The 116,774-nt window shown below is 44.4% G+C and overlaps 1 protein-coding gene across 6 annotated transcripts; it reads left to right on the forward strand.

The window, feature by feature from the left end:
• The first annotated feature begins 25,315 nt into the window (after window positions 1-25,315).
• Window positions 25,316-104,668, forward strand: rasgrp3 (RAS guanyl releasing protein 3 (calcium and DAG-regulated)). 6 transcript variants are annotated; one of them, XM_078557336.1, is made up of 16 exons: window positions 25,316-25,542; window positions 39,601-39,792; window positions 57,272-57,374; window positions 59,986-60,048; window positions 63,950-64,081; window positions 65,949-66,099; window positions 67,632-67,805; window positions 78,828-78,944; window positions 80,113-80,388; window positions 80,834-80,914; window positions 82,480-82,593; window positions 86,132-86,247; window positions 90,350-90,497; window positions 93,866-93,902; window positions 97,282-97,419; window positions 104,086-104,668. In XM_078557336.1, exons 2-16 carry the CDS (start codon window positions 39,723-39,725, stop codon window positions 104,430-104,432), a joined length of 2,067 nt encoding a protein of 688 aa, XP_078413462.1. In that variant the 5' UTR covers window positions 25,316-25,542; window positions 39,601-39,722; the 3' UTR covers window positions 104,433-104,668. The 6 variants fall into 6 exon arrangements, with proteins under 6 accessions (XP_078413462.1, XP_078413464.1, XP_078413463.1 ...); XM_078557338.1 differs by lacking the exon at window positions 25,316-25,542 and adding an exon at window positions 27,818-27,876 and having other exon boundaries at window positions 57,272-57,385; window positions 59,997-60,048; XM_078557337.1 differs by lacking the exon at window positions 25,316-25,542 and adding an exon at window positions 27,818-27,876 and having other exon boundaries at window positions 57,272-57,366; window positions 59,978-60,048.
• The last annotated feature ends 12,106 nt before the right edge of the window (window positions 104,669-116,774 follow it).

The following is a 116,774-nucleotide window of genomic DNA, read 5'->3' on the forward strand; positions in this document are numbered from 1 at the left end:
CGAGGTTTATTTATGGTTCTTATTTGAGCATTTGTCCATTTTTCAGTATTTCCACTTTTTTAGTAGTTTTCTCTCACCTCTAAGTCATGGGGTTCTGGGTGCAAGTCCCACTCCAAGGCTGACATTCCAGAGCAGCACTGAGGGAGCACTGCACCGTTGGAGGTCACATCTCTTGGAGGAGACATGAAACCAAGGTCCTGTTCTCAGGCGGACATAAAAGATCCCCCGGCACTATTTTGAAGAAGAGCACGGGAGTTCTTCCCCGGTGTCCTGGCCAATATTTATTCCCCCAATCAACATCACAAAAACAGATTACGGGCAGAATTTTCCGGCAGCGGGATTTTATGTTCCCGCTGAAGTCAATGGGATTTAGAATGTCTCGCTGCATTTTACCGCCCCGTCCCCACCGAAATGGGGCCATAAAATTCTGCCCAGTGTGTTTGTTATCCCATTGCTGTTATGTGTGAGTTTGCTGAGCACAGATTTAGATGTGTTTCCTACGTTATGACAGCGACTATACTTCATAAGTACTTCATTGGCTACAAAGCATTTTGGGATGTCCTGAGGTCCTGAAAGGTTCTATATAAATCCAAGCCTTTCTCTTTTTTCCCTCATTACTGTACAATAGGTTACTATTTCCATGTTGCAAGGTTCTACCATGTCTCGTACTTTGGTGTCAGGATGTTTCTGAGAGACCTGATAAGATACTATATAAATACAAATCTTTGTTCACTCCCTTGCATCTTCCCTCCCTTTCTCCTTCTCTCCGTTTTCATCCTTCTCTTCTTTCCTCTCTCTCTTCAATTGTCTTATCATTTCTCCTCCCCCCACCCCCATCCATCCTTCCTCCAAGAAGCATTTTTAAATGCTCATAGCCGCTGTTAAGCCTTCAATTTCCGTGCTTGATTAAACCCTACAATTTTTTGGTTATCAATAACTTCCAATTAAATAAAAGATGGAAAAGAAGAGAGATGTGCTTGTGTGTTCCAAAGCAGGCTGTGCTGACTGCATGTGAATTCCATACCGCTGTAATCTTTCCCCCTGTGAATAGTTCTGGCCCACATATCCCTTTAGAGGTGGATTCTCACGCTGCAAGGCCTATCTGATCAATGGCACACAAGCGTGTGAAGAGAACGCACCCATTTTTATGGGACTTCAAGGCAACAGGTTGCCAGAAGGGCTGTCCCTTCCCATCAAACGTCACACATTTGCAAGGCAGCTTGACATACTTCCACCCGCCACAGGCAAATGTCTGCAATTTACACCAACTATTGCATTGAGATCTTAGTTTCAGATTATTACACACAAACCTTATTCTCCCCTAATTTATTAGAAGGAATAGTCTCTCGGATGCCTGGTTGGACATCCCAACATTGATCATGGTCCTGTAAATGTGTCCATTGTTCACCGATGTCCCCTTTTCCTCATTACTCCTCACCCGCACAGCTACATTCCACGGTCACAGTGCTGAAGATTACTCATGGGTGGAAAATGGCACTTGGACATAATCATACGAGATCATGGGGATCCAGGGGATCAATTAATGACGTGTACAGGAACCCTGAAAAGCCTGAACATCAATGGTATGATCCAAAGCTAATTCATCTCTTCATAAATACCTATAACTCCTTCCCAGATTCCAGTTATCCTTCAAAACTGTAGCCATGTCCATTTATATAGTGCCTTTAATGTATCAAAATGCCCAAGGCACTTTGCAGGAATGTTACCAAGCAAAATTTGATGCTGAGCCACCTAAGAGGAATATTAGGAAAAGTGGAGCTAGATTTGAAGGAACATGCGACCCATTGGGGTTCTGGAGTGCGGCCCTCAAAAGATTTAGTTAACTTGCCAACGCACAGTGTTGCCAGATTCCGCTGGTTTCCATCCGCGTATTTTTTCCTACCGGTATTACTAAAGTGATACACATGCAAAGCAAGGGCCTGTGAAGTGAGGTGCATGCTGTTTGCACTCAACATTGACTGTGAGAGCCCTGCGCTCCCTCTGCATCCAATCGGATCGCGGCTACGGTTCAATCGGCACGCCCCGCAAATTCTCATTCGTGGAGGTCATGGTTCATGCGCATGCCCGATTTCAGTCTTGTGGTCCACTGAGGTGAAGGAGGGCCACTCATGTGGCCCACACGCTAGCCTAGGTTACCTATCACTGTCCTAAAGGATGAGACAGAGGTAGAGGGACGGGGTGGTGTAGGGGGAGAATTTCGGATCTTCAGGATCACCCAATGGTGGCTGATTAAAAACTGGGGATGCGCAAGAGGCAAGAACTGGAGGACTGCTGAGATCTGGGAGGGTTGTGGGTCTGGAGGAGATCACAGAGATAGGGGGCAGGATTTTCTGCCTGCCGGGCGGGCGGACCCGACCCAATCTCCGGCGGGCGGGGAGCCGATCCCTGCCGGAGAAGCGGGCCCCGCCTCCATTTTACGTGGGCGGGCCAATTAAGGCCCACCCAGCGTGACGTCCCGTGGGAAGCGCTATGCGCTCCCTGTGCGGGCGGGGGGGGGATTCCCTAAAAGCGAGAGTGCGCTCTGAGAGAGATCACTGGCACTTTTAAAAAGATTAAAAATAGAAAAAAAAATTCCCTAACATGTCCCCCTCATGAGATGGGACATGTTCATAAATTACAGTAAAACTTTATTAAAATTTTTAAATCCCTACATGAAACCTCATCCCGCCTGTGGATGAGGTTTCATGTTTTCTCTATTCCCCGCCGGGGCTCCTGGCCTGCCCGTCAACCTTAAGGTTGGACGGGCCCGTCCTTTAATTGGTTAAATGATCCTGTCAATGGCCTCAATTGGCCATTGACAGGTCGGCGGGCCCACAGCTTATTTTGCTGCACCCCCACCTTCCTGAAAATTTAAATGGGGAATGGAATTTAAATTTAAATTCCGCCCAACGTCATCCCACGTTATTTTATGCGTCGGTGAGCGGGCCCCGCCCCCTGCTCGCCGACGGCAAAATTCTGCCCAAGGAGGGGATGAGACCATGGAGGGATTTGAAAGAAAGGGCGAGAATTTTAAAGTGAAGATAACACTGGACTGACAGCCAGTGTAGGTCAGTGAGCGTAATGGGCCAATGGGACTCGGTGCAAGTTAGGATAAGGGCAGCAGAATTTTGGATGACCCCAAGTTTAGGGAGCGTGCAAGGTGACAGGCTGGCCAGGAGGACATTGGCATAGTTGTGTCTAGACGTAACAGAGGCATAGTGAGGGTTTCAGCAGCTGATGAGCTGAGGTGGGGAGTGATGCCACGTTTATTATATTTGATGTACAGAGAACAGTACATTTGGTAGCGATGGTTTGTACTAATTTTGTTCCCTGTATCTAATGCTTCAAAATGCTTTTGGGACATAAAATTGGATGAGTAAAAACGAATGATAGTTTGTCCATACTGGGTTTTGGGATGTGACAGTGTTTCCAGTAAGCTTATGAACAGTCCCCTCACTCTCCCCTTTCAGGTCAACCCATACCATGCACCTAAACCATAGCTTCTGGCAGGGTCAGTGCCACTCTGCAACCAGTCACTTCAGGGAAGGGGACCTGCCACTCCTTGCCTGGCCTAACTGATATGTGACTCTAGTCCACGTCACTTGGTTGACCCTTAATGCTGCCAAAAATTGGTAAGTTCTGTGTTTGTGGGAGTGAGTGAGAAAATAAGAAAGAACACAAGGGGTGACTCATTATGCATGTACTTTCATGGAATTAAGTTCCTGTGAAGTGTCTTGGGGCATTTTAACATGTTAAAGGCACTATATTAAGTGCAGGTTGTGGTCAATTTTGCATAATAAAGCTCCAGTACATTGTGTGTGTGCACGTATGAACACTCGGAGGCCAGAAATCTCGATGTTGTGCAAAGGAGGCGGGAAGTCGACAAGTTTATGAACACATTTTCCACTTCCCTCCGGTGATGTATATTTTGCCGATAAGAACTTCTATTCTAAATTTAGTTTTCCTAACTTCTGCTTGTTTCGGACTTTTGCATAAGTTTATTCCGTTAAAAAAAAAAGCAAAGAGTGGTACAAACATGGAGACCAACACTTCAATCATACCCCAATTCTGAATTCCAACTTTCTTGGTCGATTATTGCTCAGCTAGGAATCATTTCCTGTGACATCCTGTTTGGTAGTGGCAGGAATCTGGCTTGTTGAATTCCAATGTTCCAGTTGTCTTGGGAAGCTGTTGAGTGCTCGTCATCTTATGAACCCAAAAGCCTGTCACTCATAGCCCCTTCATTGAGCATAAAGGTCAGCCACTCTGGGCTGCTCATGGGGCTTTCATCATGGTGTTTTCATGAGGTATTGGAGGAAGTTGAATGTAGGTCTCCAGCCTCTGTCTCCAGATAAGAGGAGGTGAGGGGAAAAGGGGAGAAAATAAATTAAAACCTTCCAAACAGCGGGTTGCTTCTGGCCATGGTCCTCTGGCTAGGGAAGGAGAGGAAGATATTAGTATAGGTTTCATTTTAGGAGTTGTGGATAGAAATTGAGGCAATAGCTTTTTCGTTTTGGCCTACAATTTTTTGTGCCCTTTCTTCAATCCCTGAATAGCAATTGGTTTTCCTACATTACAGCAGCAAATATTCGTCTTCAAAAGTACTTTGAGATATTTGGTGGTCGTGAAATGTTCTGTATGAACACAAGTCTTTCTTTTTTTTTGTTAAAGTCTTTTATAGCTGCTGCTGAAACCCTCATTCACGCCTTTGTTACCTCTAGATTAAATTATTCCAACGCATTCTTGGCTGGTCTCCCACGTTGTACCCTCTGTAAACTTGGGGTGATGCAAAACTCTGCTGCCCCTGTCCTTACTCACACCAAGTCCTGTTCCCCTGTCACCTCTGTGCCTGCTGGCCTACATTGGCTCCTGATCAAGCAATGTCTTGATTTGAAAATTCCTTATTTTCAAATCCCTCCAAGGCCTCGCTCCTCCCTGTCCCTTTAACCTCCTCCAGCCCGCAACCTCCTGAGATACCCGTGCTCCTCTAACTCTGGCCTCTTGTGCATTCCTAATTATAATTGGGTCGCCATTGGTGGCTGTGTGTTCAGTTGCCTAGGAACCCAAGCTCTGGAATTCCCACCCTACACCTCTTTGCCGCTCTACCTTGCTTTCCTCCTTTAAGACGCTGCTTAAAACATACCTCTTTGACAAAGATTTTGGTCGTCTGACCTAATGTCTTCATAATGTGGCTTGGTGTTTGTTTTATAATACTCCTGTGAAGCACCTCGGGACATTTCATTACATTGTACAGTAAATATAAGTTATTATTGTAAAGGTGCCATCACTGCAGTTAATTACAGGGAAAGTGCATCTCCATTGCTTGGTGGTAATTAGATGATTTGCAGGGTCGTAGGCTAATGAAGCAGGTCGGGGCTGAGAACAGTGGAGTACAACTTCATGTTGGGCTTTAAGCCCCTATGTCAGGGAGCACCTGGACTGGGCACCTTGACCATGGAACCCACCCCACCCCCCCTCCCCCCTCCCCCTCCCCCACCTAATGCCGAGATGTCGATCCTCCCCGTGTTGTGTGCGTGCCAAATAAAGGCTAGGTGTTTTCCCACAAGTAAGGACTGGATTTCAGAGCAAGAGTCACCCTGGAATTCTCTGGCACATATCATAGATTAAGAGCATTGCTGACAGAAATCTGGGAACAGGTTATCTGCCTGCCTCCCAAACTGCAGTTAGGAATTATTCAAAAAATAGTTTTTTTATTTAGTTTATTTGTTGTCACAAGCTGCAAAATCAAGGCTCCTTAACATTGCCGCCAGAATGAATTTGCCTCGAACACTGCTCGAGATTTATGATTGTGTGTGTTATTACACAGATTACACAGCTCAGAATAGGCTGTTTGGTCCAACCAGTTAATTCTGCGTTTATGTTCCACTTGAGACGCCTCCCATTCTTCTTCATCTAAATCTATCAGCATTCTGTGCCCGGTGAGCACCGTGGGGGCTTTATTGGGTGTTTTATTGACCCTCTTAATCACATTTTGGTTTGATGTTGAAAGTTTCCTTTAAATTTTGTCTTTGATTTTGCAGTGACCCTAACTTAGGAGCTGCGTTTTATTTTATCCCTCATTTTGTTAATTTTGTTTATTTGTTGGGCTTTAAAAGAGCTAAATCTATCAGCATAACCCTCTATTCCTTTCTCTCTTGCATGCGTAGCTAGCTTCCTTTTAAATGCATCTATGCTACTTACCTCCGCTATCAACATCCTGGGGGTTACCATTGACCAGAAGCTGAACTGGACTAGCCATATAAATACTGTGGCTACAAGAGCAGGTTAGAGGCTAGGAATCCTGCAGTGAGTAACTCACCTCCTGACTCCCCAAAACCTGTCCACCATCCACAAGGCACAGGTCAAGAGTGTGATGGAATACTCTCCATTTACGTGGATGAGTGCAGCTCCAACAACACTCAAGAAGCTCGATACCATCCAGGACAAAGCAGCCTGCTTGATTGGCATCCCATCCACTCCCTCCACCACTGACACACAATTGGCAGCAGTGTGTACCATCTACAAGATGCACTGCAGGAACTCACCAAGCCTCCTTACACAGCACCTTCCAAACCCATGACCGCTACCTCTAGAAGGACAAGGGCAGCAGACACTTGGGAACCCCACCACCTGGAAGTATGTTCTCCTCCAAGCCACTCACCATCCTGACTTGGAAATGCATCACCGTTCCTTCACTGTCGCTGGTTCAAAATCCTGGAACTCCCTCCCTAACAGCACTGTGGGTGTACCTACATCACATGGACTGCAGCAGCTCAAGAAGGCAGCTCACCACCACCTTCCCAAGGGCAATTAGGGATGGGCAATAAATGCTGGCCTAGCCAGCAATACCCACATCCTATGAACAAATAAAAAAAATCTCTCTGGGTAGTGTTGTCCACATTCTCACCACTCTCTGGAAATTCTTCTGAATTCCCCATTTGATTCTTTTGGTGACTCCCTTATATATAAAGTCTTTTAGCTTTGCTGATCTGGACAAGCGGAAGGAGTAGGATTTTCCCTGCTGGCTGCTTAAAGATGGGGGAAAGAGTCGCACTTTGTGATTTTTTTTCCCCTTGGGCAGCCAATCAATGGCCAGAGTGTGGGCTCACCATCCAATTAGGGATGGCTGTTGAAGCAGGAGGACCAATCAGAGGCCTTCCAGCTTGAAAGAGCAGAAGGCTGCAATGGAAGGTAAGTAAGAGAGAGGGTGCTTCAAAATGGAGACAAGCCCTTGGCCAGCTTTTTTGAACAAACTGAAAAAAAATAGCTATTGCAGCCAGGCCACCGCTGAGCAGAGTCCCTCCACAGGACAACTTGTGGCTGCTGCAGCGCCCAGGCAGGCAGGGAGGGCTTCTAGGCTTGCCTGGAACACTGGCATTCGAGTCTGCCGCTGACAGGCCATCTGCAGGCAGCTAAACGGGCCCTGCTGCCAGCAGGAGTCTGGAGACTGCCCGGAAAATTCCTTTAATTGGCCTTAATAGATTCTTACTGAGCCAGTTTGACCACTCACTGCATGCAGGGGGTGGGGTAATCATGCCGTACCCACCACTGTGCCCCCCAGCACCTACACCACCCCCCCAACCCCTATCCTACCTCCGCTCCTGGCCCTGGTGGAGCCAAAAAATTAAGCCCACACTCTGCATCCATGTCTTTAAAATGTTTCACAATTTGGAAGGACCTCTGTTAGGTCACCCCTCAGCCTTCTCTTTACAAAAGAAGTCAGATCCAGCCCATTCATCCTTTGCAGGTAGATATTTCTTTCCCGATAGGTAGTTAGTCTACGCTTGCATATAAAAATGTTCAGTTTTGTGATTTGAGGAGGTTGTGGCAAGTAAATGAATGAAGTGTGGTGAAGGGTGTGTGGTATAGGTGAAAGAAAATGATAGACAATGGTAGGAGTGTAGGAGCTAATTGTGGATCGAAGCATCAATCAGAAGGCTCAGAAGTAAATTTTCTCTCTGCACTGGAACAACAATTTAAAACATTTAACTATTTTATAGGTTTTCAGTTTGCCACACATGGTGCACTGAGGTGTACTTGCTACAATGTAGTAACACCAGTCATGCTGATAATACAGTGGAATAGGCTTGATGGGTCAGCTAGTCTTGTCCATCGCTATTAGTAAGTACTGTTTTGAAACATAAAAAATAGGAGCAGGAGTAGGCCATTCAGCCCTTCGAGCCTGCTCTTCCATTGAATATGATCATGGCTGATCCTCTATCTCACCTGTTTTCTTCTCATACCCCTTGACGCCTTTAGAATCGCAAAATTATCTATTTCCTTCTTAAATATATTCAGTGACTTGGCCTCCACCAGCATCCTGTGGTAGAGAATTGCCCAGGTTCACCACCCTCTGAGTGAAGAAGTTTCTCCTCATCTCAGTGCTACATGGCCTACCCCGTATCCTGGGACTGTGACCCTTTGTGCTAGACCTCCCCAGCCAGAGGAAACATATCCCTGCATCCAGTCTGTCCGGCCCTGTCAGAATTTTATACATTTCAATGAGATTCAATATATTGGATGGGAGGTCTTGTGGTGCAATGGGGAGCATCCTGCCTCCTGAGCCAGAAGCTCTGGATTTGAGTCTTACCTCAGGACTTGATGGACAAGGTTCATCATGTAGCCTAACGGGTTGAGTTTCAGTCTGCAAATCCTTCCAACACATGCCATTGGCAGACGGTAAGAGTGGTAAGTAAGACTGGTCAGCCATGTGATGAAAAGAATGCTGGAGCCTCCACCATTACTATCCGTAGCTCGAGAATACATCATGCATGTAAAAAGTGAATGTTCCCACAGTAACTTGGACTTCCTGGGTGACACACCCCCAGCACCACATATTGGATAATATGTTGACTGAGGATGACATGAGGCCATTTCACACTGAGGTGTTTGGTTTTGGGTTATCGACCCTACCTGGACTGTTGAAATATTTAGGGCTGAATTTTCTATGGGACACGGAAGTGGGACTGGAGGCCGATGAGGATTTCCCACTAGCAGCTGGTCTGCTTTCATGGTTCTACCTTGGAACAATTCTCACTGAGGCTGGATCAGGGAGGGGGAGAGGGGGAGAGGGAGGGGTGAAGTCTGCCCACTTGCTGGTGGTGAGGGTGCTTGTCAGAAACTGTCTGGAATTTTCCACATGGGAGACCGGGAAGCCGCAGCCTGGCCGATGAATTGAGGCAGCCTCCCGGGAGCAGCCAAGGGGAATTTGACTCTTCCGCAGCTGCATTTGCCAGAGGGTTGCAGCTGGGGGTGTCAGCTGTCCTGTGGAGCGGCTCCCCCTCCTCCAGTGATGATTAAAATCTCCCCTACAGTCTTCCTATGTACATATTGTGTGGAATAAGACACAAAGGGCTGAATTTATGTTCCCAAGTCTCGATCCCACCATCGGTAGGAGGTGCAGATTGGGAACCCACATATGCATCTCCTCAGTGATGGTCTGGTAGCTGCGGCCATTTCTTATTTTTAACCTTTGAGAAGTTCAGCGGGTGCCTCCATCTTGAGGTGCCCTCTCCATTCGCCTACCTACATTGGCTGTTCCCACCTCCTGACAGTGGGTCTGCTGACCTTTCAGTGCAGAAGGACCTCCTACGGCCCTCCAGCCTTGGGAGCTGGCCTGCTGTCCTCAATTGGACAGGGCATTTGGAGGTGTGCCCACGCTCCCCCCCCACCTCAAATTTCCCTGTGTCCCGACACCTGCATATGTGGGTTCTTAACCCCCATCTCCTATCGATGGTGGGATCGAGACTCGGAACATAAATTCAGTCCTTTGTGTCTTATTCTGCGCAATATGTACAAATGCAGATTGTAGGGAGATTTTAATTGATTTTCGATCCTGGAATTGCTGTTAGAAGCTCTCCGCACAATGATATTGGACCTGGATGCTACCTAATTGACTGCACACCACCTTATTCTTACCCTGACTGACGGAGCGAATACATTTACCCACTTGCCCACAGGTTGTGCTGTCCTTGCATATGGCAGAGATATTCTGAATGCTGGCAATGTGAAAATGATCCTGTAGTAATAGAGAGTATGCCTCTGTTCACAGTGCAGCCTGAATAAACCGTTATTGTTTTCGATTCTGACATACTACCGCAGTTCTTTACTGACATCAGAGCACTTTAAAGGGGTAGGTATTTCTCACAATTGTAACCCTGGTTTATATCCTGAGCAAACCCATACAGATGGGCATTGTCTCTTTAAGACTGTGCACAGTTTTCGGAAACAGCTGCCTATTTGATGTTGCCGTGTCTGGCAGCTGGGTGAAGACTGGCGATGTGTGCATTGAATACTTCAGCGAATCTAACCAGATTAGTATTGCACTTCCTCTTACTGAGGGTAAGTAAGAATTAATAATTGCCAGATGCAAATAAATTCTGACTTTATAAACAGGAGTGATGAGTAATAGTACAAAGGGAAGAATATTCACTAGACATGAGGAAAAGTAACTGTTGAACATAGTCATGTTCAAGAAAGAACAGCTCGTGTTTCTATGGCGCCTATCACCACCCAGGACACTGGAAGGCACTTTACAACAATAACGATCTTTTTGAAGTCTAATGTAATATCGGAAACGCAGCAGCAAGTTTGTACATAGCAAGCTCCCACAAACAGCAATGATACAGTACTTTAGCAACGAGGCGAATAGTTGGATGTATTTAAGGGTTTGTACATGAGGTACAAAGAAATATTGATGAAGTGAGATGACGTAAAGTGGGAGTAGGCTTGTGTGGACCGTAAACACCAGTGTAGGCTAGTTAAGCTGAATGGCCTGTTTGTGTGCTGCATATTCTGTATAATGAACAGATAATCTGATTTAGTGATATTGGTTGAGGGATGAATATTGGCCAGGACACTGAGAGAACTTTACTTCTCTTCTTCAAATAATGCCATGGGATATTTGACATCAGCCTAAGAGGGCAGCTGGACCTTGGTTTAAAGCGTTATTTAAAAGATGAGGGTAGTAGCAAAGTGGTAATGTTACTGGACCAGTATTCCAGAGGTAAAAACAGAAAATGCTGGGAAAACACAGCAGGTGTGACAGCATCTGTGGAGAGAGAAACAGAGCTAATGTTTTGAGTCCCTGTGACTTCTTCAGAGCTAAAGAGAAATAGAAATACGATGGATTTTATACTGTTTAAGAGGGGGTGGAGCAAGTGGAATGAGATAGAAGGTCAGGGATAGGTGACAGCTAAGGAGAGATTGACAGATCTCGTGGACAGATGACAAAGGGAGTATTAATGGTAGCGGTAAAGAGTAAAGAAGGTGCTGATAGTGGCATAAAAGTAAGATAGCAGAAGGTGTTAATAGCAGAATAAGGGTCAGTGCTCCGTGAAAGCAAAATATAAAAACAAGTCACAGCTGGCCCTGTGGGGGGAGGGGGGTTTGGGGAAAAAGGATAAAAAAATGAACAAATAAATAAAAGAATAAAATAAATAAATAAATAAAAATTGGATTAAAATTGGGGCTCAAGAGGGAGGAGAGTTCATGGTCTGAAGTTGTTGAACTCAACGTTAAGTCCGGAAGGCTGTAAAGTGCCTAGTCGGAAGATGAGGTGCTGTTCCTCCAGTTTGCGTTGAGCTTCACTGGAACATTGCAGTAGGCCAAGGACGGACATGTGGGCATGAGAGCAGGGCGGAGTGTTGAAATGGCAAGCGACAGGGAGGTCTGGGTCATTTTTAAAAATTATTTGATCATGGGATGTGGGCGTCACTGGCTAGGCCAATATTTATTGGCCCATTCCTAATTGCCCTTGTTCAGAGGGCATTTAAGAGTCAATCGCATTGCTGTGGGTCTGGAGTCGCATATAGGCCAGACCAGGTATGGACAGCAGATTTCCTTCCCTAAAGGACATTAGTGAACCAGATGGGTTTTTACCACAATCGACAATAGTTTTATGGTCATCATTAGACTTTTAATTCCAGATTTTTTTATTGAATACAAATTTCACCATCTGCCATGATGGGATTTGAACCCAGGTCCCAGAGCATTACCCTGTTCAGTGAGAGAACAAGTTCAGCCAGGCGGAGGAGAGTGGTGGTGGATGGGGATTGTTCGGGCCTGTGGAATACTAATCCAGTGACAATACCACTATGCCACCACCTCCCCTTAATGCTTGCAGACTGAGCAAAGGTGTTCCGCAAAGCGGTCACCCAGTCTGCATTAGTCTCCCCAGTGTAGAGGTGACCACATTGGCAGCAGTGAATACAATAGACCAAATTGAATGATGTGCTGCTTCACCTTAAAGGAGTGTTTGGGCCCTTGGACAGTGAGGAGGGGGGAAGTAAAGGGGCAGGTGTTGCACCTTCTGCGATTGCACGGGAAGGTGCTGGGGGAAGGGGATGAGGAGCTGGGGGTAATGGAGAAGTGGACCAGAGTGTCACAGACAGAATGGTCCCTACAGAATGCTGACCGGGGCAGTGAGGGGAAGATGTATTTGGTGGTGGCATCATGCTGGAGTTGGCTGAAATGGCAGAGGATGATCCTTTGAATGGGGAGTCTGGTGGGGTGAAAAGTGAGGACAAGGTGAATGCGGAGGCTGGTGGGGTGAAAAGTGAGGACAAGAGGACCCTGTCTTGGTTCTGGGAGGGAGGGGAAGGGGTGAGGGCAGAGGTGTGGGAAATGGGCTGGACACAGTTGAGCGCCCTGTCAGCCACCGTGGGTGGGAAACCTCAGTTAAGGAAGAAGGAAGACATGTCAGAAGCACTGTTTTGGAAGGTGGCATCATAAGAACAGATGGGAGGGAGGCAGAGGAGCTGAGAGGATGGGATGGAGTCCTTACAGGAAGCAGGGTGTGAGGAGCTGTAGTTGAGGTAGCTGTGGGAGTCGGTGGGCTTGTAATGAACATTGGTAGACCATCTATCACCAGAAATGGAGACAGAGAGGTCAAGGAAGGGAAAGGGAAGTTTCGGAGATGGACCATGTGAAGGTGAGAGAGGGGTGAAAATTGGAAGCAAAATCGATTCCCACCTATATTCGCGGTTCCTCTGATGCCCTACATCATATCAACAATTTTCAGTTCCCTGGCCCTAACCGCCTCTTCACCATGGAAGTCCAATCCCTCTACACCTCCGTCCCCCACCAGGATGGTCTGAGGGCTCTCCACTTCTTCCTTGAACAGAGGCCCGAACAACCCCCATCCACCACTACTCTCCTCCGTCTGGCTGAACTTGTTCTCACACTGAACAATTCCTCCTTTAACTCCTCTCACTTCCTCCAAATAAAAGGTGTGGCTATGAGTACCCGCATGGGCCTCAGTTATGCCTGTCTCTTTATGGGGTATGTGGAACATTCCTTGTTCCAGTCCTACTCCGGCCCCCCTCCCACAACTCTTTCTCCGGTACATCAATGACTGTATCGGTGTCACTTCATGTTCTTGTCTGGACCTGGAAAGGTTTATTGATTTTTTTTTTGCTTCCAATTTCCACCCCTCCATCACTTTCACATGGTTCAACTACGACACTTCCCTTCCCTTCCTTAACCTCTCTGTCTCCATTTCTGGTGATAGACTGTCCACCAATATTCATACCAAGCCCACCGACCTGATCTTTACCTGGCCTGGCCTACATGTGACTCCAGACCCACAGCAACGTGGGTTGACTATTTACTGTCCTCTGAAATGGCCGAGCAAACCACTCCACGGGCGGGATTAGGTTTCCTAAAGCAAATAAAAATAAAATAAAAATTTTAAAATTTAAAGAATAACACGTCCCTGCTCATGTGACAGATGAGGGGACATGTTTTATAACATTTCTCATGCCTTTATTTTTTTTTAAAACTCTTCCATCTCCCTGAGACAGCTCTGTGCCCCAGGGAGATTCTCACGCGCGCACTGGCACGCGTGTGCGAAGTTCACGCTCGCCCCACTTGCCCTCCACCCCCGCCCTCACGTTTCATGCTGGGCGGGATTTAATTGGCCCACCAGCGTGAAATCGCCCTCCCGACCGCCCCCGCCAAGCCCGCCCGACAAGGGCAAAATGCTGCCCAAGGACCTTCGGTGACCTACTGTAAGTGGCTAAAAATGAAGCAAGGTGGAAGAGAGTTCCAGAGAATGGGGCCGTTGTGGTTAAAGGCTCTCCAGTGTCACCTTTCAGATGAGGCGTTAAACCGAGGCCCTGACTGGTCGCTCAGGTGGACGTAAAAGTTTCTAGGGTTCTATTTGAAGAAGAGGAGAGAAATTCTCCCTGGTCTCCAGGCCAACAACATTTCTCCTTTAACCAGCAGGTTATCTGGTCAGTTATATACCTGCCTTTTTCTGGGATCTTGCTGTGCACAAGGTGGCTGCTGTGTTTCCTGCACGACGATAGCGACTTCAAGAAGCCAAATCATTGGCATAAAGTGCTCGGGGACTGCCTGTGATGATGAAAGGGGCCGTATCGACACATGTTCTTTTCTCTGGAAAAATAAACTGTGGGTTTGCACATGAAGAGCAGCCTCTTCAGCAATGTCCCAAACGCCTGGTGTAAAATCACAGATGGCAAACTGCACACTCACTGAGATCAGTCAACGTCTATACAACTGCATTACTTCATAAATGTGTGCCTTCAGCGGAGAAGGGGGGTTATGAACGCTGTTTGTGGCATTGTTGATAAAGGTGATAGCGTACCTGGCCTCATAAATGTTCAGCAAGGTTCTTTTTTATTAACGAGGACTTTGGTTCTCTGGGTGAGCAGTTAAATTTGTAAGTAAGCAATTCTGTGAAGGCAGCAAATTAATTCTCCACCATCTATTCAGCTTGTTTCAACAAGGTTTTGGGTTCAAGTCCCACTCCAGCGCTCGAGTACAAAAATCAAAGCTGACAATCCTGGTGCAGTACTGAGGGAGTGCTGCACTGTTAGAAGTGCCGTCTTTTGGATACAATATTAAACCAAGGCCCCATCTGCCTGCTTGGTTGGATGCAGAAGATTCTATGCACTACTTTGAAGAAGAGCAGGGGAATTATCCCCAGTGTCCTGGCCAATATTTACCCTTCAATTAACCTCACAAAAAACAGGTTATCTGGTCATTATTACATTGCTGTTTGTGGGAGTTTGCTGTGTGTCTATTGGCTGCCATGATGGTTTTTTGATAGACAAGGGATTCAGGTGTTCTGGGGGGCAGACGGCAAAGTGGAGTTGAGACCACAACCAGATCAGCCATAATCTTATTGAATGGTGGAGCAGGCTCGAAGGGCTGAATGGCCTACTCCTAAGTCTTATGTACCCGTGTTCCTATTACAACAGAGACTACACTTCATTGGCTGCAAAACAGTTAACACTTCCAACTTTGTGAAATGCGCAATGTAAATGCACGTTTTTTTTATTGTTTGCTACACTCAGAAGTATTCCTGCCTCTTGTCCAGGAGCTTGACCTCCAACAGGATCACTCGAGGAATAAGTTCAAGTGAATGATGAATTGGAATTGTTTAAAGGTACATGGAAGATCAGCTAAGACGAGCATTAGAGTGAGCAGGGAAAATATAAAGATGAATATTAACGACAGCAAAAAGGATGAAAATAATTTGTTTGGGCCACAAATGATTTTGTTGGAGTATTATAGCACCAAATAATTCCTTTTAAAGGGAGCTGGGCTGGTTCTTGGCTGGGACAGCGATCCATCCTTATAAGAGAAAGTGATTTAACAGTTTATTCACGCATGGTCCGTTGGGTCTCTTGGACGAGTTTGATTGCTGATGGGGATGAGAATGAATTTTCCAGATTACGTTTTTTTTTCCCGTTTTTAGCTCTGGGTTTCTTTTTAACGTTTATTGATCTCCCCCTAGGAGGTCACATGGCTGTCAGGAGATGCGTAGGAAGCATTTTTGTCATTAGTTCATGGGAAATGTGTGTCAGTAGCAGTGCTAACATTTCTTGCCTATCCCTATACAGCTGAGGGGGTTGCTGGGCCATTTTGCGGGGAAGGTAAGAGTTAACTACATTGCTGTAGGACCAGGGTAAGGACATCATGTTTCCTTCCACTCCACACCCTCCCCACCAGAGCAAATGGGGTAAGGATAGCATGTTTCCTTCCCAAAAGGACATCGATGAGCCAGGTGGCGTTTTAGGACAATCCCACAGTTTTATGGCCATCATTACGGATACTAACTTCTTATTTCAGGGTTTGTTTAATTAAGTGAATTTAACATCCCCCTTTGTCGTGGAGAGATTTGAATTTATCAGCAGAATTTTATGCCGCCCCCCCCAACACTACCCCCACCAGAGGTGAGTTTGGAGGCGGCAGGGCCATTTGCTCTGGTGGGGAGGGTGTGGAGTGGACACCCCACCACCTTCCTGGCTCCCCACCCCGATCAAGCTCCGGGTGGGAAGGATGGAGAGCGGCCTTCCCACCCAGAGGACAACTGGGGCCCTTGTGGCCGCTCAAGGGCCTCTTCCCACTTCCACTGGAATTCAGCCAGGGAGCTCGCCATGTGAGACAACTGCAAAGCAAACCCCAGCAGACAACTGGGGAGGGGTGGGACAGTGGCAGGGCCCCTCATAGTCAGGTACTCTGTGCCCAATCGAGGGACCCGGCAGGAAGTCACCCCCTGCACTTCTTCTGTTGACACCCCCTTCCTGTTACCGCCCCCATCCCACCCACACTTACCTCTCCCTCTCCTGGTGAAGGCCCCAGTGCAGTGCCGGCAGTGGCCGTTGCATCAGCAGCGTTACTGGTACAGGAGAGCTGCCTGTCTCTGATTGGCTGGCAGCCCTCGGGGTGGCATGTTCTCCTTACACCGGGTTTAATTCAACGGTATGCCTAACGCTGCCCAGGTAAGTGCCTGATTGGTACAAAATGCCATTGAGACTTTGGAAAATTAGTGATACAGGGTTCCCACTGGTTTTCTAGCTGGTGGATGGGCCCTGTGTTGCGAACATCAAATCGCATGTCTCCAGACCATTAGACCAGGCCTCTGGATTACTAATCTGGTAACATAATCACTATGCTCTGGGAATTATGAATATGTGGAAGGCTTGGTGCACATACTGGCCTTTCCTATCGCTTTCATATGCCATAAAGCCGATTTACAGCCCAAGTACTCAAGGACCAACTCCTCTGAGGCCTAAGGACGGGGGAGATCTAATCAAGGAAAGCGAAGCTGTCAATGCCCGTTGGAGGGACCATTTTGAAGACCTCTTCGATCAACAATCAATTGCTGATGAGCGTGTTTTCAACTCTATCCCACAAAACACCCAGTTAGAGACAAGCTCGGAGCTCCACCAACACCTGATGAAAGCCATTACACAAATGAAAGACAACAAAACAGCGGGAGGTGATGGGCTCTCCATTGAAATCATTCCAGCTCCATGCCCTTATCCTCCAGATCTGGAATGAAGAGGAAAATCTCCGAGTGATCTCAAAGACGCCATGATTGTGGCAATCTTCAAGCAAGGGGAAAAATCCAACTCCAAATCCAAATCCAAAAGCATCTCTCTGCTTTCCAGGTCAGGAACGATAATTACAAGAATCCTTCTGAATCGACTTACTATACTTGCTGAAGGGCTACTCTCCGGATCATTTTGTTTCAGTGTCCAGGGCATTCATGTAAATAGGAAACAGAAGGGGCCCAAGCCTTGATGCATGTGGGATTCTATTCAGCAATGCCTCAGATTCTCATTCTACTGTTAACCAACTTGTTATTTAGTCCCATGTTTCATCTTGTATTTCTGTGTCTTTTAGCTTAATTAGAAGTCTTTCATGTGGAACTTGTGTGAAAAGTTTCCTGAAAGTCCTGATAATTATGCGTAGGGAATTCCAGTGTATACTTTTATTTGTGACGTTCTCAAAGAAGTCAAGAAAGTTTTTCAGGCAGGGCCCTTCCCTTCTAAACCCATGATAGCCAATGGCATTGTTGCTCCAGAGTTTCTGTCCAGGTTGTCATGGGAGATTGCGAAAGCTCAGATTCCAGCCATCTATATGTTCCTTCTCTTGCTTACTGGTACTGATTGCCAGTTAATCTGGAATTTAGCCACACCGCTGTCATTAGTCACCAGAGGTTTCTTTGTTAATTGTATACTAATTGACTTTAACTGTATACAGGTGGTTGACTTCAGTTGGGGATTCAATTGTGCTCCTGTAAATAGATGTAAACTGAAAATGGTTGATGGGTTAGTGTGTAATGTGTAACTCTGTAAAGACATGCTTATAAAAGTGTGTAAAGATTGGCTCCAGTTCTATCATTCTCCAACTGACTTTCTGGAATACAGTATAGTATCCATTACTTCTACCTCACAATAAGTGCAGATTATCCAGTCATTTCTTTTGTGTTTCCTCCATTATTACAGTGACTACGCTTTATCTGTGCTGGTTGTAAAGTGGTGTGGGAGGTCCATGGTCATGAAGGGCACTATAGAAATGCTGGTTGCTATCCTGATCCCTTGCGAGAACCAGGTCCATGTGCAAGCTGGCCCTGGTGGGGCCTTGACTCTGTCATAAACCAGTATTGTACTGCAATAACTGATTTGAATTCTGGCACACTTCTGTTAGGGTATTTTCAATTTACATCAGATTGATTGAAGGTAAAGCATTAACTTTTTCACTGAAGGACTTGGAAAGGTTCTGATTAATATTGGAGGTATGAAAATGTGCTGTATGAGAGAATTGAGCTGCACTGAGGATTTTCTGTTTCAGGATCAATTCGACATATCCCATTTGCCCGTTATGCAACTTTACTTATAGGGTTCATGGTGCGTAGAATTGGAGCTACAGTGTCAGAGAATTATCCCTGACTCCAGTGCTCCCTTCAAGCCTGAGTCCCCTGTGTGAGTGCACGATTGGTGAATTTACTCTTTTATTGCTCATTTGGAATGAGTCAGAAAGGCTGAGGTGTTTGTAGGACTATCTAAAACTTGCAATTCATTTCTTACAATCCACTCTCACCTATTCATTGGGTTTAGATTGTGTAAGAATGTACAATAAATTGCATTTCAACCAGCTGTTGAGATTTTCAAACGCCAGAAGAATGTTTCCCAAGTACGAAGCACATGTGTAAAACATCATAAGTAGCTCTCTTGTGGCACCCAGCCATAAATCACTGTTGGTAAAATCATATGTGCATTCATGATTGTGGACGACTACAAGCTTGTGATTTACACAGAGTGGCTTTTGTTGGTTTAGTGCCCTTCTGTTCAACCAAATCTTATTAAGTTCTTATTAAATTGTTGCAAGGCCCAGGACCTGGAACCAATGGATGATTCCTCCCCATGTAGGTAGGATTATATCAAATGCTGAAAGTGCTTTGAAAAACACAGAGTGCATTGTTTCTGTTAAGATGTGTGGCATTTCTTCATGACTGAGAGCACTGGCAAGGGGAAGTGAAAGATATCTCAACTGGTCACCAAGAAAAAAAAACACAGCAGCTACTCAGTGTTTACTGGGATGTTTAACTGAAGTTGACTCTTGAATAGTTAAAACGGCTAACCTGATGACTCAGTTGGTGCCAGTAATGTGGAAAGGTTGGTACAGGATTCCTGTAACCATACTGAGGTAGATAATATCAACAGGTGTGGAAATGCAAGTCATCTCAGCATTTAGCATTCAAAGAGGCAAAACTTACTGGGATTCCTACTCCTGCTCCCTATCTAATGGTTTGTGTTAGAAAGTAGCAGGAATGAGAGCTTATTGTACTCTAATTGGTAGACTGTGACAAGTGGTGTATCAATAAACGCAAGAAGAGGCAAAGGGATGCGGGGAAAATTAAGGGAGTGGGCAAAACAGTGGTAGATATCATTCAATGTGGGGAAGTGCGACATCTCCCACTTTGCATCCAAGAAAGACAAATTGGAAAATTTCCTTCATGACGAGAGACTAGAAATTGTGGAGGAGCAAGGAGATTTAAATATCCATGTACACAAATCATTAAAAGCTGATGCACTGCCACAAAAATAATCCAAAAGCTAAAGGAATGTTGGCCTTTATCTTTAAGGTGGACTGGAGTATAACATTGAGGGAGTGGGGCTTCAGTTGCACAAAGTCATGATCAAATCCCATTTAGCATATTGTGTTCAGTTTTGGAATCAAACCTCAGAAAGGATATATCGGCCTTGGAGGAAGCACGGCGTAGATTCACCAGAATATACCAGGGTTTAAGCGGTTAAATTATAAGAACAATTCCATAAATGTGGCTTGTATTCCTAGAGTTTAGAAGGTTCAGAGGTGACCTGGCTGAAATGTTTAAAATGCTAAAGGAATTTGTTGATATAGATTTGATAGGGTGGGAATCGGAGATAAACCAGACAAGGGAAAGCTTGTAGGGAGAGTGAATGGGACTCATTGGACAGCTGTCTCCAAAAGCTCTCTCACACACACAGACACACACACACAGACACACACACACAGACACACACACACAGACACACACACACAGACACACACACACACAGACACACACACACACACACACACACAGACACACACACACACACACACACAGAGTCCGTGCTATCAGATTCAATGGGGCCTAAATGGGATCACCCCCAAACGGGCACTGGGATTGCGATCTACGATTAACCCGTACCTGTTTATTGAAATTCAGGCAGTGTGCCAACATGGTGTGCTGCCTACTCATTAGCATGACATTTGTATGCACTATTGATTGGCTGCATTAGCAGTGTGTCCAAAATCGTAACTTCCTGATACCAATTAAAGTTACCTTTCACCTCTTAAATTGGAGATGCATTGTTGCTAGAGCAGGAGCTGGGAACCTGCATGAAGTGAACCTGTACTGAGAAACAGCGAGGAGTGGCACAACATGGGAAAGCGCAGGCTCCGAGATTTTCAGACACTGCATTGGAGGTCTTGGTGGAGGACGTGGAAAGGAGGAGAGATGTACTGTACCCACAGAGTTGGTGGGGAGGAGGGTGGTTAGGGTTAGGTGCAGGAGGCCCTCCAGACACATGCTCAAAAGGCAGGGGAAGCTGGGAGGTCAGCGTCAAATCCTGAGGAGCTGGATGCAGTGTCACAAGAAGTTCAGTGGTCTCACACGAGTGGCCAGGGTCAGTGAATGCATCTTCAAATGTCATATCCTACCAAGTGCACCATTACCTTCAGGTACTGTTCAGTAGGCCACACTCCCATCACTTACATACCAACAATCTCTACCAATCAGGACTCACACCGATTATTCATATGTTTCACCTCAACCTCACAAACCTAGCGCTGCTACAAGCCTCACACCCACATCTCCCAGCTTAACACACACTGATGTGGCTTTCATGGTTGAGTAGCTGCCAAATGGATTATACGGCACAACTGAAGGGAGCAGGATCTGACCAGAGGAGGGACAGGCATGCCTGCATGTCCTAACCCTCATTGAGGAGGCTGTGTTGGCCATTATTTGGACACCCATTACTGAGATGGAACTGAAACCATCAAAAGATGACAGCATATTCACACCTAATCCTCTTTCTTACATCTCACTTCCCCCTCATCCCACAGTCTCTTCTGATTTACAAGTTGAAGGCGGTGTAAATGTGCACCTCTTACTTTCTCCTTCTCACCTCACAACCACCTTACCCTTGTGTCGGTTGCAATATGGCCAGGCAAATGGAGGAAGGCGAAGAAGAGGATGAGAATGACGATATAGCACTCTTTTCATACTCGCAGCCACCAGCAGCTCAGACACTGACACTGTGCATATCTTAGGGGATAGATTAGAGGCGGGATCATGATGAGGCACTGTGTTGGATATTTTACATCTCTTAAAGCAATGCAGAGATGACAGTAGTTCCTAGGTTTACTTACAAGAGTCTTAAAATATCTCTGTGATCACAAAACATCTGCACTCATGCTTACAGCTCAGCTTCCAATTGCCTCTGTGGTGTCTGCTTTGCTCTGGATCAACACCCAGACTTAACCAATCAAGAGCAGTGAGCATAGATCAGTTACCAGACTCTCATAATCAAATACAGAACAATTGTGGGGGGAGGGGGAGGGGGCTGCATCGATCAAAGGCGCTCAATGCCTGATCGATGACTGACTGGGCATCAGGAAGGGGGGGGTCTGCTGAGAGCCACTCCCCAGCCCTTGCAGCCAACCCTCCCTGCGCCACTCTCCCCATTAAACCCCATCCTGAATGAAACACATTCAGTTCTCTTGAATACAGAGCCTTAGTGATCTCCCTTACAGTGAGCTGGATGATGATGCAAATATCTTCAGCTCCAGCCTGGAAGCAGCCAGGTGTGTAAAGTTCATTGCCATGGTCACTTTCACAAGTCAGTGGTAATGCCATCCTTGCCCTACTCTGAGGCTGCAGCCGGTGGCATATGTCAGTGAGGCTGTCTTTAGTGAAGCACAGACGTCTCATGCGTTGTTCCTCATTGAGGTTCAGGTAAGACAATTATTTCCCAAACACCATGGGCAGAAATGGTCTCCTCGCAGAGAGATTTTCTCCTTCCTCTCCTGCCAGCTTGCTTTGCACTCCATAGCCTCTTGTTTCTCCCAGTCATGCTGTATACCAAGAGGAACGTCTACTAGTGCACCCATGTCTGGGAGCAACTGGTTTGTTTGTGAGCCTCGAAGACAACAATAAGTCCTTCAGCACCTGCCACGCAGCTCTCCGAAAAAGTATGCAACTTGAAAGGGCGATGGAAAGCACCAAACACTTATAGAAGCTTTGCAACTATCAGAAGAAACCAACCAGCAACTCACCTGTAGGTAGCTGATGTTCCCTTTAAATAGTGGTGGTTGGTGGCTGTGGGAGAAACGCTTCCTGATGTTTAGCGCATGTTGAGGTGTGCGACGTGTAAGACTGGAGACCGGCTGGAGCGTTGACCTCCATAATACTGGCATCGAATCCCGATCTGCCTGCTCCGTGTACTCCCGGCAGACCTTGGTGGCCTGCTGCCCACACCCTGATCCAGATAGAATGCATGAAGTATGTGTGCATAGCCCCCGAACAGCGCCTTTGGTGCCCAAATTGTGTGTTCTGCCAAGGGACAAGTGGCGTACAGCCACACGAGATTGAGCAATTTCATACTCTATTATTGTACAGATACAGCTAAGTCATTCCCTCTGATGTCTGAATCCAGAACAAGGGGGCACAGAGTGAAAATTGGAGCCAACGTATCAGTGGTGAAATCAGGGAACACTTTTTCACATGAAGGGCAGTGTTGGCTCAGGGAAGGCTGTGGGTGCTGGGTCCCTTGAAACTTTCAAGACTGAGATGGACAGTATTTTTTTGTCTAGTTATTGTATGTTTTATCGGATCTATGCAGGGATGGCATTCATTTCTTGTGCAATAGGGTGGTGGGAATCTGGAACTCACTGCCTGAAAGGGTGGTAGAGGCAGAAACCCTCATAACATTTCAGAAGTATTTGGATGTGCATTTGCGATGCCATGGCATACAAGGCTATGGGCCTAGTGCTGGAAAATGGGATTAGAATAGTTAGGTACTTGTTTGATCGGCCCAGACTCGATGGGCCGAAGGGCCTTTTTCTGTGCTGCAGGCCTCTATGACTCTAAACAGTGCTTTAAAAAGTCTACTCCATGCTTTAGCTGAGGCTTCCAGCTCTTTCTACAGATTTGTTTACTTTTCTGAGTCCTCTTCCAAGCTTAACCAATCAAGCACAGTGAGCATCAATTATAAACAGACTCGCATAATCAAACGCGGAACAATTGAGCATGACAAGGGGCATGGATAAAAGGTGATTAATTGTAGCTGAGGTCCAGGTCAGCCAAGATCTAAGTGAGCAGAGTTCTGGTATGATAGCCAAGTGGTTATGGTACTAGGCTTGTAACCCCAAGATCAAGAGTTCAAATCTCACCATGGCAAATTATGAAATAAATCTATGATCTAAGTGAGCAGTGGATCAGTCTCAAGGGGAGGAATAACCTACTATTGAGTACACAAGGATGTATGTCAAGACAGGATTAATTTTGGGTTCTAATGTCCTGGTCAAATTGCTGATAGTACTTATTGACTACACTCACAACAGGAACAATAGTGAAATGGGTGGAGTATAGGAAGCCAACTGTACACCAGTGGAAACAAATTCCATCTGGAAAGGGAGAGGAGCTGGAATATCATAATGACTTTGAGGAGGGATGGTACATACATACATATATTTTTTTATTATTTGCACTCATGTGCCCTAGATCCTTTCCCTTGAGCCCTGGATAATAGTGTTGGGAAGGGTAGGAGAGGAGACAAGACAAATTGAGGAACAGCTATTAGGTGATTCCTGGGTTTGGTGCTGAAAGACATTTGGGAGTTCCACAGTTCTGAGGGGCTGGAAAATACACATATCAGAAATGACTCGTGTCCCTCTAACTATATCCAGCCTTCCTTTGGGATGCAGCAGCTAAAATCTACCGTAAGCCCCTTGTTTGTAGGTGGAGGTGCCACGACTGATGGAGCAGAAACTGGCCTCAAGCCTGGGATCTGCCTCATCGGACGCTGGCTACCAACTGTATGTGGAGGTTGGGGGGGGGGGGGGGACTTTACAAAACCTGCTTTATGCAGGAAAGCCCCCACCGTAGACAGTAAACAACCTCACTGTCACGAAATAACGAAAAAAGCAACAGACCGAAAAAACAATGGTTTATTTTGGGTGATGAGGCCTCTGACTGAATGGACGATGGTTTAAATCATCTGCTTATCTTGTATATCCGATTTTCAGCCATAATAAACACAAATGGCCATATAACAAGAGGTTTTGAGTGAGTGTGTGTGTGTGAGAGAGAGAGAGAGGGGAGCCTTAGGAAACCTAAAGGCATTTCGTCTTGTGATCTGTATAAACAAGATTTGGATTCCTGCGAAAGGGATTCACTATTTGTAGCTCATTGCTTCATGAGCTGCAAGAACGTGGAGCCCAGTCAAATGCAGCCCTGAGTATAATTAGCCTGAGAAGTTCCCCTGCTATAACAAGAGCTCTTCAATTAGCTTTTGCATAATACACCTCCCACGAAAGGAACCAGTTGTCTTTTAAGCTTGTGAGAGTCTTTTAGGGGGGGCTTCAGAAGCGAAAAACACTGCTAATGTCCACCAGCTGCATGTGGATCCGGGTGGGTGGTGGTGGTGGGGGGTAGGAGGGAGTAAAAGCTGTTTTCCTGACCACAGGCATGGTTGATTTTTGTTTTCCGTGTAAGTATATCAATAACTTTGGTGTCTGGCTCTGAGTTGCTTGCAGGAGCGAGATTAATCATTTACAAGTCGTTGGGAAGCACTTTATTCTTTGGGTAACTCATTGAGAGAGGGCAGCACTGCTGTGCATAGAATGTCAGTTGCCAGAATGTCAGTTGCCAATCTGCAGGAACACATACACTACTCAGCACCACCACTACCACCCCCTCCTGGGCTCTTTATCTGTTGTATTCACGGGGTGTCAGTGCCTGTGAGTCAGTGTGTGCGCGTCTCTCTGCTTCCAACTATTTCGAGCATAAACGAAGCCCTCTATCGCTCACTTCGTTTACATAATTGGCATGCCTAGATCATGACATCACATGATGGAGTAGCTTAGCAACGACCATAAGGAGTTTTAAGGGCTATGGGCTTTGCGGGTCAGTGTAACTCGGCGAAAACATGTTTCTGCGCTATGCAGTGGGAGGTGAAAGGCGAACAGCCGGTAAGTGTACACATTTTTAACCTGATCTGTCTGTGGATGTGCAGGAGCAGTGGACTCCAAAATTAACAAACGCCTTCAGGAGTTTCAGGTTGTTAAAAGATTTGTGAATCAACTTTTGCAGAGATAAGCTTGTGTTTTCATTTTTTGGAAGTTTAGTCTTTGCGTAGTGCAAACTAGAACTGAAACTCAGTGCACGTGGGTCTGAGAGTATAGGAGGATAGAAATCATTGTCAATGTCACTAGTGCTGCCAAAGAGGGCAGGCAGTAGTTTTTCGAATGCACTCTCAGCTTCTAGACCACTTTTATGCAGTGATGCTGTGGTAGTGGGAAGTAGTTTTGTGTTGTTGGTGCTACCCCCAACCACCACCTGCGGAGTCAGTTTTGAATCCCTAACCCATAAAAGTACATAGGGCCTGCAGAAATCAGTGGTTTGAGGGTCATTCCACAGCTCCTCCACCCCCTTTCTGATCCACAAGGTCAGGCAAGTTCCTAATGCTGACCTGGAATGTGGTCACCAGGTGGGTGTGAAGGAGTTTTTTTCTACTCACATGTGCCGCTGCCAGAGATAAATGGCCCAGATGATGCCCGGAGAAAGTTTTCTTAAAAAAAATAGAGTCCACCTGAAATGGCTTTTCCATCTTGGTGGCCCTGATGCTGCACATTTGCTCCCCCCACATTAATCAGACATTGCAGTAACTGAACCTTGTTCTGCATTTAACCCAGCTGCTGGGTTTTCAAGACTGTAGAATGGCTACAGCACAGGTGGAGGCCATTCAGCCCACCCTGTCCATGCCAGCTCAATGCTAGAGCAAATCAACTAGTCCCACTCTCTTACCTATTCCCTGTAGCTCTGCAAAGTTTTTCTATTCGGGTAATTATCCAATTGTCTTTTGAAAGCCACTGTTGAATCTGTTTTTTAAAAAAATTCTCATGTCATCTTTGGCTCTTTTGCCACTCACCTTAAACCGTTGTCACCTGGTCCTCAACCTTTCAGCCAAAGGAACAGTTTCCCCCTGCCTGCCCAGACCCCTCATGATTTTGAACAACTCTCATCAAATTTCCTCTTCTCCAAAGACAACAGTCCCAGCTTCTCCAACCTATCTGCGTAACAGGAATCCCTCGTTTCTGGAACCATTCTCACGAATCTTTTCTGCACCCTCTCTAAAGCCTTCACATCCTCCTCAAAGTGTGGCACCCAGAATTGGACACAATACTCCAGTTGAAGCTGAGCCAGTGTTTTTAAAGCTGCCTCATAACTTCCTTGCTTTCATACTTTTGCTCTATTTATAAAGCCTGGGATCCCATATGCCTTATTAACCACTTTCTCAACCTGCCTTGCCACCTTCAACAATTTGTGCACCTATACCCCCAGGTCCCTCTGCTCCCGCACCCACTTTAGAGTTGTATCCTTATTTTATAAATGTCTCTCCTTGCTCTCACTTCTGTGCATTTAAAATTTATCTGCCGTGTGCCTGCCCATTTCACCAGTCTGTCAATGTCCTTTTTGAAGTCTTGTCAGCATCTTCCTCAGAATTCATATTACCTATACGTCCAAGTTTTGTGTTGTCTGCAAATTTTTAAAAATTGCGTCCTGCACACCCAAGTCAAGGCCATTAATAAGGACCAAGAAAAGCAGTGGCCTTAACACTGACTCCTGGGGAACCCTACTGCTGTATATACATTCCTCCAGTCTGAAAAAGTTAGTCACTGCTGCTCTGCTTCCTGTCACTCAGCAAACTTCATAACCTTGCTCCCACAGTCCCCTTTATTCCATGGAATTTGACTTTGCTGATAAGCCTGTTGTGTGACATTTATCAAATGCTTTTTGGAAGTCTGTGTACACTACAGCTACCACACTGCCCTCATCTCTCTGTTACCTCATCAAAAAAACTCAATCAAATCAGTTAAATACAATTTTCCTTTATCAAATCCATGCTAGCTTTCCTTAACTAATCCACATTTGTCCAAGTCGCTGTTTACTTTTTCACAGATTATTGTTTCTAAAAGCTTCCCCAAAGCGGAGGTTAAACTGACTGGGCTGTAGTTGCTGGGTTTATCCTTTCACACTTTTTTTGAACAAGGGTGTAACATTTGCAGTTCTCCACTCCTCTGATAACGCTCCTGTATCTAAGGAGAATTGGAAAATTACAGCCGATATTTATGGAATTTCTACTTGTGCTTTCCTCGGTGCCCTTCAGTGCATCTGCTCCAATCCTGGTGACTTAGCAACACTATCGGTCTTCCTAATACCTCACCGTTATTGTTTTTTGTTTAGCCAATCCGGTGTCCTGACTACCTGCTCTTTCACTGACTCTGGTGACATCATCTTCCTGGGTAAGGACAGATGCAAAATACTCATTTGGTCGCTCAGCCATGCCCTCTGCCTCCATGTGTAAATCTCCTTTTTGATCTCTAATCGGCCCCCCTCTTACTTATATTACTCAATGTTCCAGGAATCTTAAAGCCTTTTCTCCTGCACCATTTCTTCAGCCAAACATTCATTTGCTCTATCCTCTTATTGCTATACTCGCTAATGCATGGCACAAGGGGTAATCTGGTTACGACCTTTGAGGTCCAGCTTGCTAGTTTTTTTTTTCTCCTAGATCCCTAAAATCTGCTTGTAGGACCCTAACCCTCTTTCTACCTATGTTGTTCATCCTCCTCCTTCAGAGTGTTCTACAGATGTTCCGTGATATCATTGACCCTGGCACCAGGGAGGCAAAATACCATCCTGGATTCATTTCTGTGATCACAGAAATGCCAGTCGGTCCCCCTAACTATAGAAGCCCCATGATTATTGCTTTCCCAATCTTCCTCCTGCCCCAATGTACAGCTAAGCCACCCATGGTGCCATGGACCTGGCTCTGGCTGAGCTCCCCAGAAGAACCATCACTCTCACCAGTATTCAGAACTGAATACCGGTTGGGGAGTGAGATGCACTCGGGGGACTCCTGCGCTATCTTGCTGGCCCTGCTTGGCTGCCTGGTGGTCACCCATTTCCTGCCTCCCTGCACACCCTTAAGCTAAAGGGTGACCATGTTCATACCTATCCATGTGTTCTCAGGCTTGAGGCACCACAGTGACCACCAGCTGCTGCCAAAGCTCTGAGTCTGGGAGCTTGAGTTTCTCCAGTTGATGAGACTTCCTGCACCATTTGCTTGTCCTAGACATGAGAAGTTTCCTTGGGTTTCCACGTGGAACAGGACGTGCATCGAATGGGAATGAGGTGCTCTGCCATGCCTCTCTTTATCAGACTATTAACTGTCTTAACAGAAATAAACTTAAGACTTAAATAAATAAATAAACACTCACCAGCTGCTTACCAATCAGCTGCTTCCCTTTTTGATGTTGTTTTATTGTTTATGAAGGTTGATTTATAAGACTTCGACTGAAGCCCACTTAAATGTGCCAAATGTTAAACTTAAAACCCTATTAGGCAATGAGCTAAATTTTAGTTTAACCCTTTGGCCTCACTTAAAGAAATAAAGGCAATTGAAACACTCTCCAATCAATCATGTATCTTTTATCCCCTGACGCTTTGATTATTTTTTTGCTCGATTATCTTTTGCAATAATAAAGTGGGGGAGGAGGTGGTACTGGTGTAATGGGGTCAGGGGTGGGAGGGAATGTGGGGTTAAGTACAGGCTTACTAGGGGCAGGTTTTTGCAAAATTAATGTTTGCTTTACGCTTGAATGTTTAAAACATGCTGACATTTTTTTTTGCAAACTAGTCATATCACAGGAGGTTCTAGTGTGTCTAAGAGCTGGGAAAGTGGGAAGGGAGAACGGTGATTAGTGGGAACTGAAATTCCTTCATTGCTGCCCAACCTTTGGTGCGAGTGTTCCAATTTTGTCAAACGAATGGGCTGGAGCCGGAGGTCATGTTTGTTTTACCGGTTTATATGATCCTACTTTTAATTAGAATGTTCTTGCAAATATTCTGTCAGCGGTAACATAAAACGAAGAGAAGATGTAAAGGATCAGAGTTGATTCTTGTCATTGGACCTCATCCTGCCAACACCCTTAACGGTTTGTTTCTTCTCTTCCCTTGCAGCCCCCAAAAAAAAGTGTCAATCCTTAGTCTAGTAGCTCTGGGGACTTTTAAATGTGTAAGGAGTGCAGGCAAACTTCAGGAGGGAGATGATTTGCTGTGACATATCTTGGACTGGAGGAGACTTGGCAGCATTGCAAATGCACTCTCCCTTGATTCCTATTTTGTACAGCCTTCCATACCTCGCGTCTGTATGTACTTTTTGTCTGTTTGTGTTTTTCATGTCTTCGAGCCAATTCTGTTTCCATTACGAGTTCCTATATCCACATCTGTAATAGAAATGGGCAATGTAAACTTGTCACGCTGTACTTACACACTCCCGCCTGTGGTGGTGCTCTGCCTAACTCTTCTGCCAAACCTGCGAAGAAACTCCGAAGCTCTGAACAACTCTATTTCTCTGCCTCCCAATTGCAGTAAGATTTGTGAGGAACAAAAACTCGCAATATAGAACCTAAATAAGGACAAATGGGTAATTTTAAAATGGGACTGAATTTCATCTGTGTCCCATTGTCTCACTCCTACTTGATCTTGATCATGTGCAGTGCCTTGGGCAGCTGACTATCTGCTGAAAAGCATTCAACAGAAACGGTCATAAAAGACCAAAGATCTGCACTTATATAAAGGCTGATTTTAATCTCTCCTCTACGTCAGAAATAGTGGGTGGTGTGGGAGTTGAGGTCTAGCCTGTGGCTGTGGAAGAGCTGCTTGTGTCTGGATTAAGCAAGAGTGATGCTTTCATGTGCCCATGTATATTGAAGAATGTGATGGAGGGGAGGTTAAAATTGAGAAGGGTGGGGGTGTGGGTGAGGCGTTGTTGAGAGAGATGGGGTGTATTGACCCTTGACAGTGTTGAGTGTTAACTGAGCTTCTCGCTACACCGAAGGATCTGACAATGCTGTTGGCACTGACCACCTCAGCCACTTCTGCCCAGGCTTTGCTTGAAATTGGCCTTGGGATGCTCCTGTGGATGCCGGGGAGCAATACTTCCCTTCCCGTCTTCTCTTCATCCACTGGGCTCTCTGGGGATCGATTTAGAAAGTATGAAGCACCCCTTCGCATTTTTGAATGTAAAGTGATAGTTGGGGATGCAACCTTGCTTTAAGAGGCGCAACCTCTCCTTTAAGACGAGTCGAGAAAGGCAGACGAAATTGTGGGTGAGCTGCCTGATTCTGTAGGTGATCAGGAGGCAGCCGGCCTTCAAATTTTGAGGCCCAGGTGCTAAAATAACCTCGACCTCCCATCAGCAATGCCATGGCAGCTTGTGACCTGCCCTGCCCCACCGTCATCCAAATGAGAGATACCCGCTCAAGTTATAATTGACTGTATAAAGTTTTGCAACATCACTCCAAGATGTAGAGTTTCCTGGCGATGGGTCACTTTGAAGTGCGGGGACTATTGTTGTGTAGGTAAAATTACAACCCTTTGGAAATTAGGTTTCATTAACTACCATGAGGTGACGAGTTAACCTTTGCTTTATTTAAGTTTGCATTGCATGGAGAAAGGAATGTTGTCTAGCCCACTGGGAGAAATTTCAAACTTCTCTTCAAATAACACCATGGGATCTTAAATGGCCACCTCAATGACTGAATCAACACTTTAACATCACACCTAAAAAGTGGAAAGGTTGTTACCCGGCTTTTGGTTTGCAAAACCAGTTCAAATATAAACAGGATGGGAGTTTACATAGTAACGTTTGTTGGTGGGATAGGCAAAGATATTAAAGCACATGGTGAAAGTGTGATGCTATGCTGCTAATATAGTATTGGTCTCAGCTGTTAGAATTTCCCTGCAAAGCTTATTCTGAGACTAGTCACAGCATTACAAAGCAACAACCATTACTGAGAAAGACCCTTTGATTCGAATGACTTGTGCAGAAGAGTCCAGCTGAGAAGATGTGGAACATTCCAGCTTCTAAAAATTAGCCTAGAGCCTATCATGATGTCCCTGGCACTAAGCACATTCAGAAGGTTCTTAACTGTTTGTCTCAGTCATTTGTTTTTTGGATAATCCTCCACAAAATGAACGAGAAAAGGACCTGCATTTCCATGGTGCTTTTCATGGCCACAGGATGCCCCAAAACGCTTTCCAGTCAACAAAGCAGTTTTGAAGTGTGGTCACTGTTTTAATGTAGGGACTATGGCAGCTAAGTTGTGTCCAGCAAGCTCCAACAAACAGCAAAGTGATCATGATCAAATATGATTGTTTTCGTGGTGATTGCCTGAGGGGTAAATGTTGCCCAGAGAAAAGGGGTAGCTCCCCTGCTCTTCAAAATGGTGCTGTGGAATCTTTTGATGCCCACCTGAGAGGGCAGATGGGGGCCTTGGTTTATTGCCTCATCTAAAAGACAGTCGCTCTGCCACTAGAGTGTCAGGCTAGATTTTTGGGCTCAAATCTTGGAATGAGACTTGAACAAACAACCTTCTAACTCACAAGTGACACGACTATATACACGGAGCTACGGGCTAATCACAATCGCAGAATTGTTACGGTGCAGGAGGGGACCATTTGGCCCATTGTGCTTGTGCTGGCTCTCTGAATGACCATCTCACCTAGTACGAACCCCCACCTTCTCCCCTTAACCCTGCACGTTCTTCCTTTTCAGATAACCGTCTAATTTCCTTTCGAATGCTTCAATTGAACCTGCCTCCAACACACTGTCAGGCAGTGCATTCTAAACCCTAACCACTTGCTGTGCTTAGAAAAAGTTTCTCCTCGTCACTTTTGCTGCTTTTCTAATGACTTTAAATCTGTGCCCTCTCGTTCTCATCCCTTTCATGAGTGAGAACAGTTTCTCCCTATCTACTCTGTCCTGACCCCTCAAGATTCTGAATACCTCTATCGAATCTCCCCTCGACCGCCTTTTCTGAGGAAACAGTCCTAACTTCTCCAATCTATGTTCATAGTTGAAGTTCCTCATCTCTAGAACCATTCTCGTGTACCTCTTCCGCACCCTGTCTAATGCCTTCACATCCTTCCTGAAGTACAGCGCCCAGAACTGGATACAATATTCCAGCTGTGGCTGAACTAGTGACTTATACCAATTCAACATAATTTCCCTGCTTTTATACTCTCTGCCCCTATTAATAAAGCCCAGGAATAATGTATGCTTTATTAACTGTTCTCTCAACCTGTCCCACTTTTAATGATTTAAGCACATGTACACCCAGGTCCCTCTGCTCCTCCACCCCTTTAGACTTGGACCTTTTTTACATGATTGTTTCATGTTCTTCCCACCAAAATGAATCATCTCCCACTTCTCTGCACTAAACCCCTGCCTGCCCATTCCACCAACTTGCTTGTGTCCTTTTTGAAGTTTTACACTATCCTCCTCATAGTTTGCAATTCTTCCAAGTTTTGTATCATCCACAAATTTTGAAATTGTGCCCTGTACCCCAAGGTCTAGGTCATTTAGTCGTTTGGTAGTGCAGAACTTGAGTATTGATGAAAAAGGGACACGTTGAAGCTTTTTGTTTTGAACTCATCAGGACACTCGCAAGAATATCAATATAAGGTGAAAACAACAACTTAATACTGTATGTGAGGAGAGTGTGGATTGGTTGGCAAGTGGACTCTGATTGGTAGAGGCATTGCCATGGGCCCTATTCCTTGCAGACAGCAAAACATGTACACACATTGCGCCTGCTTCAGCTAAACAAAATAAGTGGCAGCCATTCACTAACTCATTCCTCAGGGCAATGCCTTGACCAATCAGGGTCAAGCTGCTTGGTTTAAATTTCAAACAATGCTTGGCAGTTAGCTGTCAGTTACCATCACTGGGGCATTCTCTATGAGAACGCCTCTACCAATCAGAGTCCACTTGCCAACCAATCAGCACTCTCTTCTCCTACAGTATAAATTGTTGTTTTCCCCTTATACTGGTATTCTTGCAAAGTGTCCTGATGAGTGCAAGACGAAAAGCTTATATGTCTCTTTTTTTTTCAGCAATACTCGAGTCTAGGCATTAATGTATGATGAGGAAAAGCAAGGGTCCCAACACTGACTCCTGGGGAATGCCACCACAAACCTTCCTCCAGCAGGAAAAATATCCATTAACCACTACCCTCTGTTTCCTGTTACTCAGCCAGTTCCATACTACTGCTGCTTTTATTCCACGAGCTATAACTTTGCTCACAAGTGTGTTTTGTGGCAACATATCAAATGCCTTTTGGAAGTCCATGTGCAACACACTAACAGCATTGTTGTCTTCAACAGTCTCTGTTACCACCTCAGAACTCCAAGTTAGTCATGATTTTCCTTTAAGGGAAGCCACCATGGATTTCTTAATTAGTCAGCATTTGTCCATGTGACTTATTAATTTTGGTCCTGAATTATTGCTTCTAAAAATTCCCCCCCCCCACCAAAGTTAAACTGACTGGCCTGTAGTTTTTTATTCATTCACAGGATGTGGGCTTCGCTGGCTGGGTCAGCATTTATTGCCCAGGTGGTGGTGAGCTGCCTGCTTGAACTGTTGCAGTCCATGTGGTGTAGGTACACCCACAGTGCTGTTAAGGAGGGAGCTCCAGGATTTTGACCCAGTTGCTGGGCTTATCCTTCAAAAACAAAAGGTGTAACATTTGCAATTCTCCAGTCCTCTGGGATCACCCCTGAGTCTAAGGAAGACTGAAAAATTATGGCTGGTGCCTCCACAGTTTCTAATGTCACTTCTGTAGCGCCAGCCTAGATTCTCTAGTATGGGCTTCATCTATTCACCTAATGAATGGAATGGAGTAGAAAGCCCATTCCAAGTGCAGTGTGCTGATGACATCCTGTTAATCCTGTTCAGGAACCTCCTTCAGTAGAGCTATGCCTAATCTCATTAGTAGTAATCTCATTAACAGAATTACTCCCATGTGGAGTTTTGACCTTGTACTCGGAGGCATTGCAATGTTTGATCTGAAAATTGCATTTCATGTGAATTTTCAACAGCAATGCAGACTAGCCAGCCAATGTAGTTTCTATTGGCTACGATGGGAGGACAATCCGGCAGGTGCCACAATGGGTCTAACCTTACACCCTCATCCATAGTGAGTTTGGTGGCGGGGTGTAATAACTTGATGGAGCAGCAGGCTTGGTGAAGAAAAGGTTAAACTTTATTTAGGAGACATGTAGAGGCGCTCGCTAGACGCGATCTCTCTGTCGGAAGCCCCACCCAAAGGATTATCCACACAATAAGCTTATTGGTCGAAGCCCCTGTAATCGCATGACATGATGAGTGATTGACAGGAGCGAGGGACAATACATCTAGTTACCACACTTCCTCCCCCTTTAAGTTTCTTACATTTACAATAAAAATCAGGAAAAAGCAGCAAACGTTTGTACGGTCTGGTGATTGTAAATCACCTCCCTGAGGAGCTCGGCAGAGACGGGGGTTTAGAGCAGAGTAGCTCTACCGAAGGAGGTTCCTGAACAGGATTAACGGGATCTGGAACTGCACTAGCAGATACATCGTCGGAACTGGATAGTTCTGTATTTGGCAACTCGTTCGATACGCCTGGAATATCAGCTCTAGGACAATCGCAAACCTCGGAAGTCAGCAGCGAAACATCAATGACAGGTTGATCTTGCATGTGTTGGGATGTTTCTGTAGCCCTAATCTGGTCACGTGGAATTCTATCTTCAACTTGCACTTGAAAATATAATGGACCAGTCTCTGAAATGATGGCTCCTGGACTCCAACAGGGTCCACTTCCAAAATCATGCAGGAACACAGGGTCGCCTACATGGAACATACGAGCCTTGCTGTGTAGATCGTGGCTCAATTTTTGATTCTTGTGGCTCTGTGTTACCTTCCCCTCCTAGATTTGGAAGCACCAAGTGCAAATGCGTACGCAAACGGCATTTCATCAGTAACCCCGGTGTCGCGCCTGTAGTAATATGTGGCGTTGTACGGTAACTTAGGAGAAATCTGGAAAGATGAGACTCCAGAGTACCTCCAGATAACTTCTTCAGACCAGCTTTAAAAGTCTGGTCAGTTTTTTCAGCAAGACCATTGGATGAAGGGCGCCAGGGAGCGGTCTTGATGTGCCGGATAGTGTTCAGGCCTGTGAATCTCTGAAATTCCATGCTGGTGAAAGCTGTTCCATTATCAGAAACAATAATCTCAGGCAAACCATGTACACTGAAGGAATGATGCAGCTTTTCAATAGTTGCGGCTGAAGTTGGTGTTTTTACTTCGTAGACATCAAGCCATTTTGTATGTGCATCGATGATTAATAGGAACATGGTGCCTAGAAACGGTCCCACATTGTCAATATGCAGTCTAGCCTAAGGTGAACCAGGCCATTCCAATGGGTGAAGAGGACCTGAAACTGGTAGCTTCTGGTGCTGGTAAAGGGAACAGTGTTTAACCACGCTCTTGATGTCACTGTTTATTCCTAGCCACCATCAGCATCTTCGATATGCCTGGGTGTGCACTCTGGAGGTCTGTCGAGAGTGACTCTCTAACCTGTGATGGGACCACGATTGTTGAACCCCACAGCAAAATTCCATCTTGACAACTCAGGTTTGTTGTTTTGGGAATGAAATGGTCATAAGTCATCAGACACAAGTATTCTTGGCCATCCATGTAAAACAAAGTCTTTGACTTTTGACAGTACTGGGTCTCTGTCCAATTCCTGATCTGTTTGGCACATACAGGTGATGAATCCAAGAAATTTAACAATAACACTAACTCTTGTGGAACGGATGTATTGACAAGACTACCCGGTAACAAAAGATGACTAAGTGCATCTACATTGGCTATATGCGAGCCAGGCGGTACATGAATGTGTACTCGTAAGCTGATAGTGGATTCTCATTGAAGCTACAGGCGGAATAGCTTTGTCTTCGCTGAACAAACCTGTCAGTATCTGATGGTCAAACACAATTGCAAAATGTCGCCCATGTAGGTATTGGTGAAACTTCTTGACATCAAACACAACCCACAATCCTCCTTTTTCCAACTGAGAGTAGCCGTTTGCAGCTTGGGTAATCGTTCTTGAAACGTAGCCAAAGGGCCTTTCTGATCCATCCTCCATTTGATAGAACGGCTCCTACACCATAAGGAGAAGCATCACACGTCAACACTAGCTTTTTAGATGGGTCATAATGTGCCAACAAGCATGGTGGATGGAGTGGTTTCTTTGCTGTTACAAAGGCTTCTTCTTACTGTGAACCCCATGGCCAGTGGTGGTTCTTCCTCAGCAGGAAGTGTAGTGGTGCCAGTACAGTGGATAGATTTAGGTTTTTTTTTTAAAACAAAAGGCAATAGTAACTAGGTTAGTGCCTGATCAAGGGACCCAGCATTGGGAAGAGGGGGATCCACTGAGAGCCGCTCCCCCTGCAACGTGAATCTCCTCTTGCCAATCACTTACCTGTAACTTGGGATCCAACGAAGATCTGAGTCCTTGGGTGGGTGTAATACCGGCAGCAGCCACCATCTCCCAGTGGTGTGCTGTTTAGTAGAATTGCTGGCCTCTGGCTGCCAGCTCTTGATGGGCGGCCCCCCCCACCCTGAGGCCCTTGATCTTGGGGCAAGACCTGCTGCTGGCCAGTCAATTGCCTGAGGTGGAACATGATCCTGCAGGTCTGCCCGAAGAGAGGTGATGTAGGGGTCTTGCTAGCTCTCAGCTGACGAGTGAGACCACCCCCACCCCACCCCCCCACCTCCCCCGTTTCTTCCCCGCCCCCAGTCACCTCCCGAGGTTCTGCCCAAACGTGTGAGCAATCCCCTTGTGTCATTGCATCAACAAAACATGTTTGTGAGATGTACGGCTGTTTATCTGGTGAGCCTGACCAGAATATGGACCTCTGCTTGTCCAGCGAGCTGATCTGTAGAGTTTTATAACCAAAGCCACACATGGCTGATGGTCACTATTTTCAGTGAGTGACCTGCAGCAGTTGCGACAGAACGCAGTGTTTCCAACCTCCACGGGCAAGATTTTGAGTCCCCGCTGAACCTGGAAACAAAGATGGACGGGAGCTAAAAATAGCCTGCTGGCCGGCATGCCACTTCCTCAGAGTCCAACCCGCCTCCAGACCATTTTGATGGAGGGGCAGCAGGGTGACCCGACTGCATGTGGTAGCTAGCCGACACAGCTCATTAAGGGTCGCTTAAGGACAATTAAACGAGGTTTTCAAGTCAGCCTCCATGTCCCCATAGGTGGTGGGGGCCAGTAGGTGCCTCGAGGCAGCCTCTTGGTAGCAAACTGTGGGGTAGAGTTGGGGAGGTGGGAGCAGTGCTTCAAGAGGGCCTAGAAACCCTTCCTGCCTGCCTGCCTTTGTGTTGCAGCAGCCACAGGCTGACCTGTAGAGGCCCCCATCGCAGTGGTGTCCTGGCTTCAAAAGCCTTTCTTTATATCAAATTTAAAAAATGCTGGAGAGGGGGTGCCTCCATTTTGAAGTGCCCTCCCCCTCTCCTACCTTCCAGTGCAGCCTGTCCTGAGAGCCTGCACGTTGTCCTTAAATTGGATGGCAAGCCTGCCCTCTGGCCATTCATTGGCTGCCCCAGGGGAAATCTACAACTGTTTCTCTGGCTTGTGGCCCATGTTTGAGCCTGTTAGTAGGGTTCAGGGGCCCACGGGGAAAATCCTGCCCCATGTCTGTGTGTCTGATGATTACAGTAGTCGTGTTATAGACTCCACTCATTGGAGTGGTAATCCAGAAAGGCTGTGCAATGATGTGTGCAAGTGTGCACACGGGCATCGGTCCGAGAAAATTGGGAGCTACATGAGGGATCCTGAAAGTTTGAATTGGAAAAGGAGAAGCTTTGATGGGCAGGTGGCCATTTTTCATCCTTGAATTTTCTCTTTTTTTACTCTCTTTGTCGCTGTGATTTCCTCCCCCACACTTCAAAAAAAAGTCTCAGGCAATCATGGGATTCTGCATGCACCACCCTGAACTCTCACCCCACCCCATTTTTTTTTGGGTCACCAAGTGGTGGCAGTGGCCGTTCCCCATTGTGGAGGGACATCTGAGTGGGGAGCGTAGGAAGGTCATCTACAACAACAACTTAGTGCCTTTAACATAATGAAATGTCCCAAGGTGTTTCACAGGAGAATTTATTTTTAGAAGAATTCATTCACGGGATGTGGAGGTCGCTGGCTAGGTCAGCATTTATTGCCCATCCCTCATTGCCCCTTGAGAAGGTGGTGAGTTGCCTTCTTGCCTAGGTTGATGCCAGCTGGTTTCATTCCTTATTGTCGTTCCAGTGAGTTGAGACAACTGAGTGGCTTGCTAGACCATTCCAGAGGGCATCTAAGAGGTCAACCACGTTGCTGTGGGTCTGGAGTCACATGTAGGCCAGACCAGTTAAGGATGGCAGATTTCCTTCCCTAGAGGGCATTTGTGAACCAGATGGGTGTACAACAATCGACTATGGTTTTATGGTCGTCATTTTAATTCCAGATTTAAAAAAATTTTTTATTATTGAGTTCAAATTCCACCATCTGCTGTGATGGGATTTGAGCCCTGGTCTCCACAGCATTAACCCTGGGTCACTGGATTAACAGTCCAATGACAACGCCACTACACCACCGCCTCCCCAGGTCATAAAATATAGTATGCCACTGAGCTACGCAAGGATATATTAGCTCAGATGACCAAAAGCTTGGTCAAAGAGGTAGATTTTTTTAACAAGGAAGGAGGAAAGCAAGGTAGAGAGGCAGAGAGATGTAAGGAGGGAATTCCAGAGCTTGGGGCCTAGGCAACTGAAAGTGTGGCCACCAATATTGGAGCAATAATGCACAAGAGGCCTGAATTAGAGGAGCACAGACATCTGAGGGTTGTGGGACTGCAGGAGATTAGGGATAGGCAGGGACAAGGCCATGGAGGGATTTGAAAACAAGGATGAGAATTTTAAAATAAGTCATCTACGCAGTCGTCTCCTCTTGGGCTCTCCCTGATGTGCTTTACATTTTAAAGCAACACAAAATGGAGGGCTTTCAAAGATTAGAGCTAAAATAACACACTTAAGTCTTGTACCGGCAAAATAAATAACATTCTACATTTTACATTGTTTCTTTTCCCAGTTGATTACTAAGTGGTTCTGATACAAGGCATCTCCCGTGTGCCAATGAGACCTGCTTGCAAGTTGAGATGTTGTTCTGGAAAGCGCAGATGACCCACGCCCTCTGATAAGCCCAGAAGGACCATGGGATCGATTAACATAGGAAAATCCGCCACTTTGAATGAATTGTTACACGCCAGCATTGATACTATTGGTAAGTGCACTCAGAGGGCAGAATAAAGAGCTGGCCTGTGTCTACATCTAACACAATTCTGACCCTTATTTGCTCAGAGAATGTCTTTTATACATCGTCAAGAAATGCACATCTTTGCCAAATCTCAACTTACGCCTGACGCAGTAATGCTATAGTGCTGTGATACTGTATTTAAACCTGGCTGTTGCACTGCGAATTATTTTGTGTGTTCATTTCTACTCTTCTTAAAAAAAAAAAATAGCGATTGGGTGCCAACACACAAAAAGAAAGCCCAAGGAGTGATCGGCAGACACCTCGCTGCTCTCACTGTCCATAGGGTGGTGAAATGCTTTGTGACTGCCTGTCACTTAACAGTAATACTAACTCCTAGAGAGCTAAAACAAAAACTGGTGAGAAAATAAATCAGTGGCGTTGTGTCTTATTACAATATGAAGTTAAAATGGTAAATAAAAATGTAGAAAACAATGATGATGCAAATCACCATGAAAACGCATCTTGAACCTGACTCCTCCTCCTTCAGGTACCATGCCTTAAGAAGGCATTGGTGACTGTGGACTTCCATTGGACTGGTACATGATTATGCTTGGCAAAATGCTGCAGTGATATATTTTGTATTGGGCATGTTTCAGTCGCCTGTGCTCCCAGCTGATACATGTGTTAGGCCTTCTTGAGCATGGTAACCAGGGGCCTAATACCTGTTTCCAGGACCCTGACGCCAAATTGAGCATGCCTGGTTCAATTGTTCTGGGTACATAACCTAACTAGTTGGCCTTAAAGGGATGCTGAAAGCCACCAAAGAACAGGTAAGTTCTCCCAGTTTCACTTGCCTTAATTTAGAGGTAGGAGGAGCAAAGTATGCCTGGTTCCAGAGCATTACTGTGGCCCACTGTTGACCTGTACGTCTCCCTTTTATTCACCATTCCACACCCTCCTCTCGCCCCAGCACCCTCCTCCTCACCCTGCACTTGCTTGTTTGTCTAGTACGATTCTGATGCAAATAGATCTTTCATCTGCTGAGGGTGTCTAATCACCATCCAAGGACAAAGCACTTTCTTGATTGGCACCCTGTTCCTCACCTTAAACATCGACTCCCTCCACTACTGACACACAGTGGCAGCAGTGTGTGCCATCTACAAGATGCACTGCAGGAATTCACCAAGGCTCCTTAGACAGCACCTTCCAAACCCACAACCTCTACCATCCAAGAGAGATGAGAGCTGCGGGCACATGGGAACACCACCAGGTTCCCTTCCAAGTAAACCATCATCCTGACTTGGAACTATATCGCCGTTCCTTAAATGTCGCTGGCCTAAAATCCTGGAACTCCCTTCCTAATAACAATTCAGAAGTATACGTACATCACACAAACTGCTGTGATTCAAGAAAGTGGTGAGACACCACCTTCTCAAGGGCAATTAAGGATGGGCAATAAATGCTGGTCTTGGACAGCCATGCCCGCATCCCAAGAGCTATTTAAAAAAAGAAAATAGCAGATTGGCGAGCTGCATTGGCAGGTCTGATTGGTGCCTGCAGCTTGCTTGAATTGTGGTGATGAGGTTCAAAGTTTAATTAAAGGGTTGGGCCCCTGTCCTTGTGCAGACACTTCTAACTGCTGGTGTTGCAATGGGTCCCCTCTTAAAAACCAATACCACCTCCTTTCATCTTGTCAAGTGGGATCTCTTCCGCTTTGATCAGAATAAGTATTTAACTTTCCTTTCCCTTCTCTACAAACATCTGGGATTAGAGTCATTGACACCAATGAAGAGAAATTCTGGAATCCCCCCCCGACCCAGCCAGGAATATGAAAGATCTGTGCTGCAGTTGCCAGCAGAATATGAATGGGAGAAAAGAAATGGCTGCAACTCGAGAGAGTGAAGGAAATGCTGTTAGGTCTTTGTTTTTGCAAATGTGGTCGCATCCTAGATGTATCATTAACAGCGTGTGGAACTTTTGTCTTTTGTGGCTGCTGACTGGCTGTGAGCTATGATGTTACCAGTTCTAAAATAGCTTCAACTAATAGGTGCTACGTTCAGAATTGCCAGACGGAATGCAGTTGCGGATGATCACAATGAACTTCTGTTTGGTTTCAGTGGCCACAGAGAGACTTTAGTGAAAGCCACATGAGATAATTACCCTAATGTTTAATATAACAAACGAGAAAGCATCTCAAATGGATCGGTGTCCCTCTCAACCAATCAGCATGACATTACCAATCCATTGTATTAGCAACCTTCCAATTTAACCCTGCTTTTAAGAGTGACCCTCATTTCTGAACAATCCTCAAATTTTTAAGTACATGTTGCTCTCTCTTTACCTGGTATATTTTTAGATGTAACAAATGATGCATAAATTCAAAACTGCCCCTTAATTCCCATCCAGTATAGCTGTGCCTTTTACCTTTATCTTTTGACCATAGGGACTAGGAGTAGATACAGTCCATATGGCCCCTTGAGCCAGGTCTAATTTTCCATAAAATCCTAGCTGGTCTGTTTCGACCCACTTTCCCGTCCGATCCCCACATCCCTGCATTGCCTGATTCTGACTGTGTGTTTCTTTCTTCTTAAAATTTACTTTATCAACAAGGAATGCTTTGAATGCTGATGTGTGAGATGATTAGTAATGGAATGATATGCCTGGCAGAATGTTCTGAAATGCCGGTTGCTTAGTCTTGTGATGAATTTGACTCTATTTTTTGACTGGTCAGTGTCAGTGCTTGCTCCTCAATGCTGAGTAATGAGCTGTGAAATATGCTTGTGGTCACAATTAAGGGAAGTCATCTTCTCAAAAGAGATTGCTATTGTCACGGGGGAGAAGTTGGTCCAATTGAAGTTGGGCCAGGCTATATATAATTTTAAAAAAGTTTGTTTTTTATTCGTTCATGGGTTTGTGGGCTTCGCTGGCTGGGCCAGCATTTATTGCCCATCTATAGTTGCCCTTGAGAAGGTGGTGGTGAGCTGCCTTCTTGACTGTTCAGTCCCTGTGGTGTAGATACACCCGCAGTGCCGTTTGGAAGGGAGTCCCAGGATTTTGACCCAACGACAATGAGGGAATGGCGATTTATTTCCAAGTCAGGATGGTGAGTGACTTGAAGGGGAATTTCCAGGTGTTGGTGTTCCCATGTATCTGCTGCCCTTCTAGATGGTAGTGGTTGTGGGTTTGAAAGATGCCTTGGTGAGTTCCTGCAGTGCATCTTGTAGATGGTACACACTGCTGCTACTGTGTGTCAGTGGTGGAGGGAGTGAATGTTTGTGGATGTGGTGCCAATCAAGCGGGCTGCGTTGTCCTGGATGGTGTCGGGTTTGTTGTGTTGTGGGAGCTGCACTCACCCAGGCAAGTGGGGAGAATTCAATCACACTCCTGACCTGTGCTTTGTAGATGGTGGACAGGCTTTGGGGAGTCACGAGTTGAGCTCCTCATCACAGGTCTTGTAGTACAGTATTTATATGGCTAGTCCAGTTCAGTTTCTGGTCAATGGTAACCCCCAGGGTGTTGTTAGTGGGAGATTCTGTGATGGTAATGCCTTTGAACATCAAGGGGCGATGGTTAGATTCCCTCTTGTTGAAGAAGGTCATTGCCTTGCACTTGTGTGGCGCGAATGTGACTTGCCACTTGACAGCCCAAGCCTGGATATTGTCCAGGTCTTGCTGCATTTGGACATGGACTGCTTCAGTCTCTTGGAGTTGTGAGTGGTGCTGAACATTGTGCAATCATCAGCGAACATCCCCACTTCTGATGTTACTAAGGAAGGTCATTGATGAAGCAGCTGAAGATGGTTGGGCCAGGGACATGACCCTGAAGAACTCCCGCAGTGATATCCTGGAGTTGAGATGACTGACCTCCAACAACCACAACCATCTTCCTTTGTACTGGGTATGACTCCACCCCACTGACTCCAGTTTTGCTGGGGCTCCTTGATGCCACACTCCATCAAATGCAGCCTTGATGTCAAGGGCAGTCACTCTCACCTCACCTCACCTCAGGTGTTCTCTTTTGTCATGTTTGAACCAAGGCTGTAATGAAGTCAGGAGCTGAGTGGCCCTGGCGGAACCCAAACTGGGCATCCGTGAGCAGGTTATTGCTAAGCCAAGTGCTGCTTGATAGCACTGTTGATGACCCCTTCCATTATTTTAATTCAGCATAGACCACCGAGACGCCTCATTCTGGCCAAAATGAACTCTGTTTTATTGTGGACTCCATTTAATGCATTCATTTCCTGAAAGAAAACAACTGTGTGGGGTTTCTTTCCTGTTTCTCAAATGGTAAGTTAAAATAAAAAAACTTACGAGCTGTGTTTCTCAATGTTTCAACCTGACTCTTGCTTTGCTCATTGCAGACTAGTTCCTCTGAGGTCTGTCGATGGGTGTCAGGCCTGTGATGTACATAATGAGAGTCTAGTTCCTGTTTTAGGAGTCTGCTTATGATGCTTAAATAAGGACAGCCACTCACCCATGAATTTAGCAGCGAGACACATACCTGCACAGATTGGATGCAGGTTGATCCATGGCCAACTTGGTATGCTTTGCTCCCTGTTATACACCTGGAAAGAATGGGTGCGCTGAATGCCAAATTCTAACCCAAATGGACTTTTAAACAGCGAAGAGCGCGTTAATTGTAGCATGGGACAGTGACACTCAAAATTGAGACAAAGTTAACTGATGATGTATAGTGAGTTACAGGGATCTGGGAACGGGTTATTCTCAGTGAACTCACATGAAACTACGTGCAAATGGCAGTAGAGGTGGAGACTCAGGCCTTGACTCTTTTTTTACTGGCATCTGCTATTGCTGCTTCCTGAGAACGATATGTGGAAAGTGGTGGTAGGCCCAAATGGAGGGTAAAAGACATGAAGCGGCCTCTTCTTCTCTCACCCCCAATTTTGCCTTCACTTACCACCCTGCCGGGCTGCACCCTTCGGGGTGCAATTGTCTTGTTAAACACCTGCCTGCCTCCTCTGGTCCCCCTTGCAACAGTGCCATGAAGCACCAGCGGGATTATGCAGCCAGACACTGGCAGGCTTCCCCCTCTATGGTATTAATCCTGTCAGGAGCCTGGCACACAGGTTGTGATCAGAGGGGCCGGGCAGAAGTCCAAACCCCTCTGGAAATCTGCCTTGCGGAGGAGAATTTGGTTCCCTTTTTTTTGTACAGTTTAACGTGGCTTTAATAATCAGATGTTTGGGAGGGCACTTTTGTAAAAAGGTGAGGGTTGATTTGCCTTTCAGCAATGGCAAGAAATGGACTGATGCCAATCTGCCATTATACAGCTTGACTGATTCCCCTTTCCATGAACTTCAACATGGCGGCCAGCTGATCCTTTACCATCCACCTGTGCAAGTTCAAATCAGCCCCACTGCTGGTGTTTAGCCGTGGCTCAGTAGTAGCATTTGCTGGGAGCCAGAAGATCATAGGTTCAAACCCCACTCTAGAGATTTGTGTGTGTAAGTAGGGGAGCACTGAGGTAGTGCTGTACTGTCAGAGGGACCATCTTCCCTGTCTGTCCCCCTCAGGTGGATGTAAAAGATCCCAGGGTGCTATTTTGAAGGACAAATGAACTCACCCTGGCCAATACAATTTGTTGTTGTTTTTTGTGATGTTGATTGAGGGATAAATGTTGGCCAGGACATCTGGGACCAGGCTTTTCTTCGAAATAGTGTCACGGGATCTTTTACATCCACCTAAGAGGGAAGATAGGGCCTCGGTTTAATGTCTTACCCTAAAGACAGCATTTATGAGCTTGGGACTGCATTTGAGTGTCGGCCTGGATTTTTTTTGTGTTTAGGCGTTGGAGTGAGACCTGAACCTAAAACCTTTGAGGCAAGAGTGTAACCAACTGAGGCCACAGCTGACACCTATAAAGATGCTGTATAAATACAAGTCTTTCTTTCTATAGTTTCATTTTTGCATGCTTTTATCTCTGATCATGGAGAGGCTGTTCAAGCCCCCTTTAAGTGGGCAGTCTTCAAGACAGACTTGTTGTGTAGGCAGGAAATTAGTGACTTGTTTCCTATTTAGCAGCTTGACCTGATAAAGGCCTGACTGCAGTTCAGCTAGTGTTTAGAGGCTTGTGTGCCAGTGTTTTCACAATAACGACATGTGTGTGAGGATGTTTGTATAGTAATTGAAACCACTGGCATCTTTTAGGAGCGAACACTCCAAAACCAACAGTCCAGCTTTGCAATTGAGATTTCAAATCCCTTCATGGCCTCAACCTCCTTATCTCTGTAACCTCCTCCAGCCCTGCAACTCTCCAAGATCTCTGCGCTCCTCTAATTCTGGACTCTTGAGCATCCCCAATTTTAATTGCTCCACCACTGGTGGCCACGCCTAGGCCCAAAGCTCTGGAAGTCCCTCCCTAAATCTCCCCCTCATCTCCCACTTTCCTCCTTTTAAGACTCTCCTTAAAACTTAGACCAAGTTTTTGGACAATATATCTCTTTTTGTGGCTCAGTATCACGTTTTGTTTTATGATGTCTCTGTTAAACACATTTCTTTTTGATGCTATGTAATAACAAGTTGCTGTTGAGATGAGTCATCATAACCGATGAATAAAATATTTATCATATCACAGTGCTGACTGTGAGACAATAGTGCATTTGTTCCATACCTTTAAGGAATAATTTTCAAACACGTTCTGGCATCTCAAATTCCCGGACTCCATGGGTTTGGATTCCTTATGGTGTAGGATTCCAGCCATAGAGGACTCCGGCCCAGCCCTCCAGCTTTGCCATAACTGTAGCATGTTTCCATGGCTCGTGGATCATTGAAGGTGCATGATGGGTCTCCTGTCAGAATTCCTACCAGCGAGAGGGAGCTCGCCATTGCCCAGCTTCCAAATCTGCCGGTGCCAGAAGAGGTGACTGGTCACTTTAAAAAAAAAAGGCAGAACCACCCCATGCCTGGTAGGTGACCAAGACCGACACAGATTGGGGTAAAATGGGGGTGTGAGGAAGCCCTAACAAAGGTCTCTCCTGTGGGAGATTGTGTACGTCTGAGCCTACCACCACCTACCGCGAGGTGGCAGTAATTGGGGAGGACATCTGCTGGAGACCCTCGAGGTTATTGGCATGCAACAGGAGTGGCCAGATGTGGTCAAGGGAAAGAAAAATCAGGATGGGGTGAGTGAGCTAACTGGTAGGCCTTTCGTTTCAACCTCCTGCTCCCCTTCTATGTCACGCTTTTAATTTTGATTGGACTGGGCCTTGTTTAAATTAGAATGGTGAGTTGTGAATGCCTGTATCAATTTTGAACCAGGGGGTGCCAGCAGTGGTCCTTGGGATGGGTCCTGGGTTCAGGTGATCAGGAGGGGGGGTTGAACGGGGGCAATTAACAATCTTCAGGACTGTTATAGTGCTGAGTGGGGAACTCCTCCTGCTTTACCTAAAGGTAATTTTCTTGTGACAACACTTATTTTCTTGACGGCAGCCTGCAGTGGTCAATTTAAGAACTGCCAATTAGGCCGCCTGTTGACCAGATTTTCTTGACTGCAGAAAGCCCAGTTTCAGGGCAGCTGGGATTTGGGAAGGAATCGTAAACCAGCTGCCAAGCCTCCTGTGCTGGAGCCTTTACCAATATAATGGATGGTAACACTTCCACACAAATCAGGAGCAGCTAGACTACTCGAGCCTGCTCTGCCATTCAACAAGATAGTGGCTGATCTGATTGTAGCCTGCCACTTACCCCTGATAACCTTTCAGTCCCTTGTTAATCTAGAATCTACTCAGCTTTGCTTCCTGTTTCCACTGCCTTTTGAGGAAAAGAGTTCCAAAGACTCATGACCCTCTGAGAGAAAAAAATTCTACTCGTTAAATGAGAGACCCCTTATTTTTAAACCATGACCCCTAGTTCTAGATTCTCCCAGAAGAGGAAACATCCTCTCTACATCCACCCTGTCAAGACCCCTCAGGATAGTAAAAGTTTCAAACAAGCCACCTCTTACTCTTCTAAACTCCAGTGGATTCAAGCCTAACCTATCCAACACTTCTTCATAAGACAACCCGCCCATTCCTGGTATTAGCCTACTAATTTTTTTCTGCCCTGCTAACGTATTTACATCTTTAAGTAATGAGACCAATACTGTATACACTACTCCGGATGTGGTCTCGCTAGTCCCCTGTATAACTGAATCATAACCTCCCAACTTTTGTATTCAATTCCAGCATGGAATATGTGCATAACAAAAACAGAATTACCTGGAAAAACTCAGCAGGTCTGGCAGCATCGGCGGAGAAGAAAAGAGTTGACATTTCGAGTCCTCATGACCCTTCAACAGAACTTTTCTTTTCTTCTCCGCCGATGCTGCCAGACCTGCTGAGTTTTTCCAGGTAATTCTGTTTTTGTTTTGGATTTCCAGCATCTGCAGTTTTTTTGTTTTTATCTCTGGAATATGTGCATGCCTGCTGACTGTCATCTTGGGAAAACAGGCGAGGACTAACAAATTTCTAGGCCAAAGATATTTAAACTTGCTCAGACATTCCTCTGCCTCATACATGCAGGATGATGCCATGCCGGCAAATCATACCAGAAAGAGTGGAGCCTGACTTCGTGCTTATCAGTTCCTACATGACAATTTGTCAATCTTACCCAGTCATCAGCGGCCTGCAGTGGGCACAGGCTAGGTGCTTTACCCAGCCTAGGTGAGGGAACAGTGAAGGAAGGAAGGAAGAAAAAGTGGCGACTAAGTGGTATTAGCTATTCTGACAGACACCTTGGTAAATAGCTCAAAATAACAACACCAACTGCTTGCATTTATGTGACGCCATTAAGGCAGCAAATATTCCAAAGCACGTCACCCAGGAGCAATGGACTCTAGGCAGTAGTAGGGGCTGTGGGTGAACTGACCAAACGCAAAGTCAAAATAGAAGGTGTTGTGGATCCTCTTGAAGGAAAGGGCTTAGGGGGAACGTTCCTGAAGGTTTATCCACAGATGGAAGGATGGAGTCAGTCTGATACACAGAGAGCTGGATCAGAGTATCAAAGATGATGGTCTGGAATGTAAGTGCTGGAGCACATAGCAGAGTGAGCGAGGGGTTGGAGTGATTTGTTAAAGTGGATAAGAATTCTGGGCGTGTACTCTTTGGAGTTTAGAAGATCGATAGGTGATATCGAAATACATAAGATTAGATGCTGAGACGATGTTTCCCCTCGTGGAATCTAGAACTCTGGGCACAGTTTCAAAATAAGGGGTCTCCCATTTAAGATGGAGATGAGGAGGAATTTCTTCTCTAGGGGTTGTTAATCTTTGGAATCCTCTTCCACAGAGAGCAATGGAGGCTGGGGTCTTTGAATATGTTGAAGGCTGAGTGAGAATGATTTTTTGATCTCTGGAGTCTAGGGTTATGGGGGGGGGGGGTGGGAGCAGGGGGGCAGTCAGGAAAGAGGAGTTGAGGTCAGGTCAGCCATGATCTTACTGAATGGCAGAGCAAGCTCGAGGGGCCAAATGGCCTACCCTTCCTAATTCATACCTCCTTATGAGGTGAAGAACCGGAAGCTAGTGGAAATGGTGAGAATAGGGGTGATGGATGAACAAAGACATGGTCAGGATCAAGAATATGGGTGCTGGAGCTTTACTGGAGCTTGCAAGGATGGAATGGAGGCTGCTAGCGGAATTAAGCCTGGGGAAGGATTTCATCCGTGGTGGGGGTGAGGTAGGGTTAGAGAAAAGAATGTCACAGAAATCGAATTTAGCGTGGTAAAGCCAATGGATACCATCATGTGAGCTTTGAAACTCAATTCAGGATCAAACAGGCCGTCGAATTGTGCACCAGTGAGTTCCGCCTGAGCCCTCGACTTGAGATCGAGAAGGACACGGAGGTGTAACGTGCTCCTCTCGCAGTCTGAGGATGCTGTTATTAACTTTGTCTGGGATTATCTTGGCATTGTGGGCAAAACCAAAACTGGATTGAAGGTTGGAAACAGGAAGGTGTGTGTGTGTGTGTGTGTGTGTGTGTGTGTGTGAAGCCTGATTGCGATGACATATTCAGCTTTAGAAGAAGCTGGGAAGCAGATTACCCTTGGCTGAGGATTGTTTGTGGCAGCAGAGTCAACACATTACATAAGGCGGTGAAAGGCCTGTTCTGACATCCGGAACTTAAATAGTCATTTTGTAGCTAGGCTGCTGAACTTTATGACTGAAATTAGTCATTATGTATTAGAATGGACATGCATACAATACTCGCACGGTATAATTAAACTTCACCCATAGCAAGTCACGATATGTAGGCTGCCTCAACTCCTTCATGAACAAGGAATTCCAATGAGGAAGGGTATGCCTTCCTTTTGAAGAAGGTGAGCAAGAAAGAATAGATCTTAATTAGCAGCACAGGTGCATTTACACCTTCATGGGATTTTTTTAGGGTAACAACGGGGTGAAAATAGGATCTTGTTTCACACGTCTTTCAGGCGCAAAAAACCACAGTTTCCAGTGGCTATGCTTCACAGTGGAACTGTCTCAGTGCCAGGTGTGCTTTTCCTCAAATCCTTCTCTCTCCTGCTCTGCTACGTAACAATGACATTCTGGTTGATATTTGTATTGCTCTTGAAGCAATTTTTAATCCCATGTCCTGCCAGGTCTTGCAAGTGGTTGACATTTTGCCTCCTTTGCTGAGTTGGAGCCCATAATCTCCCACCACAAAAAAAAAACCTGCTCACTATTCCTTTTTTACTCAAGTTGTTCTTACCTGATTGATCAAGTGGACTTCTTGCACTTGAGATTCTGTCATTTTTGTGCAAACATTGCAATCTCCAAATCTGCGTTAATAAACTGTAGCAGGGAATTTCCTCATGTATTCTATCTACTGGCCTCTAACTTTGGCAGAAACCCTGGTTAGACATGTGAATGTATTTTTTTTTTGTTTGCTGATACCTTCTGCTAAATTTACACAGGCCAATCAGAAGAACTAAGAAATTTCTACCTGTTAAATGACTTGATACCTAAACAACATTTTTCCAAGTACATCATGATTGACTGCTTTGCTACTGTATCTCCTAACAAAATGGTGTTCCTCTAAACTGTGGGTCCTCTCGATTTCTTCCGTTTTGCTACATAGGAACAAACTATAGCTCCTCGACACTCTATGGCATAGTTACCTTATCACTTAACCTGGCTAATGCTCAGTTCCCAGGCATAGTGAAGAGCAAACGGAGGCAGAGACCCACTGTGTCTCCATTCTTCTGACCAGGATTTGCGAGGTTTCCCCACTTGAATGCAACTGGACTTCCACTTCCAACAGATGCAGGGCCAGCGTGAGGAGGTGGGATTTCCGATCTCCCTCTTCACTGTATACTAACTGTGTAAAGATGCAGCGGTCAAAGGGAGGGACGGCCCACAGAAGGCTTTGCTTGTGCTTAGGCCCATTTGCAGACTGTGCGAGTGTGGGTGTCGTGGCTGCGTTGAACGTTGCCTTCTGCGCTCCCTTTCCCGACGGCAACATCCGGAAACTGCAGTTCTGAGCGGCTTTTGTTTCTCATTCAAAGAGCCATGCCTGTGCCCAGAATGGTCCAGGGCTGGTAAATTGGGGGCAATCCTCCTCTCCCAGTACACTGAAACTATGAGGGGGCCAGAAGAGGAATAGCGGTCCTTTTTTCAGTTGAAAAGACATTCAGAAGAATTGTATATAAATATTAGCTTCTACTTCTATATAAATACAAGTTATTTGGAGAGGAGTAGACAGTAATTGTCAACAATACTGTAGCTGAGTCCTAACCAGTATTGAGGGGATGGGTGATGAGGAATTTCATAGAATGCTCATGTATAGAAGGGATGGGTGCCTATCCTGAATTCTGCTGAAACCCTCATCCATACCTTTATTGTTACCACTAGACTTGACACTTCTAATGACTGGCCCTCTATCCAGCTCTACCTGTCCCACCCTCCTCAACCAGCTTATATTTCACCTCATTTCTATATTTCTTTAGTTCTGATGAAGAATCATACGGACTCGAAACGTTAACTGTGTTCCTCTCCGCAGATGCTGTCAGACCTGTTGAGTTTTTCAAGCTATTTTTGTTTTTGTTTTAGATTTCCAGCATCTGCAGTATTTTGCTTTTATCTATTCTAATGCTGTCCTGGCTGGCCTCCCATCTTCCATCCTCCATAAACTTGAGATCTTTCAAAGCTCTGCTGCCCATATCCTAACTTACACCAAGTTCCAGCCACCCATCATTCCAGTATTCACTGGCCTACACTGGCTCACAGTTCTACAAAACCTCAATTTTAAAAATTCTCATTCTTGTTTGCAAACGCCTCAGTGATCTTGCTACTTAACAGCCTTCCAAGAAATTTGTGTTCTTGTGCATCTTCTATTTTAACAGCTGTGCCATTGGTGGTTGTGCCTTCAGCTGCCTATGGGCCCTAAGTTCTGGAATTCCCTCCCTTAACCTCCTCTCCTCTCTACTTTCCTCCTTTAAGATGCTCCTCAAAAATGACCTCTGATAAACTTTCATTTGTCTGCCCTAATATCTCCTCGTGTGGCTTTGTGTCCACTGTAGTGTTTGATAATGCTCCTGTGAAGAGCCTTGGGCTGTTTTACTGAATTATTGGCACTATATAAATGTAAGGCTAAGTTGTTGATGCTTTACTGTTTATCATCTTGTCGGCAGTGAGCAGCTGCACAGTAACTGTGTCATTGTTTCATGCAGCATCATCACTTTGTGATTTTTAACTCTGAATATTTTTGCCTGCTGATTCTGTTGATAAAGCTGATCTGTCAAGAGATGGGTGCCAAGTCTCACAGGGTTAATAGTTCGACTCCCGGGAAAGTACACGACAGCTGCTGTGCTATGGGGTTGGCCAATTTGCAGCTGTTTTCCATTTCCGAGATGTGAAAGTCTCATTCATCTAGCAGTTTCTGGGAGCCTGGGATCCTTCCAGAACTCGCATGTAAAACTAGCAAAGTTTAGACCATTGCAAGATGAGTCCCACTGTTGCCGTCGCTGTACTAACCTGGTACGATGAACAAACAATTTACTTTCTGTGTTCTAATTTTATTTGTTTCTTTTCCCCTTTTCTTCTGGTGACTCATGGTCCCATGGGCTCTGGTACCTAATCTGACTGGTCGGTCTTCATATAGACACCCAATACACACAACAAGATGGAAATTTCTCTGGGTAGCAGCGGAAAACAGGCAGTAACACAGCCCACTATTGACTTCGATGGAACTGCATATCAGTTGGGGAATATGAGGGGGGCCGGAAGCAATACCAGCCCAATTTTGTACTGCATTTTTACCTCAATGTCTGTTTACTGGAGAGTAGCTGGATAGCAATTATGAGCAGGAGACCTGAGTCCTTTTTCCCTTTCCTAGTCCAATGAACATTGAGGCCAATTGTTATGCCTGTACCACCACCACCATCATCTTGGCTGAGTAGCACAGACCAGTATGGCTCTTCCTTGAACTGTATGGGTTGAATTTTCGCTCTACGGTTAGGACTCTGGTGTTAGGAACATTACTGGGTCCTGACTCTCTACCGCATTGACACCTGGCAAGTGTAATGTTCAATGGTTTACTTGTTCTGTGATTGATTATGAGAGTCTGGTAACTGATCTATGCACACTGTGCTTGATTGGTTAAGCCTGGGTGTGGATTCAGAGAAAAATAAACAGATAACCACAGAAGCAACGAGAAGCTAGAGCTGGGATAAGCATGGCGTAGACGTTTTATGACTGCAGAGATATTTTAAAACTCTTGTAAATAAACCTGTTGCACATTTAGACACTAATGTCGTATCTGTATTCCTCTGAGACATATAAAATATGCAATGAGGGACGTTGTTTTGAAAGAGATGGCCAATCAGTGGCCAGAGTTGTGCTCACTGTCCAATTAAGGAAGGTGGGTGGGCTTCTGAAGCTGGATAGCCAATAGGAAGCCCTGCAGCACTGAGAGAGCAGCAGTCCCATCATGAATTGGGCTCTAACATAGGTAGGAGTCAGATGGTTCTTCCAGATGGAGGTGTCCTCTGAGCACACTTCATTTTACAAAACAATAATGGCCACAGCTGCATGGCTGCCATTGAGGAGGTGGTTAAATCAATGTTGAAGCACTGGCCCCCTAGTCTGCTGCCAGGAGACTGCCTCCCAGCATTGGAAAATTCCAGTCAGCCTCAGAATACTGGCCTTAATAGGCCCTTGAATTGTTTTCAGTAGATTAGCCACCACACCCCCAACCCTGCCTCCACCAAAATGGGCTGGTTTGATAACATCCCGGCAAATGGGTACGGCACTCTCAAAAATCAATTTTCTGGGCCCCCCCCTGCCTCTTCAGTTCGAAAATGTTGCCCCATGACCCACGATCACACCTGGAGATGCCAAGCGAAGGGGGCAACTTTAAACCATTTATTTTCCTTAAATACAAAGACATGTTTGCAAACATTCAGCCTTCATGGTGCAATATGATCGGACGTATCCTTGCGATTGTCACCCATCCGCTTCTGTCTACACCGCCACCACCCGTACAAAGATTGGAACAGGAATCTGGACCATGCCTGTTCTCTCCTCCGCTCTCTGGCAAAGCTCAAAACCATTTTGTAGTCTCTACCACAATCATTATGTGGAATTCAACAGTCGCTGGGTTAAAATCCTGGAACTCCTTCCCTAACAGCACTGTGGGTGTACCTACGCCACATGGACTGCAGCAGTTCAAGAAGGCAGCTCACCACCACCTTCTCAAGGGCAATTAGGGGTGGGTAATAAATGCTGGCCCAGCCAGCGAGGCCCGCATCCCTTGAATGAATTAAAAAAAATCTCCTCGTCAGAGCATTGAGGTAAAGTCCAACCTTTGGAGCTTAATGTTGACCTTTGGAAATGAAGGAGTGATAGCATCAGTGAGTTGATCAATGTATTTATGGTAAGTACCAGTGTCCCTTTCATTTGAAGCTTCTACATCCTAATCACGAAGGAACAATATGCAGGCCCCAAGAGCATCCAGTCAGCATTCCGAAGTAATCGTGCATGAAAGGCAGTTTTGCATTTAAATGCACTCACTTGTTCATGAGGTCACTTTCAAGGACTTCCAAGAGCTGCTTTCCGTGTTGGGGAATAGAAAATGCTGTCATAATCACCTCGTGATGCTTCATGAATTTTTATCTCTCTCTTTCATTAATTTATCCCTCAGCTGGAGACTCGGGAAGGTTTTGTGAGGAATGATTAGGGATTTGCTGAGTGTTGGTGTGAGGAAAGAAAGGTTGGCAAAGCAACAACATTTCTTGCTGCTGCCAATGACATCTCTCACTGCCCACCTCCCTCCCCCGCCCTGCCCCCCTGGTCTCCTGGCCGTGTGAAAGTTGAGGTACACGATCATTAACATGAAATGGTGGCGGGGGGGCACTTACCACTGATTTCTTGCCCTGAACTTGCCGACCGCAACTTTAAATTACAGGCAGCAAGGGCACCTGCCTGCAGCATGTGGGGCCCTTGCGGCCATGTGAGGAGGAGTAAAATAGGACTCCCCTATCGTGCCACCCCAAGTCTGATTGTAACGGGGTTTATTGTAAATTTAGAAGGACGAAGGAATTTGCCCAGTTTCTATGTTGGTTAAACACAATGTGCTGAAGCAAAGAAACAAATCTGACAGGCTTTCTCGAATTTTAAAACAAAAAGCGGCTAGTTCTTATTGGGTTCAAAATCCACCAAGATAAAGATAGCAAAACATTTAAAAAGGTAATCCCGCGCATCTTGTCCTTTCATGACCCACACTCACACACATACAAGCATGCAAAAATTTATCAAGTTATACTGCAGGTGGTTACTTTCTTAGCCAAATTAAAGTTCAATGCCGGGAGGAAAAATAGAGGTCATGGGTTACGAGTCCTTTGGTCACTGTCGCTCGTGGCAAAAATTTTTCCAGGTTTGCCTTTAGACCCCAGGAGTTGAGTTGAATCCCATGTAACTGCAATTGCCAAAGACCATTTCCTTTTTAAAAACATAATCTGACTCTTCCAGAAATTGTTGATTTTTGCGCCCGAGGTTCCTTTTCTTGGAAATTCGCTATCTCTGTGCTGGATTTTTTAAGCTGTAAGAGATAGGGCCTTAACTTGGGAGAGGAGAGAGGGAGCTCCTTACTGCTTCATTGGCAGCTTTTCTAGACTACTCACTTCTGTTTCCAGCAGTTTGTGTTAAAGAGGTTTCAAAATGCTTACTACATGACCCCACCCCCTCCCCATAATGATTTCAGAAGGGGTTTGTTTAAGCGATGTCTGAACCAATGGTTGTTTTTGTTTCATGGTGGGGTGATTTAGATTCTGTAATGTCCTAGTCATTGACCCCCTGAAGGAGTCCACTAACCCCCTGAAGGAGTCATTATCCATTTTGAAGAGATAGGAAAACATCTTTCATGTAACTGTTGTTCCAGCAGACTGGAGAGGTAGTCTTATAGGAATGTAAATCTTGGGTCTGGTATATTTTTCAGTGAGTCATTTTGAAGTAGTTATTGACATCCTCAGGTGTGACATTCCATGAGGATGTCTGGGCATGTCTGAATTTTAATTTGGATTGGAACTTTCCAGAAGATGATCAACTTGCAATACCAGACATCAGGTGGCTTGTGACAGCCATCTTAAGTCAGTGTCTTGTTTTTAAAAGCCCTTTTTAAACAGTTCGATATATGTTTGGTTAGCTGGTGAAATTACAGATGAATATCACTCATGCACAGGTCACATTATCTTCCAATGTTCAGATCAGGCTACATTGATGCCATCAGGGTCTGGTTGTAATTTAACCTGTGGCTTAAAGCAATGGTGGCTTTTCTGTTAGGCCCAAGCTGTTGGGAAGTTGATCTGGGACCAAAGAGATCTAAAAAGGTACCCTTTTTTAAAAAGGTACTAAGTTTCCTTTTAGGTCAGAGGGATATGGAGTGCTCTTCTGAGTCCCACCCAGAGACATTGGGCCCTGGAGCCCCTTCTGATCACTTAGCTTAAGGCCAGAGGCTGTTCCCTTTGGTTCCTGTCAGCTGGTTTTTAATGGCTGGGCAGCTGCTTCCCTTCTGGTCAGGAAATTGGCTGAGATATGCTAATGAGGCCTGGACTGTTAAAATTGTCCAGGCCACCTTGCTGCAGCTGTCACATTGAGCCTGCCACTCGCTAGGCCACGCTTTCACCCAGGACTTAAGACGATCTCCTGGAATCTGAATGCCTTGCACATGACCTACACGAGGAACATTATCTCCTTTTCTGACCAAGAGTTAGGACAGGGTCGGCTGCAACTTTGGCCTCTGTGTTCAATGCATCATTGGAATTGTAGATTGCGCAAGTGCGAATCAAACATTGAGTCTCTACATGGGCCTGAAACAGTTTGTATTTGACTGCTCGTGCTTGGTGACACTAAAGTAGAATTAAAAGGGACAAATGGCATCAATGTTTATGGGCCGGGTATAATTACTAAAATTAAGCAGGAATTGAATTAATACTGGTACTATGGAAAGCATGTTTTGTTTGTGCCGTCGTTATATCGGGTTGTGTACAGTGTCTAATCTGTCTATCTTCTCTTTCAGATAATGAAGGAGAGATGATTAACAGCCAGGTGCCAAGGATGGTCCTCTTAATGCATCGATGGTACCTGCCATCCACAGAACTAGCAGGAAAGCTTCTGCTGATATATCCTTTCCGTCTTTTTTGTATTAGAATTACAATTGTTTGGAAAAGCCAAAGCTTGGATCACTCTACTTTGGTCGCTCATTCAATCACATCTGTAGATTGGCTCCACATCAGACATGATCTGTCCTCCTGGGTTCATGTGAAGCAAGGGGCTGGATCTTCCCTGTGAACCCTGCTGCCAGACTGAAATGTGGGTCAGAAGCCCGCACTGTGTGGGGAAGCGGTCACTCTTTGTGATTTTTTTTTTCCAGTCTGGCCAATTAATGACTAGAGTGTGGGCTCGCCACCCAGTTAAGGATGAAGGGTGGGCTCTCAAAGCTGTCCTTCCCGCTTGAAAACAGCAGGAGAATAGCATGGCAGGCAAGAGAGAGGGAGCTTCATGATGGGGGCACCCTCTTCCCAACCTTTTAAATTAAAACTGGCTTTTGCAGGCAGCCCACCGCTGTGGCATTAGGGGACGGAGGATGCCTGCCTTTTGGTAGCCCTTGGCTGCTGCAACGTTCAGGCAGGCAGGGAGGGCCTCTAAGCCTGCCTGGGTGCTCAGTCTGCCATCGGGATACTGTCCTCCAGGCAGCTAACTGTCCCGCACTGCCTGTCAGAACCTGGAGGTTGACTGGAAAATCCCAGTCTGCCCTCATTACTTGGCCTTAAGTGGCCGTTAACAAACTGGATCAGCTACCCACTGCATGTGGGCAGGTAGCCCTGCTGCCCAATCCACCCCCAGCCCCATCCCACCGCCATGAAAGTGGCCCTGGGTCAGGAGGATATTGCTGGGGAATTGGCACACAGGCTGGCAGTGCTGTTTGTAGTGCCCGCCTGCCTCTGGTGGGGATTAAATATTAAGCCTAGGGTCCTGGCACACCCCAAATCAACTAATCTAGTGAGTCTAAGGAGCCTCCAAATGATCCCTACCTTGGCCTCACTGTAGTGTTGCTACCTGCACAGTTGGTTAAATGTTCCCATTCACAGGTTTTATATTGCAGGTTGGAGGCATAACTCTAATGTTTTGTGGCTAAACCTTAACTTGCAGAGCCTCCACTGCCTGGAGGTCAGGTTGAACAGGTTAACTTTCCTCCCCAGTTTTATCTAAAAAGAAATAAAAGGAAAAAAAATCAAAAGGATGTAAAAGTTAATCATAGTATTTTTATAAACTTATTTGATTTTCAGAAGGGTTCTGATATATTGCTGCCTGTTTTAGTCATAGTATAGGAATACACGTTCTGTAATAGGGAACTCTTTTTAGACAGTCCCTGAGGATTGAGATTGACTTGCTTCCACTCCGGTTCTGAGGTGGCTGATAAGTCCAATGTGTGATCTGACTGCTATATGTGGGGCAGGTGGTGCTTGAAGGGTTGGATAGATTGGTTGTTTGGATATTTGTGTATTGCCTTTGGTGCTTCGACTTCACCTCTGCCCATTCCTGATGAAGTCTCACGTTGTGTTCAGTACTTTCCCGAATGAGCATTTTCCATTTTGGTCAGTCAGGGTGTCCCATGAGTCAACGGGTATGTTTGACCTCTTCAGGGACGATTTGAGGACATCCATAAATAGGGGGTGAAGGGTTGATTACAACCTCTTCAATGCAGCCTCTTCAGTTCTCAATATCTGTATTTGTTAACGCTCTCTTTGAAGACATTGCTTTCCCCGGTGTAGAGACAAGCCCTATCTGTGTTCATAGAAAACACTCTGCATCCAAGGCGCTGAGCAAGATTCAGCACATCTCAGTTGGCCTGCAGCAGTTCAAGAAGGTGGTTCACTAACACCTTCTCAAGGGCAATTAGGGATGGGAAATAAATGCTGGCCTAGCCAGTGAACACCGCACCCCTGAATGAATAAATAAAACAAAGTGTGTCCTCAGACATGGTAAGGTATTCCACATCAGGTGTAGGTCAAATTTAAAGCTTAGCGTGGATCAGTTGGAGGCTCGGTCTTAAGCTTCAAATCAGTAGATTTTCTGATTTGGAATGTCCATCTTCGCATGGACCTGGAGGACAGGTAATGATGAGAGTGAAGAATTGACAGTGTTCTGATGAAAGGAAACAGACCTGAAACATTAACTCCTGTATCATTCTCCACGGATGCTCCACAGGTGTTTCAGCATTTTCCATTTTTATTTCAGATTTCTAGCATCTGCAGTAATTGCTTTTGAATTGGTGTTTACAAAAAGCAGTCTGAATGTAGGTGAGCGTTCTTACTGCTCAAGGGCAGTCAAGGGCCGATTGAGGCTTCCTATGTGAGATATAGTAACGCCTGAAAGATGTCAACCAGCTGTCTACCTCCGCCATCTTGTGGCAATGGAGCATTCACTGGGCCTCTTTAACTTAAACTGAAAAAGAAACCTTTCTACTGAAATTAAAATCAATTGTGCATTCAAATTGTTGCAAGTGTGACAATGAAATTCCATCTTACACAGTAAGCGAAAGCTGGGGAAAGCGGGTTCAGTGAAGAAACTGCCTCAGTCATTGATCAGGTTAGTACACGGCTTGTTCATTATAACTTAAATAGGAAAACGCTTGGCGGATCCCAGTATCAACCATCATTGACCCAGTACCCAGAGTGTTAGACAGCATGTGTGAACGCCGTGTCGGCCTGGTTTCCTTAACTTTCAAACGTATCGGGAAGCCTGTGGTGAAGACTGCAATGAGTTTCGGCTCAAAATCTGCCACTTAATGAGGTGAGAAACTGAGATGGCGCCACCTTTTAATGGAAGGAAATAAAGAAAGAAGAGCAGTGAGAATGATTATTGGCTAAGAAGCATTGCAGCATGCACTGAAGTGTCTTTCATGAGTCTGAGATCAATGGCATTATTGTTCAGCCTCACCAGGGAGAGTAAGATCTCCAGTATCTCGATTTTGCTGGAGTGCAGCAAGGGCAGATCCTCAGTCAGGCAATAGCTCATCCCGTAGCTATTATTCACATGCCGAAGGAGTAAATATTGGCAGAATGTTTGACAATGGGTGTTAATAGGATCCTCTCCCGTTGGTGAAGTCAAAGCTAAGACACAGAACCTTTCTTTGCTGAGAGAATTTAACTTTGTTCAGTGTCAACACTCCTCGCTCACACCCAGTGTCCCAGCTATCCCCTATTTATATGTGTTCAAATACTTATCACCTGTTTCCCTTAACAATGAAGTTTACATTAACAAACCTTAACAATGTAATTAATAAGACATTGACAGTGGGAACCACCGGAATCAAGTCAGCTCCTGTCCTTACATGCACACATGCAGCAGGAGGGAGCTGATCTACCTGCTGCTTGGGGGGCAATATTATTGAGTGATTTTGAATAGAAGCGAGATCAGCTTCTCAAAATATAGTTGGATGAAGAATACAGAGAGAGAGAAAGGAAAGTGGAAGGAAGTAGACATTGAAGGTGAGGGATAGAGCAGAGATCAGTCTTTATCCATTGGCATTTGTATGCCTGGCAAAACACGGTCTGAGATAAGAGATCTATTCAATTCCATCTGTGTTTGATTTGTTAATTAACTGGAGAATAGATACATCTTTTGCCGGATAAAGAGTGTTAATGATCAGCCAGCACTTGCATGTGGAGCCGAGATTGGTATCTAGCGTGAGATGAGAGTGCTTTTACAAAGATGATCCTTTGTTAGGAGGATGGTGTGACCATTATTTATAGGTGAGAGAGGTCTAATTCAGGAGCAGTCAGTTGGCAGGGCACAGAAATTTTGTCAGGTGACGGAGCTTCTAGAAGTCAAGAGCTCTCATCAAGGCTCCTCACATCACTCCCATTGTCTACATCAATAGAAGCAACTTCAATTTAATGAATGTTTTGATGGTGTCTGTCACAAAGGATGTTGGGAAGCTTCCTTACTGATCATCTGCATTCTGATAGCAATCCTTGGGTCATCATACATGGGTGCATAATGAATGGAAACCATTCTATGAATGGCAAATGATACCCAAGATAAACCCTTAGCAACATTCATTGTATTAAAGCTCATTATAACATTCAAAAGTAAACAGTATGATGGCTGGCTTGCCTGCTATCATCCTTGCGATCTATTCTAATCAATCTGTTAAGGGGTCTGTTGCAGGGTCAGCGAAGACCCGCCCTCTGGTGGTTATGAGGCTCCTATCAGGGTCCAGCTGTAGACCCCCAGAGAGGAGGCAAGCATAATCAGGACGTTTTTGGTGGTGGTTGGTGGGGGTGGGGTAGGACCCCAACACTAACTCCCCAGCCCAGTCACCTCCCACTGGAATTTATGGCCTCGTGCACAAGATGAACAACACGGATGCCCTGTCAAGCGGTGTGGGTGCATTTGGGGGCATTCAGAGGGCTCCCTCTGGCTCTGTAAGATCCAACAGGGCCAGTTGTACTTGGGCCACGTTGAAGTTTCATGCTCACTGATTGTCGGGGCCAAAGCACTAACCGCAGGAGCCTAGATCACCGCCGCCTCCTACACTGCTGGCCCTATGAAATTTCCCAAAGAAGGCCGGGACCTGGAGTATATTGATCCTACCCCAATTTACAGCCCTTCTAGCACAACCCCAGTGGAGTTAGAGGAGCTTCATGCACCTGTCATCTAACTGGATCCCCACAGGACACGTGCACATTGACAGGATACAAAACTCAGTTCTTTCCATGAAAAGAAAAAAACAGATGTATCGATGGACTTTCACCTGTTACTCTTGCTTGGGAAAACCCCAGAAACTCCAAATATTCCTCCATTTGGTACTTCCATACGTCTTTGCTCTCTTCCTCCATTGGCCCCGGAACAGAGTAATTAATCAGAGGCTGTCCCTCTAATGCCCAATCCTGTTCCCGGTCAGATATTTGTGGAGTTCCTTTTTGACGAGGTTAATCAGCACAGCACCAATTGTTATGGCCAAGAGCCAGTTTCACAAAATAATAAACCGTTTCCATAACAGCTACCCAGTGTTTTGCCTTTCTCGACGCTTCTGTAATAAAGGGCATTTTTTTCTGCTTCATTACTCCTGGCGAATGCTCGGAGCATATCATCATGAAATTGCACACCTCTAGCCATTGATTTTCCAGCCAGTAAATTGGATGGAAAATCCTGGGTTTGGTGGTTCAAGATTTCGTGATATACTGCGCAGTGTGTGTGAAGAGTCCCCTCTTTACGTTTCCGATGGGCAGGGTTTTCGGGCCGTTGGGCAGGCCTGGGAGCGGCCAGAAACAGTCCGTGCCCACTATCGGCCCCCGACTGCGATTTCACGCTGGCTGGCCGTCAATTGGTGAAAGGCTCAGTGCTGCTGGGGTGGGGAGAGAGGGGGGGGGAAGAGCGAGCGCTGAAGTCTGCGCAGGCACGGGGGGAGAGCGTGCAATGAAAGCCCCCTGAAAGCAGAGAGCTGCCTTGGTGGGGGGGGCTAAAGAATTTTAACATCAAAAATAAAGATTTTAAAATCCTGGGAAAAAAAATTTCATATACTGGACTCACTTATCTGAACATATAGATAATAAAGATTCTGTCAAAATATTTTTTTTTAAAAATGTCGGCAACCCCATCCTGCCCGTGGGTGAGGTTTCCTCAAAAATGCAAAGGCCGCCTGGCCGATTCGCCCACCCGTCAATTGTGAGGTTGGATGGGCAGCTAAAATTCTCTCAATTAATACTTTAAGGGCCTTCATAGGTCTCTTAATTGTTGACGGGCACACTGGCGACTCTTGCGCGTGCTCGCCGACCAGAATATCGCGATTGGGTTGGGCACACGCCTGTCCGTGGGACATAAGATTCTGCCCCGTGTTTTTGACTCTGACCTTGCGTTCCTTAATTACCCCTGATGGATCTGTTAGGTGTGTGCTCTACCGTTGAGCCCTGACCTTTATCTAGATTTCTTGCCGATACGTTCGGCACGAGTTCAAATGGGGAAATGTATGAACATTAGAAAAGCCTCCATTTCAGTTGCACCGAATGAAGTCATGTTTCAGCTAAACAAAGTCCTGGTTAGATTACAGCCGGAGTAATCAGAGCAGTCCTGGGCACCTCGCCTTTGGAATGATATATTGCCCTTGGAAGGAGTACAGTGTAGGTTTATTAGAATGACACCTAGACTCCAAGGGTAAAACTACAAGGACAGATTAAACAAGCTAGGGTTGTGTTCCCCGAAACCTAGAAGATTAGACAAATTAATGAAAGTTTTCAAGTTATTAAGGGGAACAGGCGTGGTTAGATTGGGGAAAAACAATATCCGCTCGTGAGGGGATTTAGGTCAAGGGGGTCAAAAATTAGGGCCAGACCTTTGAGGAGTGAGATTAGGAAACACTTTTTCATGCAAAGGGCTGTAGAAGTTTGGAACTCTGTTCCATAAACTGTAATTGATACAGGATCAATTGTTAATTATAAACAGCGATTGATTGATTTTTTTTTGTTAGCCAAAGGTATTAAGGGATAGGGAAGAAAGGCAGGTGGGTGGAGTCAGTTTGTCGCTTCGCCATGATCTCGTTGCGTTGGCTGTACAGGTTCGAAGGGGCTAAATGATGATCAGCCCGGGAAATTGGTGGTGGGATTGGTGGTGTTATTAGTGAAGACGCTTGCCTTCCGTCTGATGCAATCGCTTGTCAAACCAAAGCTTCTTTCTGCCTGTGGATTTACAGGTACTGGATTTCCGAATTCCCTGCCGAGTTTAACTTGGACCTAGGTTTGATTCGTCTGACAGAGGAGTTTCGGGAACTGGCCAGCCAACTGGGATGTGAAGAACACAGTAAACTCATTGACATCTCCAGCATGTAAGAGAGCCTCTTTACTTTTGTCAGATTTAATACCAGGCACTCAGCACACACTTCTGGCACTGACTGAAGAAATTATTTTTTTTGTACATTAAGAGCGACTGAATTTTTATTTAAAACAATCATTTTTGCATGCAACAACCCCTATGGTTCAAAAGATTACTTTGTTGGTTATAAAGTGCTTTGGGGCATACTGAGGTGGGGAAAGGTGCTATGTAAATTCATGTTTGTCTTCTGGAATGACATACAAGTGCCATCATTGTCTATTGCACAAATACTTTTGCCTCTGTAATCTGAGTGCATTAACGTGGGAGGGAGTAAGTGAGTCCATGTGAGATATTGGTCATGCTGCTTAGAAAATTGCCAAACGGCCACTCCTGGCTATCGGATTTTGTAACAACATAGTGCACGGTGCGTGTGATTGATGTGGTGTTTTGCTGTGGCGTAGGAGATCTGTATATCAGAAGTTCAGGGTGCAACAGGCTCAAGGTTGTGATGGACCAAAAACCAGAGTGTTAGAGAACTCTAAACTGGAAAGAAACTTGTTAACATGTTCTTATGGAAACATTGCAAATAGAATTACTAAAGCTTGCGTCTGAAAATTTCTCCAATTTCCAGCTTTGGTTCTAAAATGGGTGTTAAGCCCCTTATTGGTATATTCGAGAGGCCTAAGGTTTTAGGTGATGGCCAAGGATGCGTTTACGGGTGTCTAAGGCAACACAGCATCAGACATGTTTCCAAGGCTGTGAGGGCTCCGTAGCTTGGCCCTTCTTTGCACCCATTTTCCACCTAGAAAACTGGTGCAGCGAAGTTCAGTTTTGTCCCCTTGGTGACCTCTGTGTGACTGGTATTGTCAGGAGCTTCCATAGTTCATGGTTAAATCAGTGGTGGGATTGACTATTCATATCACTGCAAGATCCATGTTGTACATGATCACAGTGTTGATTTGATTTAAGAATTTTAAAAGGCCCCCATGTCTCTGTGTAAATACTGTGCCCACTCTTGCTGTGCCCACCCGCTACCATTGTGATTGTAAAGCCTTCTCAGCTAACTGGTAAGATTCTAATTTATTGAATTATCTGTTTAGGACAAGGTCTTATGCTAGGAACCATTTACAACAGCATGAGTGCACTAGGGATTTTACCAGTTTATGTCAGGTAAAAAGAAGATAAAAAGAAAGATTTGCATTTACGTAGTGCCCTTTGTGACCTCAATGTCCTAAAGTGCTTTACAGTTAATTAAATACATTTACAGCAGTGGCTACACTTCAAGACAATCCACAGCAAGCTCCCACAAACAGCAGTGAAATAAGTGACCAGATCACCTGCTTCAGGTAAAAGCAAAATTCTGTGGACGCTGGAAATCTGAAATAAATCAGAAAATGCAGGTCTGGCAGCATCTGTGGAGAGAGAAACAGAGTTGACGTTTTGAGTCTGTATGACTCTTCAAAGCTAAAGAGAAGTAAAAATGTGTTGGATTTTATACTGTGTTAACAGGGGATGGAGCAGGTGGAGCAAGATAGAAGGTTAGGGATAGATGGGAACTAAGGAGAGATTGACAAAGGTGTCATGGACACTAGGACAAAGGGAGTGTTAATGCAGTGTTAAAGACTAAAGAAGGTGCTGATGGTGGCGTAAAGGTGTTTGCTGTTTGTGGCTGCCTGTTGCGTATCCCACATTACAACAGTGACTGCAACTACACTTCAAAAGTACTTTGTTGGCTTTAAAGCCCTTTCACGTTGTTTGGTTGTGAAAAGTGCTTTATATCTGCAAATCTTTCTTTGTTTACTGTGGTAATGTGACGCTATGCGAAGTTTAGGCTGCTGATTCTAATCAATCCATTATCGCTACTCTTACTTTACCAACAGCCCGTCCTACGACTGGATGAGACGTGTCACTCAACGTAAAAAAATCTCCAAGAAGAAGGGGAAAGCTTCTCTGTTATTCGATCACTTAGAGCCACTGGAGCTGGCTGAACACCTTTCCTTCCTGGAGTATAAATCCTTTCGGCGGATATCGGTTAGTGACCCTCAGCTTCACAGAGTTGGGTTTGCTGTATTTAATTGTCATGCTTTTCAAATGCCACTGCCCTCCCCCCCCACCCCCAACCCCCAAATGAAAATATTTGCATGCTGAGTATTGTGCTGACATGGCTCATACCTCATGCAACAAATCCCTGATCATTGTCGGACCATTAGAGGGGGCTGCCAGATCAGGCACTTCATGAACAACGGATGGTAGAGCAAACCAAACAGGGCCAATCCTACACAGCTTTGACCAGGCAATGGAGAGGCCTGGGAGACTCACCCAGCAACTCTTACCGTTACTGAATGAAGGCGGCATCTCCAATATTTCTTGACTTTGTATGCAGAATGGTCATCAAATACATTTTGGGAGTGACACTTAAAAGGATTACGGATTGGGATTCAGTTTCTTTTTTAATATGCAAGCATTACTGGCAAGGCCAGTTTTTATTACCTAGTCTTCATTGCCCTTGAGCAGGTGGTGGTGAGCCACCTATAACTGTGTGGTTTTCTAGGCCATTTCAGAGGGCAGTAAAGAGAAAACCACATGGGTCGGATCTCAAGTCCTATGTAGGCAAGACCGGGTAATGATAACAGGTTTCCTTCCCTGAAGAATATCAGTGAACCAGATGGGGTTTTTGCAACAATCAATGGTTACCATTCCTGAGACTAGGGCCAGGATTTTCCATTCCCACCAGCAGTGGGCATCGTTGGGTGGGACAGGAAAAGTTGGGGAGCGGCCAAGAGTCACCTCTCAAAATTTTCCTGTCCCGCCCACGATGATGCCCGCCACTGGCAGGATGGGAAAATCCCACCTAGCTTCCAATTCCAGATTTTATTAATTGCATTTAATTTCCACCAGCCGCAGTGGGATTTGAACCCATGGCCCTCGAGCATTAGCCTGGGTCTCTGGATTACTAGTCCAGTGACATTTACTACAATGCCACTCACCCCTGAAACTCTTAAGGGCAGGATTTTCTGGCCCCGCCCGCCACAAGCCGAAATTCCTGTGGCGGGTCCTGCCACGATGGGGCTGGAAAATCCTGGCCTAAGTGCTTTTTTTTCCCCCCTGAGGCAGTAAGTGAATTTATCCTAGGTCCAGACTGCAAGCAGGCCTGTTGTAGTCTACACCACAATGGGACCTGATTGCCAGCGATTTGACCTGAAACTAGCTGGTTTTACCCTGTTTAATGAACCTAGACTGATCTTACTGCTTTGTTCACGAACAAGGGAACTATCGTCAGGCTTGTGACTTGTGGTGTATCAATATAACAGAGTAAAATATACTTTGTTATGGCGGTTCTGTGAAAAATTAATCATTTCCACGAATTAGGGATGTTGATCTTCCAACCTAATCCTGAATCAGACTAGACAAACATTCACTATTACATTGGCAAATCAAAGAAGGACAGAGACCCATACCTAGTACAGGGCATCAACTATTGATCGAAAAAATATTATAGCAAAGCCAAGCTTTGAGAAGTCTCCTGACATTTAATTAACTCATGAAATGGTGATCTCTTGTAGTTTACAGATTATCAGAGTTATGTTACGCATCGCTGCCTAATGAATAATCCAACCCTGGAGAGATCCATCGCACTGTTTAATGGCATTTCCCAGTGGCTCCAGTTGATGGTTCTTAGCAAGCAGACACCTGTGCAAAGGGCAGAGGTCATCACCAAGTTCATTAATGTGGCCCAGGTGAGTAATAGAAGCAACAATTCTTGTGGTTATATTGGTTACACAATCTCCCATTGTGTTCCCGCTTGTGTGTGTAGCTCCGTCTCAATCAGAAAGTATTTAAGCGGTGCACTTAAGTCACAGTTAATGTTGCATTCCTTAGGGAAGAACTGCTAAACATTTCGGATGATGCAGGGCCATAGGGAGAGCAAGGCTGGGGGGGATTAGTTTTGGATTACTCCAGTAGAGACCTGGCATTGGCACCATAGACTGGCCTCCTTGTATGGTTCCAGTAGTGGTTTTCCTACCAATGGAAAAAGTAGTTCACCTCCATCTCATTCCACTGGTACATTGTTTGACAATTCATCACAAGGAAACTGTGCAGACCTCAAAAATTGTTCTGCAAACCAGTTACTTCTTGAAAACTTTTCCATAGTCTAAAACTGTCTGCAGTTAAAGCCAAAGTTACATTAAGATACTACAATTTGAGATTCACAAAACGTAGTCCTGCCTGAGATGATCCGACAGTCTCAGCACATTTCATAGCTAAACCCCACACGGGACCTCACAAAAGAGGTGATGGACACTGAGCACGAACTGAGAGGAAGCGATCAAAGATAAGGTTGAAGAGATAAGTTTTGAGGTTTCTGAAGTTTGGGGAGAGTTGGCAGAGAGGTTTAGGAAAGGAATTTGAGGGGATGAAACACATGAAGCCTCTGTCACCCATGCTGGAGAGGAGAATCCAGACTCGGAGAGAGCAGGATGTAGCTCTGACAGGGCTCAATCAGATGGAATAGGTAGATGGGATGACTCTTTGGAGGGATTTCTAAGTGAGGATGAAGATTTTGAATTTGGTGCATTGGGGAGTCAGACGAGGTCATCAAACACCTGGGTGGTAGGTGAGTAGGACTTAAGAAGGTCGGGTTGCAAGTGGCAGAGTTCTGTGTGATTTGGAGTTTTCTAAGCTCAGGAAGCCAGAGAGCAAATGTTGTTGAGGTGATAAGCTGTGTCTCAACACAGGCAAGGCTGAGGTAAGAATGGAAGTAGAAATAGGCTGCCTTACTGATGTAGCCAAAATTCTCACCTGTCAGCGAGAGCTCTAGGTCACCTCTTTTCTGGAAGGCCCACCATATTACGTGCTAGTCAAACACTTAGCTGGGCAGTGCTGGGCCTTCCTGGGATCAAGGGCCAGGAGAGTGGCCAATCAGAGGCTGGCAGCTCTTCATTGCTCAGCAGTGCCACTGAGGAGGCAGTGGCTGCAGCCAGTAATGCAACCAGCCAAGGCCCAGGATCGCTGAGGGACTTGGGCCACAGGTGAGTGATGGAGCAAGGGGGATTACAGGGTTGTAGGGGGAGAGGGAAGGGGATTCAGCAGCAAGTGTGGGGATGGTTCTTAGCAGCACCGCCCCCCTCTTCCCAATGCTGGGTCCCTCAATCAGGCACTGAGTGCCTTTGAACAAGGGACCCCACCCTGGAAGCAACCCCAACAGGGTTTGCCTTTACAAGCTCCTCACATGGCGACTCGCGGACCTGCCGCTGGGTAAATATCAGTGGCAGCGGGATAAGGTCTTGAAAGTGTACATCAGTTGCCCACTTTAGAGCCTCAATTGGCAGTGGGTCAGGAAGGCTGCCCATGAGTCTTCCCACCATGGACTTAATCAGGGCAGAAGTGGGAAGGTGGCAGGGTCCTCACTTGCCACCCTCCCACCAGATTAAATGCCCCCAGCCAGCAAACTCACCGTGGGGGAAGGCGTTAAATTTTGGCCATAGCCTGTAATTATTGGTGAACCGGGCATTTCCTCACTGATCCTCTATAGGCACAAATAGAGCATGTGGGAGTAAGGGACTGGAAACTCTGGGAAATTATAACCTTTTTGTTTTTCCTTTTGAAGGGCAAACGTTATTGTCAGGAGTCAGAAAGCTAACCATTTTTTAACATTCAGGTGGACAAGGTCTCACCTGGAGCCAAACAAACAGTATACTTGTTTTTAACATCTGACAAAATGAGAACATAACTCTGTCTGTGTGGGTGAAATGGAATAGTCATCTGAGGGAGATGCAGGGAGAGGTTTTGTGTGCGCTCACTTTGCGAGCCTGGGATAAGAGTAGGTAACTGCGGAGTAATGTTAGGTGGGGAGAGGGAGAAAAGGTGGCATAGCTTGCTGAGAGGCACAGGAGAAGAAAAGAGTACAAGGGTCAAAGAGGAATTCAAATAGGATAAATGGGAGTAATAGGCCAAGGTCTGCATGTGAATGGATTTGAAGGGAAACCGAAGGTACATGAACATGATAGAAATCGAGCTGAAGGACAAACACGCATACGAGCGTATGATTTAAGAGCAGGGGTAGGCCACTCGGCCCCTCGAGCCTGCTCCACCATTCAATAAGACCATGGCGATCTGATTGTAACCTGAACTGCACATTCCCACCCACCCCTGCTAACCTTTCATCCCCTTACTTATCACAAATCTATTTACCTCTGTCTTAAAAATATTCAAAGACTCTGCTTCCATTGCCTTTTGAGGAAGAGAGTTCCAAAGACTCAGAACCCTCTGAGAGAAATCTCTGTCTTAAATGGGTGACCCTTATTTTTAAACAAAGATCCCTAGTTCTGGATTCTCCCACAAGAGGAAACATCCATTCCACATCCACCCTGTCAAGACCCCTCAGGATCTTATATGTTTTAATCAGGTTGCCTCTTACTCTTCTAAGCTCTAGTGGATACAAGCCTAGCCTTTCTAACCTTCTCCTCATTAGACAACCCACCCATTCCAGAAAAGGGTCTTAGGATAATAGCAGAGAGCAAAGGAGACAAATGCCCCAAAATCCAAGGGCTGGGGAGCAGGGGTGGACAGAATTGTAGCAATTTTCACATTTGGGGAATCTGCCCAACTCACCTGATCTCCTGAAATCAACTTTGTGTATTTTCTCTCTGATTCCTGGAGATAATTCGATAAAACTCCACAGTGAATCTATTCATCATCATGTCACTTAGGTTCAGCCCTGCTCAGTTGCTTTCCTTGGTTCTGCAAGAACAATTGTGTTCCCTCGGGCCTATCTAACGTTCCATTCCACATGCATCAAAGTATTTCTCCATCTCTTCAGAAAATCTTAAATTATTCACTCAATGTATAGTTATCAAAAAAAGAGGCGCAAAATTGTGGACTAAAACATGCATTACCTCAGCAAGTGGTTGTCGAAATCCCTGGGCTAAAGTTGCCCCCAAATAAATAGGGCAGGAGGCAGGTGGAGGTTCTGTGGGCCAGGACTTTTGCTCATAATTTTCCCCAGGCATTGTCCCTTTCCCAAATTCCACAGAGAGAGTCAGTTTAATACTTGGGTTGGCCTTCACAGGTGTGGACCAATGGAGATGGCTGCCCTGATAAGGTGCCACAATCAGAGTGGCAACCTGCCCCTCCAAGGGAGGGAGCCCAAGGCCTCATCAGTAAAGAGGCAGATCACGGAACATGTCCTTTATAATGGCCAGGAATTTCCTCAGAATTGATTCCAATTTTGTAATGTTTCCAGAATTTACTGCTTTAGATTGGGAGCAGCTCTGAGGGAAATGTTAGCCAATGTGTATTTGTCACAAAATATTTACTTAATGTTATCTGTTGAGACTGAGAATTGAGGATTAACAAGCAACTCACCAAGGCTCCTTTGACAGCACCTTCCAAACCCATGACTTTTACCACCTAGAAGGACAAGGGCATCAAGTGCATGGGAACAACACTATCTGCAAGTTCCTGTCCATGCTGACTTGGAACTCTATTACTGATCCCTCATTGTCGTTGGGTCAAAATCCTGGAACTCCCTCCCTAACAGCCCTGTGGGTGTACTTACACCACATGGACTGCTGCAGTTCAAGAAGGCGGCTCACCGACGCCACCTCAAGGGCAATTAGGGAAGGGTAACAAATGTTGGTGTTGCTAGCGACGCTCACATCTGATGAATGAATAAAGAAAAGGTATTAAAAAAACATTGAGGGTTATAGATATTAAATAGTATTGAGGGTGTTAAACTACTCTGAGGCTTATGCAGATATTAAATTCCGTTCGTTTTCTTTCAGAGGAGCTAAGGAAACTTTGTGTTCCATTAAGTCAGAAATCTACAAGTAGTGGCTAGGGGAACAGAGTCCATAATGGAATAACCTGCTTTTAGAACAGAAGGAATTACGGATGATTCTGTAGAGATGTTTAAATTAGTACAGTGGACAGAAAGAGACTGTTTTTGGAATTAAACGGGTTTAGAACAGGGGGACAGGGATATAAGATTACATGCAAGAGCTTTCAAACGGCAAGCGGGAGAAATGCTATAAAAGGGTAAGTTGTGAGGATATGGAATGCACTTACAGAGTTGGTGATTGAAACAATGACCATGTCAACATTGAAAAATAGATTCTATTAACAGTTGAAGGAAAAACAGTTAAAAGGTTATGGGAACAAGGTAGGTCAGTGAATTAGGACTACAGCCTGTATGGAAGCGAAACACTAACATGGACTGATTGGACCTTGTTTGCTTGGAGTAATCTCTATACAGTATGTGAACTCTAGATGAAGAAGCCTTGATGGATGGAATGGTCTTTTCTGACTTTCTATGTACTTTGCCACTCTTTTTGTAAGATTTGAATATAACAAGGTGTTAATGTATTGTTGCTGTTCATGTACAGCCAATATAGAATGGGCAGAGTTAAAGGAACTTTTGTACTCAATACATTTTCTGTTTAAAAAAAAATTAAAACCTAAATGTAATACACCATAATTAATGAGTAGGAAGTTTATCTGGTTACATTTGCTGATGGAACAACACATTGAATGATTGTGGCAATCTGTGATGTGTCATTAGATAAGATTGGATGGGGAAAGTTATGGCTTTTTATCTGACCTTTAGCTGAACAGTTAGTGGAGTGTTCCTCTGTTTGTTCCTGGGTGTTTCCTCCATTTTCTCCTCTGGTTTGTGTTATGTCACATTGCAGGAAACCGGCCAGAGGTAAGGAAATGGGGAGAAGTGACACAGATAGGGATGTGTAATATATGTTCGAATGATTTGGAGCTAAAATCCTCAAACAAAGCTTTTCCTTTGGGGGTTGGGAGGGGTGGAGGGTGGTCCAGAAAAATCCAGCCCAAGGAGTTAGTCTGAAAACACAAGGTTATAAACTTGTAGCTTAACTTGCAGGTATAGCCTCATGAAATTGTGGAATACCATAACCCTGAAGGAAGCCATTCAGTGTATTATGCATGTGCCAGCTTTGAATATGTTTAAAGAAAGGTGAAGTTTGTAGCAATGGTGGGTTTAAAAATTGTCGAAAGCGGATGTGAATTCGGAGGGTGAGAGATATAAAAGGAAGGAGGGTCTGTCCCCTACCCCGTTGAAACTTCTTGTTTGACATGTGACTAGCATATTTGCCAACATTTTGGAACTTATTTTAATTCTAGGGGTAAACATCAGTGTAATTATTTTTTGAACTAAGTAAAACCCAACCCAACTTCCCACTTTAATTCCTTCCTCTGACAGTTCTGAAGGTGATGCCAGTTAATGCATTCACACCAGGGAACATCATAACTGTCTCAAAGCATAAACCTTCACACTAGCCGGCTGCTATTCCCTGGAAAATTTCAATTGAGGAGGAAGCTTCAGATTAGCAGCTTGCCGCCATTGTATCAGCTGTGACTCAGTCGGTAGCACTGCTATCTCTGGTTCAAAACTTTGTAGGCTTAAGTCCCCCTTCAGTGACTTGAGCGCCAAATTCAGTGTGAACCTCCAATGCAGCATTGGAGGAGTTGCTGCTTCCTTTCAGATCAGACAGTAAGGTGGACATAGAAGATCCTGTGGCAGAAGAGCAGTGGAGATATGACCAGAGGTCTAGTCAATATTTATCCCTCAACAAACACCACTTAAAACAAAAAAACTCCTGGTAGCCTGGTCATTATTACATCGCTGCTTTTGGGAGCTTATTGTGTACAGATTAGCTGCTGCATTTTCTCCATTAGAATAGTGACTGCACCTTATTGGCTGTAAAACACTTTGAGATGTCCTGAGGTACTGAAAAGTGCTATATAAATACAAGTTTTTGTTCATATATGACTTTGGGAATACTTCTTGTAAAAACCAATAGCATAAGTTTTTTTAAAAAGTTATGTCACGGACAGAATGTGTTTGCTTTTTTACTTCCCATAATCAGTGTGTTTTGTATGGAAAGAGATGTGTCCTTTCTTACCCTTAGAGTGTGTATTCCAAATAAATATTCAGTAGTAAACTGGTTCTCAGACTGGCTTATACTACTTCAACAAAATTATTTCCCTTAATCTGTCGTAGGTACAATCAATTTTTAGTGCTCACACCCACCGGTTTAGTTCTCTTGAATTTGAGGAAATTTAGTGTGGGCTTTTCATGAGAGTTCCAGAATTGTTGGCGGTACACCTCTGGTACAAGTTCATTGGCACTTTGGATAGCAGCATTTGTCTGTCATAATTTGCAGAGCTGTCTGAAGGCAGCATAGAGTAGACCTTACAGACTTTTCCTACCAGCTGGCCTGGCATGAGGAGAGTCCAGGACTCTGCCAGCCACTTTAACTGATTTGCCCGCTTCTCCAAGACCATGAAGAAGGCTTCCACATCCTCCTCTTCAAACTGGGACACTAGTCGGGAACGCTTTAAGAAATCAAAACTAGTTTCTGAGCTAGGGTCGTTAAATTACCAGTGGCACCCCCCACTATGTAACGGTGTTTTCCCTGGCTGCTTCAATCTGCCTTAGTTCCCTATCCTTTTGTGCTTGTAATTCTTTCTCCAGGTTCTCCAGCTGGAAAGCTTGCTCCTATTCTCATTCCTGGGATTCTCTCCTCCTCCCTTTCCTCCTGAAACTCTAACTCTGGCCTTCGTTCTTCTAGACGAATTTTGGCTAAGGTAACCTTATCTGTTTCATGTTCCAGCAATTTGGCTGCTTGATGTGCTGCAGCTAGTTTTAGAGTCTGGTTCGCAGACTGGCTGATGACTGATGGCTCTCAGGGTTCTGCTGAGCCTTGGGATAATAAGGGTGGAGTCCCTGAAACCAGCTTCGATCTCATGACTGCTAGATTAATACTTCTGAGGCCCACCCAGTCTCGTTTGGATGGGGGAGGCCATTGTCATACAATAAGAAGTCGATAGTGGCCATTGAGTTTTGTTCTTCTCTTTTGTCCAGCATGAACCATGGAGACGGGCAGTCTGAAAACCCCACAATTCTTAGGTGTTAGCCCATCCTTACACAATGGGATGTGTGAGTTCCACAAATGGCTGTGTGGTTCCCTCCCCATGCTCGTATTTAATTAATTTTTCTCCAGAGACTTGATACTGTCTGTAGTCCAAATGGCAAAAGTCACATGATTTGTGGTTTGGGATTTATGGTCGCTTCACAAGGCCGCATTTAGAGCTGGTTTTGCAGAATGCTCTGGACAGCCCACTTTTACTGGGGAGGCCCCTTAAGTCTATGGAAAGGACCTAATAAAAGAGCAAAAGATGTCATCTCAACTTTTCACATTCCGCTACTGCCTTTAACACAATGCAAACTGTGTGTTATCTTGTGTATACAGTACAAAACATTGGAGGCTTAGTCGCCCACTTAGAGCCTGCTAAACAGGGAATGGTGTCATTGAATTTGGAAGCCAGCGTGTGTACCCTTCTCACTAATCTTGATAGAATGCCTTTTGCTCCACAAAAAGGGTGCGCTGCATTGTGATATCAGCTCAACAAGTCCTGGGGGGAAAAATCGAGAACACTTACCCTCCATTTTCGTGAGTCTTAGCGTTGTATCTTCTTGTTGGCAGGTTGTAGAGTTTTACTGCGGCTGTGATTTCCCAATGTCACTGGTGAAGGAGCTGTTTGAATAAATCATACTGATGACATCTTTATAGCACTCTAACTCTCTAAGCTGAATTTGCTGTCTCAACTTGTTTATTGCCAATCGGATTGCTGGGATCGGACAAGTTCGTTTTAAATGATGCATGGGAACACCAACACCTGCACCTTCCCCTCTGAGTCATCCTGACTTGGAACTATATCACTGTTCCTTCCCAATTGCTGAATCAAAATCCTGGAACAAAATCCTGAAATCCTTCCTAACAGCATCCTTGGGGGCACCTATACCGCACAGACTGCATCAGTTCAAGAAGGTGGCTCACCACCACCATCTCGAGGGTAATTAGGAACGGATAGGCAAGAAATGCTGGCCTAGCCAGTGACGCTTACATCCTGTGAACAAATAAATTAAAGCAATTGAAGGTAACTAAGGTTTTGGGAAAGTTGAAGTCTGATGGATTTTCAGCCTTTAATGCCATTAGTGCCTGTTTGTACTTGTTATCGTCCCGTGCTGCTTTCTTACGGAGTTCCAGAACCACCTTTTTTTTTTCATTCTTTCATGGGATGTGGTCTTCGCTGGCTGGGCCAGCATTTATTGCCCATCCCTAGTTGCCCTTGAGAAGGTGGTGGTGAGCTGCCTTCTTGAACCGCTGCAGTTCATGTGGTGTAGGTGCACACACACTGCTGTGAGGAAGGGAGTTCCAGGATTTTGACCCAGCGACAGTGAAGGAACGGAGATATATTTCCAAGTCAGGATGGTGAGTGGCTTGGAGGGGCACTTCCAGGTGGTGGTGTTCCCACCTATCTCTTGCCCTTGTCCTTCAAAATGGTATTAGTCGTGGGTTTGGAAGGTGCTGTCAAAGGAGTCTTGGTGTATTCCTGCAGATGGTACACACTGCTGTTACTGTGCGTCAGTGGTGGAGGGAGTGAATGTTTGTGGATGTGCCAGTTAAGTGGGCTGCTCCGTCCTGGACGGTGTCCATCTTCTTGAGTGTTGTGGGAAGTATTCCATCACACTCCTGACTTGTACTTCCATCAAACTTGTTTTGGGGAGACTTTTGTGACCTTTGTTCTCCTTTTCCAGTTGATAACCTATCAAGAACAACAACAATTTATTTTTAAATAGCACCTTTAATAATGCCTCCCAAAGCGATTCAAAGGAGTGAAGTGTGAAACTTAGACACTGAGTCAAAGACTATATTAGGGCAACTGGCCAACAGTTTGGTTAGAGAGGTAGGTTTTAAGGAGCGTCTTGAGGAGGCAAGTGAGGTAACAGAGGCAGAGATGTTTAGAGAGACAATTCCAGCGCTTCAGGCCCAGGCAGCTGAAGGCCTGGCCAACAAATGTGGAGCAATTAAAATTGGGGATTGCCAAGAGGCCAGAATTAGAGGAGCACTGATAATTTTGTGGCATTGTGGGGCTGGAGAAGATTACAGAGATAGGGATGGGTGAAACCACGAAGGAATTGGAAACAGTTATGAGGATTTTATTATCAAGGTACCGTTTGACAGGGAACCACTAGTTCAGTGAGCGCAGGAGAATTATGTGGACTGGACTGGACCGGGTACGAGTAAGGACATGGGTGGCAGAATTTTGGATGACCTCAAGTTTATGGAGGCATACCAGCCAGGAAAACATTCAAATAGTCAAGCCTAAAGGTAACAAAGGCATGGATGAGGGTTTCAGTAGTGGATGACCCGAGACACGGGCGAAGTCAGGCGATGTTATGGAGCCATGACTTTAAAGTTAAAAGATCTAGGTTATGTGAGGATTAGTTCACCCCAGTTCTCTTATCTGACCATCAACTCAGCAATCCCAAGAGCTAGTCTTTCCCAGGCGAGTCCACAGAGTAACAGAATGTGAAAGATTTTTATAGTGTGCACCAGCGATACAACATCATAAAGAATTGGCAAGCTGACTGGAATCTAATATTGGAGTGCCATTTGTTAAAAGGAATACTGGACAAAGAACCTTATTGTTTGGTTCAGAAAACAAAGTTAAAGATAGCGTGTCACAAAAGAATAGCTTTTCCAGTTTGACTGACAGCTACCTATTCAGAATGTTTTAAGGACAACAAACCCTGTACTGGTAATTGTTTCTAGTTAGAAGTGTGGCAGCATACATAGCTTAGCAGTGTGATAGTCAATATATTCATGTATGTATCTCTTATTACCTATTCAATCATTGTACCTCAGTGTTTTCATTAGCTGCACGGTAAGCATGCTTTTGTATTAATCCATTATCAATAACGCAGTCAGTATCAGCAAATGTAGTTAAATTTGCCATTTTCTGTGATATAGGCAAAATATCTGAGGATATACTCCTCACTAGTATCCTGTGTGTGTACTTTATTTGCACAAATGTTTCTGTGTTTGGCCTGTTTACTGATGATGCGCAAGTGTACGTGTTATTTAATTAGCTTCTTTAGCTGAGGCACTGCATTTAAATTAACCATGGACTGCTACAAATCATTATGAGGACTAATTGCATAGAGAGGGTTTGTATTCCCTTGAATATAGAAGATGACGGGGTGATCTTTTGGGGTGTTTACGATGATTATCGTGATAGAGACAAACTATTTTATCTGGTGGGAGAGTCCAGAACGAGGGGATATAACCTTAAAATTAGCGCTGGACTGTTCAGGGGTGATGTCAGGAAATACAATTTCCATACAAAGGGTAGTGGAAATCTGGAACTCTCTTTTTCCCCCTCAAAAAGCTGTGGAGGCTGGGAGTGAACTGAAACTTTCAAAACTGCGATTGAGAGATTTTTTTTGTTAGGCGGGAGCATTAAGGGTTACAGAACCAGGGTGGGTAGATGGAGTTTAGGTGTAGGTCAGCCTTGAATCTAATTGAATAGCATCGAACAAATGCAAGGGGCTGAATGGCCTACATCTGTTCCTATGTTGCTATATTCCCATGTTTATGTTTTAAATTCTAAATCCATTAACCCTATTTCTCAGCATGTTCCATGTGGCACGTGATCCAGTTCTGCTCAAGAAAATGGCGTCATCCGGCTGTGTCAAGATTTTGTCACACTAAGAATTTCTGTCCTGATAACTCGACCCCTGAATACACGGGGAACGTTAAACTGCGGTGGGCAAGCGTTCTGTACAATTGCTGGCCAGTCACTATATTTTTGAATGTGCTGTGGAGGTGGTGTTGCTACATCTTTCACACAAGCAGCCTTGTATTCTATTACATCTATTTCAGAATTTACTCCAGCTCCAGAACTTCAATACGCTGATGGCTGTCGTAGGAGGCTTAAGCCATAGTGCCATATCCCGCCTGAAGGAAACTTGTTCACACCTTGCTCCTGAAGTTACAAAGGTAAAGTAAAAAGTCTCATTAAAAGTACAAGAAAGAATGGGTAGGAAATTAGCCATTTGGCCCATTGCTTCTATTTCTTACTATCTGCCCTCCAATGGATTGTGCCAAGCCTAATTAATCTCCGACTGCTAATTGATACAAATTTCAAGTCTCCCTTGGATATTCTCATAAATTCAGAAGTTTGTTCGTTACTGGCCACTATCTGTCTGGTTACATGGTCACATAACTCCGAGGGGTGTAACAATAGGGTTTTGTTATATTTACTGGGTATCCTGATTTTATCACACGTTTCCATGTGTCCTTCAATCTTCTGCAAGGAAGATCGATTCACGCTTTTACACAAGGTGAGACCAGGTTGAATCCACAAACTGGTTTATTTACAATTGTTAGTTGAACAAATGGATAAAGATTTGAAGTAGTTCTTGCCACAATACGAGCTGATCTTGTATCCCCTTTCATAACAAGTATGATAGAAGGGAAAAGGTGGTTTTATTTTTAGCCCGATAGCAAATTATACTTGGACGGTGTTTCTTTGAAAGCTGAGTCACTGTCCAAGCCTAGACTGGCTTTGACCTTAAAGAACACGTGTCTCCTCTCTATCTCACTTAGCAATCTTTGGATAGGAATTTATCATGAACATGTTTCCCTTTTATTTTATTGCTCTTGAGCACAGAAAATTAAGGGAAACGCATCTCATTTCTCCTTCTTCCATGAGTTAGAGTAGGCCTATCAATTAAAGTGGCTCCTGCCCAATGAGCTGCAGGCCTGCTTGGGTCACTTTGTTTTGTATGCATGAATTTGTTCATGTATTTATTATTTAAAATATGTAATTAGTTCCTTTCCACTGCTTACATGTGTATACCTAATGGAAGCAGCTGAAATGAGATAACAATTTCTCTATTCATAAGAACTACCATGTCCAGAGTGTAATACCCTGCTCTATCCATGTTTATATACAAAATCAGATGTACCCATAGTTGGGGTGTTTACAGAAACGCTGAGAATCTTTCAATATGTAGGTCTATCTGGCAAACTCTGCCAAACTATTTAAAATGGATAAGTTCCCACTTGATTTAATGTGAGCTTCTGTATTTAGTTTTTTTTTAAATATAAAAAAAATACTTTTCTTTATCTACTTCCACATTTTTGCTTCCATTTTCTTTACCAGGCCTGGAACGAAATGACTGAACTGGTCTCTTCAAATGGAAACTACTGCAACTATCGAAAGACCTTTGCCGAATGTGAGGGCTTCAAGATTCCAATCCTGGGCGTTCACTTGAAAGACCTGATTGCTGTCCATGTAGCTTTCCCAGACTGGATAGATGATAATAAAGTGAACATTGTTAAAATGCAGCAATTGTATGTTACATTTAATGAACTGGTTTCACTTCAGGATGCAAATCCTCACTTAGAACCAAATATGGATTTAATACACCTCTTGACGGTAAGTTTATATCAATTAAGAGTGTGTATATGTACGTATATATCTGTAAGTGTGTGATATCTATATATCTGTGCATGGGTGTATGTATACATGTATGCACACATATACACACGAGTGTCTGTCTGCATGTATCTATGTAGGTGTAATATGTGACTACAATATCTGAAGCTTAAGCTATTTTGGATACACTGGGGCTGATTTTTCACTGCCCCTCCCCCCCAACCACACCCACTCCTGAGCAGTAACAGGGTGGTAACACTCCATAGATTGTGGCGCTGAATTTACCCATCCCCCTGCCCCCTTCCTGCTCCAGCTACGCCCACCGACCTCATGTAGTTTCAGGGTGGGTGCATAGTTAAGATACGCAAATCGGGGATTATAATTATAATATTGTGTGATGTTTAAGTGACCCTTAGAGACCCTTCTACTTGTGTATTTTGCACAGCTTTCCCTGGATTTATATTATACAGAGGACGAAATTTATGAATTGTCATTACTCCGAGAACCCAGGAATCCTAAAGCGACGGTGAGTAGAGTTTCCATTTTCATGATCACCGGACATCTCAAAGCACTTTGCAGCTAACAGAGCACTTCTGAAGTGCAGTCACTGTTGTAATGGGGGAAACATGGCAGCCAATTTTACACCCACAAAGCTCCCACAAACAGCAATGTGATAATGACCAGGTAGTCTGTTTTCATTGTGAACGTTAATTGAGGGTTAAATATTGGCCAGGACACTAGGGATAACTCCCCTGCTGCTCATTGTGCCATGGGATCTTTTACGTTCGCCCAAGCAGACAAACTGTATCCCGATTTAATGCCTCATCCGAAAGATGACATCTGCAACACTGCAGCATTTCAGTACTGCACTCAGGTGTCAGCATGGATTTTTGTACTCAAGTCCTGGAGTGCAACTTGAACCAAGAACCTTGTGACTCAGAGGAAGAGTGCTACAATGATGTCCAATAAATTAGATGACCATCAATTAGAATAGGCTTTCTGACAACAGTCAGCCTTGGTTCAATGGTTTGCACTCTTGCCTGAGTCAGAAGTCACACAGGTGGCACTGGGGATGTTTTTCCAGTGTCTGCGTGCCCCATGTAGCTGAAGAAACCAGCCAATGCTTGGCATTTGGGAAGAAGTCCTTCTTTGCCCCTACAACACCTGTTTCCCAACTGACCCTGTCCGGTTCCTCTGTGTGAGGAACTGATGGAGAAAACCTAAGAGAAAACATGTCCCCTTTCCTTAGGGCTGTTTTCCTGGCCCTGGCACTCCTGTTGGGACCCACATTTGCTTGGCACATCTCCACTCACTTGGCGTTCCGATGTCCAGAAATTAGCCGGTCCCGAGACAGGCTAGCTGGAGCTCCTGGGATGGGGATCCCCCACCACCCACATCTCCCCTCTTGATGACATTTGAACTTTAGTCCTCCCTATCACCCCCCCCCCCCCCCCCCCCCACCCCCCAACCCACCGCTGACAGCCCCGGGAAGCAGCAGAGATCTTATGCCGCTGCCTCGCTGTCATTTCCTGGGGCTTTGCAAATCCCGCTCATGGGGACCTCTTAAAGTTGTTGAATGGGTCAAATTTTTTTTCTTTTTGAAAAAAAAGCTGACTATTCTGCTTGCTCTTGGCATAAGTAGAGCAGAGTGTCGCATATGTCTGGAATTAAAACGAAAGATGCTGGAAATACTCGGCAGGCCAGGCAGCATCTGTGGAGAGAGAAAGAGTTTCAGACCAAAGACATGTTGTACCTGCATCCATCAAAGATGGTCAATGACATGTTACACCTGCATTTGCGGCATTTTGCTGTTGTATTAAGTAAACGAGGCTGTGTTGCCACATGAGTGTAGTTTAATGATGTTACAGTGACCATAGTTAGAAGGGGAAGGGAAATAAGTGCACGAGGGAGAAAGGAATAAAAGGATATGTTGACTGCGGGTGAGATGCAGTCAGGTGGCGGGGGGGGGGGGGAAGATTGCATGGAGCAAAGTGCTTGTGTTGAATGCCCTGTTTCTGTGCTGAAACACTATATAATACAATGTACTGTAATGCACTGCATTGGGATGAATTTGACGTATTGTGTTTGCAGCCCAGCACCCCTACCACCCCGAACAAACATGTGGCACTTGTAGATTGGGCACCTGGATTGACACCGAAGCCAGATCCCACTGTCATCAATAAACATATCCGCAAGATGGTCGATGTAAGTGTATTTAAAAGACAACAGTTTCAGGAAAGCTCTCATACTTAGTATCAGTTTAAGTGTAAGTTTACATCTACGTTACCGTGTTGGTTGTAGAATCTACTGATGAATAGAGTTCAGATACACAATTCCTTGTTGAGGATCTGAAGCGGATCAGCGCTCCTATTCTAAGCCGGGAGGAATATTTTTCAGGGATGCAAATCCTTCTGTTGGGACGTGACTGGGTCTCCTAGACTCCTAAAGGTGCTGCGGTATCAGTCTGTATTTACCACAGCTCTCCAGGGATCTATTCTTGTGTGAACCAAGGCAATGAGCATCGGCCTGGTGGGGGGAGAGGAGCTGAACGGCACATGTTTGAGCCTGATTCGATAATCAGCAACAACTTGCATTTATATAGCATTTTAAAGTCCCCAAGGCACTTCATGAGGACGTTATCAAACAAAATTTGACACCGAACCACATCAGGAGATATTAGGACAGGTGTTAAAAGCTGAGTCAAAGAGTTAGGTTGTAAGGCGTGTCTTGAAGGAGGAGAGTTTGGTAGAGAGGCAGAAAGGTTTAGAGAGGGAATTCCAGAGTTTAGGGCATCACCACTCGCTCTCGCTTCTCGATAGCTGGTTTGTGATCAGGAGTGGAAAGCTTTGCTAATTTCTCTGCCCCTCTGTCTTACTACCCCGAGAACGATGTGATGAATTGTAGCGCCCAGTGGTGGGGAGCCTACTGAGGCCAATTAAATTTAATTATAGGGCCTATTAAAGGCCCGGTTCCCACGTTGACTGGAATCTCCAATGTGGTGGGTTCAGGATTTGAGGGTGGGGGGGGTTGTGGGTTGCCAATGGACATGAGGGACACCCCCCTCCCACATCCCAGACCCATAACACCAAGTCACGGCTGCCAGGCAGCTGTGCCTTTTTAAAACATAAAGTAAAGTCACCATCACTGCTTCGCCGATTGAACAGTGAGCCCTCCCCCATCCGGCTGGAGCTCCCCCACCCAGCTGGAGTACTGAAGCGTGTGGTGGATGTGCCTGAAGCACGCCACGTGGAATTGGGATCCAGAACTTGCTCCCATGTCCAGTTCCTGATCCCTGATTGAAAATCCAGTCCCTGGTCTGTAGGACTCGGTAACCTGGGTGATCCATTGACCCATTGGGTTGCCTGGAAAACAAATTCATTAGTGAGTACAATGGATATTTCAAGCTAGTATTAACTGTTCAACACATTTGGAATCCTATAATAATAAACCATACTCATTAATAGTGATTTTATCATATCACCTGAAAAATATCTGCTTTCAGCTCTGACTCCATTAACAATTGCTGACAAAAGAGACAAGTCGATGCTTTTAGTCTTGCATTCATTAGGACACTTTGCAAGAATACCAATGTGAGGGGAAAACAACAATTTATACTGTATGTGAAGAGAATGCTAATTGATTGGCAAGTGCACTCTGATTGGTAGAGGCACTGCCATGGAGAATGACCTGATTGGTCAAGGCATTGCCCTGAGGAATGAGTCAGCGAATGGCTGTCACTTATTTTGTTTAGCTGAAACAGGCGCAATGTGTGTACATGTTCTTCCTGTCTGCAAAGAACAGGGCCTTGTGTATTAATATATTTAGCTTCCAGGACATGCAAATGCTCCACACTGCGAGCCCACTGACATTCTTAAATTGGTTGTTAGCGTAATTCTTAGCACATTGAGGATTATTTAGCAAATGATGTCCAATAGTGAAATCGCCTCTAATGTTGAACTCTGTGTTTTGAGTTTTGGAAGCACAGGCTGGTTGTGTACGGCCTGTACCTTGCCTGTTGCGAACAGCAGCTGGTACATGCTGTTTGATACGATTCACTAGTCTTTGGGACATACGGCCTACAGACATAGCATTACACTGGCATTAAAATTCATATACCATGTTACTCGTTTGTGTGATAGGCAGAACGTCTTTTTGGCTTGATGGCAGCATCCCGTTAGTAGCAAATACCACTCATGTTGTTACTGCATAGTAGCAGCATGAAACAGTTAGCTTCACGTGTTGCTCAAATTTTTGAGATACCTCCAGGTAATCTGAGGTAGACTGGGCCGAAAGTGGTAGCCTTAGGCCCATTCATGAGTTGGCACGATATACAGTGCAAAATGATCCATTATCCCGCAGGATCCTTTGTGCCCTATTTCAGCCATTCTTGCGAATTGTCCTGATGATGGAAAGCTTTGACATGTCTCTTTTTCAGCAATACTCGTGTTCTGTACGACCAAACAAACCCCCCATTAACTAGTGTCAACTGTACGTGTAGCGATTGGGAGGTATACTGGCCTAGAAATGTGAGATGCTGTGCCCCTTTTACTGGTGCAATAAGGATTCAGAAGCATCCAATATGGCAGGCTGGAGGTGTTCCACCCACCATATTGGTTTTGGAACCAAAAAAGATGCCTGGAGTTCATGCCTGAAACCAGTTTGTCTTGAACAGAACCTGGATCCTCAGTACCCCCCACTCCCACTGCTGCTCATTCCCCTCTCTCGGTCAACTCATTCTTAAGACCCACCCATGCCACCGGCAGTGACCCCAAATTCTAATGGTCTTCACCAGCAAGCTGCCCCATAGGCATCTGTGGCTTGTTAGTAAATGAGGCCCGAGACCCAATGTTGGATGGGCATCGGGCCTACCAGTTCCAGGGTAGGTATCAAATCCTGTACCGAGTTTTTCAGCTGGTACAAACCAATTTCTAAGCCATTGTGTGTTAGATAAGGGAAAAAGCATCTTTATATATCTGATATATATAAATATTTAATATTAGACATTCTCAGGACCTCTGGTTGTCTACCTAGTTTCCTTTTCAAAATGGCTTATGTAAACAGTGAAGATTTAACCATCTCCCACAATCCATCCATTTTTGTTTTCTATGGAAATGACTGACACCCTCTTTCAGTCCCTTTTACATGCCCCACGCTACTCAGTGAGTGGACGGGTATCCTACTCTGCAGCGCAATGTTGCTGAGGGTGGAGAGCAACAGGAAAGGAGATGGATTGTCTCATCTGATGTTTTATTTTCTGGTTGTGGCTTGGTATAGCCCCTTCACTAAACTCTTGATTTCCCCTGACGGCCTCACCTCAGACTGAACACTTACCCTAGACGTGGTCTTGTGTTGCAGATCTGACCTGTTGCAGTATCTGAGTGAAATTTTAATTGGAATGGCCGCAGAAGTGTTGCCAGCGGTGCACTCTGATGCAGTATAAGGACAGTATTGAACTTCTCCAAGTACTTCTTGAAAATGTACGGACTTTCTCTGAGAATTGAGCCATATTATCAAGCTTGACCTCCATTGGGCAGAGTTTCACTGGGGCTGTAAAGTGCGGTGAGCCATTCCAAAGTCCATTGACTTCGGCAGGACCGGAAGCTCCTGCTGGCAGGAGGGGCCGTAAAATTCCACCCATTGTTTTTATCAGCCATTTTATTAAGAAGCTGGTGCGTTTGCGTTGTATTGTTTCCTTTTTATTTGTTTGCTCTTGTCTCTGCTGAAAGCTTATTAGAGTTTTTAGTCTGTATTTAGGAACTACGACCACGATCATGACGGTTACATCTCCCAGGAGAACTTTGAAAGCATAACCGCCAACTTCCCATTCTTGGATTCCTTCTGTGTGTTGGATAAAGATCAGTAAGTGCAAGAGCTGGGTGGGCAAATTGCTACATTGTATTTCTCTTTGCTTATTTAACTGCTGTAACTGCTCGTAGATTACGATGCACTCACCCTTTAAATGGGACGACTTCACACAGTCACAGTCCACAGTGGAAAGACTGTCCCTAACTACGAATCTTTTCCTATACAACTCTCAACTCTCCTGCTCAGAGCCATTACCCTTTGCAAGAGGGTTTCTTACTGCATCCTTAATGCAGCCACCTCTCACCAGAAAAGAAAGACACTTTAATCTATTGAGCAGTCATAAGATAGAAATTGACTCTGTTTCACAAACCTCTCTAAAATCGTAATTGTTAACAGTCTGAAGAAGTTAACAGAACAAGGTTGAAGATAACAAATGTTTCAAACAAACAAAGCTCTTACCAGTCAAAGGGTTTTTGTAAACAATTGAATCTTTCATGTGAAGATTACCATGTCGTTCACTAGAGGGGTTTGTTGTCTAGTGGTTATGTCACTGGACTAGTAATCCAGAGACCTGAAGGTGTTAGGAAGACTGATCTGTAGTTGCTGCATTTATCCCTCTCCCCTATCTTAGACAATGGTGCAAGCTGCCAGTCCTCTGTCACCATTCCCATACCTAAGGAGGATTGGAAGATTGTGATCCTCTGCCATTTTTCATCCTTACTCCCCTCAGGAAAGTACGATGCATTCAATTTGGACCAGGTGACTTTTCTACTTGGAGCACTGCCAACCCTTTAAATCTCTCCTCATTACCCATTTTTATCCTATCCAATTTCTCTAATACCTCCTCCTTGACAATGACTTCCATGTTCTCTACATGAATTGCCCTTCTAAATCTCATCCAATCTTCATTGTCTATTCGGCCTTTTTCCGACCAATATTTCCCTTGAAAACGAGCTCTACTGCAATGGTGTTTTCACTTTGAATTTTGAGTCTTTGGAGTAATTTTTAAAAATCATTTATTCTTGCCAAATGGGCATCACTGGTAGGGTCAGAATTTATTGTCCATCAATCCCTAGTTGCCTTTTGAATGACAGAGGCCGAAACTGATAACTCGGTGAATATGAGTTCAAATTTCACCACAGCAGATTGAAAATTTCAATTCGGTCTCTTTAAACAAAAGCTCATATCAGTGACCATGAAGCTGTCAGATTGTAGCAAAAATCCAACTAATTCAATGATGTCCTTTTCGGGAAGAAAACCTATTGTCCTTATCCTTTCTGGTCTATATGTGAGTCCGGTTCCAGACCAATGTGGTTAACTCTTAACTCACCTCTCCGTTCCCTTCAAAAGGCAACTAGCAATTGATGGGTAGACACTTCAGCTAACCTTCCTAAAATACATGTTTTTCTTTATGCAAATATTAAGGGGGCTGGAAGAGCAGCAAAATAACATGTTAAACATCCTTTCCTGAGGCTCTGCCCCCAATCTTTGCTGCTGGGTGGGCCTGATGTTAAACTTGCTGCCAGTTCCTGTTTAGACCATTGAAATTGCTGTTGGAACCCAACGAAGGCAAATGTTAAAAATGATCCAGTTATGTTTGGACGAGTGTCCTTGCTGCCTGTGCGAGGGAGCTGGCGAAAATTATAACCTGTCAGTTCCAAAGTGGCTAATTGCGCCATTTCAAATGCCCCCCCTGCTTGGTTTCTACCATGGAGGTGGGGTTAAAATCACGCCCATAGTCACACCTAATGATGCCATTTAATCTTACTGCCAATAGTGTTAAACCCTTTTAAATAAGGCAGCAGGATTGTCCAATCATTAATGGGTAAATGCATTTGTTGGCAGCCTTCCGTCTTGTCAGATGATGCTTTGTGCCATGGTGGTCAACTCTGTGTTAAACATCCCCTATTATGGCTCAGTATCTCCACTCTGACATGGCAATCTCTGGCGTATTTTCTGTAGAGGAAGACAGTGAGCAAAGAAAGTGCATGATTTGCTGGCCTCTGTTTTCTCTGGGCCCTCTTCTCAGCCATCTGAGCTTTCTGTTTCACCTTGCCTTTTCCAATGCCTCTCCGCTTCCCAAGGTCATAGTCATTGGCAACTGTTTCCCAGCTGTCAGTGGCAATGTCCACCATTTTCATACCTCGCTTGCAGGTGGCCTTGTAGCAGAGGTATGGAACCCAGCATGTTGTGACCCAGTGGCCAGTTCACTGGTCAAAAGGTCTTTGAGTCATTGGTTGTCATCCTGTTGTGTGATACTGATCTTGAGTTTTAGATGGACCTTTGACCTCTGTACCTTGGATTTGAATCAAGCTAAAACTATGCTCCAGCTGTTAGCTACAAGGTTCCTAACTGGAAAATCTCAATGTATTCTTAGTAGCATTGGCCCACAGTATCATTTGCTGCTAACTTTCAACCAATTAAGATTAAATTGATATTCTTGTTCCGAGAGGCCATGTGATGCTGTGAAATGGAAAATATCATTCTGGAATTTGTTTGAAAGGTACCAGAGAGGGTGGATGAGGGTAATGCTGTCTATGTGGTATACATAGACTTCCAAAAGGTATTTGATACAGTGCCGCACAACAGACTTCTGAGCAAAGTTATAGCTCATGGAATAAAAGGGACAGTAGCAACATGGATACAAAATCGGCTGAGTGGCAGGAAACAGAGAACACTGGTTAATGGATGTTTTTCAGACTGGGAGAAGATTTGTAGTGGAGTTCCACAGGGATTGATGTTCAGATGCTTACTTTCCCTGATAACGATTAATGACCTACAGGGTACAATTTCAAAATTTGCTGATGATATGAAACTTGGAAGCATTGTGAATCCTGAGGAGGATAGTGTAGAACTTCAAAAGGACATAGACAAATTGGTTGAATGGGTGGACATGAAATTCAGTGCGGAGAAGTGTGAAGTGATTCATTTTGGTAGGAAGAATGAGGAGAGATAATATAAAATAAAAGATACAACTCTAAAGGGGTGCATGAGCAGAGGGACCTGGGTATATATGTACATAAGTCATTGAATTGGCAGGACAGGTTGAGAGAGCGATTAATAAAGCGTAGAGTATTCTAAGCTTTAATAGAAGCATAGAGTACAAGAACAAGGAGGTTATGTTAGACTTGTATAAAGCACTGGTTCGGCCTCAAGTAGAGTATTGCCTCTGAATCCCATAATTTAGGAAAGATGTGAAGACATTGGAGAGAGTGCACACAAGATTCACAAGAATGGTTTCACGCTTCAGTTACTTAGATTGGAGGAGTTGAGACAGTTGTCCACCACCATTCACGACTGGGTGTGGCAGGACTGCAGAGCTTAGATCTGATCCGTTGCTTGTGGGATCACTTAGCTCTGTCTATCACTTGCTGCTTACGCTATTTGGCACGCAAGTAGTCCTGTTTTATAGCTTCACCAGGCTAACACCTCACTTTTAGGTATGCCGGGTGCTGCTCCTGGCATGCCCCCTTGCACTCTTCATTGAGCCAGGGTTGATCCCCTGGCTTGCTGGTACTGGTAGAGTGGGGGATATGCCAGGCCATGTGGTTGCAGATTGTGGTTGAGTACAATTCTGTTGCTGCTGATGGCCCACAGCACCTCATGGATGCCCATTTAGCACAGTGGTAATGTATCCTCAGTGTGAAGGTGGGACTTTGTCTACGCAGTGTCATGGGTCATTGTCATGGTAAGACAGGGTGAGGATGGCAGATTTCCTTCCCTAAAGGGCATTAGTGAGCCAGATGAGTTTTTACAACAATCAACAATGGTCATCATTAAGACTTTTAATTCCAGATTTTTATTGAATTCAAATTCCACCATCTGCCCTGGGGGGTTTCGAACCCCGGCCCCCAGAGCATTACCCTGGGTCTCACTAGTCCAGCAACAATACCACTTCACCATCAACTCCCCTTCTTCTGTGTTGTAACCATTCTGTGATTCTATGGTACGACAGGGAGTTCTTTTCTGATATTTATGCAAGTTATATTTACAAATGAAAACATTACTTCTTACCATCTTACTTTTTATTTTTCTTCATTTTACGGAAGTTCAATTAATTTGTCATTTTCTTAATTTTGCATTTTAATTATTGTTTTGTTTTTCCAGGGATTGTGCAATGATTAAAAATATACTTTTTTCCCTCTGCACTTAATAGGGATGGCCGGATCAGTAAAGATGAAATGATGGCCTATTTCCTGCGGGCCAATTCTCAGCTCCAGTGCAAAATGGGACAGGGCTTCATTCACAACTTTCAAGAGATGACATACCTCAAACCCACCTTCTGTGAGCACTGTGCAGGATTTGTAAGTACTCCCAGTGAGAATGCCCTAAATGCACTGTTACCAAGGAATAGTTCCACCTGGATGCTTTCCTTTGACTGTTTCATTTCCTGAATGCAATTTGTAATGTTAATCAACCGTCACAAATCTGCACTGATATTTTGTAAGAAGGGTGGAAAATCTGCATCGAAACTCAGACCTGCCAAATCTGGATGTCCTTTATAACTAGGCCTGTGGTGCATGGGAAAGAGTCCACATTAGACTTCAGGGACCAGTAAAGGACACTGCAAAAATGAGACAATTCCTGCAAGGTTGGTTGTCTTCCTATCTCTTCCATCATACATTATTGGATTTGAGATAACACCTACTGATGTTCTCCTGTGGGCTATGGGCCGTGCACCTATCTCTAGGCGTTTCCATATTGACCTGCTGCTGTTGAGGCCAGCTAGGGTTGGGCCTGGAATGCGATCCAGGCCTGGCTCAACTCCACTGGGTTTTGGAAGGAGATAAATGAAGAAAACAGCAAAAAAAACGATGATCAGTTAGATTTTCAAGCATCTGACACGATGTAAAGCTGAGATTCAGAGGTGGCACTGCAGCAGCGTGACTTCATAAAATGCTTTCATAAGAGAAAAGTCCTATGACTCCAAAGAATCAAATTACTGACCCGTAGAGTGAACCTCATGAGTCCAGATATTTTCATATTAAATGTTCCTCTGTTCCATTCCATGTGTGTTCTGGCCAAAGGCTTCACTCATTGTCTGCTGATGCTTCGTCCTGAGTTATTTTTCTTGGCAGTGTTTATCAGTGATGGTTTGTCAATTGCCTTCCACTCTCAGGGGCAGGGCTGGTCCCAAGCCTATCTCAGACGAAACGGGAATTGAACCCACACACTTGGTGTCATTGTGAGCCACATACTAGCCACCTAGCCATTAGAGTTAACCGGCCCCCTGTTCAATGTTCTGCTGTCCCTAAATGTGGAATTTGACATAGCATTGAATTCACCATAATGGAGAATATTATAAAAGGTAGATGATGCTTTAGCAAACCTGACTGTACGGGTGTTAACCCTAATCTTTCTCCAGAAGTGACCAGCCACCATTTCGAAAATAAAGCTTGTAGACCTAACTTCAAAATGAAGAGTTATAAACATAAAAGTGTGAGGTGTTACGTTTTGGAAGGTCAAACCAAGGTAGGACACACACAGTAAATGGTAGGGCACTGAGGAGTGCGGAGGAACAAAGGGATCTGGGAGTTCAGATACATAATTCCCTGAAAGTGGCATCACAGGTAGACAGGGTTGTAAAGAAAGCTTTTGGCATACTGGCCTTCATAAATCAAAGTATTGAGTACAGGAGTTGGGATGTTATGGTGAGGTTGTATAAGACATTGGTGAGGCCAACTTTGGAGTATTGTGTGCAGTTCTGGTCGCCTAACTACAGGAAGGTTATCAGTAAGATTGAGAGAGTGCAGAGAAGATTTACTAGGATGTTGCTGGGTCTTAAGGAGTTGAGTTACAGGGAAAGATTAAACAGGTTAGGACTTTATTCCTTGGAGCATAGAAGAATGAGGGGAGATTTGATAGAAGTTTACAAAATTGTGAGGGGTATAGACAGAGTAAATGCGAGTAGGTTCTTTCCACTTAGATTAGGAGAAATAAACACGAGAGGACATGGCTTTAGGGTGAAAGGGGAAAGGTTTAGGGGGAACTTCTTCACTCAGAGAGTGGTGAGAGTGTGGAACGAGCTACCATCTGACATGGTAAATGCGGGCTCACTCTTAAGTTTTAAGAGTAAGTTAGATAGATACATGGATGGGAGAGGTCTGGAGGGTTATGGACTAGGTGCAGGTCAATGGGACTAGCGGAATAATATTTCAGCACAGACTAGAAGGGCCGAATGGCCTGTTTTCCGTGCTGTAGTGTTCTATGGTTCATAAGAATTGTCATAGGGCAGAAAGATGCCATTCAGCCCATCGAGTCCATGCTGACTCTCTGCAAGGGCAACTCTGTTAATCCCACTGCCCCACCCTTTCCCTGTAGCTCACCAATTTTGTTTCTCTTCAGGTGCTTATCCATTTCCTTTTCGAAAGCCACAATTGAATCTGCCTGCACCACACTCTCAGGCAGAGCATTCCAGATCCTAACCACTTTGCATAAAAAGAATAGTTTTTCCTCATGTTGCCATTGCTTCCATTGCCAATCCCCTTCAATTGGTGTCCTCTGGTTCTCAACCCTTCTGCCAATGGCAGCGGTTTCTCCCTATCTACTCTGACTAGACCCCTCATAATTTGGAACACCACTATCATCTCCTCACGACCTTCTCTTTAAGCAGAACAATCCCAGTTTCTCCAATCTACCCAGATAACTGAAGTCTCTCCCTATTTGATATAACTAACACAAGGTATATTGTCACATTCTACCAATGCTGCTCCCAACTGGACACCATGTGAAAATGGCCTAAAGCTGACATTTCCTCCGATTTTTACAATTGAGAAGTGCCTGGCTTTCACTTGAAAACCCCTCACCCACAACCCCCCCCTAATCAACGTGACTACATTAGGAACTCTGAGGAGTAGCGATCATTAAGCAAGCACCCAAAAGCTAATTCAAGTTTCCTGCACTGTCCCCCAAAGGTTAGACCACAGTCTTGGCCATTGGTCACACTGCGCATGTCCCTGAAGCAGGATGTATTAGGTCAATGGATACGCTGTGTGACACAGCAGACAAGCTTAATCAGACTAGGTGCATGAGGGCTGGGATTCAAACCCCTCTCTGCTGCTTTAAAGGGATGCTGACCCTGTCAAAAATTGTTTGCTGTTTCCCTGTTGTCAGATGACATGCTGGCAGAATTTGTAGAACAACACGTTACAAAGTTACTGACCAAGTTGATTCATTGCGATGGCACTCTGACACTCTGCTGGGTGTCTTTAGCCTCAGCTGCTGTATGCAACCCTCTTTTTTTTTTGCTCTATCGTTGGGAGTGAAGCAAACAATAATTGAGCTGTTTTCATGGTGCATCTTAATGGAAACAGCTGCACTCTGGTACAAAACAGATAAGCAGCTGGGATGTAAAATGTGGCTCAGTCATGTCCCCCAGCTTCGCCCAGCCCAATGTGGATACTTCACTGAGATGAGTTTGTCACTGAGTTTTTATTTAATCCATTGACCCTTCTTGACTTTGCCCCGCTCAGAGTGAATTTTGAAAGCAGTGTTGCATGGTGACTGACACAGGTCTGAAATAATGATTCCCTTCTCTATCTGACAGGAAGGGTGTTGTGAACAGCTACATCCTGTTTGCGCTGCAACAGGCCCCTGTGCCTTCCTCTTTCATTACTTCACCTTCTTCCGATTTCCTTCCCAGATCACTAACATTCTTTTGTTCTCTCTGCAGCTCTGGGGTCTAATCAAACAGGGATACAAGTGTAAAGGTAAATAAGAACTTGCTCTTTGTTTTAGGCACCTATTGTGTTCGAGTAGGCAAAGGAAGTTTTAGGGATACAGAGCTAAGGGATCTGGGTGTTCTTGTAATTCAGCCCTCAGAAAACAGTCTGCCAGTTTGCTAAGACTGAACGTAAAGTCAGAATTGTTACTGCGCTAGCTATCATGTTTTTAGAACTCTTTCATTTCTGTGAAAGGTAATGGAGACATGGCCGTGTCGCTTTTTTTTTGTTTTCACGGGATGTGGGCATCGCTGACAAGACCAACATTTGTTGCCCATGCCTTATTGCTGGTGAGCCACCTTCTCAAACTGCCGCAGTCTATCTACTGTAGGTACACCCACAGTGTCGATAAGAGAATTCCAGGATTTTGACCTAGCAACAGTGAAGGAATGTCGATGGAATTCCAATTCAGGATGGTCTGTGGCCTGGACTGGAACTTGCAGGTGTGGTGTTACCATGCTTCAGCTGCCCTTGTCCTTCTGGGTGGTAGAGGCTGCTGGTTTAGGAAGTGCTGTCGAAGGAGGCTTGGAGAGTTGAAGCAGCACTTTTTGTAGGTGGTACAATGGCGTGATTCAATTTATCAGATTAATAAAACAGCAAAGAGTACCTGTGATATTTTCACGCCACCAACCACATCACTCACTGGTTTCTCTCCCATGTGAAAATTCCAATTTGAAAGCAGACTCCTGACTGCAAACGCTCACACAGAAGATACCTACCGTGGGTCAGTCTTCACCTCCACCAGCTGAGCTGCAGAACAGGCCCAGTGTATGAGAAAAGGAGGACGAGAAAAGGCTTCAGTATCATCAGTACCCACCCTCCCCATGAATGGAAACTGTGCCAGTTGTAGGATTATCTCAATAAAGTTATTAAGCTGAGCATCCTCTCTTCAAATACTGCACAGGCTATGGGCCCTGACAATTTTCTGCTTCTACTGCTGGAGACTTGTGCTCCAGAACTTGTCGCGCCCCTAGCCAAGCTGTTCCAGTACAGCTACAACACTGGCATCTACCCGGCTATGTGGAAAATTGCCCAGGTATGTCCTGTACACAAAAAGCAGGACAAATCCAACCCAGCCAATTACTACACCGCCACTGCCCCCCTCCCACCCACCCCCAATCAGTCTACTCTCAATCATCAGTAAAGTAATGGAAGGGGTCATCAACAGTGCTATCAAGCGGCACTTGCTTAGCAATAACCTGCTCACTGACACTCAGTTTAGGTTCTGCCAGGGCCACTCAGCTCCTGACCTCATTACAGCCTTGGTTCAAACATGGATAAAAGAGCTGAACTCCCGAGGTGAGGTGAGAGTGATTGCCCTTGACATCAAGGCCACATTTGACCAAGTGTGGCATCAAGGAGCCCTAACTAAACTGGAGTCAATGAGAATCAGGGAGAAAACTCTCACCTGGTTGGAGTCATACCTAGCACAAAGGAAGATGGTTGTAGTTGTTGGAGGTCAGTCTTCTCAGCTCCAGGACATCACTGCAGGAGTTCCTCAGGGTAGTGTCCTCGGCCCAACCATCTTCAGCTGCTTCATCAATGACCTTCCTTCCATCATAAGGTCAGAAGTGGGGATGTTCGCTGATGATTGCACAATGTTCAGCACCATTCACAAATCCTCAGATACTGAAGCAGCCATGTCCAAATGCAGCAAGACCTGGACAATATCCAGGCTTGGGCTGACAAGTGGCAAGTAACATTCGCGCCACACAAGTGTCAGGCAATGACCATCTCCAACAAGAGAGAATCCAACCATCGCCCCTTGATGTTCACTGGTATTACCATCACTGAATCCCCCAGTATCAACATCCTGGGAGTTACCATTGACCAGAAACTGAACTAGACTAGCCATATAAATACTGTGGTTACAAGAGCAGCTCAGAGGCTAGGAATCCTGCAGTGAGTAACTCACCTCCTGACTCCCCAAAGTCTGTCCACCATCTACAAGGCACAAGTCAGGAGTGTGATGGAATACTCCCCACTTACCTGGATGAGTGCAGCTCCCACAACACTGAAGAAGCTTGACACCGTCCAGGACAAAGCTGCCTGGTTGATTGGTACCACATTCACTCCCTCCAGCACTGATGCACAGTAGCAGCAATGCATACCATATACAAGATGCACTTCAGGAACTCTCCAAGACTTCTTTGGCAGCACCTTCCAAACCCATGACCGCTACCACCTAGAAGGTCAAGGGCAGCAGATAGATGGGACCACCACTACCTGTAAGTTCCCCTCCAAGTCACTTACTATCCTGATTTGGAAATATATCACCATTCCTTCACTGTGGCTGGGTCAAAATCCTGGAACTCCCTCCCTAAAAGCGCTGTGGATGTACCTACACCACATGGACTGCAGCGGTTCAAGAAGGCAGCTCACCACCACCTTCTCAAGGACAACTAGGGATGGACAATAAATGTTGGCCCAGTCAGTGAAGCCCACATCCCATGAATGAATAGAAAAAAAAATGTGATATATAGGGCCCCAGTATTTACAGGGAGGGAGGCTAAAAATGACTCAAAGACCCTGAAGGCTGGGTATGCAGAGCTCTTGTCCAACTTAATGGCAGAACCTCATTAACAATTTCAGCTCCATTTCCTGCCGTTTGTGATTGGGTGGGTTGGGTAAGTGGATTTAATATTGAGACTGTTGACTTTATTCATATCGCAACAAATATGCTTCCTGTTGCATCTCATTCCTTGTGCGCAATGATGGAAGTGTATTGTTTAGCTTGTGCAGAGCTTAGTAATTATCAATGCCTCTTCGAATGAAGAGCACTGTCCCTTCCTGTACAGCTTGGAAAAGCTGTTCTTCACAGCAGAGGTCTGATGTCTGTATCAGTTCTTCCGCCACTACTCAAGGAAGTTACTTGGAAATTGCCATTGAACGTTAAAGCAGTGCGGGTTGTCACCTGAAGTGTCGATGTTGCCCTGCAGGATGTAACCTGGTTGCCGGGTCTCCCTGCAGTTTTGCTCGCCCATCACAATGACTTGTCCTTGTGCAAGTCCACACCCATTGATGGAAAGCAATTGACAGGCAAACGGTGCCCACATGCCCACCATTGCCCAAACAAAGACATCCCCAAACTGAATTGAAATAGTCTTATTAAGACAAAGTGAGGTTGTGGAGGTTGAGGGGTTCCATGTAATTAGTAATTGCCCTAGAATTGGAAAAAGGAAAATGAGGCCAGCGGATTGACACTTCATTCTAGTTAATTAACAACGGGGGGCATTGTAACGGAGTAACTACTGCGCTAGCTTTTCAGCTCAGTGATTCTGACCCAAGAGTTGAGCGTGCTCACATTGGGCTCCTTTGAGGACACTGTCAGTCATTCTGTGTAACTCTTACCCTTCTTGTCCTGTAGACTGTGGTGTGAATTGCCATAAGCAGTGCAAAGACCTGTTAGTGTTAGCATGTCAGAAGCTTCGCAAGAGCACTTCACCACCACCGCACACCCATGGCTCCCTGCCCAACAGCCCTGCCACGCTGTCCTGTGGAAACGGTAGGAATGCTGCGATGCTTCTTGGAATGTTAGATTGGGAATACTTGGCAAGATGTAGCGTTGTGACTCATCCTTCTTTTTCATCCCATCTTCAGTGAACTATATAGTTTTACTCTGCTAAATGATGCAGCCATTATTGATTAGTTCCATGTATAAAGGTGCAAATTACTATTGGTGATATTAGCAGACAAATTCCTCTGTCTACTATTCCAAAACAGATATTGGCTTGTTTATTTTAAATGTATGAATAGGACTGCTAACACAGCAGACATAAGAATGTCACACCAATGCATTAAATATGTACCCATTCATGCCAACAACTGTAATGTCTACTGTGTTGTGTCTGTCACACTTTAATGAACCTAGCAACCTTTGCTTTTGCAGAGAGCTGGAATGGGCATGATAAGCTGAATGGCCTCCTGTGCTGTAACCATCGTATGATTCTATTCTAGCAGATGCAGCAAGTCTTTTCTCACTCCTTGGCCAATCTCTCCCCACTGCCCTGCTAAATTTAAAAAAATTCAGTCATGGGATGTGGGCATCGCTGGCTAGGCCAGCATTTATTGCTCATCACTAATTGCCCTCAAGAAGGTGGTGGTGAGCTGCCTTCTTGAGCCGCTGCAGTCCATGTGGTATAGGTACACCCACAGTGCTGTTTGGAAGGGAGTTCCAGGGTTTTGACCCAGCGACAGTGAAGGAACGGTGATATATTTCCAAGTCAGGATGTTGAGCAGCTTGGAGGAGAACTTCCAGGTGATGGTGTTCCCATGTGTCTGCTGCCCTTGTCCTTCTAGATGGTAGTGGTCTAAGTTGCCTTGGTGAGTTGCTGCAGTGCATCAGTGCTACCATTATGCGTCGGTGGTGGAGGGAGTGAATGTTTGTGGACGGGGTGTCAATCAAGCGGGCTGCTTTGTCCTGGATGGTGTTGAGCTTCTTGAGTGTTGTTGGAGCTGCATTCACCCAGGCAAGTGGAGAGTATTCCGTCACACACCTGACTAGTGTAGACCACAAACACCATAAAGTGTGGCCAATCCACTTGCAGGCCTCCAACATTGCCACTCTGAAACAACAGCAAGTACACGAGCGTGGCCTGGGAACGGTTCTCCTTTACATTTTCATTCTCACCTCCCCATCTCCATTCCATTAGGAATTACTTGACCACAGTTCAGGGTTCCTCTACAATGATGTGACTGATGACCCAGGATAAAATAAAAACTAAGTCCATAAGATGTAGCAGCAGAAGTAGGCCATTCAGCCCTTCGAGTCTGCTCCACCATTCAATGCGATCATGGCTGATCTGATAATTCTTAACTCCACTTTCGTTTCTTTACCACATAACCCTTGATTCCCTGATTAAAAATCTGTCTATCTCAGCCTTGAATATACTTAATGACCCAGCCTTTACGGTTAAAAATTTCCACAGATTCACTACCCTCTGTGAGAAGAAATTTCTCCTCATCTGTCTTAAATCGACGTCCCCTTACTCTGAGATTATGCCCTCTGGTCCTAGACTCTCCCACAAGGGGAAACAACCTCTTAGCATCCACTCTGTCAAGCCCCCTAAGAATCTTGTATGTTTCAATAAGGTCACCTCTCATTCTTAACTCCAATGAGTACAGGCCAACCTACTCAACCTCTCCTCATAAGAAAATTCCTCCATACCTGGGATCAACCTAGTGAACCTTCTTTGGACTGCCTCCAATGCCAGTATATCTTTCCTTAGATAAGGGGACCAAAACTGTTCACAGTATTCTAGGTGTGGTTTAATTATTGTCTTGTATAGATTTAGCAAGACTTTCCTATTTTTATACTCCATTCCCTTTGAAATAAAGGCCAAAATTCCATTTGCCTTCCCTATTACCTGCTGAACTTGTATGTTAGCTTTTTGTGATTCATACACGAGGGCCCCCAGATCCCTCCGTGCTGCAGCTTTCTGCAGTCTTTTTCTATTTAAATAATATTCAGCTCCTCTATTCTTCCTACCAAAGTGCATAACCTCACACTTTCCCACATTATATTCCATCAGCCACATTTTGCCCACTCACTTAACCTGTCTATATCCCTCTGTAGACTCTTTTGTGTCATCCTCAACATTTGCCTTCCCACCTATTTTTGTGTCATCCTCAAACTTGGTGATAGTACATTCACTTCCCTCATCCAAGTCATTAATATATATTGTAAATAATTGGGCCCCAGCACTGATCCCTGTGGCACCCCACTAGTTACAGGTTGCCATCCTGAAAATGCCAGCCTGAAAATGTCCCCCTTATCCCAACTCTGTCTTCTACTAGTTAGCCAATGCACTATCCATACTAATAATATACTACCCTCAACACCATTGGCTCTTATCTTATTAAGAAGCCTTATGTGCAATACATTATTGAACATCTTTTAATATATTATTATATTATATATTAATATATTACATCTTCTGGTTCCCCTTTATCTATCCTGCTTGTTACCTTCTCAAAGAATTCTAATAAGTTTGTCAGGCATGCTATCCTTCATAAAGCCATGCTGACTCTGATTAGATTATGCATTTCTAAGTGCTCTGCTATTACATCCTTTTATAATAGACTCTAACATGTTCCCATGACAGATGTTAAGCTAACTAACCTGTTTTTTTTTGTCTCCCCTCCCTCCCTTTTTGAATAGGGCAGTTTTCCAATCTTCTGGGACTTTTCTAGAATCTAAGGATTCTTGGAAGATTACGACCAGTGCATCCACTATCTCTCCAGCTATTTCCTTTAATATCCTAGGATGCAATCCATCAGGTCCAGGGGACTTATCGGCCTTTACCCCCATTAATTTCCCTAGTACTTTTTCTCTAGTGATAGTTATTGTATTTATTTTCTGCCACCCCCACGCCCACCCCCCAAATACACTGTAGCCTCTCCAATCTGGAATGCTTGGGTCCAAGACATTTCTGGACTTTGGAATTCTCTGGATTATAGAATGGTGTTGGAATGCCTAACTATAAGCTGATATAAGTATTTACTGGAAACATAAAACAGTGATAAAACATAAGAACTGGGAGCAGGAGTAGGCAATTCAGCCCCTCGAGCCTGCCCCGCCATTCATTACGATCATGGCTGATCTCATTTCGGCCTCAACTCCAATTTCCCGTCCTCTCCCCATAACCTTTCAACCCGTTACTAATTAAAAATCTGTCTATCTCCTCCTCAAATTTATTCAGCGTCCCGGCATCCACTGCACTCTGAGGTAGCGAATTCCACAGATTCATGACCCTTTGAGAAAAGTAATTCCTCCTCATCTCTGATTTAAATCTACCACCCCTTAGCCTAAAACTATATCCTCTCGTAATCGAATGCCCCAGAAGGGGAAACATTCACTCCACGTCTACTTTGTCTATCCCCTTTAGCATCTTAAAACAGTGTTAAAAGTGGTTTTACTTATCCATGGAATGTTGAGGCGGGGGAGGGGCTGTAAAATGCAGCAAGCCGTTCAAAAATTCCACCCACTGTATCTTCCATATTTCCACTCCCAAAGTACGATACCAAAATGGTACCGATGATGTCGAGGGAGTGCCTGGGGTCTGCTCAAAAAATTTCCAGACGACTGGTGTTTCTGAACAATAGACTTCTGGACTGGAGAGGTTACCATGTAATAGTTCAGACTGTGCCTCTAACAGCATACTGCATATGCAATTGTGTTCTCAATCTAGGTTATAAATGGAGCTGTTTTATTAGTGGGACAATACTGCAAGTGTACAAGGCCCCTATGGAAAGCGGCCCTTGGTTATTTACACCAGTTTTCCTCCACTGAATGGACTCAACCTCAATCCTGTGTTCAGCACTCTGGAAGGCTTTAACGCATTTAGAAATAAGCTTAACTTTAATTACCAGTTTAGCCTTGTTGAGGAAAAATCTACAATGGACATTCCTTTCCTACACAGTCATCTAACTGGATAACAGCTTGATTGGACAGTTTCCAATATACATCCCAGGAAGCTATCTTAAAATTCAAGGAAATTAGATCATTTCATTATGTTTTTGGATGATATTAGGGCAAACTGGTTGTTTTATTCCTTGGTAGATTAATTGTGAGCATGATATTGGAGATTTATCAAAGCTATCACATATCCTCCACATGCCCAGCTTTCAGCACACAGTTCCTGCTGCACAATCCACTTTCCATGTGAATCATATTACTTTCTTCATGTTCATTGACTTGTTAGTGCTGTTATCTCAACTAAGCCGCCCTATAGCAAAATAAAACATGCTGTTCTTACACGATAGCCATTCATTCAAAATGGCTTGCTTTTGGTGAAACCTCCTACACTCCTTGCCTATTTAGTGACCCAGCTTGCTTTTGGTCAGAAAGAACTTGCATTTTTTTTTTTTTACAGAGCTATAAATCATATCCTCCATGGAATACCTTTGAAGTGTAGTGACCGTTGTAATGTAGGAAACACAGCAGCCAAGTTGTGCACAGCAAGCTCCCACAAACAGCATCGTGATAATGGCCTGATGATCTTTTAATCAATGTTGATTGAAGGCTAAACATCGGTCAGGCTACCAGGGATCACTCACCTGCTCTTCTTGAAAATAGTGCCAAGGGATCTTTCATACCAACCTAAGAGGAGGGCAGGTGAGGCCTCCATTGAACACCCAACCTGAAAGGCAGCAGCTCTGGCAGTGCAGCACTCCCTCAATACTCCACTGGAGTGTCAGCCCAGATTTTTAATGCCAAACCCCTAGTGTGGGACTTGAGCCCACAGCTTTCCTCATTCGAGGCAAGAGTGCGATCAACCGAGCCAAGTTGACACTGCACTCCATGTGACTTCCCAAAAGTTGAAATTTCTCTAATCCTTTATCAAAAGACAAATTGCATTTGTTATCAGGAAATAATGAGCCTGTACTGGGAGGGAGGGTTCTTCCAAATTCCCAATGTAACTGTGATGGGAGAGTATTAGAACCTCAGACAAACAATACAAGCAGCTGAATACAGTCATTGACATTGCTTTTCCAAGGGTTCTAATGCTCTCCCACCAAAGTTGCAGCTTGAGATTGAAACAAATCGGGGTTAATGTATTTGAATATCCCTGTCAATGGTGCATCTCCAATTCAGGCCTCTTGCACAGCCCCTGCTTCCTTCATCCCTCCATTGGTGGCCATGCCTTCAGCTGCCCAAGCCCTAAAGTCTGGATTTCCTTCCCTTAACCTCTCCACCCCCCGATCTCTCTCTCTCCCTTTTAAGACACTTTTTTTTTTTCCTTTCATTCATTCATTCATGGGATGTGGGCTTCGCTGGCTGGGCCAGCATTTATTGCCCATCCCTAGTTGCCCTTGAGAAGTTGGTCGTGAGCTGCTGCCTTGAACCGCTGCAGTCCATGTGGTGTAGGTACACATACAGTGCTGTTAGAAAAGAAGTTCCAGGATTTTGACCCAGCGACAGTGAAATCCTACCTCTGTGACCAAGCTTTTGATCACCTGTCCTAATGTCACCTTATGGTCACTTGATGTCAAATTTTGTTTGATAATGCTCTTGTGAAGCACCATGGGACATTTTACTACTTTAAAGGTGCTATATAAATGCAAGTTGTTGCTGTCACATTGCAGGTGCCATTTTGAGACTGCCACCCACTTTAAGTTAGGTAGCGTTGACAGATCTCAGTTACGCTGCTGGCACCGGATTGCTGTCAGGTCACAGCAGATCCCTGCCCGCACATGCAGTCACAGAGCACCATAGACAGGATAGTTAGCCCGTTGTTAACATTAAAAATTACAGTACAGTTGTGCTGACAGTATTGAAATCTACTGAGTCCTATTGGGAACTAAAATCTTTGAGAAGATGATTGTAGCATTTTGAGGCAGCAAAACACTTCCATTGTCTCAGCATTATTGCACAGTGTATTGATGATGAATTGTCCCGTCACCTTGGCAGATGAGTGTTCAGCAAATAAAAAAAAAAGACTGGTTTATAGGCTAGGTTGATGCCTCGTGTGATGTTAGGTCAAGTCTCAATTTGCATAACCAATTGCAAATACAGCATATGATGTCAGTTTTGAAGGGATGGATGGATGGATGGATGGATGGAGGCTTGGCTTTGTGCCATGCTTGCTTGTCCTGATGCACTTGACTTTTCTCCTTTTAAATGTCAAATATTAGGTCATCTTTTATCTGTAATTACCATGTCACCGTCAGCCCTGTTATTATTCATATGCATTTTTAATTTGTGAAGTTGTTAATTGAGACAGTCATTGCTGAGAATTTGTTTCATGTTTCTACAGCACAGAAGGTGGTCATTCAGCCCATTGAGTTATTACCAGCTCTCTGCAGAACATTCCAACAGTCACATTCCCCTGCTCTATCCCCATAGCCCTGCAAGTTTATTTCCCTCAAGTGCCCAGTCAATTTCCTTTTAAAATCACTGATCATCTCCTCTTCCACCAGCCTTGTAGGCAGCAAGTTGCAGGTCATTATCACTTGTTACATAAAGTTCTTCCTCGCATCCCCTGCATCCCCTAGTTACTTTGACATTTTGAGCTCACAGTTTAGGATAAATAAGTTCCTCACATTTAGTTTATTTCATGCTTGTTGATACTTCAATCGTGGATCATGTCCCTCCTCAATCTTCGGTTCTCCAGGTGGACTTTGGCGAGTCCCTCTCAATAATTTCAATCTGTATTTTCTTCGTTTGCAGTTCAAGATGGAGCCGTGTTTAATTTCCCCCACAGTACCAGAAACCAAGCCATTGACGGCAGGTCAATCACACTAATGACTGGTTCCGCGCAAAAGATCTCTGTGCGGTTACAGAGAGCCACAGCCAGCCAGGCCACACAGACAGAGCCCCTGTGGCAGGAGAGTGGGTGGGCCGCTGGCGACTCGGGCTCGCACACCTTCCCAAAAATGAAATCAAAATTCCAAGGAAAAGGGGGAAAGGACAGGGGCTTTGCCAAGTGGGAAAACGAGAAGGTCAGCACATGTGCCAAAACAGAGGAAGAACATGAGCCACTCCAAAATGGGACAGACACCGATGAAGAGCAATGAAAGTGCATAACTCAAGGTAAAAATTGAGCGAACTCCATACAGCCCCAAGCGATATTGGAATGAATAACTGACTAGCGCTACTAAGTCTATGAAGTTGAGGTTATTATAGATGGTTTATTTAATCATTGATTTGTAACTGCTTTGTTGTATTTGTCATTTTTCATAAAACACATTTCTCAGACCTCTTTCTGGCAAATGTCATTAAAGTGATAAAGCATTTGTATAAAATACCATAACTATTGTTCCTTCGCTTGTGTTGTCTGCCAAAATCTTCACGTGCCTGTGCCCATCACACCTCAGCTCTGTCACTCCTGATATGTAAAGCATACACCACACTGGCAGTTGATTGCTCTGCTATAACTACAGAATTGCTCAAATGATCACAATTCAACATGTTGGACAAGCACCAAGCAAAACCATGAAGGTGGGCGCATGAACCTCAATGAGAAACCCACAAGCAACCCAGCAAGTGCTACTAATAAAAAGCAAGGTCAAGCAGGAAAATGTCTCCAAATTAATCAAAATCCTTGTAGCTGCCATTTTTGATCTTCTATTGAAAGTAACTGGAATTTATTATTATTTAAAACTTGGAGCACAAGCATCTTTATCTTTTTCTGAGGTAGTTTTGCTGGAAAATAACAATGCCAATTACTATATTCAAGTGGAGCATATTTAAATGTGTGTTAAATAAAACTTTAAACAATACCACGTTTAAAGTGGAATTGTTATATTTTTCAGCACATTCTAAATTGTTTCAGATACCTCTGTAGTTTGTCGTAACATCAGGCAAACGCTAGTGCGCAGGTATATCAAGCAGGACACTGAGGCAAGGGGGCAAAAAGCTTCCTTCACTGTCCCTTGGGAAATGACGATGAAGGGCATTGCAATTCTTCGGGATTCTCTGAAGTCTAAGGTTTTATTTAAGAGTTCCTAATTGTTCCATTAATTGTTCAGTTGGTCAGCAAAATATCATTCAGGTCACTGCTCATCCTGTGCAGCAAGGCCAAGCCTTATTTTAAGGCAATCTGCTATGTTGGGATCAGGAGAGAAATGAGGAATGGTTCCTGTGTTGGACCTGCACGATGACATGGAGCTGCCCAAAACACAATTTCCCACTATTGGGGAAGCCAATCTGTTCAATTGCTGCTATTTCATTCAGCAGAAAGAAAATCTCTGGAAGAAGTTGAGCTAAAAAAGGGTATGGGCAGAAGTTTCTCTTTGCCACAGCACAGTGCCTGCTCCATGCCCACAGCTGAGCCAGACTGATTTTTTTTTCTCCCCCAGGTCAAGGATTTTAAGTGGTTTTTGGGTAGAATCCAGCAGCCTTTCAGCTGCTGTTGTCCACCTTTAGAGGCAAGGAGTGGGATTGATACAGTACCTGTTGCAACACAGCACTGAGTAAAGATGTACAGGAACATTTTTAATAACGCAAAAATGGATTTTCCTGCTTTGCTTAGTGTATCTGTGGCCAGTTACATTAGGGTGAGATAGGCCTCTAAGGTTACCTGCCCCCTCCCCTGCCAGCAGGACATGAGGCTATAGTGTTTCTCGCACGCTCTCTCTTACCAAAGTGATGTGTTTTCCATTTTCTGCACATCCAATTACAATAGTGTCACCCATATTTGAGAAGGTCTTGCGGCACAGTGGGTAGTGCCTCTGCCTCTGAGCCAGAAGCTCCCGGTCCAGGACTTGTGGAGGGAAAATTGCAGGAGTGGTGGTGGTTGCCAGGGACTAGTAGAAGGGCTCCCACGTGATTTTCCTTCCGTGCCCCACCAGATACACAGGCTAACTCGAGGAGTTCACTGCCAGATTACTTTAAGAGAATGGCCACCTTGAAAACAGCATTGGCCCTGCCTGGAGCAAGTCAGAAAGAAACTGGTTAAGCTGTCGATTACAAATGGACACACTGTCTGCAGAAAACAATGGTCCAAGTGCCAGAAACAAGAGACCTATCACTGGGAAATCAAATCGCTATCTACTCAGCAGAACTCTGGTCTGGAGAGCCCATGTCGCCATTCCAGGTCAAGTAACCGTCATTATGCTGTTGTGGGTATATTTTGAAGCTGATCCTGTTTGCTGCAGGTAATACTTTGGTCCCACCAGCATTTTAAAGTCAATACCCCACAGAGAGCTAAGGATCAGACATGTTTTTTTAAAAATAAAAATGTTCATGCTGATCGAGGTGAGAAGTGTTTGTGCTGGGAAAAATGGATTTCTTCCCAATGCAGGAACAGGCAACCAGTGTCAAGCATTCCAAAAGCAAAACTGCAGCAAAGAAGCTCCTGTACTCAGCCCCACACGATCTTAGCCCTAACTGGCAACAAGCACTCTCAGCACCAGTACAGCATTCTTTTTATTTTTCACACACCGATACCATGTGCAATCTCTCTTAGAAGTTAAAATAGTGACAGTTTTTGTTGGAACTGGACTCGGACTGTCCACATTAGTTTCAAATGGGGCCCCAGAAGCAGCACAAACATGCATCTCAGCTCGACTTACAAAGATACTTAGCAGTAGACCAGATGTGTGACTGAGGGGGTGCCAACTCTGAACACATTCCTGGAGGTTTCAGTACAAGAGCTCCAATGGCTCCCAAAGTCAGGCCGCTTTTCTTTCCTGTCTTCAATATTTTGATAATTAATAAACAAGTGTTTAAAAGGAGAAGTTTTTAACGCTCCTGAGCTTTTTCCTCGTGCGTTCAGGAAGTTAATCCTCAATTCTTGGAGATGCCAAGGCGATCATGAAGGGCAAATCTTAATGTGACTCCAGATTTCGTCATCAGTTAGATTAGCTGGACTTACAGTTAATGGACAATAGCTCATTGGAAAGATATTTACTCTGTATCTCTTCATCTCAACAAATGGACCCACAGAGTTAGCTGTACCAATAGCTGCAGACCACGCAGATGCCCTGCTTAGGAACTGGGACTGAAAAGTAGTCAGGCTTTTTCATTTTGCACTGAGCATACTTTTACAAAACCTCCGCTACCTGCAAGAGATTGATGATTTCCGCAAGTGGTCCTGCCCACTTTTTTTGCCAGGTAACAATATTTTGTTTCTTTCCTCACAGGCACATCGACCTCAGGCCAGGCTAATTTTAGTGTTCTAAATGTTCTGTGCGAATGTAGCGCAAGTGAACTTTGCACACACCATCTCCTGCAAATAATTCCACATATTTCTCTATTTGCTACATAGTCATGAGCAGCAGCCTGAACATCAGAAGTGTGAGAGAAGGGGTGATCCAACTCTCCTGCACATTATAAAAGTTCATTATATATATTTTGCATTATATAAATTTCTCTTAAGTCCCTGCGCCAGTCAAAATGGTGGGTTCTGAATAGGTTCCAGTAACAAAAATCACTTGCCCTCTCAAATCCTAAACAGGGTTTTGTTCTTGTAGTGTGCATACTTCTGATGCATCAGTTAATTTTGAGTCCATTCACATCTTGCACCCCTCGTTTCTTATATACCCCATTGTTTATAAAAGTCAGTGCAATTACTTGCATTGGCAAATTCAAGTTAAACTGTGTGGCAATTGCATTCTTTGTTATTTACAAAGTGGATGCAGATTGGTTTCCTGTGGTCTATGCTCCTTTCAGCCCATCATGTTCATGCTTTTAAAGAGCTGTTCAGAGGCCCAAGGCCTTACTCTTTCTCCATAGCTCTGCTGATTTTCCCTTTGAAAAGAAAAGGCAGTGTCTCTTTTCAATATTACTACTGAATCCATTTCCAGCAGCCTTTCAGGCAGTGTATTCCACTGTAAAAAAAATCAGTTAACCAATTTTGCTAAATGATTAAATATCCAAATCTATGTTGTCCAATTGAAGTTCAACCAGTCTGTCAGCTCCCTTCACCTGACTACTTAGCAATTTTTGACTCAATATATGGTATTTTTTGAATATAATGTTTCAATTCTAGTATTCTACAATTCCAAGCAGTTTATAAGCAGTAATAAAATGAAACAACAATGCGCAACCAAAATATTTAAGAAAATATTTTTCATTTTTCTGTCACTGAACTGTGTAATGTCTTTAAGCTACCACATTATCAGTGACAATTCTAACTTTTATAGATGTTTATGGTAGTAATCAGGACATTATAGTGTTATCACAACCACAAAGGGAAATCAAATCAGCATACTTCTGCATGAAGATAGAACCAAGGATTGTCATATATCCCCTTTACAGGACACATATCTTACTGGAATATTTTAGTGATTCATCCAAAATCTGGTACCTGCCTCAGTCTCCTCCTGATAGTACCACAGCGGAACAAAAGCCAGCAGTCTGCCATCAACTAATACAACGTGGGGAAGTGTGAGGTCATGCACTTTGGTAGGAAGAATAGAGGCATAGACTATTTTCTAAATGGGGAGAGAATTCAGAAATCTGGAGTGCAAAGGGACTTGGGAGTCCTAGTCCAGGATTCTCTTAAGGTTAACTTGCAGGTTGAGTCGGTAGTTAGGAAGGCAAATGCAATGTTGGCATTTATTTCGAGAGGACTAGAATATAAAAGCAGGGATGTGCTGCTGAGGCTTTATAAGGCTCTGGTCAGACCACATTTAGAATATTGTGAGCAATTTTTGGCCCCGTATCTCAGGAAGGGTGTGCTGACCCTGGAGAGGGTCCAGAGGAGGTTCACGAGAACGATCCCAGGAATGAAAGGCTTAACATATGAGGAACGTTTGGGGACTCTGGGTCTATACTCGATGGAGTTTAGAAGGATGAGGAGGGGATCTGATTGAAACTTACAGAATACTGAAAGGCTTGGATAGAGTGGACGTGGGGAAGATGTTTCCATTAGTAGGAGACTAGTACCTGAGGGCACAGCCTCAGAGTAAAGGGAAGACCTTTTGGAACAGGGATGAGTGGAAACTTCTTTAGCCAGAGAGTGGTGAATCTACGGAAGTCATTGCCACAGAAGGCTGTGGAGGCCAGGTCATTGAGTGTATTTAAGACCGAGATAGGTTCTTGATTGGTAAGGGGATCAAAGGTTACAGGGAAAAGGCGGGAGAATGGGGTTGAGAAACTTATCAGCCATGTTTGAATGGCGGAGCAAACTCGATGGGCCAAATGGCCTAATTTCTGCTCCTATGTCTTATGGTCTTATCAAGTTGCACTCATTCTACCATAGCACAACCTCAAGCTGGTCCATTTCCAGAATGCCTGGGGTTCCTTAACATTTGACTTTTCCTGGTTATTGTACAAGATAATCCATGCACATTTACTGAGTAATCTTTCTTCATAGCTGTGCTGTACAGGGGTGCAAAGCAACTACACCTTATGAAAAGCTCTTGCTGTCCAGAAATGTAACAAAAACAGAATTTACTGTGGACAATGCAACACTTGCATTTAATTATTATTGGACATTTGCGCCCAGTTTACATTCCTAAATGCTGCTGTGCATTGTCACCATAACTACCTGTGGCTTCAAAAGGAAGTAAACAGATGAAGAACATAACTAGGAACATTATGGGCTGGACTTAACCTGAAGTGTACTGTAAATGACACTAAAGTGAAGCTCTAATCACCCTGTGAAGGTCAGAGAGTCCTTGGAACATCCCCAGTTCACTGCAAATTCAAAGTATGTAACTCCACTGAGATGATAGGATTTTGGTGCATGCGGTTTAAAAAAAAAATTGTCTAAAACACACTCCAATATTATTCAGGCAATTATCATACACAGGCCCTGAAATTTGTGTCATATTCTCAGTGATCATGCAGGATCTTGGCAGACAGTGCCCTCTGCTGATCATGCCAGAGTTTGTAAGGTTAGCAGGAAAGCACCACATTCCTGAGTCAAAGCGCTGCAAGTGTCACATGCAGGACACTGGCCCTGAATTGCTTTATCACCATGAAGTCCAGTCTTGCTTTTTGGATGAGGGTGCAGTGAAGGAAAGGAGTAGGTGCTTTCGCCCAACCTCAGCCATCATTTGCTTGGAAGGGGTGGATGGAGGCGTCACCTCTTGTAAGTCAGGAGGAAGCTTCCCAAAACAGAGAATGCAGTGGTTGGATGAATGAATTAATGCTGCTTTTAACAGTTATTAGGTTGTAACCTGCTTCATCTTCCACTATGACAGCAGCTTTTTGTTCATGGTGGATGACAAATGCTTTGTGCATCTAATTAAAGTGAAAGTTAATATGTTAAATATGAGATAAAATTCATGGTTGATTTGGTAAGATAGAAGCTGTTCCATTGGAGACTGGAGCCTTCTCTTCAAAGTTAAATTTGTTTTCCAATCAGTTCAAGCTTGTAGCTTCTTGGAGTTTAATATATATCACTTAGAAGCAGTGTGTTGAGTGGGTGGGAAAACACATCTCACTTTCTTCAAATCGTGCCAGAGGATGGCATCATTAAGCATCACTCCAGTACTGCACTGGAACATCAGCCTACATTATAAACTCAAGTCAAGACACTTCTGCTGCATTATTTTGGATGGGGGAAAGCATTACCGAAGCAGTACAAAATAAAAGCAATCTGGGTGAAAGCAAAGCACTGATTCACAACCTGCGAAGTAAAGACCCTACTTAGTGCCGAAAGCTACAGGGGCTGTCCAATAGGGAAATCGGGTCCACTGACAATTAAAAACAGCTCATACTCAACTGACACAGCAGATTGAACTTGGCTTGTGGAGAGGATGATGCCACAGACTAAATACACTATTCTGGCATTGCTGGATCCTGGTTCAAACACAACATAAACAAATGGTATGTTATCTAAGATTTTTTTGTCAAACACATTTACCCACTGTTGTTATTCTATCAGACAGGCAGACTGCCATCCATAACAATGAATACAGTTAAAGCTTCCAGTCACCCAACAGGAGGGTATTTCCATTGTTGCCCCTAAATGTGCACATCTCAGTTATGTCTACAGCCTGATGTAAATTATTCTGTTCTGACGAAGAAAGGATTTGTGAAAATAAGCTAGATTATATCGTTTCAATAGCCACATACTGTAGCAGAAACCCAAGGAGCTCAGAATTCGGCAGCTGTCTATCTCGAACATGGGAAGATCCGAGTGCAGAAGCCACTGGAATAATCATTTATTCATCCAGGAAGGAGGACTTGGTTGTGAGAACAGAAACCTAACCAGAGATGGGAGATATCTTTAAGGCAGAGGTAGATAGATTCTTGATAAGCAAGGGGGTGAAAGGCTACCGGGGGTAGGCAGGAATGAGGTGAAAATCAGGTCAGCCATGATCTTATTGAATGGTGCAGCAAGCTTGAAGGACTGAGTGGCCTACTCATATGTTCATATGGATAGTATCAAGCTAACTACATCAGCATGGTTTCAAACAAAGAAAATAAACCGTACCTATGGGAGTTACTTTTACAAGTTGCAAACTCCTTAGCAATTCACATAATAACCACAACTAGCACAATATTAACTCTAAGTAAATGGGTTTCCAGTGAGATAAAAATGGTGCCCAACATTTCTGTTTGTGGTTCTTTTAATATTTTGAGTAGACTCAGAAAGGGAACTAGTCTGCAGAGGAAACAAGCAATTAAAATTCCTTCCTCAAAGTTTAAAATGGTATCACTATGGTTGTATAAATCAAGAATGAAAACAGTGGATTTAAGTGCATCAGGACAACTGGAATATCTGCATCACAATTGTTAATGGGAAACATCAGGAAAACCCAACATACCCATTAATTATTGTGCTCAAACATCAGCCATTCTGACGATGTGTTAAAAAAAATTCGAGTGGATTAAGTACAGATCAATAATTTTGCATGGTAGCCCTGCTTTATGCCAGAATCAGCATTGTATGCATGAGCTCAGTAATGAAACAGAGCTGGGTCAAAGAGCTGCTCTCTAACTCCCATTGTCACAACATACCCAACTTAGTCACGTGAAGTGGGGCCAGCATTTTTATTTTAAGAGTGCTAGTACAGTACTTGAAAATTGCTGAAGAGAGAAACATATTACTGAAACTTTTCATCTTGCTTTTTATCAGGATAAACACAAGAATGCCAAATTTCAAACAATCAACTTACATTACAGGAGAAAAAGGGTGCTGATTGGTTGGCGAGTCAACTCTGATTGGTCAATACATTACCATGGTGAAAGCAAAGGATCCCTATGCTTCCAGTAATTCAAGATAATTCAACCAAGTTTTATTTAAAATTAAGACTACAGTAAGATTGGGCAGAAACCAGGTATATTTAGATCAAATCACTGGAGTTTCCCTTTAATCAAAAACACTTTAATTTCTGCAAACTTCCATCGAGAGCCAAAATAATTTCTCTCATTCTGCTTTACAAATTCTTGTTACTTTGATGCATCCAGTTGATTATGAAATTATTAATTTAGTAATGCTCAACAACCTGAAGCTTTCTGATTTTAGACACCCAAGTTTTAGCTGTAGTGTCATTACTTATGCTTTGAAGCATGGCATCTTTAGCCTCAATGTTTAGCTCAAGGCTGAGTGCATGCCCCAATTGAAACTTCTTTGTCTAGGCTTTTAAAGTATTTGTAATGCAATAAAACAAATTATAATTTCTAAGTTGATGAAAAGTTGGCACCTTTTTAAAATACTTTAAACCATTCCGTTTATTTGATTTGCGTTCACTTGATTCTTGTGCCTCTATGCAGTTGTCACAGACAGCTAGTCTCCTTGAACTTGAAGACACAATCAGCTTACTGTTTTGTAGTTGTACTTGCAGCTCAGCGTGATAAATACTATCACATCTCTTCTTTCCCCCCAAGGTTTGCTTGAGCATGAAGTGTTTAACCCAGAGCCCTGTTCACATTGTTAAACACATTGTGCAGGCACACCCAAATGTGATATGTGCAGCTTTTTAAAACTTAAGCAGTCTCCACACTCAAGGTCACCCTCCCAGTGATCAGTACATTGTCCTTTCAACTCGTGAAGACCTGGAATTAAAATTAAATCCAGATGACAGGAGAACATTTTTGTTTCATTTGCCAGGATTAAGGGTGCTTTGTGAAATAAACATTTGGATCATCTTCTGATGGCTCCTTGCAGGCTCTTCACTCCAAGTTATGCTATGCCTGTGCTTGATATGGGTGGCCAAAATATTCTATGGCCCAGCACAATCATCAACCCATTGAGCACAAGAATTAATCACAAAACAACTTGGATTCCTTTGCAAATGTGCTCAAGCTACAGTGTATATACATTCCCAGAAGAATTTGGACACAGAACGCAAATGGTAAAGTCCATTCAGCTCGAGTTACTTCCCCATCATAGAATTCTATGGAAGGGGTGCCCAAATTCCTATGACATTTCAGTTTTCTGGTGTTCAAAGCAAAACCTCAAACAGATCTTTTTACAGTTGCGAAGATCATTTGGAATTAACTGTGGTTAATTTTGGAATGTAGCCCATTGAACTGTTCTGAATAAATTTACAGGAATTTCAGCACTCTATATTTGAAATTCATGGTAATGAACTCCTAAGTAGCAAGTCTGTGCCAAAATAAACCTGAAGTGACCACTTGGGCATGAAGTTTGCACAGTAAATGCTGCGGAATTACACACTTTAACGTAAACATTTATGCTCACAATCGTGTGAAGCTAATTATCTAAAAGGTTACTACACCTTATTGGAGTTTAATTTTAGATGTTGGTCAAGCGAGGGATGAGAGAGAGGAATAAGTTATGGGGACTCAGGACAAATGTGATAATAATTAAAAATCAACAATCCTATGTTTTAATACCCCATTAAAATAGACCATTTATACATTAACATAAGATCCACAACAAGGATCAGAGATTATTGATCAGGACTGGAAATCCTTGTTAAACTCTCTCTCATAGCAGCCAGTTACAGTGCTCCTACAAAATTAACTCCCTGTTAGAAAGCTTTTGAAACCTAACAGTTTAAAGCACAGAGAGTCCATTGCACCTATGCTGGCTACTTCTTAAAGCAATCCAAAACTACTCCCATTGCCATTCATCTTCCTGTGTTTCAACTATTTATACATTTAATTACATTTATCTTTGTTTAGCTTCAAGAGGAGAACTTTGATATTGCTGTAGTTAGAACCATTAGTCTGCCCAGATTACTCATTGTACACAAATCAAACAAGATAGGTGTGTTCATTTTACAATTGCAAAGGTAAAAGCTAAATAAAATGGGCAAAAAAAGCTCCCCCTTATCAAAACTACAACCACTTGCATTTATAGAGCACCATTAATGCAGTAAAAAGTCCCAAGATGCTTTACATGGAAGGTAGACTTAAGAGCAACTCTTATTACTACTAGAAGGAACTTACTTGATCCAAAAGTGTGGAAAACAACACATTAAAATGATGATTTAAGAAAAAAAATCCATTTCTTGCTGCCAGTTAACAGTAACACAATGGTCACAGCTATTGTTATTTCATGGTGTTGCAGCGAGTACCCAGGACTATTCCATGAATGTCCCTTCCTCAAAGCCATGAAAATCCAAAGTAAGAACAGTTGGTAATGATGCTTGGTTTTTGAAGTAATGCGCCCCAATTCAAAATGGTGGACTTGAGTGTTAATGTAGATATTACAAATGCAAATTCTCCCTTTCTATGGCTTTTCAGACAATATAATCCAATTAAAAAACCAATTTGGAAACAGTATTAGGATAAGGGTGATACTTCTGTAATACAAACACCAGAAAAAAGGTTAGTTGAAATCTGACAAAAGTAGAACCTAATTGTGTAAATCAACGACAAAACAAAACCCTAAAATGTAGGGCTGTACACAATTTTAGAAACTATATTACAGGTAGCATGCAGAACTTGAGTATTGCTGAAAAGAAACCTGCTGTCGGAGCTTTTCATCTTGCATTCATCAGGTCAGATTCCCAAGAATAACACATATAAAGGGAACAATTTATACCACATGAGACGAGGATGTTGATTGGCAGAGTTCTCTTGCTAACCGATCAGCATCCTCTCATGCAGTATAAATTGTTGTTCCCTTACATTTGGTAGTCTTGCAAATCTGTCCTGATGAGTGCAAGACAAAAAGCTTCGACAGCAGGTCTATTTTTTCAGTAGTATTTCAAAAATATAACTTCCACATTCTCTATCAATACATTATACCAATTAATCCACACTGGACAAAGAATGGTGGTTCTCTCTCTCGCCCAACACAATCAGATGTTCCATCTTTAGGAAAACGTGAAACATATAAGCAGCATTGTACTAAGGATGAGACAATCACATCAATTGTATTAGTAATTAAAAAAAAATCCAATGCATCCTCCTATCCTCTGAAATTGCATTAATACCTTACAGCCAGAGCAGCGCTGTACTACATTAAGAATGTTTTGATAACCAGGAGAGCTATGATTGTGTTGCTCCATTCAAAGAACCTACTTCAAGTATAATGCAGATTATTTGTGATGAGGGGAGAAACTAATTATGCATTTAAATTTTAAGCACAATGTTTAGCACCAGGATGAAATGTCCATATGATGTTTACAAGCAAACCTTCTACAGAGAAGCCTCTGGCTACACCCACACTCAGGGAGGGCCTGTAACCCTGCCTGGAGGACTGGCCCCTCAGCCTGCTGCTGGGTGCCCACCTCCAGGCAGTTAAAGTGCCCAACCCCTGGGAATCTGGAGGGCCAATGGGAAAATCCCAGCAAGCTTCCTTTCAAGCCCTTAGTAAGGCCCTTAATGAGTCCAATTGGCTGCCCGCCTTGCAGGGATGGGTAAAAATTGCCAGCACTGTGAACAGGGCCTCCAAATTCAGCACACCTGCCATTGCTGTTACTTTCAGGCCTCGTCTGCCTGGCAGGCCTGAAAATTCTGCCCATGATGTCCTTCATTAAAACTTTTGGGCTTTTGTTTTGATGTAGATAGTATGCCATGGAATCAAATACAAAATCTGAGGAGCGATTGGTAAGGCTAGTGACTGTCACAGGAAAAACTCGACCCAGGTTCAAGCAGGGCTAGGGGGCAACTTGCCCTCTGCTGGTTCTGCTGTCCAGTTATTCACATTCAGACATTACTGCTCATTTCCACCCAACCTCTGACTTCAGTCTCCACGCCAGTTGAGCTCACCGACTACTAACTTTACCCAGTAGCTTTTGAAATAAATAAAAATGACTTTTATTGGGAAAAAAACTCTCTTCACAATGGAATATAAAAATCACAGGCGGCCATACCACAAGCAAATCATTTGCTGATGCTGGGCAAGATCTTTCATTTAGATAGCATTGCATCAATGTTTAAATGTTTCAAAGCTTCACGCATACAACGGATTCCTTTAGCCAAGTGATTTCACTTCTCTAATGAAGAGGTCCTCTACCCTAGCAAGCAGTTATATCCCCTAACATTGTACATTTAAATGAGAGTTTAAATTCATAGCAATTTGTTGACTTCTGCTGGGG

The sequence above is a fragment of the Cetorhinus maximus genome, chromosome 14 (assembly GCF_964194155.1).
Source record: "Cetorhinus maximus chromosome 14, sCetMax3.hap1.1, whole genome shotgun sequence".
In the NCBI taxonomy this organism is placed as follows: Eukaryota; Metazoa; Chordata; class Chondrichthyes; order Lamniformes; family Cetorhinidae; genus Cetorhinus; species Cetorhinus maximus.

Coding starts and splice junctions, on each gene's coding strand:
- rasgrp3 (XM_078557336.1), top strand. CDS start 39,723: ATGGGATCGATTAACATAGGAAAATCCGCCACTTTGAATGAATTGTTA. Junction 80,915..82,479: donor CCAGGAATCCTAAAGCGACG/GTGAGTAGAGTT, acceptor TTGTGTTTGCAG/CCCAGCACCCCTACCACCCC. Junction 93,903..97,281: donor ACAGGGATACAAGTGTAAAG/GTAAATAAGAAC, acceptor CTTGTCCTGTAG/ACTGTGGTGTGAATTGCCAT.